This window comes from Symphodus melops, assembly GCF_947650265.1.
Source record: "Symphodus melops genome assembly, chromosome: 1".
Classification (NCBI taxonomy): Eukaryota; Metazoa; Chordata; class Actinopteri; order Labriformes; family Labridae; genus Symphodus; species Symphodus melops.
Genome location: NC_136691.1, coordinates 1497795 through 1638347, shown reverse-complemented (window position 1 = coordinate 1638347; position 140553 = coordinate 1497795). Strand labels below are relative to the sequence as shown.

The 140553-nt window shown below is 44.8% G+C and overlaps 13 protein-coding genes and 2 long non-coding RNA genes across 17 annotated transcripts; 5 read left to right on the top strand and 10 right to left on the bottom strand.

Moving 5' to 3' along the window:
- Positions 1-11753: 11753 nt before the first annotated feature.
- Positions 11754-32373, bottom strand: cnksr3 (cnksr family member 3). The gene is made up of 13 exons (XM_079345179.1): positions 32070-32373; positions 23384-23547; positions 20400-20602; positions 19986-20073; positions 18560-18601; positions 17063-17182; positions 16840-16899; positions 16533-16601; positions 15614-15763; positions 14996-15126; positions 14717-14901; positions 14394-14477; positions 11754-13943 (listed from the first exon to the last, which is right to left on the bottom strand). Exons 1-13 carry the CDS (start codon positions 32119-32121, stop codon positions 13651-13653), a joined length of 1641 nt encoding a protein of 546 aa, XP_079201305.1. The 5' UTR covers positions 32122-32373; the 3' UTR covers positions 11754-13650.
- A 4133-nt stretch (positions 32374-36506) lies between these two features.
- Positions 36507-59251, top strand: LOC306824717 (serine/threonine-protein kinase D3-like). Its single transcript, XM_079344988.1, has 18 exons — positions 36507-36847; positions 47423-47561; positions 48945-49076; positions 50707-50864; positions 52472-52661; positions 52746-52823; positions 53187-53370; positions 53549-53672; positions 53811-53888; positions 54982-55258; positions 56795-56847; positions 57099-57171; positions 57259-57365; positions 57440-57601; positions 57723-57821; positions 57917-58184; positions 58576-58661; positions 58736-59251. Exons 1-18 carry the CDS (start codon positions 36551-36553, stop codon positions 58907-58909), a joined length of 2679 nt encoding a protein of 892 aa, XP_079201114.1. The 5' UTR covers positions 36507-36550; the 3' UTR covers positions 58910-59251.
- Positions 59178-65419, bottom strand: ndufaf7 (NADH:ubiquinone oxidoreductase complex assembly factor 7). The gene is made up of 10 exons (XM_079345194.1): positions 65291-65419; positions 64685-64848; positions 64519-64599; positions 64311-64421; positions 64005-64218; positions 63736-63794; positions 63167-63280; positions 61715-61858; positions 60982-61155; positions 59178-60891 (listed from the first exon to the last, which is right to left on the bottom strand). The coding sequence occupies exons 1-10, from the start codon at positions 65361-65363 to the stop codon at positions 60667-60669; spliced, it is 1359 nt and encodes a 452-aa protein (XP_079201320.1). The 5' UTR covers positions 65364-65419; the 3' UTR covers positions 59178-60666.
- Positions 65420-66153: 734 nt separating this feature from the next.
- Positions 66154-72710, top strand: cebpz (CCAAT enhancer binding protein zeta; the record flags this gene model as incomplete). Of its 2 annotated transcripts, none has more annotated exons than XM_079344975.1 (17): positions 66154-66373; positions 66765-68248; positions 68346-68577; positions 68679-68844; positions 68943-69031; positions 69155-69208; positions 69488-69590; positions 69924-69983; positions 70078-70144; positions 70234-70340; positions 70526-70586; positions 70697-70893; positions 70986-71012; positions 71168-71263; positions 71372-71439; positions 71532-71613; positions 72547-72710. In XM_079344975.1, exons 1-17 carry the CDS (start codon positions 66188-66190, stop codon positions 72708-72710), a joined length of 3243 nt encoding a protein of 1080 aa, XP_079201101.1. In that variant the 5' UTR covers positions 66154-66187. The 2 variants fall into 2 exon arrangements, with proteins under 2 accessions (XP_079201101.1, XP_079201100.1); XM_079344974.1 differs by having other exon boundaries at positions 66183-66373; positions 70697-70899.
- Positions 72670-74632, bottom strand: LOC306825005 (protein CEBPZOS-like). Of its 2 annotated transcripts, XM_079345475.1 has the most exons (4): positions 74522-74632; positions 73555-73666; positions 73371-73415; positions 72670-72806 (listed from the first exon to the last, which is right to left on the bottom strand). In XM_079345475.1, the coding sequence occupies exons 2-4, from the start codon at positions 73664-73666 to the stop codon at positions 72724-72726; spliced, it is 240 nt and encodes a 79-aa protein (XP_079201601.1). In that variant the 5' UTR covers positions 74522-74632; the 3' UTR covers positions 72670-72723. The 2 variants fall into 2 exon arrangements, with proteins under 2 accessions (XP_079201601.1, XP_079201600.1); XM_079345474.1 differs by lacking the exon at positions 74522-74632 and having other exon boundaries at positions 73555-73693.
- A 1393-nt stretch (positions 74633-76025) lies between these two features.
- LOC306833220 (E3 ubiquitin-protein ligase TRIM8-like) lies at positions 76026-77661 on the bottom strand (the record flags this gene model as incomplete). Its single annotated transcript, XM_079358345.1, has 3 exons — positions 76026-76184; positions 76606-76944; positions 77065-77661. The coding sequence occupies 3 exons, from the start codon at positions 77659-77661 to the stop codon at positions 76026-76028; spliced, it is 1095 nt and encodes a 364-aa protein (XP_079214471.1).
- A 5714-nt stretch (positions 77662-83375) lies between these two features.
- On the bottom strand, positions 83376-85118 carry LOC306825018 (tripartite motif-containing protein 16-like; the record flags this gene model as incomplete). Its single annotated transcript, XM_079345494.1, has 1 exon — positions 83376-85118. The coding sequence occupies one exon, from the start codon at positions 85116-85118 to the stop codon at positions 83376-83378; it is 1743 nt and encodes a 580-aa protein (XP_079201620.1).
- A 5694-nt stretch (positions 85119-90812) lies between these two features.
- Positions 90813-92751, bottom strand: LOC306824768 (tripartite motif-containing protein 16-like). Its single transcript, XM_079345111.1, has one exon. It carries the CDS (start codon positions 92546-92548, stop codon positions 90869-90871), a length of 1680 nt encoding a protein of 559 aa, XP_079201237.1. The 5' UTR covers positions 92549-92751; the 3' UTR covers positions 90813-90868.
- Positions 92752-93966: 1215 nt separating this feature from the next.
- On the top strand, positions 93967-95578 carry LOC306825031. The gene is made up of 3 exons (XR_013779209.1): positions 93967-94100; positions 94498-94551; positions 94796-95578. It is a non-coding gene; the product is annotated as an uncharacterized lncRNA (long non-coding RNA).
- A 2541-nt stretch (positions 95579-98119) lies between these two features.
- LOC306833217 (uncharacterized protein) lies at positions 98120-109256 on the bottom strand (the record flags this gene model as incomplete). Its single annotated transcript, XM_079358339.1, has 4 exons — positions 98120-100574; positions 102385-103260; positions 103371-103507; positions 107597-109256. The coding sequence occupies 4 exons, from the start codon at positions 109254-109256 to the stop codon at positions 98886-98888; spliced, it is 4362 nt and encodes a 1453-aa protein (XP_079214465.1). The 3' UTR covers positions 98120-98885.
- Positions 109257-116004: 6748 nt separating this feature from the next.
- Positions 116005-117806, bottom strand: LOC306824865 (tripartite motif-containing protein 16-like). The gene has a single exon (XM_079345249.1). The coding sequence runs from the start codon at positions 117777-117779 to the stop codon at positions 116097-116099; it is 1683 nt and encodes a 560-aa protein (XP_079201375.1). The 5' UTR covers positions 117780-117806; the 3' UTR covers positions 116005-116096.
- Positions 117807-119200: 1394 nt separating this feature from the next.
- LOC306825052 lies at positions 119201-120963 on the top strand. The gene is made up of 3 exons (XR_013779214.1): positions 119201-119268; positions 119660-119713; positions 120002-120963. It is a non-coding gene; the product is annotated as an uncharacterized lncRNA (long non-coding RNA).
- Positions 120964-121590: 627 nt separating this feature from the next.
- Positions 121591-125217, bottom strand: LOC306833207 (tripartite motif-containing protein 16-like; the record flags this gene model as incomplete). Its single annotated transcript, XM_079358319.1, has 2 exons — positions 121591-124038; positions 125065-125217. The coding sequence occupies 2 exons, from the start codon at positions 125215-125217 to the stop codon at positions 122335-122337; spliced, it is 1857 nt and encodes a 618-aa protein (XP_079214445.1). The 3' UTR covers positions 121591-122334.
- Positions 125218-129604: 4387 nt separating this feature from the next.
- On the bottom strand, positions 129605-131296 carry LOC306833197 (tripartite motif-containing protein 16-like; the record flags this gene model as incomplete). Its single annotated transcript, XM_079358309.1, has 1 exon — positions 129605-131296. The coding sequence occupies exon 1, from the start codon at positions 131288-131290 to the stop codon at positions 129605-129607; it is 1686 nt and encodes a 561-aa protein (XP_079214435.1). The 5' UTR covers positions 131291-131296.
- A 3713-nt stretch (positions 131297-135009) lies between these two features.
- Positions 135010-139079, top strand: LOC306823608 (hepatocyte nuclear factor 3-beta-like). Its single transcript, XM_079343266.1, has 2 exons — positions 135010-135352; positions 137883-139079. The coding sequence occupies exons 1-2, from the start codon at positions 135269-135271 to the stop codon at positions 138981-138983; spliced, it is 1185 nt and encodes a 394-aa protein (XP_079199392.1). The 5' UTR covers positions 135010-135268; the 3' UTR covers positions 138984-139079.
- Positions 139080-140553: the final 1474 nt, after the last annotated feature.

Genomic DNA, 140553 nt, shown 5'->3' with positions numbered 1-140553 from the left:
TAAGGACAGAAGATCACTCACATGGAAATCTAATAACAGAACCAAAGAGACTTTGAGGAAGTGACACCACACTAACAACAAGTAGATGATGCAACGCTAAAATTAAAAATAACTTAAAAACCTTGTACAGTTGTGAGCGTGAGCACAGAACGTAAATGGGATCGGGTTTAAGCTTTTCAGTACTGGTATTCGGCAAACATATTCTTTGCCAGAATTAGAATGTAGCCTAATCAGATATTTAGCGCTCCGTATAGAAACCCGTGTAGTAAGCACGTCTATTAAATGTAGATATTTGCACGGCCTAGGTCAAGGCAGGCTACCTAAATCTATGAATGTCTTAATTTCGCCTTTACCAAAAGGAACATCTATAAATTCTCAGATTTTAGGAGAAATTTTAGCTGTTTTATCTGCTTTTTCATTTCCTTTAACTCCTACATGTGCAGGTACCCAACAGAATCTTTCAGAGTTTATAAGGACAGAAGATCACTTACATGAAAATCTGATAACAGACCCAAAGTGACTTTGAGGAAGTGACACCACACTAACAGCAACAAGTAGATGATGCAGCAAAAAAGGGTTAGGGTCAGGCTAAAAAACAACTTAAAGAACTCGAACAGTTGTGAACGTGAGCACAGAAGAAGACAGACTGAGAATCATGATGGACGGGTTCAAATGGATCCAAACGTTTTTCATTCTTGTAGCGGTGCTTCAGCTAACAGGTAAGAAAACGATCACATAAGAATATAAAATAAAGGAGGTGAGGGACTGTGGGGTGAGCAGGTAGGGCATAGTCTGGGTGATGGGGGTGATGGGGGATGGGGGGTTTCCTGTAGTTGGTGAAGCAGGCCTTTCCAAACTGCTGAGGGCTCGTTGAGTGTTTCAGTGCCGCTCCTCTTAGATACCCTGATCGCCTTCGTCAGTTTGTCCCTGGGCTGCTTGAACTGGTCCCAGTCCCCGCTCCTGTAGGCTTCCTCCTTGGCTTGACGCAGCTTCCTGAGTTGAGGTGTAAACCAGGGCTTGTAGAGGAAGTAGACGAACGCTTCTCTTCAAGAAAATAAAGACTTACTGATGAGGGACAATGGTTGAATCCAAATGTATTAAAATGTTTTTAGTTTTCATTTTGATTCTTCAATTTAAAGTCTATTTGTTTTCTAACATGGCTAACATTGTGCTTCATGAACTCTTAAACTGAACTCACATTAGGTTCAAGGTTCTTTATTTGTCAATTCCAAAATATGTCAGACATACAGTGAAATCGAAATTACGTTTCCCCCCTCCCCACGGTGCAATGTAGATAAAGAAGGTACGGTAAATAAAATAAAACAAGGTAAAAAAGATAAATAATATTTACATTAATAAACCTAAATGTGCAAAAGTACTAGGTTAAATAAAATGGAGTATAGAACAAGATTATAAGAAAAGTGAAACTTGTGCATGCGTGCAATGTGCAATAAGTGACCAGGGTTCTGTTTCAATGTTCAAACAGGAGGAGGTTCCAATGTTCAGTGTTCATGGGGGCAGAGGGGAGAGAGGGGAGGGAGGGGAGGGGAGAGAGTTCAGCTTCCTGACAGCTTGGTGGAAGAAGCTGTTTCTCAGTCTGGTAGAGCCGGCCCGCAGGCTGCGGTATCGTCTCCCCGATGGCAGGAGGCTGAAGAGGCTGTGTGAGGGGTGGGTGGGGTCACTCACAATGCGGGTTGCTTTGCGGGTGAGGCGGGTGCCGTAGAGGTCCAGAAGAGAGGGGAGCGGGACACCGATGATCCGTTCAGCCGCCTTCACTGTGCGCTGCAGGGTCTTGTGGTTGGCAGCAGTGCAGCTCCCCAGCCACACAGTGATGCAGCTGGTCAGGATGCTCTCCATGGTGCCTCTGTAGAAGGAGCACATGATGGGTCAGGATGCTCTCCATGGTGCCTCTGTAGAAGGAGCACATGATGGGTCAGGATGCTCTCCATGGTGCCTCTGTAGAAGGAGCACATGATGGGTGGGGATGCTCTCCATGGTGCCTCTGTAGAAGGAGCACATGATGGGTCGGGGTGCTCGTGCTCTCTTCAGCTTACGGAGGAAGTAGAGGTGCTGCTGGGATTTCTTGGCCAGTGATGTGGTGTTGGCTGTCCAGGAGAGATCCTCACTGATGTGGACCCCCAGGAACTTGGTGCTGCTCACTCTCTCCACAGCAGCACCGTCGATGGTCGGGGGGGTTTGGGAGTGGGGGCCCTCCGGAAGTCGACAACAACCTCCTTGGTCTTGTCGATATTCAGGAAGAGGTTGTTGTCTTTGCACCACGTGGCCAGTTGGTCCACCTCCATCCTGTAGTGCGTCTCATCGTTGTTGGAGATGAGACCGACCACTGTTGTGTCGTCCGCAAACTTCACAATGTGGTTGCTGCTAAAGGATGGAGTGCAGTCGTGGGTCAGCAGCGTGAAGAGCAGGGGGCAGAGCACACAGCCTTGGGGGGCCCCAGTGCTCAGGATGGTGGTTTTTGATGCGTTGCTGCCAACCCGCACAGTCTGAGGCCTCTCGCTGAGGAAGTCCAGCAGCCAGTTGCACAGGGAAGTGCTGAGCCCCAGCTGGTCCAGTTTGCCGATCAGCTGCTGAGGGATGATGGCGTTGAATGCTGAACTGAAGTCTATGAACAGCATTCTGACGTATGAGTTTTTGGAGTCCAGGTGGGTGAGGGCTGGGTGAAGAGCAGAGCAGATTGCATCCTCGGTTGATCTGTTGCCCCGGTATGCAAACTGGTAGGGGTCCAGGGTGGAGGGAAGGGAGGATTTGATGTGGGCCACGACTAATCTTTCAAAGCACTTCATGATGATGGGGGTCAGTGCAACGGGTCTATAGTCATTTAAAGTGGATGGTGATGGCTTCTTTGGAATGGGTATGATGGTGGTCGTTTTGAAGCATGCTGGAACAACAGTCTGCCTCAGAGAAGTGTTGAAAATGTCTGTGAAGACATCTTTGAGCTCCTCTGAACAGTCCTTCAGCACACGGCCAGGGATGTTGTCTGGACCTGCAGCCTTGCGGGTGTTGATGTTGGAGAAGGTTCTCTTCACGCTGGCTGTAGTCAGGCACAGGGTCTGGTCGTGGGGAGGAGGGGTGGTCTTCTGTGCAGGCATGCTATTGTTTGCTTCAAACCTGGCAAAGAAGCTGTTTAGGTCGTTCAGCAGAGAGGTTTTGTTGTCACAGGTCTGTGGCTTGGGTTTGTAGTCTGTGATGGTCTGGATACCACGCCACAGGCTCTGCGCGTCTCTGCTGTCCTTGAAGTGTTAACCTCCGATTGTCCCCATGATGACGTTAAAAAGTCCTATTTGTATTTCTCTTAATATTTCAATCTTCTCTCTTGTCTCTGCAGCAGTTAGCGGTCAGAATTCAATGTTCTACAAGGTCAGAGCTGGAGACGACGCCACATTGACTTGTAGAAACGTGATAAGAGATCAGAGTAACTGTAACAGTACTACATGGACGTGGACCAGTCGATTAACAACCCCAGAAGTAGAGCTGATTAAACTTGGGCAGATTGTTGAAAACTCTGGATTTCAATCAGACAGACTGAGTGTGACAGCGGACTGTTCTCTGGTTATAAAGAAGGTCAGAAAGGAGGATGCTGGTTATCTTCACTGTCAACAGTTCAGATCAGGCACACAAAGGCCTCCAGATGCTAAGGTGTATCTGTCTGTTGTTTCCAGTGAGTATTCACCTCAACCTGTCTTTATAAAATAATCAACATTTTAACATGACTCTGTTGAAGTTTGGATTAAATTGTGTTTTCTCTCATATCTCCGTCCTCACCAGTGACTGAGCAGAAGAAAGAGGATCAGGTGACATTAAACTGCTCTATGTCAACGTTTGACATTTGTAAACGAAAAGTGAGGTGGCAGTTTGAAGGTAAAGATGTGAAACAACAGCAAGGTGTGAGGACATCAAACTCTCCCTGCTCTGCCTCTGTGACTCTTCCGAGTGATCATGAAATCTACACATCAAGACATCAGTCACTGGAGTGTAAAGTGGGTGTTGCTGGTGGAAGTCAGCAGTTTCCCTTCAGACTTCAGGAATCAGAGGAGAATCCAGGTAAGAAATGTGATTATTATAATTTTAGAAAACTGTTCATGTACTTATTGAGCAATTAAGGTGTGTATATATGTGTTCAGGTGAGGTCACCACAGAATCAGCAACAAGACCGACTGAGAAGAACAAATCAACAACGGACGCAACTGAATCTGGAGGAAATGATTCTTCAAAACTGAAAGGTAAAGGTTCAACTTCTTTTATTTGCTCTTTGAAACCAAATTAGCATGTGCAGGAAGAGGAACTTTGGCGCAGCACCTCCTCAGTGGATCCTTCAAAATTGTCGGTTAAGAAAGGATATAAGCCTCATTATATTATTGTAGGCCTATAGGGAAGAAGAGGTTGATTTTATTGACAGTAAAAATGTTTGTTTGTTGTTGTTCTCTTTGCAGCCCAGTGGAGGTTGATCGTTGTGTCTGTGGGTTTGTCAGCTCTCATACTAACTGTTGTGACAGTCAACGTGTGGGCAAGAACTAAAGGTGAGAACCTTCACGGACTTTTTATGAACACACAAATTCTCTGTTGAAGCGAAAGTCGACTCTGTCTCTTGTTTTTCTTCAGGTAAACAAACACGTGTGGATGACAACATGGTGAGTTCTCCTAACCAGTGTTTGTGATGTAAGGCCCCGTGGTCACCTGGTGGTTTTTTCTGGGTAGGGAAGCGCTAGCTGTGCACTCAGAAGCTCTTGCATGAAGGGTCCAGTAACCATTTATTATCATTTCCACCGTGAAAAGTTTGGAACGGTACCAGAGCTCCATACCGTTCTTCTTTTTTGGTGCCCTTCTGTTGGGGGTCCACGGGTACTAAAGGGTCCCGTTCTTGTTCTAGAACATTGAACTGAATTCATAGCGGGCTACACTGTGTTGGGCTGCTATAATGTCAACAGGCAAGGCAGGCAGCTGATTTGGGCCCCAGACCAGTAGGGGGCCCCCGAAAGGTTGACAACCTTTGAACCACAGCAGAGGCTCAGTATGTGCAAATTTTGCAATGACAGTCGGATACCTCCCTGAGTGGGGCCCCACCTGACAACGCTCCCTCTTGTTGCCCTGCTTAGCGTAGCACGCGTTTTAAATTTGAAAAATTTAAAGAGTCAAAGAGTCAAAGAGGAAGCCAAGTCAGAGTTGGAAAACTGCTGATAAATGCTGGTTGGAGGGGCCCCATTTAATTTTCACCCAGGGCCCCATTAGACCTTTATATAACTGACGCAGCTATCTCCGTTTGGTTTACACTCCGCTGACCAAATAAGGGCACGGTTGGCTATGAAAACGTAAACAAGTTCAGGGTTAACGGTACCAAACTGAAGCGAACCGGACTGCTCGGTGGAAACGGGACGGTCTGTTGGCAACGGCCGCTGTGTGACCGACACTGCTCCATCTCTTTTTACTGCACATTTCATATTTCAGATCTTTAACTTCCTGATCAGACAGGAAGCAAAGACGATGTGGGTACAAGACACGATCTGAAAACAAAACTAAAAGACGTGCAATGTGGACAGGCGGATAAAAGACCGTTACAGAAGTCGAGTCCTTGTGAGAACAGGAATTGAACACTTGTTCAGAGTGTTGGATTGACTGTGTCCTTGTTGTTTTTGTTTAACAGGTGATTGAAGACCACGATGGTGATGATGTTGCTGTGAACTATGAAAACATCAGACCTTCTGCAGTGTGACCAAAATCTTCCGTCTCTGTCAGACTACAAAGATCAACAACTGGTGTTTCTATCAGTTCTTGTAGTGTCTCCTCGACATGAAGGAAAACCTCCCTCCATCGGTGAACTTCTCAGTTTTCCATTCAAACAAGAATTTATTTAAACATAAAGAATCAATCCCAATCAAAGAGATTCAATGACCAGAAAATGCGAAGAAATAAACCCTTTTCAGACCTAAAATAAATGTAAATAAATGTTGTATATATATTATATCTGATACACATTATGTGACAGCATGTTTAATTTTCTGATAGATGTCCCTGTCCATGATTTATTCTGGACCTGAACAAATCATGAACTTTTGAATTCTAAGTGCCTGAATATGAGTCTTGTTACAGCTGCACAGGCGCTCCATGGTGGTGTAATTCACTTCTAAAAAAAAGTCTGGGTGCCGGGCAGCTTACTGAACTTAAACTTCCTCAGTGCACATCGTCCTGTTGAAGATGGGGAAATGTCTCACAGTGTGAATTTCAGACTGTTAGTGAGCCTTTAAATCCTCTAATAATGCAGATTGACATGTTCAGATTAACATGTTCAGCTTTTTGTGACTGTTGAGACAAATATGACTCACCTTTTTACAGAGTTTATAACAGAAATTCACTTACATGGAAATCTAATAAGAGACTTTGAGGAAGTGACGCCACATTAACAGCAACAAATAGATGATGCAGCAAAAAACCCAAAACTTAAGTAACTCATACAGTTTTGAGCGTGAGCACAGAAGAAGACAGACTGAGAATCATGATGGACGGGTTCAAATGGATCCAAACGTTTTTCGTTCTTGTAGCGGTGCTTCAGCTAACAGGTAAGAAAGCTATCACATAAGAATATAAAATAAAAATCAAAGAAAATCTTTGTCAGTATAATTTAAAATAACCTATACCGTGTGGAGGGGAAACAAAGAAAAACGATCAGGACATCAATCCAATAAAATATAAAGCACACTCTCACTAGAGAGAGCCGCTATGAACACAGGAGAAAAGGTGTGTATAAGAAAAACAAAGTTAAGGACAAATGTAAAGAATGTGTGTATTTCAGAAGAAAGGGGTACACTTGTGGAATAGTTCTGACTTTAAATTAAGAATGTGTTCTCAAAATGTTTTATTGTTTTTGTTTGTGGATCGTCGGTCTCGTTTTTGTTTGTTTTGAAAGAAGTGTTTGGAACATTTTATGTTTTCTTTGTAACCAAATGTAATAATGCCTGAAATAAACAGATTTCTAATAAGGCTAGGTAGAATAAACTAAAGCTTCAGCTTACACCTTTTCACTCACAATGTTCTACTTGTCTTTTCTTGTTTCTTTGTTATTACATTTGATTATTCCTGATGGAAAGCTGTATACGCCGTATGTGTGGAAATAAATCACTACTGTTACAACATGTCCGATTTGTCCTTGAGCAAGACACTTAACCCCAAATTAGCAGAACTGGTGGGGTATAAATGTGTGTGAATGGAGAAGGGACTTTAGCCAGCAGCCTCGAGCATCAGGGTGTGAATGTGGAGGTGTGACCTGCAGTGTAAAAGAGCTTGGAGTAGTCAGAGGAGATGATTTATCGTTTAAAGGAGACGTTTGCTGCCAGAAAAAGAAAAAAGTGACGTCTGTGTTTATGAAGAAGTCACTGAGGAAATGACTCTTTACCATGTAGAGGAAGTAGACGAACGCTTCTCTTCAAGAAAATAAAGACTTACTGACGAGGGACAATGGTTGAATCCAAATGTATTAAAATGTTTTTAGTTTTCATTTTGATTCTTCAATTTAAAGTCTATTTGTTTTCTAACACGGCTAACATTGTGCTTCATGAACTCTTAAACTGAACAAACTCACATTAACCTCCGATTGTCCCCATGATGACGTTAAAAAGTCCGATTTGGATTTCTCCTAATATTTCAATCTTCTCTCTTGTCTCTGCAGCAGTTAGCGGTCAGAAATCAATCTTCTCCAATGTCAGAACTGGAGACGACGTCACATTCACTTGTGGAACTAAAGATCAGAGTAACTGTAACAGTACTACATGGACTTGGACCAGTCGATTAACAACCCCAGAAGTAGAGCTGATTAAACTTGGGCAGATTGTTGAAAACTCTGGATTTCAATCAGACAGACTGAGTGTGACAGCTGACTGTTCTCTGGTTATAAAGAAGGTCAGAAAGGAGGATGCTGGACTTTTTGTCTGTAAAAAGTTAAAATCAGAAATTGAAACACCTCCAGGTGATCTGGTGCATCTGGGGTTTCTGTCTGTTGTTTCCAGTGAGTATTTTCATTAAAAATGTTTTCATCTCAATTTGTCTTTATAAAACAATCAACTGAAACATTTTAACATTGCTCTGTTGACTTTTGTTTTAAATTGTGTTTTCTCTCATATCTCCGTCCTCACCAGTGACTGAGCAGAAGAAGGGTGATGAGGCGATGTTAACCTGCACTGTGTCACCATTTGATGATTGTAGCCAAACTGTGAGGTGGCTGATTAAAGATGTTAAAGATCATCAAGTTGTGAGGACATCAAACTCTCCATGTTCTGCCTCTGTGACTCTTCCAACTTATCATGAAATCTACACATCAAGACATCAGTCACTGGTGTGTAAAGTGAGTTTTGGTGATGGAGGTCAGCTGTTTCCCTTCAGACTTCAGGCATCAGAGGAGAATCCAGGTAAGAAATGTGATTATTATAATTTTAGAAAACTGTTCATGTACTTATTGAGCAATTAAGGTGTGTATATATGTGTTCAGGTGAGGTCACCACAGAATCAGCAACAAGACCGACTGAGAAGAAAAAAACAACAACGGGCGCAACTGAATCTGGAGGAAATGATTCTTCAAAACTAAAAGGTAAAGACTCAACTTATTTTATTTGCTCTTTGAAACCAAATTAGCATGTGGAGAAAAAGGAACTTTTAAGAAACCTGCAGATTAAGCCGAGTTTAGACGGGTATAGACTTGTATAGTTTTAAGTCTTAAACCAGGTAGTGAGTTAGCATTTTAGCGCCATGGGTTCCTCACTCTAAAAGTCAAAAGTTTTTACGCAAACTTTTAACGGCGGTTGCTAACGAGTAGTTAACTGAAACTACAGTGGTTGTCATGGAGACATTATACGTCATTACGCCGCAAACTCTCTCCCTAATCCTCCTTACAGCCTCCAGTCATGTTTTTTAGTGTTCTTGCAAATATTAGGTAAACACCGACCGTGGTGTAGTTAGCTAGAGCTTAACGTTAGCTTGACGTTAGCTTTTTACTTCTCTCAGCTACATTATCTCTTCAAACTTCATATAAATGATGTTCATCTGTAAAGATTATCCCGCTGAACAAAACAGCAAAGTATCAGAAACGTGTGTTTGACACAGAGATTATTTTCTGCAATGATCCAAAATTCAATGCAACAATCCCACCGGCGCCATTTTTTCAGGTTGGCCTACAACAATACGTCATCACTATGCCAGTATAGACTGGTGTAGTTTTGAGTCCTAAAACCAGGAAGTGAGTTAGCATTTTAGCGCCGTGGTTCTAACCTCTAAAAGTCAATGGGGATTTTGAATGGGTTTTAGTTTATACGCCTGAAAAAAGGTCTGTGGTTAACACAAGCTGAAGAGATGTTGATGTTTTGTTAGACGAGATAAACTACGAGCGATAAGACCCCCACTTGTGAATTTTAAAGTTTTTACGCAAACTTTAAATGGCGGTTGCTAACGAGTAGCTAACTGAAACTACAGTGGTTGTCGCAGACATTAGACGTCATCACACCGGGAACTCTCTCCCTAATCCTCCTTACAGTTTCTAGTCATGTTTTTCAGCGTTCTTGCAAATATTAGGTTAATAAACCACTTATTAAGCTAACGCTTAGCTAGCTTAGAAATGTTTGTTTGTTTTTGTCCTCTTTGCAGCCCAGTGGAGGTTGATCATTGTGTCTGTGGGTTTGTCAGCTCTCATACTAGCTGTTGTGACGGTCAACGTGTGGGCAAGAACTAAAGGTGAGAACCTTCACAGACTTTTTATGAACACACAAATTCTCTGTTGAAGCGAAAGTCGACTCTGTCTCTTGTTTTTCTTCAGGTAAACAAACACGTGTGGATGACAACATGGTGAGTTCTCCTAACCAGTGTTTGTGATGTAAGGCCCCGTGGTCACCTGGTGGTTTTTTCTGCGTAGGGAAGCGCTGGCTGTGCACTCAGAAGCTCTTGCATGAAGGGTCCAGTAACCATTTATTATCATTTCCACCGTGAAAAGTTTGGAATGGTCCGAAAATAAGAGCTCCGTACCGTTCTTCTTTTTTGGTGCCCTTCTGTTGGGGGTCCACGGGTACTAAAGGGTCCCACTCTTCTTCTTGAACATTGAACTGCATTAACGGCAGGCTACACTGTGTTGGGCTGCTATGATGTCAACAGGCAAGGCAGGCAGCTGCTTTGGGCCCCAGACCAGTAGATAGATAGATAGATACTTTATTGATCCCGAGGGAAATTCAGGGCATCCAGTAGCAGTATACAGACAGGCAGGACACAAGACATTGGTTACAATACAAGACATTGGTTACAATACACACCCACTGTCCCCCTCCCTTCTCTATATAATAATCCCCTGAACAAGATTTAGCAGTCCCTATGTGACTAAGAGTAAAGGTTAAACCTGTGCAGTTGGCATTAGCGTTAGACTTAAACTTATATAGCATAATGTACCTAACCTGTGAGGAGAGAGAAGCATGTGTGCTGTTTAAAAGAGACCTGTAGACAGTTAAAGGGCCTTGGAAAACCAAGGCTGACCTTCTAGAAACTAGTTACATGTGCATGTACAGAGGTGTTTGAGCTTATGCCCGAGGTGTGAGTACAGTCGTTAAACAGTCAATGCAGGAGTAGTGAGCAGTGATTAGCATTAAGTGTCCAAAACCATGAGGTGATTAGGGTGATTGCCATTTAAGTACCCAACTATTGAGGAGCAGATTAGCATTAAGTGTTGAAGACAATAGACTGAAACTTGACCTAATTAGGGTGATCATGTCAGCCATTACAGATGTAGCATGACAATACAGTAGGATGGAACCAGATGATTAGAGTGATTATCATTAAAGTGACCTGTGCTCAGTAAGGTGACTATCAATATGCATTAAAGTGTCCAACTGGAGGCTGACTCTGAGGTCAGCGGTGCAGATGAGGAGTGAGAAAAAAGTGAAAAAAAGAGTCCAGGGTTCACCGTGTGCTTCTTCCCTGCCGTGACAGTGAAGTGTTGTACAGTCTTATGGCCAGGGGGACAAAAGAGTTCTTGAGTCTGTCCGTGGAGCACGACTGTGACCGACACTGCTCCAACTGCTGGAATTGAACACTTGTTCAGAGTGTTGGATTGACTGTGTCATTGTTGTTTTTGTTTAACAGGTGATTGAAGACCATGATGGTGATGATGTTGCTGTGAACTATGAAAACATCAGACCTTCTGCAGTGTGACCAAAATCTTCCGTCTCTGTCAGACTAAAAAGATCAACAACTGGTGTTTCTATCAGTTCTTGTAGTGTCTCCTCGACATGAAGGAAAACCTCCCTCCATCGGTGAACTTCTCAGTTTTCCATTCAAACAAGAATTTATTTAAACATAAAGAATCAATCCCAATCAAAGAGATTCAATGACCAGAAAATGTGAAGAAATAAACCCTTTCCAGACCTAAAATAAATGTAAATAAATGTTATATACATTATATCTGATACACATTATGTGACAGCATGTTTAATTTTCTGATAGATGTCCCTGTCCATGATTTATTATGGACCTGAACAAATCATGAACTTTTGAATTTTAAGTGCCTGATTATGAGTCTTGTTACAGCTGCACAGGCGCTCCATGGTGGTGTAATTTACTCCCCGGCCACCAGAGGGCCTCGTCGCCTCTTTAAAAAAAGGACTTAAACCTGTCCTGCTACCTTTTCAAATGGACCAACCCTGCCTTTAAGGCGCAGCTTGAGATATGACACTCTCTTTATTTCTGTCCCGTCTCTGAATAAAGGAATACAAAGCTTTTAAAATAAATTGCACTTTATTTCTATGTTCTGTACAAGTTACAAAGATTCTCAGAGACACCTTACTGCGAAGAGAGAAATCAGTTTAACTCAGTGATGTTATAAAAATACAAACAGACTCATAATATGATGCGTGTCATTTGGCAACAAACAGGAACATCCAAAGTTTAGAAATCCTGTCTCACTCTTTAATCAGTGACATGTCCAGTAAACAACAATCTAACTTTTGAAATGTAAAAGAAATGCTCTCATACAGTATATTTCCATGATTCAATCCAGCAAAGGACATAGGAGGTCATGTCTGTGATATTTACAGTTTTCATCACACTCTGTGCTGTTAGTATAAAGGCACCTAACATGAATCAGAAACACTCTTCAGAAAGGACTTTAAAAACACCAGAGGATCCAGAACGCTTCCCTGAGGAACTCCTTCACACTGTTTTCCCCCCCCACAATGGTTCTAACAGAAACCACAAACACTCAGGCGTTCTTCAGAGAACATTCAGAAAGGACCACTGATGCTTTAAGTACAGCGCACCTGAAATATTTACCTGAAATGTTGAGCAGCTTCCAGCGGACAAACTCTGCCAACAGATGGCAGCACAAGTTTTCAGGGGTCCAGATTTTAAACTCGTACATTTAAAGGTACAGACTTTAAAGTACAGCATGGTGTTTAAGTGAATCAGGAAACGAGTGGAAGCCGGAGCTGAGAGATGAAGGAGGAGGAGCCAATGAGAGCGTTTGTTTTGGTCTAAAAAGCTGCTCCTGAAGTCACACATTGAACCTTTAAAAGGAAGATACGAGTACAAATCTGAACAAGTGGAGTCAGAGGATGTTCTTTTTTTATTTGACTGCCCTTCTTTTAATGTTTAATATGATTAATGTATGACTTGTTTAGAGTATTTAGTCTCTGCACTTTTAAAATCAAGTTAATATCAGTAATAATGTCGTATCAAGACTTCAGTAACCACGTTGAGCTCTTACACGCTGATTTGCTTTTATTTGTTCTTGAACTCTGAAAAGCAAAATCTTTTCTTTGATAAAAACAATCTATAAACATATGTACAAAGAATCACAACCCCGTCGTTATGATGGAGATAAGAGGCACTAAGAGCTCCTGAGTTTATAGAAACATACTGCAGCAGCTGTGGAGTCTAAAAACGCTTCGTTACTATCTGAAGACAAAAACACTAAACTGACTTTTTATGTTGAATTCTGACATCCAGCCCTTTTCTTTTTTTTTTTTTTTGGATAGTTTCAGTTTGATTGATTCTGATTCTGCTTATTGGTCTTTTTATTTATTTATATAAAAAGACAGACAAGAATTTATTGAAAACAAAAACCAGCTTCATTTTCAGCAGATTCAGACAGTTGAACTCATTTAGAGGATTAAAATGTTAAAAGTACAAATCAAACAAACGCTCGTCTCTACACAAGCTGAAAGTTATAATGTGTTTCTCCCCCCTCAAGTTCCTTTATAAAGAATCAGTTTGTTATTGAAATGTTACAGACACAGACAGCCTGTGGTGAGACGTCACAGACGTACGAGACAAAAAGTCCTCCGCTGTCTTTCAGGCTTTAAAAGATGAACATCTGTTTGTCCTGAAAAATCTTCCTCATTACACGACTATGAAACTTTATTCTACACTGGTCCTTTAAAATTAACCCTTTAAAGGTGAATACTGAAAATCAAACTGTGAACTTGTTTGAAGTTTGTGCTGATAAAGTCCTGAGTAGAGACAACTGTCCTGGTAACTATGGAAACAAAACAAAAGTATTTTTGTAGAGAATCTTCCACCATCAGATCTTTGAGTCAGTCCAGTATCTGCAGTATTTGAGTTCTTCAGGTCCAGGTCCAGGTCCCGCCCCCCCTTCTAAACCTCGATCAGCCTCCGTCAGTGGCTGAGCAGCCGGAGACGAGCCAGCAGACCTCCGAGCAGCGACGTGGACTGTTTGTTCACAGCAGCAGAGCTGGAGGACGACGGCGGCGGCTTCTTGGACGCTGCTTCCTGGTAAGGGATGGTGGCGCTGTTGTGCAGGTCGGCGTTGACGAAGCACTGGCTGCCTCTGATGTGGTCGACGCCGCGGACAGACGGGTGACCTCGGTACGGCAGAGGGTAACACGGCTCCTCCTCCGTGATGGTGCTGATCCCCTCGTTACTCAGATACCTGTGCAGAACGCTGTGACCTGAGGAGGACGCCAGACGGGACGATGAAGGGTTAAAGGTCACGCACGAGAGGAGCGATCTGAACGCTACACTTCACCGGTTTACTGTTGTGTCTAAGCCCGCCACTAGAGGGGGCTAACGCTCAAGCTAACAGGGCGACTCTCCCTGGTGTAAAGCAGCTCAGAGGATTTAATATCACAAAAGAAGGTCGATAAAGACCGATGGCGTTGGCTCGTGTTGCATGCTGGGAGGACCGGTGTGTGTTAATGTTCAACTCCTCCAGCCGTGTGTTTTGTAAGGCGAGGACTCGAGGTGAAGTAATCTTGTGTGTCCATGCAGCAGCAGCTCTCAGAGTTAATTATCGACGCGGTAAGAATTCAAAGCACGCGTCTCCCCCGTCCTCAGGTTCGTCTCAGGACGTCAATGAGGCACACAGGCCGCCATTACCGCCAACGTTAGATCACACTCACCTTTACGTCCCTTCACACCCGGTTTGGAGGAAAAATCGGACACTCCTGAAATCTCTACAGGCATGGAGACGGGTCGGGGTTTACCTGTACACACACACACACACACACACACACACACACACACAAAGCATGAAGATCAGTATTCCGATTACATTTTCATTTTTTCATTCTTCCGAGCTTCCCGTTCGTGTTGATTTTGGCGCCCCCCAGTGGACGAATCATGTGTGCGTCTCGTCCTGTGGGTGGCGCTGTTTGCTGTCTTAAAATAATGTGATCTCACTTCCTCTGTGAATATTTGCTGTGAATAAGTGTCGTGCACTCACAGCGGGCAGACGAGTGCTGTCTGAGCGGGACCGCTCTGCTGAGTTCAGGCGGCGGGCTGACGCACGTCGTCTTCTTGTTGTTGTTGTCGAGCACACCGGAGCGTCTCCGCGTGTCTGCGTCCAGACACGAGTTCGGAGACTTTGGTCTCATTTTGACACACGGAGCCACCTTCATGTCGGCGTCTCTTTGGGGGGACAGAGTACAGGAGAAATGTTGACGGCGGATGACGGGGAAGGAATATGTGGCGAGCTGCATCGGGGGGGGGCGGGGTTACTCACAGCGGTTTGTACGGTGCAGCGGGCGGAGGAGGGACGTACAAGTCCAGCAGCGTTGTCTTTCCTCTCTTCACGGGAGCGTCTGATGCTTCTGGCTGTGGACATTTGATCAGACCTGGAAGTCCCTGAGACATCTGGACAGGACGACAAATCAGAGCGGAGACTGAAAAAGTGTTTCAGGTGAAACAGACGACTCGTGTTGAGTTTTACTGAACACCCGTCTCTCCGTCACACACATCCTGACGCTCTGTCAACACTGAAGGTGATTCGGTGAAACGCTGACGGTCACGTTGTTGAGCACTAAATGAGTCACCTTCCAAAGATGTCTGACATCAACGCAGACTGATGTTTGGACAGTTTCCTGTGCGCTCGTTTTTTTTTTTTCTCTGGAAACGTAAAGAAAGGATCTATTGTTCACACACACACACACACACTCTCACACACACACACACACACACACACGTCCCTCAGAGGAGCAGCAGACCGGCTGGCTACAAACCACGATGACGGATGAGTGGGGGGGGGGCCTCCTCTCTCTCTCTTTTTCTACTTCACAACAAACTGTCTCAACAGAATGTGTTAGATTCCTGTGGCTCAGAGGCACTTCAGCAGAGTGTGTACCTGCACGCTGGGCGGCCTCCAGCGCAGGTTCTTCAGCGGAGCGGCCGTGAAGCCTCCGGAGATTCCAGACGGCCTCTTCTTCACCACGATGACCACGCCTCCGCACTCGGCCCTCAGCTTCTCCACCAGGTGCTTCAGCTGCCAGCCCACCTGACCAATCACAGAGCTGGTAAAAATGGCCGCCTGTAGAGGGCGCTGAAGGTACGACTGCCTTAAATATTTCTTATCAACAAATCGATACTCAAACTCCTGGGTACAAACAGCTGGAACATTTAGATGTGATCAGTTTAAAAGATTCGTTATTCAGTCTGCAACTCAACTATGAAGTTTGAAAAGCTGTGAAGGACTTTTCTGGAATAATTTAGGAATCATCAGGAAACTTCATTGTCCCAGATCTTGGTTACCTTACAATAAAAGCAGACTTGTTTATCTTTTAACATTCAAATAACCTGGCTTCTTTCCGACTCGCTCCAGGCAAGAGACAGTGTGCTGGGTTTGTTTGTTTGTTTGTTTGTTTTGTGTGGCTTTCTTTGCTCTTTCTCAAAATTGTGTTCGCCTTATTTCTACAGATTGAGGATGTGTGTGGGTACAGAAAGTGACCAGTAACTGTCGATGTGTGATGTGAACTATGTGGATCCTCTCTGTACGTTTGTATCTACATGTACAGTACAAATGATAAAAGTGTAGCTGTGTATTTCTGCTGATTTACAGTTTACACACATTTGTCCTCCCTTTGTGGAAATGTGTAAAAAACTCCATAAAAATGTTTTATTGTGATCAGTTTGAGTTTCTGCTGAACGTCGGCAGTGCTGCCACCTTTCCAATTCACAGATTTGGTCCACGCTGGGACTTGAACCAGCAACCCTCCTGTTCCCAAACCCTGAGTACTGCTGTTTAAAAGACATGACACTGAACTCACCACCGTCTGTCTGTTCACCTGAACCACTTCATCTCCAGCGTGAATCCTCTGAGTTTTATCTGCAGGAGACTGAACACACACACACACACACACACACACACTCTCTTAAATCCCTATGATCTTATTTTCCTGATAACAGCAAGTGTTTTTTTTTTTTTATAATTCAAACTGGATTCATTTTTGTGTGTGTGTGTGTGTGTGTGTGTGTGTGTGTGTGTGTGTGTGTGTGTGTGTGTGTGTGTGTGTGTGTGTGTGTGTGTGTGTGTGTGTGTGTGTGTGTGTGATCTGAAAGCGTCATGTGACTCACGTTCTCGGTGGTTCCTGTGATGACGTGGAGGCCGTCGTACGTAGACTTGATGTAGATACCCTGAGTGTGAAACAGAACACGTTTAAACACACAGTCCGCCCCTGCAGTCCTGGATCTGGACTCACATCTGGTCCTGTTTAAGACCCGGGTGCTGCGTGTGCTTCACGGTGCAGCCATAAACTACATGTTACTGTCATCGGACAGAGGGAGTCTGTGTCCTCACCAGTCCCTCTCCGGGCTTCACGTTGATGATGTGCACCTCCTCCAAGCAGGACATGTCACTCTTTGAGGGGTCAGAGGTCGCCTGCACCGTCTTCTCACAGACGCTGCTCAGAGCTCGAGACTGAAACACACACACACACACACACACACGAAGACGACAGTGAAGGGTTAACCCCATGAGTCTGATTAGAAACACGCTGATGCAGGCGGACACAGTAAATCATAAACACCAGCTTTGGTCACGAGCTTCTTCATATAAACGAGCCTGCAGGTCGTGTCCCCGGACTGGAGGCCGACCAGCGGGACATGACGTGACCAAACGATCAGAGCGGCGTCTCATTAGAGACACAAGGTGCCGGAGGCCTGCACAGACAGTCCCGCTCCTCGTGCTATCATTACTCTGAACCCTGAAACCCAGCAGGGGATCCCAGGTCACGACGAGCCGGGAGGAAATTAAACAAGTAAACAAGAAAAGCCGTCTGCTTAAAGATAATCCCAGAGTTTCACTTTTGATTGCTTTGCAAATGTTGATGATTTGTTGCAGCATGTTTTTTTTTGTTTTGGCTCATATGACACACAAAGTCTGCAGTGTTGGTGTGCTGCTGTTCTTTATCTCTCCGCGCAGCGTTTCCCCTCGGCCTCACCTGGACAAACAAAGTGAGCCGGCGTCTCGGTGACTCAGGCGTATAAATCTGTCACCGCTCCGACTTCTTGAGAAGACGGCTGTGGCGTATGTTGTGGAAGGAGGGACGGGAGAGGTTTAACAAGCTTCAGGACAGGAAGTTGAAACTGTGGAGTTTCAGGAACGTCGACTTCCAAGCTTTACTGAAAATGTCAAGAGGAGCCGTCATTGTTCTCAGGGAGAAGAAAATGTTTTCCTGTTGACCAAGAGCAGAGAAACACACTCTGCTTTGTGTTTAAGTGGCTTCTTTCTGATGACCAGCAGGGGGCATCGACACCAACTCCAAGTTAGTGCAAAACAAAGAGAAGATGTAGCTTAAAAATAATGAGCACCACCTCTCAAAGCTACAGCAGGTACGGTCAGCAGGGTCGGACGCTGACGTCCTGACTCGTGAACATTGTTGTGTTACGGCTGTGATTTGTGTTTCATTGTTTAAGACGGACAGGAATGAAGGAGTGATGGGTGGGGGGGGGGTCATGCGTCCGCCTCGCTGCGTCTGCAGAAAAGTCTCAATAAGAACAGGATGTGTTTTCACTGTCTCGTGTCTTATTAGAAGCCGATGTGAGGACTGAAAGTGATTTAACATCAGCTGATTCAGGACTCTGGGAACGACGACGCGGCCAACAAGAAGTCTTATCTAAGACAGGAAGAGGATGGTCCTGACTGAGCTGAATAAACACACACACACACACACACACACACACTGAGCAACACGGGACATTTACAGACATGACAGGAAAGGGAAGTGTGTGTGTGTGTGTGTGTGTGTGTGTCCAAACATGCAAACCAGAGGAAAAAAGGAGAAGCAGTACTCACCACTTCCAGAATCTTCTCCTCGATCTCATAAACAGTACAGTCCTGCAATTACAAGAGACACAAAGTCTGACATCTGCAAACATCTGTGTGTGCATCAACACATTCACGTCTTCTCGGTGTTTCTGTCAATCTGTGTGTTTTTTAAAGTGCAGCCACAAGACGCCGGACCTCATAAGAGTACTAAGATCATGTCCACTCATACTATTAAAGGGATATATATATGAACAGCATCAGGAGTCTGTATATTGCAGGACGCTCGATGCACTCCCATGATTGGTCAGATTCTTTGACGTGTCTTCTGAGCTGTAACTCCGCCCCCTTTTCCTCCTCGTCTTCAGAAGACAAAAAAACAGAAGTCAAATATGTCTCTGCGTTATCTACACGTCCCCTCGAGTGTCTGAAAAGTCGCGACAGGACTTTCTTCACAAGCTGAAGTGAACTCGCCGCCAAAATGTAGAAATATTATTCTAGTTTTTTTTTCCATTGATTTTTTTATTTGGTTTTGCTGAATTTATTAGCTTTTCCTTTTTAAGTGGTTTTCCTTTCCCAGTCTTTTTCCTCATTACATTTTTTTTTGTAGAAACAAATAAAACCAAGAAAGTTTGAGAAGCTCCTGAACAAGAGGCTGTCACATGTGGAATCACCTCAAAGCGTCCATGAAGTCGAAATACTGTTTGATAATCGATAATCACACGGTGACAGGTCGACGTTTTCATCACTCTGCACATAAAGAAGGAAAGAGACAGAAAGTGTCCCGTCTGGAAGGAGGGGAAGTTCTAAACTTATCCGATGTCATGAGAGCGTCTGACGTGTGGTGAACAAGGAATCAGCGGGAAAGCAAATATTTGAGAAATGAGAGCCTGCAGGAGAGTGAAAGCCGAGGGAGGGACGGTGAACGCCTCCCCGACACACCGAGAGGATTCCTCCTGTGGTGACAGAAATAACAGCTCGCTGTAAAACGGGCTGACAGGATGATTGCACGGCGGCGACCTTGGACGCTGGCCGTGTGGGGAAGACGACACGCTGCAGCAGCTCACACGTCAAACTGTGCATCCTTAAAGCTGCAGTCTGCTTTTTCACCAGCAGGAGCCAGCAGACGTTTGGATGGATCATTCTCCGTCAATCAGGAGGAAGACGATGCACTGAACTATGTGAACGAGCTCCGACAGCGTGCCTGTCAAAGTAAAGACCTCGGTATGAGAGGAACAGAGCGACCACACTGAGGTGTTCACTCTCTCACATCGTGGAGTGACTTTAATGAGTCGACTCAACGTCATTGTTTGAGTGACATTTTAATCATGGTACCAGTTCCAGGGAGGGGCAGCTCGCTCTCTGCCGCAGCGAGAGCGTGGAGGGACTGAACGCCCTGCAGACGTGACGCCGCCTCACGCTCCGGTGATCAGAGGGGCGCTCGAGTCTCTCTCACCTTCTGCACGGTGGACGTGAGCTCCAGACACAGGTGGATGATTCGGCTTTTGGTGGAGGTGAAGTCGTTGGCGCTCGTCAGAGGGGTCCTGCACAGAGACGATAGCAGTCACGAGTGTGTGTGTGTGCACGATGACACAAGACAGATGTCAGGTGTGTGTGTGCGTGTGTGTGTGTGTGTGTGTGTGTGTCAAACAGCTGCAGTCAACTGGAATGTTCTTCAAGCTGATACAAGCTGAGAGACCCTGAAGGACTCAAACAGTTGACAGCTGACTGACACACACACACACCTGATCATTAGAGAGCTGAACTCAAAGATGTTATAACTTTATATCACTAAAGTCGAGTCGTGTGTGTGTGTGTGTGTGTGTGTGTGTGTGTGTGTGTGTGTGTGTGTGTGTGTGTGTGTGTGTACCTGTCCAGCCAGCCCAGCAGACTCTTGGCGGCTCCGATCAGCTCCATCACGGCGGTCAGGAACTCGTTGGAGGGCTGATGGGAGATTTTGCTGTTGTAGATCGGGTTCTTCCGGCGCTGCGACACGGCGCTGTTCAGGTTGTGATGAGCCGCTCTCATCTTCCCCACCAGAGTCTTCAGGTTATCGGACTCCACGCCGTGATTCTGTCCACACACAGACATCAGAGTGTAATATGGATCCTGTCATTTAAGCCTCCCTCTCTGTGAGGTCAACATCAGCCGCTCAGTCTGTGCGACACACGCTCACGCTGATTAGCAAGTTTAGCTAGCTCGTTTAGCACGAAGAAGAGGAGCGACGCTTCTCTCACACAACTTTAGTTTGAAGTCCAGGACGTCTCCAGAGACTCCTGGAGACCACGAGGGTCCAGAGCCAAGACAGTGTGAAGACGCTGAGGACAGGACGGGGGACGTCTCTGACCGGTGTGTCGACTGAAAACTGGCACGCCATAATCCAACCGCCTCCAGATCAGTTCAACTGCAGTAGCCAGGTTTCCACCTGCAGAGGGCAGTCACTTCACACGTTCCTCACACCGTTTGTAAAACACAAACGTTTAAAGCTGCCGGCGGTTTAATTTACTCTTTAAAGAAAGAACCAAAAAAACCTCATCAAACGCAGGAATTAATAATTTCTCATGACCCCAACATGACCCGACAACCCTGACCAACAACACACACACACACACACACACACACACACACACACACACACACACACACATTCCTTTAAACCAGTCACCATGACGATGATCTGCCTAAAAAGAAAAAAAAAAGTCCACACAGCGTCTACCTGGAGGCGATCTGTGGGCCAGTTTACAGGGAAGATGATAAACCCAGTAATAAGAAATGAATCCAGTTACCATGGTAACCAACCTTTTTAAAGTCAGCATGTAAAGTGAAATAGCTGCAGATCAGGACACGACCTCTGATTGGCTCTCCATCAGCTGACTGAGCGAACACGCTGGCTCTCGCCTCAGGCGGCGCAGATGTTTGAGGCGTCGGGACGCTCACAGCCAATCAAAAACGCCCGCAGGCTGCAGCCAATCAAAACACCCGTCGACTGACTGGTTACTGTATGTGTAAGTCTCACAGCGCACACTCCTTAACCAAACATGACAGAATGTCATCAAACGTGTCAGAGATGAAAAAGAGCTCAGCCGGCGAGCGGCACAGCTGGAACAGGAACGACACGACGTGGAATTCAAGAGGCGACTCGAAGAAACACGAGCAGCAGCAAAATGTTCATATTTCAGAAGCTTCATAAAGTTTGAAAACATCACAGAGAACTCGTGTTTGAAAGTCTGATGAATCATCTGACAGCCAACGGAAGCTGCTGCTGGAACAAACCTGCCACGGCTCTTCCTCCCTGTGTGTGTGTGTGTGTGTGTGTGTGTGTGTGTGTGTGTGTGTGTGTGTGTGTGTGTGTGTGTGAGAGAGGGGAAGGGCGGGGGGTCTCTGACAGGTGGGAGGGGTCACATCTGTTTCCTGGCTCCACACCGTTGAGCAGTAAACTTCGCTTTACGCTGCAGAAAATATCCAAAAGACGTCATGTGACCTTCAATTCAGTCCGACAGGAAGAACTCGACGTTCCCGCGGATCTGTTCGCCACCATTTTCACTCTTCACGCCGTCTGAAGAGTGAAGTCATGACCAGAGTGAGATGAAAACAGGAACAGCTGTTTAAATACTCATTTCAATCAGGGGGGGTCCAAAGCGCGGCCCGGGGGCCATTTGTGGCCCTTGAGGGGAGATTCTGGCCTGAGATCTCATTCATGGTGTAGTTTGTTGGTTTTTGCTTTGTCATGTTTAGCGAGGGCTGAAAGATATTCATTAAATGTTCTGTACGATGAGTGGTTTTTTAACAGCTTTGACTATTTTTTCACATTTTTTATGAACTATGAAAATGAAGCTTTGCATAATTTTTCAAAAACAAGCCGACTGTTGTTGAACCATTTAATAACCTGAGCTAAAGACAGAAAATATTTACAAAAAAAGAAGAAAAAAAAACAAAATTACAGGTTTGATTCAGAGAAAATAAAATTAATAAAAAAAAAAAAAACAGAAAAAGAAGAACAAAAAAAATCAAAGTATTTAAATGTCTTTTTATTAAAGAGTTTCTTCTGTGGACTTTTTGATTCTGATCTATAAAAGAATTCGAACAAAATAGTTTCTCACTGTAATTACCGGTAGTGATTTGAAGTTATTATTGAAAAAGTTCCTTCAAATATTATTTTAAAAACCAACATCATCATCATCATGTCAGACGACAGTGTTGTCTGATGTAAATCATCATGACAGCCGGTCTTGCGTTCGCTGCCCTGCAGCTGTTCGGCGCTCTGTGGTCGTTCACTAAACTTGTTTTTCGGAGCCTTTTATTTGTTTGTCGGCGGTGACAGCCGAGTGTCAGGCTCCTTTCAAACAGGCTGCTGGATCCCATTGAGCCGAGCGGACAGTAAATCCTCCTTTTCACCGACACACAGTGGGAGCTCATAAACGGCTGACTGAGGCGCTCTGTGTCCGCACGTCAACACAACTACTCCAACATGTCAACACTAAAGCAAACATTTGAGAAATGTGAAGACAAAACGCTTTTTTTCCCTCTTTTGAGCCGAGCTGACCACACGGCCACTTTTCACTTTGTGTTCGTGGCGTTTGGACCGGCTCCGGCCCCCCAAACACCCGTCAGATAAAAACAGATCATGAGGCTGAGGAGGCGGCAGGGTCTCATGTTTGTGCTTCACATGTTTATTCGGGGTGTGACAGAACACAGATGTTTGTGCCCAGCCCTTCTCACACAAATCATCTGTGCAGTGAACAGCCAATGAAACGCAGAATAGGCCGAACAAAGAGCAGCTGATTGGACAAAAACAACACCCTGTTCATGTGACAGTGTTTATGTGTAAACAGAGAGAGGGTTGAGTTTACTGACCAGCGCACACAGCAGGTCCACGGCCTCCTGCATCAGCTCCTGGTGTCCCACCCTGGACACGCCCAGAGACAGCAGCTCCTGATGGGACATCCTGAGCAGCTTCTCCCCGTCCACCTGCTGCCGCTGGAAGGACGGGATGTACTGCTGCAGGCTGTCGTCCAGACCTGAAAGGATCCACAGCACAACCGTCACACATTAAAACAGGCTTTTATTCAAATCAGGTGCACGCTGCAGAGCCGAGGACGAAGGCGTGACGCCGTCCCACGTGTCCCCAAGTGTAAACAACGCCGACGCAGGGTTGACTTTCGGTTTCAGTGAAAGTCCGCTCAGGTTTGACGGCAAACAGAGCTGCTGAGTCAACACTGTGTGTGTGTGTGTGCTGCACACACTGCACACACACACACACACACACACACACACACACACACACACACACACACAGATGCATGAATCAAACATCTCCACTTCAAACGCTGCTTTATCTGAACCCTGTTTACATGTTCTGACCCGGACCGGTCAGGACTCCCAGTACCCCCATGACCTCACGTGACCTTCAGCGAGACGCTGTCGCTGTAGAGGCGCCACTCAGTGTGCGACCCTGAACCCTGACCTCTGACCTCTTTGTGAAAGTCGACAAGAGGGAGGACGTTCCGGATCAATGAGGAGCTTTAACCCTACTGACCCTGATCAGAACCACAGGATTCTACTGAGCCCCATCAGAACCACATGATTCTACTGACCCCCATCAGAACCACATGCTGCCAAGGTGCCTCTTAGCAAGGCACCTAAGGCAATTTTTTGATCAATCACTTTATCAAAACTGCAAACAAAGCTCCCTTTTCTGCATGGTGAAACATGCTAAGCTAACGTAGAACATGCTAAGCTAACGTCAAAGATACGTTTGAAAAGCTTCTGAGTCTCTCTTCAGATAAATGTTGTAAAACTCTTCAGACTCTGAATCAGGTCAGAGCTGAGCTCTTGCACGAGCACCAAATGGAAGGGCGACGTGACGCCAGCGGCGGCGTGAACACAAGAGAGGACAAGTGTCCGTGCGTGTGCTCATTAAAGACCTCAGAGGGCTGCAGGGCGACAGATGGCCGACGCTCAGCGACAGCAGGAGCAACATTCCTCTTTAAGTCAGGGCTGATGTGACGCCTCCGTGTTGTCCTTAGCCAACCACAACACACCAGGAGCCTTATCCAAACACGCAGGGCTCGGCTCATTGTGCCTGTGCAAAGGCAGACGAGCGCCACGTCGACTTCAATCACCTGAACTCACTGACTGTCCACATGACAGGAAGAGAACCAAGACTCCCAAGTTTTCTTTTCCTTAAAAACGTGAAAAACACTTCCATCATAATCCTGTGAAGGATGAGCACATTTCAGACAGAATTCCTCCCTGATGCGAGCTGGAATCCGGAGCGAGGCCGTGGTCAGCAGGAATGTGTTGGCGACAGCCTGGATCACATTACTGACACCCGAGGAGGCCGATAATCTCCGAGCTGCACAGCGGGGTCGGCTAAATGTCACGCCGCGGCCCGAATCACCTGCTAATGAAAGCATGACACAGGCGGGCGAGCGGGCGAGGCGAGCGAGGCCTCCCTGCAGAGAACAGAAGCTTCAACATGTGCTCATTCATTCAACAGCAGCAGAAAAGCTTCAGGTCCAACAGCACCAGCGTCACTGTGTTTCTCTCAGAGTCAGCTGACGATGCACTTTCGCCCTGCAGGTCGGTGTCAGACTTTAAACGATGCTTGGAGCTCATTTCCACGGTGAAGTCAGCTTCCTGATCCCAGGAGGATTAACCCGCCTCCCGAGTCCGGCACGCTGCCAACCCGCAGAGCTGGATCCAAACTTCTCGTGAGAAATAAATTGTCGTTACTTCATGTGACAGCGGAGACATTTTTATCATTCCACATCTCGCTGGGTTTGGCGCTCAGCCCGAACTCTGGCAGGGTGTCTTCAAACGGCTGGCAGGCGCCGCTGACGGCTTTGTGACTGTGGCAGCATGAACGCCATGATGCCACAGCTGTGCTAAGTGAAGTAAGAAAGTAAATACTTATTCTGTCAGCTCTGTTATTGCATCATTTCTTCTTCTACTGTTTTAATTAAGTTGAAGAAGGATTTTGACATCGGGGCTGCTGCTCGTCATTATTTTATTATCTATAAATCTTCAACTGTATGTCGGATATTTAATTTGTGTTGGTCTCTTCAATTCAAGGAGCTGAGATCTGATTCGATGAAATGATGGACCCACACATGACGTGTTCGTGGATTAAAGGTCGTGACCCCTGAAGGGATCCATGCTGTGAACTCCTTCATTCATTCAGGTGATGACGTACACACGGCAGGTGAGAGGAAGCCTGTCAGAGATCCTTGTAGAGATCAGATGCTTCACTCCACTTTAAATAAACTGAACTAAACCAGCTACACAGTCACATCACTTAACAGGATGAAAAATGCACTTTGACTCGGCTAACCTGAGTGTGACTGTGACATAAACCCTGAAATGCACTCCTTTGTTTGTGGTCTGCAGAGATGTCCACTGAGAAAACCGGAGTGGGCTCATTGCATTTAAAGAGACACACACACACACCTAAAAGGATGTTTCAAACATCCAGTGAACTTGTGCTGGTGAATATTTCCAGTTTCCACAGTTGACTTTAGTCACAGACGTCAGAAAAGTTCATTTCTGTCTGCCGTCTCTTCTCGTGTTTGCAGACGACTGTGGGCCTCTGCTCTGCTGTCAGTCAGTCTGCTGCTGCTGGGAAACACTGTGTGTGTGTGTGTGTGTGTGTGTTTGACTTCTTACTGTGATGATAAAGCCGTTGCTTCAGCCGGAGACACATCACACCCTGTCACTGCTTGACAGCGTCCGTTAGTGGACAAACGATGGACGACAGATCTCTGATGCGTTTCTCACTGATATCTAAAAATCTGTGTCTCGAACCAGTCGGACTTTAAACCAACACAGCCTTTCACTGTGCATCAGAAGCATCGACTAAACTACTGTATGCAAACTAAAACCACTCCCTGACTTCACTGTCATGACCCCGCCCTCTGCGTGCACACGGTTAAATTCCATCTCTGACATATATAGAAATATATCACTCAGGAGTATTTACAAGGCGTGCTGCTGCTGCTGATAAAAAGTTTTATTCTGTTTATCAAACACGTGAGGAGGACGTCAGTAAAAACACACAGTGGCTCATAAACAGTCTGGTTAATCATTAGAGACAAAGATCCGCCAGCTGGGACGGCGTCCCGACCTGAACAACACGCACGCCATCCTCACAGGAGATCACACATTCATAATCTTACACATATTACAGAATAGTCAATACGCTCCTCACAGCAGGAGACTGTCCCCGTCATACGGGAGGGGGCGGGGCTTATGAGGTACGACCGATGGGACTTTAAAAAATAGACGAAGCAACAGAGCGTGCTATATGATGCTATAATGAGAATATTTGCTCGGTGTAGTTCAACAGAGCAGTAAGTGATAGATCTGAGAAAAAGGGAAGAAGAGTTTACATAAAAACAACCAGAAGTGACAGATTTTTTTATTTGTACGTTATTTTAGGACTTGATCGGCTCGCTGGATCGAGCAGGAAAGCGGTTCACCGTTACCACTCCCTGCACGTCGCCTGGTCATTACAACAAATGGCACGTGTTGCGTTGTTGAAGCACAAAGGTGGAGTTTGACCCAGACGCTTCCCAGCTTGGGGTGGGGTGGGGGGGGGGGGCAACAAAAGGAGAAGCCGCCCCACCTCCTCCATCACAACAGGACGAGGGTGGAGAGCAGAAAGGAACAGTGGCAACAGAGCACTAAAGCTATTCATAGCTTCAGGAGGCCTCTATAAAACCCTCACACACACACACACACACACACACACACAGCACGGAGCTGGAGTCATGGTACGAGGCAGGGGGGGGGGGGCACTGTGTTAAACAAACAGCACTGAAGAGGAAAAAGGATTTCCTTGAGCTGTGTGAGCGTCTTATGAAATCAAACAAACAGGAATTGTGGGAGTTCACACGAAGCCGAGCGGAGACGCTCAGTGAAGGTTATTAACATGAAAACCTCTTAACACACACGTCAACCGGGTCAGGAGCTCTGACACCACCAGAGCCGGGCCCCTGAACGGGCCCCTGAACGATATCATTTAAAATCAACAAACACACATTAGCGTCCGGGCTAACATTAGCTTTCGATGGAGAGACATTAATGTAAGCTTAACACCAAACAACTTTCAAGACTGCTAATGACGTCGACGTGACTTCACACCGATGACACTGTGGGACAACTCGTCATCTTTACTGCCTGCTGGAGGTCAGAGGTCAGACAGGCCGAGTTACTGTATGCTAGGAAGGCCATAATGAACTCTCTCTGCTCAGCGAGGGGGGGCGGGGGGCGGGGGGGGGGGGGGGGGGGCAGGAAGCGGCGCTCTCCGTGGAGACAATCTGGATGTTTCCTCTGATTCAGCACGCTCCCTCAGTGACCTCCGTTTTCACTGATAACAACAAACGCTGGGCGGGAGACCAACAGCGAGGAGAAAAACACGTCCGCTATCTGGACGAAGCTTTGACTGAATCTGATCGTCCATCAGTCCACCGAGCTCATCAAACATCAACTCCTTCATCACATGTTCACCCATCAAACACACTCAGCTGTTAACACAGCGAATGATCAGACTTCCTGTCTGACCTGCTTCTTGGTTTACATGTGCATGGTGGATTATGTCGTTTTGTTTTGGTTGAATAATTCTCTCTTTTATTTGGTGCAATAGGCGAGTGTGTGTGTGTGTGTGTGTGTGTGTGTGTAAGACAGCAGTGACCATAATAAAAGTAGAGTCAAATAATGAGATCTCATCAGACACACATCAACGAACTCCAACCAGTACAAGACTTCAGAAAAGCTTCAAACACTAATGTGTCTTCACACACACACACACACACACACACACACACACACACACACACACACACACTGCTCCATGAAGAATGGCTCTCCGTGTTCTGACCTCAATCCCATCCAGCACCTTCAGGATGAAAGGGGGCAGCTGGACCTGATCCTTTAACACCAGTGCAGCACTAATGCTCACGTGGATCCAACCAGACTAAACCAAAACGAGGAGGCTGACGGCCGAGGAAGCAGGAGACTCGGACTCGATTACAAACGATGACATTAAAGAAATGACTACGTCATGTCGGGGTGAACAAACAGCTCACGCCTTCGCTCCACCTCATCACCGTTTGTGTTACCTCGGACTTACAGGATGTAGTGTTGCTGGTTTGGACGAGTCCTGCTGTATCTCAGTGTTTACACACACACACACACACACACACACACACACACACTCCTGATGCGTCACCTCCTCTCGCTCTCACTATTCTGTCGTCGTTCACTCTCAGGTGTGACTGCACCTGCCAGACGAGCAGAGAAGTATGCAGAGTTGTCTGAACACGCTAAGCGAGTTGTTTACCTCGGAGCTACGAGCCGTCTGATCACTCTGACATCATCCGTGTAAGTCGATCAGAGACTGCGGACGATCTAACCACCTTCATGTAGACGCTAAGAAACCTGCTCGTCCAGAGAAGACGGAGCGAGGTTACGTGAAGGCTCCATCCATCTTCTTGCACTAAAGCAAACAGAAAGTTGTTGGAAACTTTTCTGCAGAGGTTGATGATAAAAAGTGTGTATGAGGCTCCCGTGAATCCGTTCAGTGAGCTTTAAAAAGTCCAGCCTCCAGATGAACACGCCAACCTTTGTCGCTGTCGCTTTAAATCTGCAAACGATGAAGTCGACCTGTATTCCCAGGGTGGAATTCCCTGACTATCCCGAGTTGTGTGATGATCCAGGATGAGATGTTGACCAGCTCGATCACTTTAACTTCAGCGAACACGCTTTGTCTGATCCACCTTTTTCTTTAAAAAAGGACAGAGCAATGACCTTTGAACTTCGGACGAGATGTCAAAGAGTCGTTACTTCAGCAGGAACCAATGAGCTCGGAGGTCAGAGCCGCAGACAGGAAATCAGAGAGACGATCACATGTCTGTTTTCATTTCTGTTGACATCAGCTAAACGGTTAAAGTGGTTTCATCACATGAGAAAGCTGTCAGAATCTGATGACACGCACGGCGGCGGGAAATCGCGGGGCGAGCTTAATGAAGCTGTTCGGGTCATGTGACTGACCCTATGTGTAAAGTGGGATCATGTTGGAGTGGTTAAGAAACGCCGCCTCCGCACTAAAGAGTCACGGTGACCCTGTGACCCTCCGACCGGCAGGGGGCCGAGCTCGCCGAAGAGGCGGGAATGTTTGGGCCCTTTAATGAGCGCCACCACACACGGCTCTGCTGCTAAATGGTGTGTGTGTGTGTGTGTGTGTGTGTGTGTGTGTGATGTTTATCTTCTGAGATTTTAGATTCACGACTTCCAAAGATATATATATATATATTTTTTTTTTTTTTTTTTTTTAACAAATCGCTCCCTGCAACTCAGTTGGAAATGGAAAATTTGTGGATCCTGAAGTATGGTCACAAATCGACTTTTAAATCATGAATCATTTTGAATTAAAAAATAAAAATAATCGACCCTGAATGGATCCAGGAGACACAGCTCTACCATCATCAATCAAAGTAATCTGTCGTTTCACTTTAAAAACAAGAGGAATGAAAAAGGTCCACAGCTTTGATGAACTTGGTGATCACAGCACAGAGTCTGTTCAAACCTCCTGAGTCTGATAATGATCAGTTTAATCTCCAAACACGCGACGCCCGAGGTCAACACGCTCCTAATAGTTCTGTGGTTTCATTTTGTCACAAGTTTCTCTAAAAGGAACAAAAAGCAGAATAAAGACAGCAGCTCCATCTATTTACTGAAGGGCCTCCAGTTTTGCACTTTGGCCGCCAAATTCAGGCCACCAGAACTTTAGCCTCCATAGCTGAAAAGATTTCTTTTAAAAAAGACGACCGCATGCATGACTCAAACAACACTGACATTAAATGAGATAAATACACTGTGATCGTCTCTTTCTGTCAGGTTAAAAGCCAAACTTTAAATCCGACACAAGCTCAAAGTCAAACGCTTCATTAAGTTCAAGAACGACACCTAAACATGCAAAATAACTCCACGTTTGAAAATGTATTTATCCCACAAGATATTCTCCAAAGCTCCCTGCGAAGAGTTTCCAAGTCTTTGAAACCAGATTAGCAAGACTTGGCTGGCCGCCATGTGGCAGAGAGTCCTCTGCTGAAGGCAAACGTACCGTAGGACCCTGCACAGCTGCTTTTTCTCTAGAAATAAATCAAGATAAAGAATCCATATTTATGACATCCAAAGAAACCTCTTCCTCTTCTTCTTGTCCAAGCCTCTCAGTAATCAAAAGCAGGTTATTATCACACCTGGATGCTGAACATGATTGCTTCTTTATGGCTGATCAGTTAACTGGTCAGGCCTGTTTATCGCTTTATGACACGCTGGTGTTCATAATAGCAAGCAGCTGCTGAGTGTGCTCTCTCTCCTCCAGGAAGAGGACAGGTAATACAAACAGGTAAACAAGGTGACAACCTGCAGCCTGATCTGAGCTCATTAACACCCAATTCACCTGAACCATCGCCAACTGAAGAAAATCAAAGTACATCATTAAAGGCACACTGAGGTGTTCATCTTCATGTCCAAAGAAACGTAAAGTTTTATGACAAATAGTTGCTCAAGGACGAGATAACTCATCATGTTTAAGCTGATTTCATTTATGATTTTTTTTAGAGGAGGTATAATATCCGTTTGGCTTTTTTTTTTAAATGTCTCCTTTTTCACTATTATCCATCAGAATTCAAATAAGGGATATTAATTATTGGTTTCATTACTAAAACTCAGAATTGTAGCTTAAATTCACTTTTCACACTTTAATATTTATTTACTTCTCACACTTCAAATCATTACACACATATATAATAACAGCAGAATTTATACTTAAATGTTTTTAAATACACGTTATGGGATTTACTAATGAAAATAAGTTTAAGTAAAAGGTAGAATATTCAACTTTCCATGAATGTGTATTTCAAAATGAATTCAGTAGCAACACATGTTATTACATAGGATAAAAAAGAGGAAATATTTTGGAATTTGTTCTGTTTAATACTGATGATTTGTGCTAATAAGAAAACCATAATAACCTTTTTTTTAAACATATTAAACATTTCTTATACAAGTACAAATATAAAAAACCAATACAATATATATATATATATATATATATATATATATATATATATATACACATATATAGCATTTTGTACAACTAACGAGGTCTGAACTGAAGAAAAGAAAAAATACTTATAAAGATGAATTGAAAAATTAATGAAATATTTTTTTAATCATTATTTTTTTATTATACCTTTAATTGTAGATACAGTTTAAATCCGTTCAAAAAGGAGACACAATTTGCTAGAGAAACCCTAAATAACGATCCCGGCAAAACATGTTCAGATACCCTTGTCGTGTTTAGTTAAGACTGTATTTTCAGTATTAATTTATAAATGATTTTAAAAGTTTAAAAGTAAAACGGCACAGAAGTTTGTTAAAGTAATAAATAGTCAGCCGTTATTATTCCTAACTGCACACTGAGGACCGTTAGTTTCAAACTGATATGGTCACTATGGAAACGGATCTTTAAAGTTACCTTTCATCCAGTTCACCACCTGCTGCGGGCTCCACGTGCTAACAGCCTCCATGTCTCCAACACAAAGTCTCAATTAATCTCTCAGTAGCCCAGAAGAAAAAAAATATAACACCAAGTCAAATCGTCAATAAAACATAGCGACGAGCAGCGAGGAATTCCGTTACAGCGGACAGACAAACGGATGTTACCGTCTCCTCCGCGCGCCGTGCCCCAACTGACGGAGCTCGAGGAGAAAGTTTACACTCAGAACAGCGCGTGTTGGTGGCTCGGGTTTCGGGTTACAAAGTATGAGACCACGCCCTCTTTCCCACTTCTCTTCCAATCCTGGAAGAGTATGCCGGTGCTGCCTTTAAGTGCCGTGGGAACAACGATGAGCGCTTAAAAATACAATAATGAGGAACTCTCAATCACGATATATAGATTTAAATAGAATAAAATATTAGTAGAAATAAGTTAAGTAGAAAAAAAGTACAAAAGTGCAGAGTACCCAAATAAATAATAAAAGTTTTATTTGTTGACTAAATAACATACTTGAATGTTTTTAAAAAGTCTGTAATGCATTTAATAAACGTTTTAACAGCATTAGACCAGCTGTTCTTAAAGGAGCTATACAAAGTAAAGTTATTATTATTATTATTATTATCATGTGCTTAATTTTCTCAGGCCTTCCCTTTTTAATTGATTGTAATTTAATTTTTTGGTCACGCTTTTAAAGTGCCCAAGCTACATTTTATTTCTTTTATTTTGCCTGTATTTCAATGAGGAAACGGTTCTTGTTGAGATACTTGATAGCATGTACAGCATCAAAGTTTCACACAGAGAACAAAGACAGAAAATAAACAAGTATCATATTGATAAAAAAATAAATAAATCAGGAGAATTAAACCTGATGAACACGGGCATACAGTCGTAAAATGATCCTTTATCCTTCTTTTGAAATCTTCCAAGACAACTTATGGGTTTGTGAGATACTCAAAGTACAAATGCAAAATATTATCACCTTGCAATTATTGCCAATGAAGGCCTATTGAAATGACAGAACTTGAATTTTCATTTTCTAAATAAGGACAAATGTGCATGTTGTTGTTTTCCTCATTATGCAAGAAATGCCCTGCACTATATCCCACCATGCTCATGATCCTTTAGACCTCCATTTAAAATGAGCTCTTGCGTCTCTGAGCATTTCTTTCATCTTCTGAGCAGCTCGGTCACGCGTGCTGGGCGTTGGCTGAGAAGCTTTTTTAGGGTCTGCAGATGTTTCCCATGGGAAGAAGCACATCAGGACTTTAAACTGTATAAGCCTGCACTGGCTAAGAACGAAAACATCAGCTGACAGTGAAAACAGAGAGCCGCAGAGGCACATTTTTACTCACAAAAGATTTACATTAAACACCATGAAGAGGTCATGTTAGGTAAAATATTACTGGAACACAAAAATATCAAATGCAAACCAGATGACGTGAATTTTTTCTTAGTTTAAACTTTCTAAAGTTTAAATCTTTCTTTTTTTTCCCATACACATTGTTTTGTGTTGTGTTCAGTCAGTGTCTAACTATAATTGTATGAATTATTTGAAATGATAAAATATAGGAAATCCGTGGTTGTTGTAACTTTAAACGAGTTTATCAAAGTTAGAGTTGAAATGTCTGACGGAGCCTGAATGCAACATGATAAAAACTTCCTGTGGGTGTGGCTTCCCTCTCTGGCTTCTCTAACAGACTGTATATAACTGTTTGTCCAGAGCATGAGGGTCGCTTTTTTAAATTCCTGTATCCCATAGGAAATGGAGGAGATGGATTCTTGTATTATAAATCTACGTTTTGTTATTTGTTTTTTCCCCTTTATGTTGCTATAATAATAGGTTGATACCAAACCCCTAGTTTTCAACCTGCTTTTTTATTGCCCTCAAATTCACCAGAATGGTTCCCCTCAACCTCTCAAGAATTCCCTATCTGACACCTTTAAAGCAGTTACTTCGAGTCTAGCTTTATGCTCAGGCTCCACCTTGTGTTCAGTATCAGAATTACACTTAAAATAATACAAACGTGAACTTTGACTCCAACAGGTAATTGGCACATTTGTCAGGACTACTGCATGCTACTTGTGGAGATAACTGGACATTTATTGTTAACACTTGGCATAATGACAGATGGGATCAGCCTCAGCTCCCCACGACTCCGAACGGGAAAAGCATGCGGTATAATAAGATAATACTTAACGCATATCCTGAAACATTTCTCCCATTATTCCTAAGGCATTTTATTTTCAAATTAACACTTGCATTTTAATTATCCACCAGGGGTACTTCCCTCTTGTACAGGTGTATAATAATAAAATAATATATTTCTCTGAAGTGGGTGTGGCAAGTTGTTGCTTCTTAAACTATCAGTGCTTAAATCTTGTTTTTAATGATATTATTTTTTAATTTAAGTGAAGTACATCCACTGATTTAATCATTTTTATGAATTAAAATTAAATGAGCATTTTGAATCGCATTTTGTGTAATTAAGTATTTCTACCACGAGAGGGCGCCAAGGAATAGACTGATAAGAGTGTAGGCATTGATCGTCTATGATTTGAACAATTGCTCACTTCGAGATAATAAAACAGTTCCCACAAATTTCGCAACAGACAACTTTGAAACAAAGATAATTTGTTCGCTGTCGTTTGAGTTGTATCCATCCAATCTTCGGACAGAGTATTTCCAGAGTGTGGTATGTGTTTGTTTGCTTGTTTTGAGTCTAGCTCTGAGTTTGCGCGCAAGAAACATCGGGTGTCCGGTCCCTGGAAATTCCGTCAGAGTGAGACCTCTTCGTGTGTCATCTACTCACCCGGACGGTATGTATGTGCGGGCTCGTCTCGCTTTGATAATCAGATCCACATGAAGCTGCTGCCGCTCGGTCGGACTCTACGCTCGTCGAGAGGAGACGTTTGGAAACAACGAAGACGACGAGAAGAGAAATTAATAAGTGTAACAGTTCAGTCTGTCTGCTTTTTTTCTACTTCACCGACCTGGACCGAGTTTTGCAGTCGGACCCGGACTCGTTAAATTGCGCCGTTGAGTTCTCGGAGTAGCCGTTAGGATGGATCTTTAAGCGGTCTCCATGGAAGCGGAAAACCCGCCCTGCTCTCAGAGGTAACGGTTCTCCAACTTCTTCACATAAAGTGATCAAAACAGACTTTAATTATTTTTAAATAGTGATTACAAAATCTCTGGTAGCTGGACTGTAACCTGCTGGGATATTATTAACATAAAAAAACACACTTGTAGAGTAAAAAACAACAACTTTAAAGTAAAATACTTAAACGAAAGCAGGCTTTTATCTAGTTTAATATTCATTTATTATAGTGTTTCCCTGTCTCTGATGATATTTAAAACAAGTTTAAAAAACTTTATTAGTCAATTTAAAGGCACACAGAGCTGTAAAGTGCAGCTATACTAAAACATATTAACCAAATAATAAAGATGTGAAATAAGATGGGAGTACAAAGTGAAAATACAAAACTATAACGTTAGATACAAAACAGACTTATATGCAGTAAATAAGAAATAATTATAAATATATATTTAAATATAGAGCTGTGCAAGTAGGCAGATACTAAATGATAGATAGATACTTTATTGATCCTGAGGGAAATTCAAGTTAGAATTAGTTAAATAATACTAATGAAGTGTTGCATGGCAGATATTGATATAAAATTTTAACATTTTCCTGGTTTTCTACACCGCTTTAAAAACATAGATGAAATACATTTACTTCATTAAAGTCATTTAACTGCATCGAGCCTGGAGCTGGCGACCCTCTGGTCCCCCCCCCCCCCTTTATCACAACATACATCAACACACATGTACTCATTTTCATTGTAAAGACAGTCAAATGAAATGTTTGGATGTGCGTCCTCTTGGGTAAATTCTTAAGCGAGAACATTTTCTGGCTCGTGTGCAAATCGAGACATTTTCATTTTGACCTTTTTGAAAAAAAAAAGAGACAAAATGCTGATTGACATTTACCGCCGTGAAAAGAGGGAACTTTGTGGTCTTGTTGAAGGTCAAAGGTGAATCTGTTCTAAATGATGTGTATGAAAGGGACTCAACAGTCTATAGAATAAAGAGGACATCAGTTACGTGGTAGAGAGAGACAAACGTACAGGTGACCGCTCTCTGATACGTCCTCTTTTTATTTTCAGCAGATGCACTCTGTGAAAACAGGAAGGACAAACAGCACATCTGGACATCCCGATCCACAGCTTCATGCAGCGCTCTGTCTGAAGCTGAACCTCTCCGATCTTCAGGCCTCGCTCGACGGAGATGCTCAGCAGTCTGGAGACGGTTTTGGTGAAAATCGTGAATTGAGCCAAGCGAACGAGGAGACGCTCGCCTGACTGATGAGCCTTCGAGCAGCCTGAGATCTTTCTTTTGGATGTTCTTAACGTCCCGGCTCGTCCTCCTCCTGCCTGGACGACGTCAAAGATAACAGCCAATGTCTGCCGAGAACAGCCCGCCGCCGCCGCCGGCCTCCCCTCGCTCTTTCTCCGCCCTGCCTCAGCATGCCTCGCCGCCGACCCCGTCGCCGTCCCCCAGCCCGCCCGCCACGCTCTGCAGCCGGCTGTCTAACGGCAGCCAGTCGGCTCCCAGCCCCACCAACTCCCGCGGCTCCATCCTCGGGGTCTCCTTCCTGCTGCAGATCGGACTGACCAGGGAGACGGTCACGCTGGAACCCGGGGACCACTCGCTGTCCGCCGTGAGGGAGCTCGTCTGCTCCATCGTGGACCAAAAGGTACGTCTTCCTTTCTGTATCTCACGCTGGAAAACAAACCATCCACGGTGGACTTCTCACTGTGGACCGTCTTCACTGCCGTCCTCTGTCCTCTTAAAGAAAGCTGAGCGTCTCCGTTTCACCCGCTCAGTCGGGACTTCCTGTAAGTTTCTGCTTCACAGTTTTGCCGGCGAGCTCGGCCTTCACTCTGCACCAGAACTTCCCTCGAACACGTCGACGTCCTCTCAGAGCAGAAAGCGCTGCGTCATTATTCTTGATTTGAGATACAAAGAGATTCTTTTCTTGCTTTTATTTACAGAATTCTGTTAAAAAACAAAAATCTTTGATTTTTTTTACACGTTCAACATGATCAGCTGTATGAACCAGGTAAAAAAAAAAGACTTTTTGCACAAATTACTCGACTGTTATTGGAGCAGAGAACGTGAGAGGGCGGGACTTAAGAAGAGCACAGCTAATAGAAGTGGGAGAAAAAAATCAATTTACGTAGAAATCAAGATTCTTCTCTTCTAAGATTTAAAATCGATTTTTTATGTTTCTTTTTTTTTTATTTGTAGCTCTTTCACTGAGTAGAAAGCAACGATAAATTCAACAAGTCTCTCAGATGACGGGAGTAAATCCTCCAGACTTTGAGTCCAGAATCCTTTTGAATCAAAAATGGATTTTTGAATGGAGTCATGAGAAATGATTGGTCTGCTCTACAGCTCGAGTGAACGAGCTGATTCTCTTCACACATCTGATCTCTGACCGACCATATCAGCGACCATCCACACTGAACACGGCTCAAACGGCGCTGAAAGAGTCCGTGCAGCAGCAGTCGCAGTACAGTAACGTCACTCCCTTCCTCCTATTGCCTGGAGGTGAAGTCTGTGTGTTTGCGTGCACACGTGAAGCTCCTCCTGGAAGCTTCAGGAGGGTTTTTAAAAGTGTGAACCTCTCATCGAGAGGAAAAGTCATTTTTTTCAATTCCTGGTTGGTGTTGCTGCGTCTGCGCTCCTTGCTTCATATTTCACAGGAGGAGGATCAGGGCGGGTTGGTTTGCTTACTGTCGACTCATCTGTTCGTCCTGCGTGTACTGAAGAGGTCTGATAGATAAACAGGCAGAGAGAGAGAGAGAGAGAGTTCATAACTCTGTCACTCTTCTTTTCAAACTCTTCAAAAATCTTTAAAAAAAATGTTTTGGGTCCATGTTTTTTTTTTTTTGTTGAGGCTGAAGAGAGACAGGAAATATCAGCAGGACAAACATGAAGCCAACCTGGAGGTTTAGACTCAGAGCGTCTTCCTGAGTGTCCCCCAGTCCTACCTTAGTCCTTAGACCTGTTTGCTTTGGGACCAGTTGAGACCTGCGTAAACACAGCGAGGTCATTTCCCTCCCTGCTGCTTTGGGCCTTCGTTATCACAGCTCCCTGAGACTTTTCCTTCACTGATGTCGAATCCCAGCAGGAAGCTCCTCCGTGAGGAAAAGGTGGGTCTCCAGTTTGGCCTACAAAATGACATCATCACTGGAATTGACTCCTTCCTGCTTTTGTGTGCACATCATGAAGCTGTGAGCTGCGTGTGTGGGGACTGTGAAGGTTCAGCTGTACGGCTGCTGTGTGGTCTCCACTGGAGGGGGGGGGAGTCCCCCGCCCCCGCGCTCGCCCTCGCCCTCGTAAGTCGCCACATCGACCACCTTCACGCCCACAAACCCGAACCCAGTCCCAGCGTGGAGGGTGTGATAACCTGTTTACTCTGCGTCAACTTCACCCTACTTTTTTAAAATCTTATTTGAGCTCATAGTTTGTTTGTTTTAAACCCATGACAACAGAGCAACTCATGGAACCGACACCCGACCAACAAACAACAACAACAACAACAACAACAAAACCCAGACAACTCCAAATCTGTGAGCGCCACCTTTTCTTTTTTTGCTCCAAAATAAACCTTCAAATGATGAAGAAATAAAAAGCAGCTTAACACTCCAATTCAAATCGTCCCAACGTTACGTCCCGCCCCCTGTCGTCTGATTGGTTCTCTCCACTTTCAGGAAGAACTATGTGGCGGCAGCTCGACACTCTCGACCTCCATGGGAACACAGTTTTCCACTTTCCCTTCAAAAAGCCTTCAAGACCTGGAGATGCTTTTAAAATAGCTTCAACTTTAAATGAATGTTTTGTTTTTTAAAGTTGTTTTTTTGGGGGGGTTCAACGTTAACAAACCCGGCAGTGAGGACGCCAGCTTCTATTTTTAATCCTAATGTGGAGCATCGCGCATCTGATCAACCGTATCAGCTCACTGTACATAAAAACAGGCGTGTGTCAGTGGCAGCTCTTAAAAACACGAGTGAAGTCAGTGAGCGGAGAACACTTCTTATATTTTTACCAGCTTCTTCCCTCTGTCGTCCAGGTGAAGCGAGTCCTCAGCTACACTGGTTTCCATGGTTACCAAGGCCAGGTAGAGGAGTGAATATAGAGAGAGAGAGAGAGAGGCGGCTCGACCCGCCTACACAACAGTGGAGCGCTCTGATAATAAAGTCCGAGGGGACTTCACTGATTGGTTCATGATCGTCGACTTTAGAACATTTGAATATTTATTTATTTATTTATTTATCTTATTGTTTCGAGCGCTCATGTCGGCTCGACTCCACATGTTGCTGCTTGGATTCAGCTGTCGTCCACTGTAAACAAAGACTGAGTGCACTTTGGCAGGTTGTGAAGTTTACAGTACTGAGCGCTTGTTGCTGGGAAATAGTGTGCAGCCTCTGAGGAGCCTGACACACACACACACACACACACACACACACACACCCCTTCCTCCACCTGTGCCTACTGTATCTGCAGATCAGATAAAAACCAGGAAGTTGATTTGTTTCCGCCTTGTCTTCCGTTATCGTATCAGAAACAGGAAATGGCATTGTTTGATATTTTCTTAACTCCGTCCATCAGGTCGAATCTCAGCGGGAAATCTGACGCTCGTTTGCATCTAAACGATGCGTTTGATGACATCATGTAAACGACTCACCTTCTTTGTCTTCAGCAGGACTTTTAAAGGGGCCTTACGTATCTGTCGCTGCTTTTTACTTCCCATTATTATTATTATAATTTTTTTACAGCAGAAAAAAAAAAAATGTTCTTAATGGTTTGGGGGATTTCCTTTGTTTGTGTGTGGGAGGACTTTTGGGGGCTAGGCTGGTAACTTCCTGTGGTTGACCATGTGACCTCTGAGGTCACAGTGAGCAGAAGAGGTTGTTACTTCCTACATGAACGGTTCAGTCTGACCTCACGGCGTCAACACGAACTGAACACAGTCCTGTAAAGGTTTCTTCTTCTCTGCTTTCTATGCGCTCCTCCCGGTGTTTTTAGTTTTACTTCCCCGTTTGTTCCGGATCAGCTGACGCCTGTCCATTTTTTTTTTTATACCACAGACATGACAGTGAGTCTCTGTAGAAGCTGAAGTCCTGCAGCGTTTCTTTAGTTGTGTATAAATGTGTTGAATCCGAGTAAACTGAGATCGGTCTCTCTCATGGAGACATAAACACACGTCTCATACCCGCCGTGTCTCAGTCTTTCTGTTCACTTCCTGTTGAGGTCATTTTTAATGCGTGGTCGTGCCGCCGTTGAATGAACCCAGAGGAAACCCTGAGGTGACTTTAACACACGAGTACACACAGCGAGGTGTGTGAGGGGGGGAGGATGTGACAGAGAGAGACGTACTCAGCGTCACACCGGGGACACGATGCTTTTTAATTGAACTTTATTGGATCAGACCATGATGGACGGATGTGCATCATTAGATCTACAAATCTGCAGATATTAAGACCATTTTGTAAATGCGTCCATCGCTAACAACTGCAGAAAAGTCTAATTCCCAACTTCCACACACTCTGCGGACGCCTCGCCCAATCGGCGCCATGCTTCTTCTCTATCGGACGCCACACGTCCTGCCTGTCCGACTCGGCCCGTTTCTGGAGCGTGAGCAGCTGTACTCATGAGATAAATGCAAACCACATGTTGCTCTGTCTTTCTGAGGATATTTATTATTTGTCAGCTCGTCAATGTCACTTCTCCTTCAGCAACCAATCAGAAACAAGATGGGTGGGACTTAAGCTTCTAAAAAATCATCAATCAGCTTTGTAAAAAAATAAATAAAGGAGAAGGAGAAGCTGGTCTGCCTCGAGGGATCCGTTTCCAGGTGTCGATCTGCTGCTCGTGACTTCTTTAAGTCGTCTTTGTGTGTTCTCGAGGTAAATATTAAACACGGGGAGCGTTTAACTCACGCCTGACGGACATTAAGGAGGGCAGCAGAAGTTAACTTTGGTAACCTAGCAACAGTGAGAGCTGGTGAAAGGCGCTCTGAGACGGAGGTCGTGGGCGTTTCCAGTCATAAAGTTTCAATCATCCTGGAAGAGGTTTTTTAACTGATTGAAAAAGAAGTTTGTGAAAGTTGACGAGAAACCGCAGCTGATTGTTTTTACATTAAATAATCTACTCGAGTGTGTGCGTGTGTGTGCGTGCGTGTGTGTGTGTGTTTCATTCGCAGCCCTCGGCGGTGATTTCAGCCTTTTGATGAGTGGATGAATGAAACTCCCACACTCGCACACCAACAACCTTGACCCACTCAGAGCTGCTTCCTGTTGTTTCCTGAGCGAGGTGACAGCTGAGCGGATGCAGGGAAACCAGGCGCGCTGCTGTTTACCTTCACATTTCCCATCAGCCCCGTTTTAGCGCCGTCCCTGCAGGCTAATTGCAGGCAAACGGCGAAAGAGTTGGAGAGTTTTATTGACGCTGAAAGGTTCTGCGGCGCACGACAAACGGCTGTTTTATCCGTTTGTGCTCTTCGTGTCGCTGCCGCTTTGAGTGATTTTATAATCCTACTGATGTACGAGGTGAACGTCACGTGATGTTTCAGAGAGGCGACAGATGTGCAACATTACACACTAAACACATATATATATTATAAAAGTGTGTGTGTGTGTGTGTGCGGGGGTTCTGAAAAAAGACTGAACAAAGTTACACAAATCATGAACAAAAGGAACGAATAAATTAATCAAATTAAAACTGCTCGTTTAGATCTCGGTGCTAAACGTTTCTCCACCTCCTGCTGTCAGAGAATTTACTAGATTACATAATATTCAGCTTCTTTGGTCTGAGTCAACAAAACGTCTGCTCGAAAATTTTCAAACACACTTTAAACTTCCTCATTTCTTTTTCTTTCTTTTCTTTCTGCTTTTAAAGACAAAAAAAACAATTTTGAAATAAAGGATTTAAAAACAGGCACCAGTTTAAAGGTCACATGTTCTCCCCCTCTTCAACCAGTTTAAACCAGTGATCATGTCTATAAGCCAGCTCTGCTCAGAACAGGCTGTTTCTGTGTCTGTAGCTTTAAATATGTAAATGAGCTGTGTCTGACCACGCCCCCTCTCTGGAAGGGCTCGGGTGTACTCGCTGCTTTCTGGCTCCATGTCCTATTGTTTACGGTGAGAAGGCAGACTCAGAGGGCAGAACAAACACCTAGCTGTGGGAGTGTCACCCACCTGGGGGAGGGGCTACTGCCCTTTGTGATGTCATGAAGGGAAAATCTCCAAACGGCCTGTTTGAGCACACATTTTCTGAAAAGTGGAGCAGGCAGAAGACGGAGAGGATGGACTTCTCTCATCATGGGGGGGTCTAATTTAGTAATTTAATTTATTTACTGTATATTCCGGACTATTGAGCGCACCTGGATATAAGCCGCACCGGCTAAAAATAAGTAAATGAATTTGTACATATATAAGCCGCACTTGATTATAAGCCGCAGGTGTCCACGTTATAACTATTTACACAGAAAGACGTGACACAAAAACATTGTTTTAACTTTTGATTAAATACGTAGGCTAACGGTAACATCCGTAAAGCCTTCTGGAAATCCTTGATGGAACAGTGTCTGTAACACGGCTGATGGAAAAAGATTACTGTAATACATTTCACATGAAAAAGTCCATCCATTCACTGCCTCAGAATGACTTCATTACTCACTTCCTCGCTGTCAGTTTCAACTTTACGTGCAGCAGCTCTATTTCCTTCTTTGACAGCCGGGTCGATCGCCTTTAACTTGAAAGCTGCATCATATGTATTTCTCCGTGTGTTTTCCATGATGAGGGTGCGTGGCGTGCATGAAGCGCAAAATGACTGATATTAAGATCCGACGCGACGAGGTGAAATGTTTTTGCGGCAGAAGCTCATTGTCCCCCAAGAAAAATCCATAAATAAGCCGCATCCTTGTAAAAGCCGCAGTGTTCAAAACGTGACAAAAAAGTAGCGGCTTATAGTCCGAAATTTACGGTAATTCAGTTTTCCAACAGAAAAGAAAGAAGAAAGTTGTGTGTTTGACACTAATTGATAAATCTCATATTTTAAAGCTAAATGTTCGGTGTTGTTTGGAGCTGCTCGGTCGAGATGAGCTACCTTATTTAAAAAACAAAAAATGTTCCCATGGTGATAAATCGATCACTGAGGCTTTCTAAATAAACACATCTGAAGTGAATAAGGCTGCAAGGAGGACATTAAACATGTAAGGAGAATAATCCTCCATCAAATAATGCTCCCCGTGCAGGGTCACTACGACTCGCTGCGTTTGCCCTCTAAAGAAACAGGAAACGTTGTTTTGATCCTCGATAATAAAACCTTAAAGCTTTTAAAAACACGTAACCCTTCGTACTCCTTCAGGCTGCTCTGTCTTTTTCATTTGTTGTGTTTTTGTCCTCTGCTGGAAATCAAATTTCCCTTCTGAGCTGATGAAGGTGATGAAGTGCACGCTCGATGACGGCCAATAGGAACGCCTCGCTGAAAAATGAATCAGACGTTGGGTTAAGTTGTGTGTGTGGAGTGAACCGGGATTATCTCCATGAACACTTCGCTGCTCTGATCCAGGTGATGGATCTCCTCCCCTCGGTGGTGAAGGCGCGACCTCGAGTCAAACACGGAGACGTCCCGTCCCGGTCGTGTCCGAGCCGCCGTGTTTGAGGGTCAGGGGTCGTGTCCGAGCCGCCGTGTTTGAGGGTCAGGGGTCGTGTTGCAGGGCCTGAAGGTTTTGGCTTCTCGACCCCGACAACAGACACTGAACTGTGGTGTGCAGAAATGTGGCTTCAGTTTGGAGAGTTAGAGGGATTGAGTGTGTGTGTGTGTGTGTGTGTGTGTGCGTGTGTGTGTGTGTGTGTGTGTGGAGGTTAAAAGCTGGTTAATGGAGGATTAACCATAAAGAGGGATCAGTGTGTATTAAGCTCACACTCTTGTCCATTAACAGAACTCTTACTGCGTTTCTCCGCTCACCTCAGAGAACACAGAGTCCGACGTCTTCCTCTCACGTGATTGGACGGAGCCCAAGTGTGTCATCGTGGCAGCTGAACAGAAGCGTTTCACTTCTGGTTTAGATATCGTCCAATCAGCACGGAGGATTGTTTTTCTTACAGCTTCAAGCTGAGTCACAGTTTCACAACAGCCATTGAAATACTCGGCTGCATGTCACCAAGGTTAATTTTTATTTTTACCACAGTAAAGATGGACAAACAGTTTCTATAGACTGGTGTAGTTTTGAGTCCTAAAACCAGGAAGTGAGTTAGCATTTTAGCGCCGTGGGTTCCTCACTCTAAAAGTCAATGAGGATGTTGAATGTGTTTGTGGTTAGACGCCTGAAATAAGGTCTGTGGTTAACACAAGCTGAAGAGATGTTGATGTTTTGTTAGACGAGATAAACTACATTAGCTAAGACCGCCACTGGTGAACGTTTTTACACAAACTTTAAACGGCGGTTGCTAACGAGTAGCTAACTGAAACTACAGTGGTTGTCATGGAGACATTAAACGTCATCACGCCGGGAACTCTCTCCCTAATCCTCCTTTCAGCCTCTAGTCATGTTTTTCAGTGTTCTTGCAAATATTAGGTAAATAAACAACTTATTAAGCTAACGTTTAGCTAGCTTGTGAAATCCGATGATTAGATTGATGAAGCGTAACGGTCGTGACGTCATTACAAACCGACCGCGGTGTAGTTCGCTTGTAGCAGAACGTTAGCTTTTTACTTCTCTGGGCTGCATTAACTCTTCAAACTTCATATAAATGATGTTCATCTGTAAAGATTATCCCGCTGAACAAAACAGTAACGCGTCAGAAACGTGTGTTTGACACAGAGATTATTTTCTGCAATGATCCAAAATCCAATGCAAAAATCCCACAGGCGCCATTTTTTCAGGTTGGCCTCCAAAAATACATCATCACTACACCAGTCTATAGGGAGAAGGATCTAAACCGTGGACTGGAGAGGAGTTAAAGCGCATGTTTTATAGATTTGTGTGTCTGAAACAACAAAACTGAAACCTCAAGAACAAAAAACTAACAAATTGACCTCAAAGAAAACATCACACTTCCTCATAGTTTCCTGCTCTTACAGTCCGAGCAGGTCCACATGTTGACGCCCCCATCGTCCATTCACAAGCTTCAGTTTGATGCACGGCACCATCACAGGTCGTGACCGAGTCCTCACCTGCTGTGAAGAGACGTATTTACTACTCCTGTGTGTGTTGTGTGTCTGTGTGTTGTTGTGTTTGTTGGAGCGGTGAGGGAGCCTGACACGGCGGGTGTCACGACCTCAGAGATGATTCATGATGGATGTTGTGTTCGTGTCTGTCAGCGTGCGCTGCAGGATCCCTGCTGCAAGCTACCTGCACGCTGCTAACATCCTGCTAACATCCTGCTAACACAGAGAGCGGCCCGCTGCAGGAAGCTGCTTCACCTGCACGTGTGCAGAATGCAAGGAAACCAGTACACACACACACACAACACAACACAAAAACACACACACCACAATTCAACAGAATAATTCTGTTTGTTTTCTTCACTGTGCGATTTAGAAACATGAAGAAGAAAGCAGTGACGGTGTTGTTCAAACTGTGTCGTCCTTTTAATCCAAACTTGGATAAGATGATTATTTTTACTTTTCTCACACATATTTGTATTTTGTGCTTTGAGTGGACTCAGGTGTGTAAGACACACTTTGGTCCCATCACACACACATGCAAGCATCATGGAATGTTTTTAAACTTTTCCCGTCATCAGCTCAAAATCACACATTTAAAAGAAGAAGAAGAAGAAGAGTGACACAGCTGCACGTCTTAGACTCTGCTGAGCGCTCATCTTGCAGGAAGACATTTTGAACCTTCCTCCTCCACAGAGTCAAATCCCGGATTTTCCGGCACTTCTATTGTTTATGTTCAGGTGTGTAAATGTTTAGTTCAAGTACCTCTGGAGACGACGGCTTCATCCGGCTGCTGTCACACAGCTTCAGTTGGATCCTGTGACAGCTCTTTGTGTAAACACTGAGTCTGAAATGATCCCTGCACAGACACGGCGAGTCCTCGCTCTGAAATGTCAACGTCAGGACATTTATTCAGCGTTGTGATTCTTTAAATCACAGCTTCATTTGGCCTGTATCATGACGAGTCGTTCTGTTAGACTGAGACTGCATTTCCAACATGGTGGCTGCTGCTGATGAGCCTCCAGCGCCCCCTGCAGGAACAGTGTCTGTGTGTTTAAACAAACGGAGCTTGCAGATAAACAAAGGGTTTAGTTTTTTTAATCGTAGTTATTTGTCGGAAACCTTCATTTTCACGGAGTAAAAACCAGAGTTTGACAACACAGTGACCCCGAGGTGAAGCATCGACGTGTAAACTTCTTTCTCAAGAAGACGTCACTGCTGGGAAAGCTGCTCTGAGTTTTCTTGTTTGTTTGTTTTTTTAAGGAAGAAAAAGGCGCTGGCAGTCTCGGGGCGTTTTTTTGTTTAACCAGAAAGTGAGATTGAATAAAAGCCGTCCTGGATGTGACGGTCGGTTGACTTCAGTGGAAACGGATCCAGTGAGGACAGCATGTCGAGTTTCATCACTCGTCATGTGTTCGTCAGATGAAGAGAGGCGAGGTCGCGGTTAACGAAGAGGACGGGTGGCTGGATAAAAGGACACTTAATGAGCGGGGTCAAAGGTCGGCTGCTTGAGCCCTTTGACTGATGAGGATTACACTTTTTATGTCTGCAGCTTTCACCATTAAGCTGCTCTTTTCTTTGTCTTTTTAAAGGAATCCTGTCACGACTGTAGCGCCCCCCGCAGGCCAAACGATTAACTGTATACAGCACAAAGATAACGTTCATATTACATAAAGACATTCTTCTTCAGCAGGATGTGAAGGAATCCTTGTTTGTAGTTTGTAACGCTGAACTCGTTCTCTAAATAAGAAATGATGACACACATGTGTTAACACCTTCATGATGTTGCCAAGGACGGAGAAACACATCTCACTGAAAACAACAGCAGCTCTGATGTACAATGGATGAACGAGTTCAACACATTTATGAGAATACGAGATAAAGATAAACTGCCTTTAAAGGACCAGAGGAGTCATGATTTAAAGAGTATTACTAGTCAGCAGCGGTGTCCGGCCTGGTGCAAGTGGGAAGGCTGTTTCACAGTTTAGGGACATGTGTTTCCCCTCGACATGGACAGTCTATCAAGTTCACCTGAGCAGCACTTCACCCTGACTCTGACTGACCTCTTCCTCCTCCTCCTCCTCCTCCTCAGTTCCCTGAATGTGGATTTTTCGGGATGTACGACAAGATCCTCCTCTTTCGCCACGACCTGAACTCGGACAACATCCTGCAGCGTCTGACGTCGGCCGACGAGATCCACGAAGGGGACCTGGTGGAGGTGGTTCTCTCTGGTAAGATGGTTTAATCTTTTGTTTATCGGCGGGTCAGTCCTGTGGCCTGTAAGCCCGCTTCATCGCTTCAAATTGGCTTCTCAGTGCGACTCTGAGATCAGGCAGATCAACCGTTACCCAGCATCAGAACTCCAGCTGGATTAGGATTACTGGTGAAGATAAAGGGCGGGGATGTTATAATCTCTGTCAGCCTTTACTTGGTATTGTCGTTGCTCTTTCGGCTTCTGCCAACAAACCTCTTTAAGAGAAAGAATCAACCCTCTGTCAAGCCCCGCCCTCCTTGGTTACTGTAACTAGGTTAGCATTCGAACCACATGGAAAAGACTTTTATTTCTATTTAATTCATTTTGATTCTCTAAACACGTCGTCTGTAAAAGAGGAGAAACGTCTCATGTTCTGCTTGTTAATGTGTTTATTATGTAGTTAATCATGATGACAGATTACAGTTGGACCTGTTATATTTATATGTATCTGTGTCATGACATAAACAACCCCCTCCTTCGGTTTAGAGAGAAATAGTCCCCGTGTTTGGTCCTTAAATTACGTCACAACCTGAATTTAAATTCTTGGAAGACGCTTTTAGAAAATGTCAAGTAAAAAGTCCTTAAAAAAAAATGTGTTTGGATTCTTCACTCACAAAGAAGTGTTTGTTTTTAATGATCAAATATTGATCAAGTTGGATTTGTGTCAGCTTCCCCTTTCAGCTCTCTCAGTGTTTATCCTCCTCTGGGTGAGCGCCGTGAGGTCGCCTCAGATCTGGTTTCCCCCCGCCGCCGCCGCCGGCTCACCCTGCACGCTCTAATCATAATATTGTCTGCAGGATTGTCATTTCCTGAGTCGTGTTGACAGGTCGAGGTGTATAAACTAAACCTGACACCTTAACAGCTGAACACCCCGACGCAGAGCAGCAGCAGTTTTAAATCACACAGGAGGAAGAAAACACAAAGTCTGCAGCCCGAGCCGCGCCGACTCAAACCCACGACCACTTCCTCCTCCTGCTGCTGCAACACGCTGCAGGAGTCATCTCTGCCTTACAGCGTACACACGACCTCTACGACCTCCGTGCTCTCATCAACCTGCTGCTCTGCTCTTTCCTCTCCTCCACGATGTTCTTCATGTTCAGATCATGTTGGACTACACGTAGCATGAAAGCACATCGCACAGAGGACTTCCACCTTGTTCTTTTCACGTCACATCTTGCCTCTTGCTCCGGAGAATTTCAGGAGCAGTCGCACTGAAATGAAGAGAGAATCACTCCCATGATTCCCCGCCAGCCCCAACGCTGTCTGTTGTTATTGTTTTTACTGAGAGCCCCCTGGTGGCAGAATTAAGAGCATTTAAAAGGGTCAAGGGTTCTGAGCGCTCTGTGTTCGTTTGTTTCAGCTCTGGCCACGGCCGAAGACTTCCAAATCCGACCTCACGCCCTGTACGTTCACTCGTACAAGGCGCCGGCCTTCTGCGACGACTGCGGGGAGATGCTGTGGGGGCTCGTCCGACAGGGCCTCAAATGTGAAGGTAAGGAAGAGAGCTCCCTGCAGCGTCACATCCTGGATTTATTCAAACTTAACAGAGTATAGATGTGTGGTTATCTGAACGCTCTGTGAGTGTTTCACTATGTGTGCAGTCTTCATAGTTTCACCAAGCTGTGGACCACACTGATGTGGTTATTAAGAATTTAAAGTTCTCAGTCCAGTTTAATGCTGCAAAAATAAAACGTTTGTACCGATGCAACTCACTAAAAATGAGACAAAACAAGCAGAGAATCTTCTTCTCCTTCCTTTCTGCGGCTGTAGATCTGGTAGCTTCCAGCGTGACCTTGTGTTAATCACACTCAGTTGCGTAACTGTCAGTGTTTGAATGTTAATTCATACAAAGTGCTGACGCATGAGGCTGCGCTGATCTTTACACAGCAGAAAACAAAACACAGACCTTTACTTCTACGTAGACGAGTGAAGTTTATCCTGAGGATGTGACGACACGTAAAGGTCACATCAAGAGGGTTAACGCTCCCTACGGTGGCCTTATTAGGACATCTCAGATTTAGCAAGTCACTACAGCGTCTAATCTACATTTTCTATTTGCAGTAGATGATGCACGCTAACTTTAGCATGCTCTCACATTCACTCCTTAAATATCACACTGTGACTCATGAGACCACAAGACAAAAAAGTCCCCTCCCTAAAGACTCGATGACTTCAGCTTACATAAAGACACAGATAGCAGAGATAACAGGATTCAAAACGTAACTGAAGGAAGAGAGAGTGAAGAATTAAAGGCATCAACAACAAAACTTTGTGTTTTTAAATTGCAGTTTTTGATGTAGAGGAACATCCTTATCTACACTTAACAGTTTTATGTTTTCCTAATGCAAGTTGTTCAGAGTTTCCAAAATAATATATATATATATATATATATATATATATATATATATATATATATATATATATATATATATATATATATATATACAGGATAGTATCATCTGCATAAAGATGGACTCTACATTTTGATCTCTAAGCTCGGGCCCAGAACTGCTCCTTGTGGAACACCTTTTGTAATTAGTAGAAACGTTGAGCGCACGCTTCAAGCTTTTATTCACGACATTCTGATATTCAAGTCAAATGAAACTCTGAATGATCCAAACATGTTTAAAAAGTCAATGAAAACAGCAGATCGATGCTTCTTTACGTCTCGTACGTATGAAAGAATAAATTAAACCTTGACTTTGCATTGCCCGAGAGCATAAACATACAGAAACATTTTAATTTTGATTATTTTTAATTTTTATTTATTTTTTCAACATAAACATATAAAGGACAAAAGACGTGAACAACCATCCAGGACAGAACACAAAAACATGACTCAAAATCATTAAAGACAGTAAAAACAAAGAGTTAAAGCTAATGGGACTACACACTGTACATCGTCATTTAAATGTTTAACTATAAACAATAAAATACTCTTTCTTAACAAAGTGAGTAGAGACTGTTGTAAACCCTCTAATGTCTGTGCTTAGATGAAGAGCAGGGAGCTGCTTAGCTTAGCTTAGCCTAGCTTAGCATAAAGACTGGAAGCAGGGGGCAGCAGCGTGCTCGAACTGGTGAAGTTAAAATCTGCCGACTTAACACGAATATCTGGTCTTCAGGATGTGGACTCAACTACCACAAACGCTGTGCCTTCAAGATTCCCAACAACTGCACCGGGGTCCGGAAGAGACGGCTGTCCAACGTGTCGCTGCCGGGCTCCATCATGACCATCGCTCGTCCTCCGTCCACAGAGTTCACGCCCATACCGCAGGAGGAGGTGGGCTTAACAGTCAATCAAACATTTGATGTGTTTTAAGCTGGCTCTCAATAAGGAGTTGTTATCATTCCTGATGGATATTAAATCAGATTTCAGGAACCTATCAATCAGGGGATGATGCATTTTTAATATCAGACATTCGAGGACCTTGGTTTGAATGTTACGTATTGTTCTTTGTGCTGGTTTCCTGCGTCCGCTCATGTTCAGGTCGGGGGGAAACTGGTCTCTGTAAAGTGCCTGAAGGTGTGACTGTGATTGTTTCGTCTGCGCTGTAAGTGTGTCAGAGTGTACCCTGCCTCTCGTCCTGATTGAACGTCCTGATGGGATTGGCAAAGCAACCCTGAGCTGGTCTAATAGTTCAGATTAATCAAAGTGTGTGAGCGAGAAAAAATGTAATTAAAAGATAAAGTACATTGACATTTTGTGCAGCAACTGTGAACGCAGAGGAAAAAGAAAATGTGACAATTTGACAAAATGCCCTTTTCACTTTTTTTTCAAATATGTAAACATTATAAATAAACAATATGTAATACGATAGCAGTTAAATATGCTGGTTCTTAGTAGCTGTAGGTAGATTTGGTTTATCCCCCCTTCAATCACGTTTACAACAAATAAAACAAAACAAAAGGAGGAATGTTTAAAATGTGCTGCAGATGGCCCAGCGGTTCGTTTGGACCCGACGTACGGAGACTAAAAGTCCTCCAAGTGGGCAGCTCAGGTTCAGGTCCGACACGTGATCCCCCACTTTCTCTCCTGGTTTCATACTCTGTCCACTGTCCTGTCTAAATAAGGCCCGGGAATTAAATTAAAGTAGTTTTAATGAGAGGCGACGGTTCCTTCAGATAAAAAAACATAAAAACAGGCTGTTAAAAATGAACTACAGAAACGTTGGTGATGTTTCACGATGCGCGGGGTCGTGGGGTCTGGATCAGGCCGTCGCTCTCACGTTCACACCGACGAGTGATTTAAGTTTGAATCAGACAAAAACAAACCTGTCGTGACCTTTTCATGTCGGAGTTTATACACGAACACATGATGAATGAAAACACGCTTCGCATGCAGGCAGATCTACGTTGTGCAACCAGTGAGCCATTTCCACGAGCTGTTCACACACACACACACACACACACACACACACACTCTCTCTCTGATGCCTGGAGGCTAACCACTGGATTTTCCATCCTGTTCACAAACCGTTGAACAAAGTGAGCCTCATTCAGCGCTTCATGCTAACGGGAACAAACACACTTTTGTCAACTCTCCCTCTCTCTCACACACACACACACACACACACACACACACACACACACACACACACACACACACACACACACACACACACACACACACACACACACACACACACACACACACACACACACACACACACACACACACACACACACACACACACACACAGTAAGGCACACTCTTAACCATGTGCACACGTAGGGAACAAACCATAAGAAGGCTTAGTGAACGAGAGCATTACATGTTTATGTTTTAAGCTGTGCTTTGTTGTCATGGTTACCGATCTTGTTCTATCTTTATATTTTCTTTCTGTTGTTGTTTATCTCTTCCAACCTCATCCTAACGGGTCGACACAGCGCCCCCTCCTGGGTGCCGGGAAGCGTAACTCCCTGCTGAGCGGCCGTCCCATCTGGATGGAGAAGATCGTCCTCGGCCGAGTCAAAGTCCCGCACACCTTCTCCGTCCACACCTACACCCGTCCCACCATCTGCCAGTTCTGCAAGCGCCTGCTCAAGGGCCTCTTCCGCCAGGGCATGCAGTGCAAAGGTGAGGACGGCGTGCCGGCGCCGTGCACGCAGGGAAACTGATCAAACGCACAGTGACCACGTTTTCTCTTCTCTTCTTCTTCAGATTGTAAATTCAACTGCCATAAGAGATGTGCGGCCAAAGTTCCTCGAGACTGCCTCGGCGAGGTCGACTTTAACGGAGGTGAGTTTGTGACGGAGCGCTCGTGTTAGTCTCAAACCTCCTGAACTATCTGATCTGTGGGAGGAGTTTCTTTGGAAAAGGCTTGTAATTGGTCGGAATTAGACACGCCCCCTTAGTGCAGGATGAGTCATCAGATATTTAAAACGTTTTACAGACCAGACCTCGACGTCGAAGACCGCTTTAAAGTCGTCCTCCTTCTTTGCTGTTGGATCTTATTTTGTGACATTAAGACCAAAGTGAGGTCACATGACTTTAACAGAATTTAGAAAAAAATGGTCGTTCCTTTATCCTCCACAGAATCCATTTTAACGCAGCTTCATGTTTAAGTTGTCTGAAAACTAAAAGTGTCCTTGTGTCCTTCAGAACCGACCAGTCCCAGTCCGGACTCGGAGTCCACGATGGAGGTCGATAACTGTGACGTCAACAGCGACGGCGGTCACAGCTTGGACGAGCCGGACGAGCTGTCCAACGCCGACGACAAACTCTTCTTCATCGAGGGTCCGTGCACCGACAGCGAGAAGGACGACGAGACGCTCCGAGCCATCAGGTGACGTTCTGTCTTCATTAAGATAGAACAGAGAGAGAGAGGGAGAGAGAGATAGAGAGAGAGAGAGAGAGAGAGCAACATAACCGCGCAGCTAACCTGCTCCCAGGAAAATTCAGCCAAATGAGTTAATAATAATAAAAGTCAGACAGATGTTAGTATTGTTTGTTTGTCCCTGCAGCCCGTCCACCAGCACAAACATCCCTCTGATGCGTCTCGTTCAGTCCATCAAACACACGAAGAGGAAAAGCTCCACGGTGGTCAAAGAGGGCTGGATGGTTCACTACAGCAGCAGAGACAACCTGGTGAGAAGACACACTCAAACATAGCAGCACATACACCAAACATCCGGTGTGTTTTCTCTAACACATAGATGTAAATGAAGTTCCTGCTGACTGTGTGTGTGTGTGTGTGTGTGTGTGTGTGTGTGTGTGTGCTTGCAGAGGAAGAGGCATTACTGGAGGCTGGAGAGCAAGAGTCTGACTCTGTTTCAGAACGAAAGTGGAGCCAAGTTTTACAAGGTAAGAGAGCCGCTCCGCTCGGATCTGGTTTCAAAGCGGCGAGCTGGACCGGATCAGGTTCACCAAACACAAACACTCCTGAGACACTGACACGGCGCATTGTGATCAAAGTGCTCATTCTTAAAGGTGACCAGCCTGCTGCACACCTGTCCAGATGTTAAATAGATGTTATGGGGCGCTATCAGAACTTCCTCCTTCTCCTATTTATTCATTTATTTATTTTCTTCGAACAATCAAAAAGATACAAATGAATAAACGAAAGAAGAAAAAACAGAAATCTGTATAAAATAAAATGTCAACATTTCTGCTGGTTAAAAAAAAGGAGCAGGTGTAAAAAGAAGAAGTGAGCGGTCCAGCAGTCACCGTGGTCTTCAGGCTAAACGTTGATTTCCATCCCTGCTCTGATAAACGCTGAGGAGCCAAACTAAGAGCGAATCATTCAGACCTTTTTATTTTCTCTCGTCGTGGTTTCGATTTGAGCTCAGAGAATCGTTCTCGTCTTTTTGATCTAACTTGGAGTTTCCACAGAGGAAACGTTGAGTCGAGGTCGCCTCTTTCATCTCGTGTCAGCCGGCGACCTGCTGACCTTTTCCACAAAGCGCGGCGGAGACCTTCCTTTGAAGAGGAGGGAGGGGGGAGGGGGGGTGTGTGGTGGTTTCTGGGACGTCTCTCTGCCTCGTGCCCAAAGCGGCCAAAGGAACGTCCTGCCTTTTAATCAGAGCGGCACTGATCACAGGTCTGGGGTTTTGGACTGAAGGGGGGCGGGAGGGGGACTTGGCAAAACACGAAACGTTCAGATGACACCGCGGGGGCCCGTCGCTCGCGTTTATATGTTTGATCTGGACCAGATTGGCGGCTTCAGAGGGCTGCAGGAAGGAAGGGAAGTTTGAGCAGTAAGGCAGAGCGAGGAGAGGTGTCAGGACTGACGGTTCAAGACATCCTCGATGCTTCTTATTGGCCGAAATGAAAACAAGTCAATCTAGCTTGGATTTGAAAGAAGAAGAGATTCAGCTAAAACGAGAGCTACTTCCTGTTTTGATGACTTTGGTCATTTTTTGACTTCCTGTACAAACGTCTCTCTTCGTTCCGACAGGAGATCCCGCTCTCCGAGATCCTCCAGGTGGAGCCGGCGCAGGACTTTGGACACCTGCCCCCGGGCAGCAACCACCACTGCTTCGAGGTCATCACGGCGAGCATGGTGTACTACGTCGGGGAGGACGTGGGCGGCGTGCACCACAACCCCGTGCTGTCTGCGTCCGGAGTGGGCCGGGACGTGGGCCAGAGCTGGGAGAAGGCCATCCGACAGGCCATGATGCCCGTCACGCCCAAGCCCAGCGTGGGGACCGGGCCGGGCCACGGGAAGGACCACAGTAAGAACCGCGTCTTCGTCCTCTCACGCAGCGACCGAGCTCTTCACCTGTTTATTGGATGGTTGGATTTTCTGTGAAGAGCTTCCAAATATTGTTTCACAGGATTGTTACACAACCTCACCTCACACACACACACACACACACACTCACACACACACACACACACACACACACACACACACACACACGCTGGCCGCCGGCTGACATTTTAACATGATTGAAGGGATTTCAGAGGATTTTCCGCTCTGACTCATCTCAGGTTAAAGTGTCTCTTTTGTCCGACAGTAATAGTTTTAAGTTTCATCCTAAAATGAAATCTCGGCTTCTCGACGCCTGAACGGAGCTCATGTCATTAAAACAAAACCATATTTAATATTCCAGCATGAGGACGCAGTCAGCTGTGTTTCCCACCTGATAAATAAATTAACCTCCAGCTCCAATCCCTCCATAAATAGGAGGTTTTATTTTAAACATTTAAACCAGCAGATCAATAAGTTAATGGACGGATGATGTAACAAGGATTTTTGTGCGTGTGTGTTTTTTATGTTTAAACCCTCAGAGGATGGAAAACATTGTAATAATACATAACAAGAGTAAATACAAACAGATTGGGACGGTGCAGCTTTAGACTCGCAGCGCTGTAAACGGTCACGCACACACTGATGCTGCGTTCAGGGTCCGCGTGTTCAGATGCACTTCATGCTGAAAGCATCGTGTCTTTACATCGGGCAGGGTGTCTGTGCGCCCAAAGAGGATCCTGGGATTCCTCCGACACACGTCTCCCTCCGGAGCTGAAAGCTTTCACTGAGATGACGACCCGGAAGCTGAAATGTCGAGGTCCATGACGGCACGGCTGTTTAACGTGTAACAGTTTTATTATTCATAAAGTGCTGAGTGATGACCTAACTGCTGACCTGAAAAAACAGCAGGCCGCCATTATTGATCTCACAGGGACGACCCGATCACACCCGGCCAGCGATCTGAAATCAATGCCAGCTCATCAGTGGAAATTCACTCACTGCGGCGGATTTCCTCCACACACGCACACGCACGCACACGCACACGCGCACACGCACACACACACACACACACACACACACACACACACACACACACACACACACACACACACTCTCTTTGTGTGTAAAAAAGATGGACGTCACGACAGCTTCTAGAAAGTGAAGCCTGAACAGTCAGAGCGCCCCCTACTGACCGGCTCCAGTGAGCACGGGGCCTTAAGAAGTCAGCCATCTTTCTGTACAGTGAGAGGAGATGGAGGAAGTCTGCGTGCAGTTTGTGACTCTGTGGGAAACGATGGCTGGTGCTTTTGATCTCAGCCGTAGATCTCCTCCGCCGTCTCTCACTTTCACAACGAGGAAGCAGAGGAAATGAGACTTTAATGATTGGAGGGTTTAGAAAAATAAAGCGTCCCGTCCTCGTCCGTCCGCTCGCTGACGTGCGTGTGCAGTTTATGAATGAACAGAATCTCTTGAATCACATTCACAAACTGTTCCTGTTTTCGTGTCTCTTCTTCAGAGGAACTCTCCATCAGCATATCGGTGTCCAACTCCCAGATCCAAGAGAATGTGGTGAGTCATGGTTTAAACGCTCTCCTCCTGTTCCAGTTATTCACCGAGGCGCTGAGTCATGTGTCTGACCATCAAACCAAACCACATCACCATGATGTCATCTAAGTGTTTTTGCCCTGTAACAAACATGAAGCGTGCAGTATGCAGGTTTCACCACCAGGGGGCTGTCTGACTTTAAAGCTGGCGGGGAATCATGGGAGTGATTCGCTGACGTTGTTTGAATGATTTAAAGCGCTCCGATCTTTTTCCAGGATATCAGTTCGGTGTATCAGATCTTTGCTGACGAGGTGCTCGGCTCCGGACAGTTTGGGATCGTCTACGGCGGTGAGTTCGGAGCGCGTTCGGTCAACAGCGATGTCATGTTAGTGGCCTCTGAGGGTTCTCATTTTGGGACTTCTCCCCGGTCTGCAGGTAAACACAGGAAGTCCGGCAGAGACGTGGCGATCAAAATCATCGACAAAATGAGATTTCCCACCAAACAGGAGAGCCAGCTGAGGAACGAGGTCGCCATTCTGCAGGTACGACACGCTCCTGGGCGCCTTTATCTCATACGTGCTGGTTTGGGTTTTTAACGGCTTCCTGTTTCTGACAGAACCTGCACCACCCGGGGATCGTTAACCTGGAGTGCATGTTCGAGACGCCCGAGCAGGTTTACGTGGTCATGGAGAAGCTTCACGGAGACATGCTGGAGACCATTTTATCCAGCGAGAAGAGTCGACTGCCCGAACGCCTCACCAAGTTCCTGGTCACGCAGGTCAGTGACGGCCGCTCTTTGAGTCCTCGCCGCCATGTTGGGAGAAAGAAGTTGGTGTTGGCCCGTTTCAGTTCATCCATGCACAGATGGTTTTCTGAGATCGAACGTTTTGTGTGCGCAGATCCTCGTGGCTCTCAGACATCTCCACTTCAAGAACATCGTCCACTGTGACCTGAAGCCGGAGAACGTCCTCCTGGCCTCTGCAGAACCGTTCCCTCAGGTGAGAACCGATCTTTTTATAAAAAAGTTAGACGTTGACTGCAGATCTCAGCGGCGCCGTCAGGACAAACTCTTGAAGGTCATCTCTCTCTCCAGGTGAAGCTCTGTGACTTCGGCTTCGCTCGCATCATCGGCGAAAAGTCGTTCCGTCGCTCGGTAGTCGGCACGCCGGCCTACCTGGCGCCCGAGGTTCTTCGCAGCAAAGGCTACAACCGCTCTCTGGACATGTGGTCGGTGGGAGTGATCATCTACGTCAGCCTGAGCGGGACGTTTCCCTTCAACGAAGACGAGGACATCAACGACCAGATCCAGAACGCCGCCTTCATGTACCCGTCGAACCCGTGGAAGGAGATCTCAGAGCAGGGTGAGGGATCACCTGATGACCTCCTTTTCTCTGGTGTCAATCAGAGAGAGAGAGAGAGAGAGCAACGCAATCGCTTAACCTGCAAACAGGCTGTTTCTGCGTCTGTAGCTTTAAATATGTAAATGAGCTATGTCTGACCACGCCCCCTCTCTGGAAGGGCTCGGGTGTACTCGCTGCTTTCTGGCTCCATGTCCTATTGTTTACGGTGAGAAGGCAGACTCAGAGGGCAGAACAAACACCTAGCTGTGGGAGTGTCACCCACCTGGGGGAGGGGCTACTGCCCTTTGTGATGTCATGAAGGGAAAACCTCCAAACGGCCTGTTTGAGCTGAAATGTTTGAAAGTAGGCGAGTTGCAGATTTTCACTCTGAGTTTTGAATGTTTCCTCACAGCCACAGACCTCATCAATAACCTGCTGCAGGTGAAGATGAGGAAGCGTTACAGCGTGGACAAATCGCTGAGTCACCCCTGGCTGCAGGTAAACAACCAACCAATGACTTCGACACGGTGAGAGATTTTGATCTGAGTTTAAACACGTTTTTTTTCTCCCAGGACTACCAGACCTGGATGGACCTCAGGGAGTTCGAGACGCGGCGAGGCGAGCGTTACATCACCCACGAGAGCGACGACACCCGCTGGGAGGAGTACGCCGACGAGCAGGGCCTGCACTACCCCAATCACTTCATCATGTCGCCCAACCTGGACGACATGGACGAGGACCCCTAGAGGTCAAAGGTCCTACAGAGGGACGGGGGGGGGGGGGGGTCCTGTAGTCTGCAGAGACCCTACCCAAGAGAGCCGTCGTGATTGGCTGCTGTGTGATGACACTGCGACACGCTCACTGCGGCTTTTATTCAGGTCAAAAACACGCCAAAAAAACAAACAGACACTTTGAGCCAAAACTTGGAGGGACATCCAGGCGAAGATTTCGAGACTTTTTTTTTTTTTTTTTTACTTTCTCACCTCAGAGACGAGATTTTAACGACATTGTTGCTTTTATTCTTTTTTTTTTTTTCCATCTTGTGGAGCTGTTTAGACGAGACGTCACGCCGCGTGACGCTAACTGGACAACGTAAAAAGATTCAAAGACGTCTAAAAAAACACAAAACCGGCCGAAGTGTTTGTCGTCGTTTCTCGTTTTGTCTTTGCACTTTTTAGAAACTTTCTAACGTCCCTGATCGAGACTTTCAGGAGTCTCTGCGTCTGACTCAAGAGGACGAGTGATGTTAAAGTTTCTACTGAAGAAGGAGGGAAATAAGGATAAGCTTGTTTTTAAACTCTATGTTCAGTCTTTACCAAATGTTCGACTCAGGACTTTTTTAAATCGGCTGTATTCAGAGAGCGACAAACTGAGAACGGAGCTGCTAACGTTTTGTGTCTTTCTGTGAAAATAAAAAAAACAAACCTGCCTGAGAAGAAACCCAAAACTCCCCCCCCCCCCCCGTGGATCGCTGCTGATTCTGATCCGACTCCAGCCTGAGAATTTTAACTGTTTTGTATTTTTGCAAAGAAATGTTTGTTTTTTCTGTCACCTTTAAAATCCTCTCGGTGGGAGAAAAAAAAAAATTAAAGCTGAAAGCTTTTCTTTCAGAAAACGGTCTCTTCCTGATTTTGTTCGAGCCACTTTCTTCTTACTGCTTCTCGTTAAACGTTTATTTTGGGAGCTCTCTGTTACCATGGCGATTCTTCCCGCCCCCTTGGCCCCGGTATGCAATACAACGCAAATCTTTTAAATAACCTCGTCATGCTGCAGTGACGTTTAACTTATTGATCCACAAAGACAGCACAACACTCGTTTAAACAGCAGAAACGCGACTAAATCACCAGTCGCAGTGGCTTGTGGGAAATGGAGTTCCTCGTTGTCGTCTGGGATCTCAGAGCTTCGGACTGAGAGGAAGTTTCATTTCCATCAAATCCGAACCAACAGAAGTCTCCTGACTGAGAGGGAGGAGGCGAGAACGCTGAACCGCAGGATGTTTGGAAACGATCATGTTAATTAGCCAATCCCTGAACCCGATCTCCTCGCTCTGCTGCTGTCGGCTGCACGGCGCCCGGCCTCCACACACGTGGAACTCAATCTCTTAATTGGAGCGACGTGAACGTCTGCAGAACAAAGAGGAGCCCAGCTAACTGCTTCAAGATGTGGACGGAGACGACGGAGCGGGGGAGGAAAAAACGTCCTCCTCCTGCCACCAGGTGGCGCTAACCACAGGAGTTAGTTTCAGCTGTTTTTACAGGATTTTATAAAATGTGAGAGATTGTTGAAGCTTTAAAGCTTTTTCACTTAAATTACCTTAATTAATGAATAAATTGCACCACTTTTTGTCCTTCATATTTTTTATTACAAATATCATTCCAGCTGATTTAAAGAAGCAGGAACTTTATTCTCCATCGTCTCTCTGCGTCAACATGATCCTCAGAAATTAACTTTGTGAAATGTCCGAGCTCCAGAACCGCTCCCATAATAACGTTTTTTGTTCGTCTCAGGAGAATTTCAGCTCGGTGAATCCGGCCACGGGCAGCGGCGCCGGCCTCGGATTCTTCTCCAGTTTCAGCCCCTCCGGCCTCTTCGGCATCTCCAGCCGGCTCGGGTGCAGCAGGCTGAAGAAGTGGAAGCGCTCGCCCATCTTGGCGGGGTTCGTCAGGACGTCGTAGCTGCTGATCAGCTGCTTCCTGGTGGAGGCGTCGCTGCAGTTCCTCAGAAGAACCTGCGGAGGAAACACGCGGCGCCAAGAACGTTTCAGACGTCACGTGTGGAGCAGGAAATACAAACATCATTAAAAGAAAGCTGCTCTCACCTGCATCCTCGAGTCGATGCCCATGTTCCTCAGGAACGTCCTCTGATTGACAGGTCCCACACAGGCCACGCCCCCTTCCGCCATCCTCCGCAGGTAGCTGAAGTCCACGTCGGCGGTGAGGTCGGCCGAGCCGGGGGAGGACAGGACGTCGTGGAGCTTGTGACCTTTAAAACCCTGACAGGTGAAAAAAAAAAAAGTGAACCGTCAGGTCGATCCTCCGGATTCTTATCGTCGGTTCTCTGATCGATAAAACGCCACACGCAGCAGGAAGTCGTCCAAATATGGGAGTAAAGCTCCATCACACACCTGCAGCGCGTTAAATGACCTTGAGATTTGTTTCTTTGCATAAAGAATCAGTAGAAAATGAGGATTAAATCAGGTGTTTAAGGAAGTCAGAAGTCGACGTAGCCACCCTCAGATGTTTATGTTACGATTTTAAAGTGAAATAAAAATGTTTCAGACAGAAGGAGGAAGAGGAGGAGGAGGAGGAGGAAGAGGAGTCGGGGAAGAGGAGCGAGCGTGGTTTCCTCTGCGCCCGCAGCAGACGGCCTTCACCGCTTCCTACATCTGTTTCCTTCAAATAAAACTGACAAAGTGAAGAGCTCACTGCGGGTCTGTCGGGTAAACACTACTTTTAAAAAAATGTCTCGGTGAGGTTGGGCTTCTATTTCCGTCGTCATGGCAACGATCACCTCGGTTGTCACGACGACCCGGGCGTGTCATTAATCCTCACTCTGAACGTGTCCGTCTTGGTGCCGTCGTGTCCGTAGTCGGCGATCAGCGCCGCGCCGCCGTCCTCCGCGATCCTCCGGGCCAGCTGTTGGATGATGACTCCGCCCTCTGCGCACACCTCCACGTGACTCCGCCTCTCACCTGCCTGACACAAACACAAACACACAGGCGTCCTTCTTTATTTCTGAGGATCCTTCATTCACACGTCTCCTTACATCTCAAGCTGCAGAATCAGAATGATGATGATGATGTTTACCTGCCTGAGCGTGATGTTTACCTGCCTGAGCGTGATGTTTACCTGCCTGAGCGTGATGTTTACCTGCCTGAGCGTGATGTTTACCTGCACGAGCGTGATGTTTACCTGCACGAGCGTGATGTTTACCTACACGAGCGTGATGTTTACCTGCCTGAGCGTGACGTTTACCTGCACGAGCGTGATGTTTACCTGCACGAGCGTGATGTTTACCTGCCTGAGCGTGATGTTTACCTGCCTGAGCGTGATGTTTACCTGCCTGAGCGTGATGTTTACCTGCCTGAGCGTGATGTTTACCTGCACGAGCGTGATGTTTACCTGCCTGAGCGTGATGTTTACCTGCCTGAGCGTGATGTTTACCTGCCTGAGCGTGATGTTTACCTGCACGAGCGTGATGTTTACCTGCCTGAGCGTGATGTTTACCTGCCTGAGCGTGATGTTTACCTGCCTGAGCGTGATGTTTACCTGCCTGAGCGTGATGTTTACCTGCACGAGCGTGATGTTTACCTGCACGAGCGTGATGTTTACCTGCCTGAGCGTGATGTTTACCTGCCTGAGCGTGATGTTTACCTGCCTGAGCGTGAAGTTTACCTGCCTGAGCGTGATGTTTACCTGCCTGAGCGTGATGTTTACCTGCACGAGCGTGATGTTTACCTGCCTGAGCGTGATGTTTACCTGCCTGAGCGTGATGTTTACCTGCCTGAGCGTGATGTTTACCTGCCTGAGCGTGATGTTTACCTGCACGAGCGTGATGTTTACCTGCACGAGCGTGATGTTTACCTGCCTGAGCGTGACGTTTACCTGCCTGAGCGTGATGTTTACCTGCCTGAGCGTGATGTTTACCTGCCTGAGCGTGATGTTTACCTGCCTGAGCGTGATGTTTACCTGCCTGAGCGTGATGTTTACCTGCACGAGCGTGATGTTTACCTGCACGAGCGTGATGTTTACCTGCCTGAGCGTGATGTTTACCTGCACGAGCGTGATGTTTACCTGCACGAGCGTGATGTTTACCTGCCTGAGCGTGATGTTTACCTGCCTGAGCGTGATGTTTACCTGCCTGAGCGTGATGTTTACCTGCACGAGCGTGATGTTTACCTGCACGAGCGTGATGTTTACCTGCACGAGCGTGATGTTTACCTGCACGAGCGTGATGTTTACCTGCCTGAGCGTGACGTTTACCTGCCTGAGCGTGAAGTTTACCTGCACGAGCGTGGACGACGCCAGAGTCGGAGCCGGAGCCATGACGAACCGGAGCTGCTCCGGTTTCTCCGGGTCGATGTCCACCAGCACCTCCCTCCAGCCTTTCGGAGTCCTCTACCCAAAACACACACACACACACACACACACAGGCTGCTGTTTACTAAACACACGCAGGTCTCAACCACATGAGAAGAATAAAATCAGCACACGTCTGACTGTTTCAACACAGAGAGGAAGAACTAGAAGTAGAAATGTTTCTCTCACTGCACATCAGTGTTTTTAAAGTTTAAATGTTATTCTGAGCAGGATCGTCACAACCACATGAAATGTTCACTTTTTTTTTTTTTTTAGACCAGAATCCAGTCAGAGTGAAAAACAATAAAACGAGATCTTTGTTGGAAGCCACCGCCCTCGATCGCTGCGTCACTGTGTGTTTGTTCATGAGCTCATATGTCTTTATATGTCTTTACATCCGGACTGATTGTTGTGTAATTCACTCTGGCGCCACCTGGTGTTAGTTTGGCGCAATGACACGGTTATAGGTCAGTAATAATGACGAGGCCTCTCACCTGAAACTTGTGGACGGGCAGCGCGTCGAAGAACTCGTGAGCGAGGACGATGCTGAACCCTGAAAGGAAAGACGAGAGAAACGGGCCGTCAGCGGATTGAAGACAAAAACAATCCAACGCCAGTTTGTACGTCTAAACTTTGTGATTGTCATTTTTATTTTTTAATTGAATTGAATCAGAAAAAAAATTCTCCTTCTGGACTTGTATTTATAGAAGTGAAGCCGTTTTCCTGCAGCTTTAAATGAAACTTGACCCTCCTGTGTACCGACCTGCGGGGACGTCGTCTAAGCGGCGGTACCAGTTCACCGGCAGCCCGGCAGCAGTTTCCCCGTGTCGGTAAACCGGCTCATCCTCCGAGTCCGCCTCCCGGCTCTTGTCCCCGGTCAGGGTCTGCGCCTGAATGCGACTCAGAGCTGGACTCACCTCCACCAGGTGGAGAGACACGGCGGCCTCGCCGAGCACGGACCGCAGCTGACTGAACACCTGGAGACAAACAGCAGCTCGCGGTTATTTTCAGGTCGCGTCCTGATTTGGCATGAAGAAGCGGGCGCCGCGCTCAATGAGAGCTTTCGTACTCTGAGGACGTCGCTGGCCAGAGAACCTTTCCCCGGTCCGAGCTCGACCAGCTGCAGCTGTTTGGGATGACCCGCTCCCATCCACTCGCTGAGGATCCAGACGCCGATCAGCTGGAGGACACGGGGGAAAAGAAATTCACCGTCTTACAACCCGAAAGTTCATTTCAGTCGATTTCTTGAAATTAAAACTGAAACTCAAGAGTCTCACCTCTCCAAAAATCTGGCTGATCTCAGGTGACGTGATGAAGTCTCCATCAGCTCCCAGCATGTTGTTCCTCACATAATAACCCTGAAAGAGAAACACGCCTCAGCTATCAGGCGATGATTTTCTTTCAGAGAGTTGGAGGCAGGTGTGACCCCGGGATGTGTCTTACCGTCACAGGGTTGGTGAGCACCTCTCTCATGTACTCAGCCACCGTTATCGGACCCGTGGATTTGATTTTAGAGGTCAGGTGTCTCAGCATGGAGGGGCGGGGCTTCTCCTCGCTTGACGGAGCGCTGCAGAAGAGTCTGGACTGAGCTGCTGGCCATCTCACTGCTAAAACACAAAACAAAAACAGTGTTTTTAAGATGATTCTTGAACGTTAAATTAACCCACATTGGACTTCAGTATTTTCTGTTTGTATTGAACACAGTGAGGACATATAAACCTTACATGCAGCTGTGTAGGTATAAACTTGTTCCTGCTGTGTTTTAACAGCTTCTTATTATGTTATTTATTTATTTGCTAACTGTGTTGCACCTAAACACCAAATTATAATCTGTGTGTGTGTGTAAATGTATTTGGCAATACAACGTGATTCTGTTGGCGTAATATTAAGATAAACCTTTTTTACATTTGAGGTCTTAAAATACAGTGATTGTTAAATATTAAGGGGTGAACCTAAAAAAAAAAAAACATTTCATTTAGTTGTAGTTTAAATTATTTGGAGTGAATAAGTTTGACTTGACCTTTAATTTGAAGTAAAGCGTTGACTCACCTGGGCTGACCGGAAGTGCAGACAGTGCAACCAGTCTCCTGATCTGTGTCCTCGCGCTTAAACAAACCGTCATTCTGCTGTGATTCAGTCTAAATAAACCCGGGAGACTTCGCTAATGTTTGTTGTGATGTCATTATTTGACAATAAACGGTGTTACTGGTTACTTTTAAATTTAATATAAAGTGTTTTATGTTTTTAACTTCCACCTCTTCCTCTCTTAACGGCTAAGTAACGGCTGCTCGGTTAGCATTAGCCACATTAGCTCCATCAGCTATAAACTACAACCGGACACAGAAGCCTTTTATCTTCTCTATTACACGAACACGGTTAAATACACGCAGAAACGTGTGGAGTTTACAGAAGCTTAGAGCTGAAATGTCCTTGTGCAAAGAGTGTAGTTAAATAAACGCTGAGTCGCGTAGTACATCCGGTGACCTTTCACAATAAAACTAAGTAAGTCTTAAAGATCTATTTTTTTCAGCACTTTTATTTCTAGCTAATATATTTGTGGAGATATATTAGTGTATTGTTGTTTTCTGGTAGGCTATGTGAGACTGTATTTTTCATTCGCTTTTTAAATTAGCTGCTTGAAATGTTTAAAAGTTAAACTGCCTGTTGGTTAAATGAAAATGCTGAATACAAAACAGTGGAGGGAACGTTTTTACCGTTTTTAGAATGAAATCCAAATTATATAAATCATGATAGAACATTAACAAATCATCACAATTACAATATAATTTATAAAAAAGGAAATACGGTTATATAAATTTGAATAAGTCACAAACAGTTACTTTTAATTTTGAAAATCCTCTTCTCCACATTTGAAACGGAAATTACGTCGTGACGTCAGACTTCGCTTCCGGGTCACGGCTTTTCTTCCTCACGTTGTTAGGAAGCATGGCGGCGAAAAACAAGCACCGTAAGAGGGCCAAAGCGAGCACTAAAGTGACTTTTCAGCCCGAAGGAGACGACGTGGAGGCCGAGAACGAAGCGGAGGGAGAAAATGGAGAGGATGAAGGAGAAGAAGAGCAAAAAGAAGAAGAGTTCAGTTTGGACGAGGTGCTGCGGCTCGGAGGAACTCAGGTGAGATCAGATGTTACACCTGAAGTTTATCAGTTTTATTAAACGTCACTGTCATTTCTTAAACTTTAAAGGTCGGTTTCAAAGTTTATGACATATGGAAACTACATTTTTTTATTTTTTTTATTTTTATTTAATTTGTATTTATTTATTTATCACATTTAAAAAAAGAATCAAAGACGGAAGACACGTTTGCAATTTTTTTGAAACTCATTTTGATCTTTATTTTGATTTGTTTATTTATTCCGAACATGTAACATAAGACAAAGGTGATCATAATAAACACTAATATATAACACAGAAAATAAATAATAATTGTAAACAGTGAAAAGTGTAGTTCAGAAGGAAATTAAATAATAATAAAATTGTTCTTCTTCTCTCGTTTTTACTTTAGGCTGACTACATCCTGCTCGCCGGCCTGGACGACTCCAACGAGCTCGTCGATGGTGGAAAAAAGGGAGCGATAGACGACCTGGAGGCGGGCGAGTTGGAGAAATTCATCACCAAACTCGGCATTCGGGCGTTCGCGGGGCTGCAGGTCATCCCAGACCAGCCTGAGGGCGACGGCGACGCCGCGGCTGCAGGCAAGAAGGAAGGCGACAAAAACAAAGCCGAGGAAGGAACGTCCAGCGCTCGGCAGGAAGTTAAGAAAGAGCAGGAGGCGAAGGATAAACAGAAGGCGAAGAAGACGTCGGCGGGGAAAAAGGCGAAGCAGAACGTGAACGTGTTTGAGTTTCAGCAGCGGCAGGTCCTGCTCATCAAACCTGGAGGGAAGTGGTTCGACCTGGAATACGCAGCCGAGGGCACGGCGAGCCCGCAGGATCCCTCCGTGGTGTCTCAGTACAAGACGCTCGCTCAGCAGCTCTACGAGTCCGAGGTGGAGCTTTACAAGAGCAAGAAGATCCTGCAGAAAGGAGCCAACTCCAACTGGATGAAGTCTGTCGTCTCCTCCGGCGTGCTGGCTGACCGGATGGCGGCCATGACGGTTCTGATCCAGGACGCTCCCGTGCACACGCTGTTGCACGTGGAGAATCTGGTCGCCTTGGTGAAGAAGAAGGGCAGCAGGAGGATGGGTCTCATGGCTCTGGACACGCTGCGAGAGCTGCTGCTGTCCGACCTGCTGCCGGAGCACAGGAAGCTCCGCCCCTTCGCCCAGCATCCGTTTGACCAGTTGGAGGAGAAGGCGAGTGGGAACAGGGACGCTCGAGACCGCCGTCTCATCCTCTGGTACTTCGAGCACCAGCTGAAGCATCACGTGGCCAACTTCGTGGAGGCTCTGGACGTGGTGGCTCACGACACGGTGGCGGCCACCAAGGCGAAGGCGCTCGCCACCGCCCACGAGATGCTGTGCAACCGCCCGGAGCAGGAGCGGGCGCTGCTCATCCAGGTGGTCAACAAGCTGGGAGACCCCGAGTACAAGACGGCGGCCAAAGCGTCGTACCTGCTGGAGACGCTGCTGCACAAACACCCCAACATGAAGGTGGTGGTGTGCTGCGAGGTGGAGCGCCTCATGTTCCGCGCCAACGTCAGCCCGAAGGCGCAGTACTACGCCGTCTGCTTCCTCAGCCAGGTGATGCTGAGCCACGACGAGGTCGACCTCGCCGCCAAGCTCATCACCATCTACTTCTCCTTCTTCCGCGCCTGCGTCAAGAAGAAGGACATCGAGTCCAAGATGCTGAGCGCGCTGCTGACGGGCGTGAACCGGGCGTATCCCTACGCCGGCGCCGGGGACGAGAAGGTGAAGGAGCAGCTGGACACGCTGTTCAAGGTCGTTCACCTGGTGAAGTTCAACACGGCGGTGCAGGCGCTCATGCTGCTCTTCCAGGTGATGGACTCCCAGCAGAGCATCTCGGACAGATACTACATGGCGCTGTACAGGTAACCACGCCCCCCGCCCCGCCTGGCGCCCGACTCTGATCCTATCTTTTCACCACATGTTTTAATGCGTGATGTTGATTTTCCTCCCGGGCCGCAGGAAGCTGGTCGACCCCGGGCTGCTGTCGTCCTCCAGGCAGAGCATGTTCCTCAACCTGCTCTACAAATCGCTGAAGGCCGACATCGTGCTGCGGCGAGTCAAAGCGTTTATCAAGCGCCTGCTGCAGGTCAGCGCCGAGCAGAACCCCAGCTTCGTCTGCGGGGCGCTCTTCCTCGTGTCCGAGGTGATGAAGGCCAAACCGAGCCTGACCATGCTGCTGCAGCAGGAAGCGGTAAAAAAACGTTTATTTACACGACTCGATGTTTCTACTTTTTTTTAAATCTCCATCCTCCATTTTATAATCTTCATCAAACGGGATGTTTGTCCACTCAGGACGAGGATGAGGAGGCGTTCAAAGACCTCGCCGAAGAGAAGGAGGATGATGATGATGAAGAGGAGCGCTTTGTGGACGCAGACAAACTGGAGGAAGGATCAGAGAGAGCAGAGACCGTGGAGTCGAAGCCTGCGGCGTCCTGGGTCCATCACCAGAACCTGGAAGGTCGCTGAAACACGCCTCAAACTTCACAAATCAAAACTCACTTTTAGTTTCTTCTACTTTATTTATTTATTTATTTGTTTGTTTGTTTTTGTTTCCAGGAAGGAAGCGCAAACAGAGCTACGACCCGCTGAACAGAAACCCGTCATTCTGCGGCGCCGACCACTCGACTCTGTGGGAACTACAGCGGGTGAGGAAACCGGTTTTATATTAAAGGAGCGATTTGTAAAACACTACTCATTTTAACCACTAGGTGTCAGAGTTGAGTCTGTCTGCAGGGTTTAAACAGTCTCTCTTCTTCTTGTGTCTGCAGCTCTCTGACCACTTTCACCCTTCAGTGTCGCTGTTTGCAAAAACCATCCTGCAGGTAAAACTTCTCACCTTTTTTATGTTTGAAGTCATTCATCCACATTGTGTTTAATATTTTTTAATTCACTCCTTCGACTCATCTCAAGGTCAAAGTCATCTTTATTGTCCAATTTATCAACATGTGCTGGACACACAAAAATTTAAAGGATAAAAATAAAAGTTTAGGTTTACCAAACTTCGACGATACGTTCTCGTTATCTGTGTTCGTGTACGGACGGATGGCGCCGCTCTCTTTCACTTTGTATAAACTGTATGTTGGTTTTTTCGGCCCCTTTAGGGAGGATCCATTCAGTACTCAGGAGACCCTCTGCAGGACTTCACCCTCATGCGCTTCCTGGATCGATTCGTCTTCAGGAACCCCAAACAGCTGAAAGGACAACGTAAGAAAATCAGACTTTTCATTCACTTTTATGGAAAATATGACAAAACATAACTCATAACAAAAAAAGCTTTATTTAAATGGCACTTTTTATTGTTTACATATAAACATGCAACATGTTCCTCATAAATATATTTTATAAATCCAGTCCTTCCTGTGAGTCTTGACAGTCTGCGATGAGGGACAAGCTCCGCTCCTATTCGATGTGTGATTGCATGTTGTTGTGGTTTCATGCTCGAGCTGAATGGCGCCACCTGCTGGATCAAAAAAGTCACAACACAAGTCTCCATGAAGGTTCAGAAACACGTCTTCATTTGTGCTCTCGTCTTTGTAGAAAACACGGACGCCGCAGCGATGATGCCCAAACAAAGGTTTTCCACGAAGTCGTTACCCGGTGAGTTACTTCCTCTCCTCTCTGATCACGTGACTCTTCTCAGCCTTTTGATTGGTTTGTGCGTGATAAAAAAACGTTTTTCTCTGCCTGTCAGTGAACAGTGAGGAGTTTCTGTCCAAAGAGGAGGATCAGATCCCCGTGGAGGAAGTCTTCTTCCACCGGTGAGTTTGAAACGACCTCAGGAGAGAAGTGAAATTATTTTAATGACTTCAAAATCAACTTTTTTTTTTTTTTTTTTTTTACTCAACAGTTTCTTCAGGAAGCGGCAGCAGGAGAAGCGTCTCCGTCGGCCACGAAGAGACGGCGACGACGAGAGCGTGGAGGACGTGGACGATGACGAGTTTGAGAAATTACTCGGTGAGTTGTTTTAACGCGTGCAGCTCTCGTCCCCAAACCACGCAGGGAAACGACTTGACCAAACTCTTTTTTGTTTTTGTCGTTCTTTGTGAAGCGTCTTTGAAGACTCTCTCGCCTCGTGGAGTCTTTTCCTTCGTGGCGTTTCTAAACGGATTGATGTCGTGTTTTTTTGTTTTTTTTAACAGATTCCTGCGAGGCCGACTCGTACTTCACCGAGATGGCAGCAGATGATCTGGACTTTGCTGGGTGAGAATAAACAAGTTTACAGGATGAATAAAAAAACAAACAGATCGGTGAGTAAATATTCAGGTCGATCTTGACGGCTGAATTCTCTTCTCTGCCTCGGCGTCCGTCAGTAACGTGAAGAGTAAGAAAGGAAAGAAAAACGCCGGCGACTCGGACGACTCAGACGACTCGGACATGGACGACCTGGACGACGAGGAGGTGTCTCTGGGCAGCATGGACGAGGAAGACTTCGGAGACGAGCTGGAGGAGGACGGGGGGACGTTCATGGATGCTGACGGAGGCGGGGAGGACGACGATGATGATGAAGGTAAGTGTTTGAAGGTTTAGTAACGGGTTTATCGTTGCCGTGGAAACAGCGGACGTTAAGTGAAAGTCTTTGTTTTGTGCGTCTTCTTTCAGTTCCAGAGCTCGACGACACTTTCGGAGGTGAGCACTTTTTTTTTTTCTTTTTTTTTTTTTTTGGTCTTGTGAAAGGGGAACTTTACTTCCTGTTTGATTTCAGCTATGCTTTTATTTTGAAAGAATGGAAAAAGACCCAGTGTCTCTAAACTAAGACACCACTGTGTTTATTCTCTCTGCAGATTCAGACGAGGAGACGGAGCAGCCGGATATCACTCCTCGCACCAAGAAGGGAAAAAGGAAATCGTCGGAGGAGCTCCACGTCTCTGCGTCTTCAGGTCGGTTCAACCGTCTTCAGGCGCCATTGTTTCGTACCGTTGCCCCGCCCCCCTGGCTGTCAGTCACATCGTGAGTAATCATGTTCTGACTGATTTTATCGTCTTCAGGTTCTCAACACGGGAAGAAGAAGAAGAAAGGACAGAAAGACGCCGCCATGTTTGCGTCTGCTGATGAGGTGCGCTTAAGTTTAAAAAAAAAAAAAGATGGGAACAAATCAAAACCTGTTTGAACTGAATTGTCTAAATATATATTTTGTTCTTTTTTCAGTTTGGCTCTCTATTGGACGAAAACGCCGGCGCCAAGTTTGACAACGTCGGGCTGAACGCCATGGCCAACCGAGACAAAGCAGGTAGGAGACACACAGCCGCAGTACTCGTTTTAACCACTAGGGGGTTTTAGAGCGTCACATCTGATGAACGGTTTAAACATTTTAAGTCGACTCGTGAACGGGTGCGTCTGCTAGAAACCTTCAACATGCGAGATGTCCGAGGAACACGATGACACGAAGCCGAGCTGAGTTAATTTATTGAAGCTGGATGCCAGCGTGTTTTCAGTCTCGTCTCCATGGAGACAAAATCCTTCACAACCACGACGCAAATACACGCCACTCACAACAAGTCAGGGATATTCACACGAGGGCGTTTCCTTTGATGTTACTGAATGAGAGGAAGCAGCGTTCGAGCGACCTGCTCTGAGGGCGTCGGGTCAGGGGGGACATGTGAGGCACTTCCTGAACTCCAGCGGTGACGATTCTGGCACGATGTGGTCGAGTGTTGTCGTCCGTGAACAGGAAGTTGTGGGTGTGTTGGTGGATGATGTCTCTGAGGTAAGAACGTGACGTGACTGAGCCGCGTGGAAAAACACAAAATGAGGCGTCTATCACTGTAAAACAAAGATTCACATCACTGAAGTGACCTCACTTTATCCCGAGCTTACTGTGAGTAGTGGACATGTACGCGTTGGCAACTAAACCACCTCCAACGTGTTTCACAATCCGTCAAAAAAAAAAAAAAACCTCAAACATGAGCGCCAGGTCGGCAAAAACTTGAAACATCCGTTTAGATAAATCTGTACAGAGAAGTGTGGAGACGCTACAGAACAAACCATCGGTGACGGTTTGTACAGAGCTCAACAGCGTCAGGAAATGTCAAGAGATTGGAGCCTGTAACCATGACAACCAGCTAGCTAAACACTGAAGTGAAGCACACGTTTGATTTGGCGTTTAAAAAAAAAAACAAAAGAGAGAGAGAGAGAAAACGTCCTTCTCCGTCTGCTCCTGCAGGTCTGAAGCAGCTGAAGTGGGAGGCTCAGCGGGACGACTGGATCCAAGGCCGCGACGCCAAAACTCTGCGCAGGAAGAAGACGATGTTCAACAAGAAGAAGAAGTCGTTTGGACGGGCGAGGGCGGGAGGGAAGGCGTTCGGGAACAAGGCGAGGAAGAAGTAATGGCTGCTTGTTTTCACTCCTGTTTGGCCGACCAGGCCTCCAGGTCTCGCTCTCGGATCCCGTGGACGCCCGCCAACTCGTTGGACTTGTAGTAAACTGGGAGGAGACAGGAAATGTGTTCAAAAGACTTTTTCCACAGCCGGCAGATTGCGTTGTCATGGTGACGTGTATCTATATAAACCATGTACAGAGTTCTTTCATCACATTAAAAGTTATTCATGTTTTCAGATGCAGCTTTTTAAACTTCTTTTCTTTTCCGACTCTCAAAGTCAAAGGAAGCAGCTTCTTCCTTCAAAATAAAACACAAACTTCTCCTAAGCTGCTCCTTTGACCCCTCTGGGCTTCCGTAGCAGCCACATAATCAAAACAATAATTAGAAGCAGAGTGGCTGGTTGCAGGAAGTTGTCAGAGTCACAACTTCGGACGTTTTTGAAGAAACATGAAGTCATTTCAGGGAATCCTTCATAAAGTGTCGATGACAACAAACTCGTGTAATTCTTCCTGTTTCAGATTTCACCTGAGTGATTTTTATTAAAGTTGTCATGACCGTTACCATGGTTACACCTGAGATGTATTGAACTGTATTGGTTATTCAAAGTCAGACGACAACTATCCTGACATCTGTGACGCAGGACGAACGTGTTTTCGTTCTCCGCTCACCTTCAAGTATCGACGGAAACCTCCGGTTCACGCTGCTCCTGAAATCTGCAGGTGAAGAGTGAAAGATTTTAAATCTTCATACAGAAACATCTGAGCGCACACACACTCGAACATCGACCTGAAGCTGAATCCAAACTGAACTAATAAAAACACGTTCTCTCATCATCACGTGTTCAGTGGATACCTGGACTGTTGTTCATCATCTGAAAGAGGCCGTACGCGCCCAACACGCCCACCAGCTCCAGAGCGATCACTCCCTTCATCAGCTTCAGCACCAGAGGAGATTTAGGAGCCATCTGAGGAGACATCACAACTTCAGTGACACGGACAGGAGAGCTCAATGTCCTGAGGGACAAATATTCAGGATTTACTTTCAAAAACAAAAAAAACACTTTGGGTCAAGGAGAGGATTTCACCATGAGTGGGTAGGAAATGATTCTCTCAAGTTAATACCTTTTATTTATTTTTATTGTGATAAAGATTGGTGCCTTTTATTTATTGATAACTAAGTCCATGCACATTTGTTCTGAATTTTTATTCTTTATATTTTGTAGATATTTTTAATATTTATTTTATTTAGAACATGTGAAGTAATAACAAAAACATAATATGAAGAAAATAATACAAATTGAAAATAAAATATGAACTTTTTTGGGGTTCTTAAATAAAAATTTTAAAAAAAGGTTTAAACAATTAAACATGTCTGAAAAGTAGTTTTACAGTGGTGTTTTTTTTAAAATTCTTCTGTCTGTCCAGCAAATGTGGAAAAATAGACAATAAAGATGAGTTTAATTAAATTTAAGACAGGTTAAGTAAAACTAAAAATCCAAATGTCTACAAAGTGTTTGAATAAAATTAGAGGCTGACATTTTAAAAACAATCAGAGAGGTGAGGAAAAGAAATGAGGAATAAAAAAATGGAGGACTTTAAAATTTAAATCTCGTTAAAAAGAATGAAGTAAATGAGCTTTTTTTTCTATTATTGTCTTCAGACTGACGTTAAGAGAAAATCTGAATATTTTATTTTGTTTAATTAAATTCACTGACCTTTATTATTTCACTGTTAGTGGGAGGACAATAGAAACATTAGGCAGCAGTTTTATGATCAGTTCTAGTTTAAGATAATCTCCTCTTCCTGTTCAGTAAACTCACCTTCAGATTCACTGACGAATTTAATCTACAAAAATGAACTCAAACGGAGAGAAAAGTCACCGAAATAATGACACCGTCCTTGTGCTGTGTGTTTGTGCGAGCAAGGCTGCGAAATCTACGACTTCCGGTATACTTCTTCTTCGTTGACGTTTTATGGCGGTTGACACACAACGGATTGGTGCAGTTCCGCCACCTAGTGGTATGGAGTGTGGATCAAACATCTAACATAATTCTAATTTCTATAAACAATAATATAAAATGTAAGAAAAATAATAAATAAAATAAATAATAAAATAAATAATAAATCCTGTCAATTAACTGACTTTGTCCAAGAAAATCTAATCAAATCCTGACTCCTTCATTTTATGAGATCTTTTGTAAGATATCTTTGACGTTCAATTGTACTTTAATTTCTCTCAATTTTTCCACCATTTATCTTCATTTTTAAATCATATTTCTGGCAGTGCATAATAACATTATGTCTCCTCTTGTCCACAGTAATCACATCTGCCCGTGTTATGTTTACTTCGGTATACTTCTTCTTCTGTGGATTTTATTGGCAGCTGGCATCAGAAAAGTGTCATTACTGCCATCTGCAGGATTTAACTATAACGGAACGTTTGCAATGAAGACCAAGAAGAAAAGGTTGAGTTCATGTGAGTTTATTCAGGATGTCAAACTTCAGGTTGTTCACACATCAAATCAGTAAAGTGTGTTCAATGTCTCTCCTTCAATCATTTCATGAACACATTCACTTCATCCACACAATCACTTTGTTTGATCAGAATCTAAACCAGGATTTATCTCCTTATTGATTTCATCAGGACGATTACATTTTGAAAACACCTCAGAGGACATTTTTACATCACTTTGAATATGAACACCAACATTTATTCTGACTAACTCCTTTCTTTAAGTGGGATTTGATAGATTTTATACAAATGTACAAAGTGGTGAGAAGAGAAAATCAGCATGAAAGAAATGTTTGCTGCTCACTCTCTCTCTCTCTCTCTCTCTCTCTCTCTCTCTCTCTCTCTCTCTCTCTCTCTCTCTCTCTCTCTGTCTGTCTCTCTCTCTCTGTCTGTCTCTCTCTCTCTCTCTCTCTCTCTCTCTCTCTCTCTCTCTCTCTCTCTCTCTCTCTCTCTCTCTCTCTCTCTCTCTCTCTCTCTCTCTCTCTCTCTCTCCAGACTCTGAATCAGAACAGAAACAACAGCATATAAATGTATGAACACAAATCATCATTTTCACACAGAGAAATGTCAGTTCAGGTGAACAAAAGTCACGGTGAGCAGTGAAAGATTCCACGGCTAAACAGACACAGGAAGGAGCGTCACTTAAAGACGCTCAAACATTTACAGAACAGACGAGAAGAGGTCAAAGTACCGCCCATAAAGTTTGATTGACAGGTGACGACCATCAGATCTCAGCAACGAGCATGGATAAAAATCAAGTTGAAGATTTCAAACACAGAAAGTTAAACATCTGTCTCCTTAAAGACTTCTGTTTATTTCAGTTTACACAACTCAGCAGAGGATCCACATGAACCATAAAACCCCAGTCCAACATGTAGAGGCTGAGTGAATGTGGTCTGGACTGTGTGGAGGAGAGTCATGGTTTCAGAGATGCTGTAGAAGGACAGAATACCTGCTCTGTGATCCAGGTACACTCCTACTCTGGAGGACTGAGGACCTGAGGCCCGAGTCCCGACTTTGTTGTAATAAAAGATGTAACTGTTGTTCGAACAAAGTAACATCCAAGATTTGTCATTAGATCCAAATCCACACTCATCTGACCTCCCTGCTCTGCTGATATTCTTGTATGTGACTGCTACAGAAACTCTTCCTCTCCCTCTCCACTCCACCTCCCAGTAACAAAATCCATCTGTCTGGGTGACTAGAATAAGTCTGATCTGTTAATGTTACTTTTCTGTTCTCATCAGATAACAACAGCCGTGTGTGTGCTGTGTTTGGATCCAGTGTGATGTCACATGAATATTTTAGGAACTCAGCTCTGGTCATGTAGTACTCTGGTCCTGACAGTAAAACATCCACTTGAGTCAGTGTCTGTGAGATGTTTGTCCATTTGTCTGTCAGGACGTCCTGTAGTTTATCTCTGACTTCTGACACAGCTGCTGTCACGTCCTCAAAGTACCTCAGAGGACGGATCTTGATGCTGGATGAGTGTGTAGATTCACTGAGTGCTGACACTGAGGGGTAGTCCTGTAGAAACTGGATGTGGTCCTGTGTGTGTGACAGCTTCTCCATCTCAGCGTCTTTCCTCTTCAGCTCAGTGATCTCCTGCTCCAGCTTCTCCTGACGCTCTCTGACTCGACTCACTTCAGTTTGCTGCTGGGATCTGACCTGCTGCGTCACATCAGAGCGTCTTTTCTCCATGAGACGGATCAGCTCAGTGAACATCTTCTCACTGTTCCCCACTGTTTTATCAGCAGAGCCATTGATAGCCGCCACCTCCTGTTGGAGCAGCTTCACATCTTTCTCTCTGACCTGGATTCTCTGCTGGGTGTTTAGTCGACTCACCTCGAGCTCTCTCTGCTTCTCGCTCCTTTCTGCTGCAGCTGAGACTGTGTCGTGACCTTTGTGTTGGTCCATTAAACAGAGATAACAGATAGACTGCTGATCAGTGCGACAGAATACTTTCATTTCCTCATTGTGATGAGAGCACATGTTCTCCTGGAGCTTCTTGGAGGGCTCCACCAGCTTGTGTTTTGCATAAGCAGGTATTTCAAAATGAGGCTGGAGGTGATTCTCACAGTAAGAGGCCAGACACTGCAGACAGGACATTCCGGCTTTCAGTTTCCTCCCGGTGCAGACATCACAGGCCACGTCTTCAGATCCAGCATAGCAGGGATTTGCAGGAGCAGCTTGGAGTCCAGTCTTCTTCAGCTCCTCCACTAAATCTGCCAACATGGTGTTTTTCTTCAGGACAGGCCTCGGTATGAATTCCTCTCTGCACTGAGGACAGGTATAGACTGCCTTATAATCCTCTGTATCCCAGTGTCCTTTAATGCAGTTCATGCAGTAGCTGTGTCCGCAGGTAAGAGTCACCGGATCCTTCAGGAGATCCAGACAGATGGAACAGCTGATTTTGTCTTGGTCCAGTTGGTTTCCTCGTTGAGCCATTTCTCCTCTCAGTGATGGTCAAACAGTTCCTCTTTCTCTGGATAGAAACACAGTCAGAGCTCTGTTGGACAACAACCGTCTGCTCTTGTTGACTTGCTGCAGTGAATAAAGTGTTTTATTTCCTGCAATCTACAGTATCTAGTTCACACCCTTCCTCATACCGACAGGTCTGTGACGGGGCGGGGAAAGGGAAACATTTGCATCAGGTGGAGTTCACTGACAGAAAGATGTTCAGGTTTGACTACGTTCCACAAACAGCAGCTTTTTAAAAGAGACAGGGTGTGTCTCATAAACAAAGAGCGAGGACACTGTTTTTTAAATTCATTTAGACAAATGATCATTAGAATTTGAAACACAACACTGTATAAAAATGGAAAACAGAGAAATAAATAAACACAGGGTTTCCATGCCAGCTGTCACATAAATGGGCGGAGTTTACAGCATTTGACAAATCACAGCCATTGACTGGGCTTCTAACAGCAGTGCAGCATTTTCCCCAACTTAGAGCAAATTTTAGTATTGAAAATTGTTAACATGTTATCCTGTCAAGTCATTCCCGGTTCATCATTCAAGCAGCCATGAACACACAACATCATTTAACAGACGAGCAGCGTCACCTGGCCACAGCACGCCTTTAGGTCAGTAACAGGCAGTCAGATGTTGCTCGTGAACTTGGTGTTTCTCAAACTGTCATCAGCAGACTTGCAGGATGGCAGTGTTGGTGACATACCCAGGAGTGGAGCCCCATGATTGATGGACCACAATGAAGACCAGTACCTGAGGACCTTTGCACTCAGACACCGCTACTGCCACACAGCTGCAGGCCTGTTTATGAGACATGAGGAGTACAAGGGTTTCCAGACAAACCGTTCACAACTGACTCCACCGCCTTGGCTTGATGCCAGACCACCGCTGCAGGTGACTCCACTGACACCATGACACCGCTGTGACCGTTTAGTGGGCACAAGACAATGTGATTTGGACAACACAGCAGTGGTCTACTGTCCTGTTCACTCATGACTGTCAGGTGACCTTGCACAGAAATGATGGTCGTCGGCCTTGCTGGAGAAGGCAAGGTAAGCGATACACCAAAGTCTATATGGTACCCAGAGTTCGCTTTGGTGGAGGAGGTGCAACAGTCTGGCAGGCATCACCAGTCAGTGCAAAACAGATTAGGTGATTGTAGATGGCTCAGTCACTGCACGTTCTTACCTCAGAGACATCATAGACCCCATCATCATCATCCCCCAACTCCGCCAGCACACCCCCAACTTTCTGTTCATGGATGATAATGCTCGACCACATCGTGCCAGAATTGTCACAGCTCAACTTCAGGAAGTTGGAGTGCCTCATATGGTTTGGCCAGCAGCGTCCCCTGACCTGGACCCAATAGGACATGTCTGGGACCAGCTGAAGCAGTGACTGGATGTTCGTAACCCACCCTGACATGACCTGGCAGAACTGCATGTAGCACTTGTGGGGGAGTGGAATGCATTGTCTCAGAACAACATCTAGCTAGCTAGCTAGACGTCATTGTCATTGAGGCAAATGGAAACAACCGCTGCTGACTTTGTCAATTCTGGTTATTTGGGCCTATCTTTGTTATTGTCTAAATTTTTGGGGGTAATAAATATTGCACTAAATGAGTCGTGTAGTTCACAACCTCATACTTGGAGGTCTGCGACGGGGCGGGAAGATGGAAATATTTTCATTGGGTGGAGTTCACTGACAGAAAGATGTTCAGGTTTGACTGCATTCCACAAACAGCAGCTTTTTGTAACAGACAGGGTGTGTCTCAATAACAAACAGTTGAGTGAGGACACTGTTTGTTCCATTTATTTAGACAAATGATCATTAGAATTTGAAACACAAGACATCGTAGCAAGTGGTATGATATCAGGCCTCTCTCCTTTGGAATCATCTACCAGTCAGGATCCTGGAGTCAGACACACTCTGGATCAGAAACACTTTATTAATCCCAGAGTAAAATCTGGTTGCTCCAGTTGCTCTTAAAAACATAGGAAGACTAAGTCCACACACCAGAATCTGCTTCAATGAGCAATTAATGGGATTTAATATGATAATAAAGATAATACTTTATATGTATAGCACCTTTTCTATACAATGAGCAAAGTTCTTCACAAAAGACAATAAAAGCAAAGGGACAATAAAATCAGACTAAAAGAATAAAAGATTACAAATAAAAAATAAATCAGAGTGTAAAAGCTTTTCTGTAAAAGAAAGTCTTAAGTATAAAGTAAAACTAGAGACTGACTCTGCAAGTCTGGTATCATCTGGCAGGCTGTTCTGGGGGCTCTAACAGCAAAAGCCCTGTTCCCCTTTAGTTTTAAGCCTGGACCTTGCAACAGCCAGTTGGGCTCTGCCAGAGGATCTAAAACTGCACCCTGGATAACGAAGGGGTTAAAAAATCCGAAATGCAGGAAGGGGACAGCCCACTTTTGGTAAATAAAAGTCTCTTAAAATCAATTCCAAAATCAACAGGGAGCCAGTGAAGGGACATTAAGATTGGAGGGTGATGTGGGCACATTTGTTTGTACTTGGTAAAAGTTGGGTTGTAAGAAAGAGGGAGTACCAAGAGCTGGTGGAGGATTGTACCAAGAGCTGGTGGAAGATTGTCGGAGGAACGGTTGGAGGACCAGGTGTATGCCAGTGGAGGTGGGCAGTCGGGTTTTTGCCAGTCACTCCTTGAGTAAAGCCTATGGCACACTGGGCCTAACAGGTGTCGACCGAAGGAGAGCTATAGGCAACAACGTGGAGGCAGCAGATAGCCTCCAGACGGCTCTGGCTGAAGAGGGGAGAGCGGTGGGGGTAGTAGAATGCCACTTGGACACAGGCAGAGGTCTGATCAGCCTCGGTTGGGTCGCCTGGAGGAGGGTGTCTGTTGTAAGACCCAAAACACCCAGAGATTCCAGGAAACAACACTGATAATGTGTCCAAGGTTGTGCATCAGGAGATGGTTCTGTTAACTGTTTGGGATAGTTTGTGGGTGGTGGATTGATTTTTTTAATGAGACAGGTGTATAATGAATTACAGTAGTCAGGACAGGAGGAAATAAAAGCATGGATACGTTCCAGATCGTTTCACAACATGAGTGATTTGATCTCGTTATATTTCTGAGCTGGTAAAAACAGGACTGTATCACGTTCTTCACTTCAGGCTCAAAACACAAGTCCTGATCGAGAACTACACCAAGGTTTCAGGATAAATGTTTTAGGTAATGGGCACGTACTCCTTGGTGTGCTGTAATTTGATGTATTTTTGATGGAGGACCGATGACTATTACTTCAAACTTTGCATTGTTTAGTTGTAGAATGTCTGACATTCGTGATTTTAATTTTGAAAGGCACCTTAGGAGATCAGATGTATTTGACAGGTCACCAGGTGTAATCGGGAGGTAAAGTTGTGTGTCATCGGCATAACAGTGATAATTTACATAATATTTACAGATAATGCTACCATGAGGGAGCCTGAAAATTGAAAATAGTGTTGGACCTAGAACTGCAGCCACCACAGACCTGTACTCGGCCTCCTCACCCTCGCTGATGCATCCAACCACGGCCGAGTGTTCAGAAAACTTCAGGGTTCTGGGTTGTTTCGTAGTTGAAGTCTGCAGTGTAGAAGGTGAAGAGGAACAGAGACAGGACCGTCCCCTGTCTGACCCCAGTGTTGCTGAGCACACTGTCCTTCACACTGTCCGCAAGGCGAACTTACTGTAGTCTGCCTGTCAGGTAAACAATCCAGGACACGAGAGGAGCATCCACCTGCACTGTTGTCATTTTCTCCCCCAGGAGAGCCGGACAGATGGTGTCGAAAGTACTGGAGAAGTCAAACAACATGACCCTCACAGTGCTGTCTGGCTTGTCAAGGTGAGCGTTGACGACGTCGAGCAGGAACACGATGGCGTCCTGAACTCACAGTTAGTAAGCTAAGCAGAAAGGATCTTTTTTGTGCCTGACTATCGGCCGGACCTCCATAGTCTTCATGATGTACGACATCAGTGTCACTTATCTGTAGTCCTTGGCGTGGCTGGGATGTCTCGTCTTCGGTGACGTCTTCCACAGCACAGGGACCCTCTGAAGACTCCACTATATCTGCAAACTTGTTTTTTTTCTTCAGGACAGGCCTCGGAAGACAGTCCTCTCTGCACTGAGGACAGGTATAGACTGCCTAATAATCCTCTGTATCCCAGTGACCTTTAATACAGTTCATGCAGTAGCTGTGTCCACAGGTAAGAGTCACCGGATCCTTCAAGAGATCCAGACAGATGGAACAGCTGATTTTCTCCTGGTCCAGTTGGTTCATGCTGAAGACATAGTGAAGTAAACTCTGGACCTTTAAGAGGATGCTTAAACTACTTAAACTTAGACTGTTTCTGAATCTGCAGCACGGTAGCTCATCCTCTCCGGTCACGATGTCAGGATGTGTGTATATGGATATGAGTGCGTATGAGTATGTGTGACGGGTAATCATACGCACATTTAGATAGAATACGTGAGTTGCATTATTGGCCTTGTAACTTATTTATTTCCCCATTTCATTGTCCCTGGCATTGCAGGAGACTGGTTGATTCCTCGATGGCGGCCCGTCACGTCCCTGTACAGTAAAGCACTTGGGTGTCAATGCTGATGTTGTTTTTGATCAGGTGTGCGGTGTAACATAGGATCCCTCCCCTTTATTTCAGCCAGTCCTACTCACCTCTGGTAAGCCCTCAGCCCTGCTCCAGTGCGTACAATAGAGTCCAATTGGAATTGAGCAATATACATTTGAAAACTAGATATTTAATAATATTTTAAAATAAATTGTGTGTACCTTTTGTGTGAACTTTTTGTCTGGTTAAGTCAAGGTGTTTTCCCCTTTTATAACTTCCAGCGGGTGAAATTCCCCTAGGTGGCGTTGTTTGATTCAAATTAAAGTAAATGTGAAGGTACCACTGCTTCGCCATAAAATGAAGACAGAGAAGAAAAGGTTGAGTTCATGTGAGTTTATTCAGGATGTTAAACTTCAGGTTGTTCACACATCAAATCAGTAAAGTGTGTTCAATGTCTCTCCTTCAATCATTTCATGAACACATTCACTTCATCCATACAATCACTTTGTTTGATCAGAATCTCCGCTCACACTAAACCAGGATTTATCTCCTTATTGATTTCATCAGGAGGATTACATTTTGAAAACACTTCAGAGGACATTTTTACATCACTTTGAATATGAACACCAACATTTATTCTGACTAACTCCTTTCTTTAAGTGGGATTTGATAGATTTTATACAAATGTACAAAGTGGTGAGAAGAGAAAATCAGCATGAAAGAAAAGTTTGCTGCTCTCTCTCTCTCTCTCTCTCCCTCTCTCTCTCTCTCTCTCTCTCTCTCTTCAGACTCTGAATCAGAACAGAAACAACAGCATATAAATGTATGAACACAAATCATCATTTTCACACAGAGAAATGTCAGTTCAGGTGAACAAAAGTCACGGTGAGCAGTGAAAGAGTCCACGGCTAAACAGACACAGGAAGGAGCGTCACTTAAAGACGCTCAAACATTTAAAGAACAGACGAGAAGAGGTCAAAGTACCGCCCATAAAGTTTGATTGACAAGTGACGACCATCAGATCTCAGCAACGAGCATGGAAAAAAATCAAGTTGAAGAATTCAAACACAGAAAGTTAAACATCGGTCTCCTTTAAGACTTCTGTCTATTTCAGTTTACACAACTCAGCAGAGGATCCATATGAACCATAAACCCCGAGTCCAACATGTAGAGGCTGAGTGAATGTGGTCTGGACTCTGTGGAGGAGAGTCATGGTTTGAGAGATGCTGTAGAAGGACAGAATACCTGCTCTGTGATCCAGGTACACTCCTACTCTGGAGGACTGAGGACCTAAGACACGAGTCTGGACTTTGTTGTAATAAAAGTTATAACTATTGTTGTAATACTGTAACATCCAAGATTTGTCATTAAATCCAAATCCACACTCACTCCCTGCTCTGCTGATATTCTTGTATGTGACTGCTACATTAACTCCTCCTCCTCTCCTCTCCACCTCCCAGTAACAACGTCCAGTCAGACTCTCTTTACTCAGGACCTGAAGACATCCAGGGAATCTGTCTGGGTGACTAGAATAATACTGGGTCTGACCTGTATATGTTACTTTTCTGTTCCCATCAGATAATAACAGCTGTGTGTTTGCTGTGTTTGGATCCAGTGTGATGTCACATGAATATTGTAAGAACTCAGCTCTGGTCTTGGGCTGTGGTCCTGGTGCTGGTTCTGGTTCTGGTTCTGGCTCTGGTTCTGGTTCTGGTTCTGGTTCTGGTTCTGGTCTTGGTTCTGACAGTAAAACATCCACTTCAGTCAGTGTCTGTGAGATGTTTGTCCATTTGTCTGTCAGGACGTCCTGTAGTTTATCTCTGACTTCTGACACAGCTGCTGTCACGTCCTCAAAGTACCTCAGAGGACGGATCTTGATGCTGGATGAGTGTGTAGATTCACTGAGTGCTGACACTGAGGGGTAGTCCTGTAGAAACTGGATGTGGTCCTGTGTGTGTGACAGCTTCTCCATCTCAGCGTCTTTCCTCTTCAGCTCAGTGATCTCCTGCTCCAGCTTCTCCTGACGCTCTCTGACTCGACTCACTTCAGTTTGCTGCTGGGATCTGACCTGCTGCGTCACATCAGAGCGTCTTTTCTCCATGAGACGGATCAGCTCAGTGAACATCTTCTCACTGTTCCTCACTGTTTTATCAGCAGAGCCATTGATAGCCTCCACCTCCTGTTGGAGCAGCTTCACATCTTTCTCTCCGTCCTGGATTCTCTGCTGGGTGTTTAGTCGACTCACCTCGAGCTCTCTCTGCTTCTCGCTCCTTTCTGCTGCAGCTGAGACTGTGTCGTGACCTTTGTGTTCGTCCATTAAACAGAGAAGACAGATAGACTGCTGATCAGTGCGACAAAATACTTTCATTTCCTCATTGTGACGAGAGCACACGTTCTCCTGGAGCTTCTTGGAGGGCTCCACCAGCTTGTGTTTCTTTAATGGAGCTGCTTCTAAATGAGGCTGGAGGTGATTCTGACAGTAAGAGGCCAGACACTGCAGACAGGACTTACAGGCTTTCAGTTTCCTCCCGGTGCAGACATCACAGGCCACGTCTTCAGATCCAGCATAGCAGTGATCTGCAGGAGCGGCTTGGAGTCCAGTCTTCTTCAACTCCTCCACTAAATCTACCAACATGGTGTTTTTCTTCAGGACAGGCCTCGGTATGAATTCCTCTCTGCACTGAGGACAGGTATAGACTGCCTTATAATCCTCTGCATCCCAGTGTCCTTTAATACAGTTCATGCAGTAACTGTGTCCACAGGTAAGAGTCACCGGATCCTTCAGGAGATCCAGACAGATGGAACAGCTGATTTTTCCTTGGTTCAGTTGGTTTCCTCGTTGAGCCATTTCTCCTCTCAGTGATGGTCAAACAGTTCCTCTTTCTCTAGATAGAAATACAGTCAGACCTCTGATGGACAAAAACCGTCTGCTCTTGTTGACTTGCTGCAGTGAATAAAGTGTTTTATTTCCTACAATCTACAGTATCTAGTTCACACCCTTCCTCATTCCGACAGGTCTGTGACGGGGCGGGGAAAGGGAAACATTTGCATCAGGTAGAGTTCACTGACAGAAAGATGTTCAGGTTCGACTACGTTCCACAAACAGCAACTTTTTAAACAGACAGGGTGTGTCTCATAAACAAAGAGCGAGGACACTGTTTTTTGAATTTATTTAGAGAAATGTTCATTAGAATTTGAAACATAACACTGTATAAAAATGGAAAACAGAGAAAGAAATAAACATAGGGTTTCTATGACAGCTGTCACATAAATGGGCGGAGTTTACAACATTTGACCAATCACAGACATTGACTGGGCTTCTAACAGCAGTGCAGCATTTTTCCCAACTCAGAGCAAATTTTAGTATTGAAAATTGTTAACATGTTATCCTGTCAAGTCATTCCCGGTTCATCATTCAAGCAGCCATGAACACACAACATCATTTAACAGACGAGCAGCGCCACCTGGCCACAGCACGCCTTTAGGTCAGTAACAGGCAGTCAGATGTTGCTCGTGAACTTGGTGTTTCTCAAACTGTCATCAGCAGACTTGCAGGATGGCAGTGTTGGTGACATACCCAGGAGTGGAGCCCCATGATTGATGGACCACAATGAAGACCAGTACCTGAGGACCTTTGCACTCAGACACCGCTACTGCCACACAGCTGCAGGCCTGTTTATGAGACATGAGGAGTACAAGGGTTTCCAGACAAGCTGTTCACAACTGACTCCACCGCCTTGGCTTGATGCCAGACCACCGCTGCAGGTGACTCCACTGACACCATGACACCGCTGTGACCGTTTAGTGGGCACAAGACCATGTGACTTGGACAACACAGCAGTGGTCTACTGTCCTGTTCACTCATGACTGTCAGGTGACCTTGCACAGAAATGATGGTCGTCGGCCTTGCTGGAGAAGGCAAGGTAAGCAATACACCAAAGTCTATATGGTACCCAGAGTTCGCTTTGGTGGAGGAGGTGCAACAGTCTGGCAGGCATCACCAGTCAGTGCAAAACAGATTAGGTGATTGTAGATGGCTCAGTCACTGCACGTTCTTACCCCAGAGACATCATAGACCCCATCATCATCATCCCCCAACTCCACCAGCACACCCCCAACTTTCTGTTCATGGATGACAATGCTCGACCACATCGTGCCAGAACTGTCACAGCTCAACTTCAGGAAGTTGGAGTGCCTCATATGGTTTGGCCAGCAGCGTCCCCTGACCTGAACCCAATAGGACATGTCTGGGACCAGCTGAAGCAGTGACTGCATGTTCGTAACCCACCCTGACATGACCTGGCAGAACTGCATGTAGCACTTGTGGGGGAGTGGAATGCATTGTCTCAGAACAACATCTAGCTAGCTAGCTAGCTAGACGTCATTGTCATTGAGGCAAATGGTGGAAACAACCACTGCTGACTTTGTCAATTCTGGTTATTTGGGCCTATCTTTGTTATTGTCTACATTTTGGGGGGTAATAAATATTTCACTAAATGAGTCGTGTAGTTCACAACCTCATACCTGGAGGTCTGCGACGGGGCGGGAAGATGGAAATATTTTCATCGGGTGGAGTTCACTGACAGAAAGATGTTCAGGTTTGACTGCATTCCACAAACAGCAGCTTTTTGTAACAGACAGGGTGTGTCTCAATAACAAACAGTTGAGCGAGGACACTGTTTGCTCCATTTATTCGGACAAATGATCATTAGAATTTGAAACACAAGACATCGTAGCAAGTGGTATGATATCAGGCCTCTCTCATTTGGAATCATCTACCAGTCAGGATCCTGGAGTCAGACACACTCAGGATCAGAAACACTTTATTAATCCCAGAGTAAAATCTGGTTGCTCCAGTTGCTCTTAAAAACATATGAAGACTATGTCCACACACCAGAATCTGCTTCAATGAGCAATTAATGGGATTTATTATGATAATAAAGATAATACTTTATATGTATTGCACCTTTTCTATACAATGAACAAAGTTCTTCACAAAAGACAATAAAAGCAAAGGGACAATAAAATCAGACTAAAAGAATAAAAGATTAAAAATAAAAAATAAATCAGAGAGTAAAAGCTTTTCTGTAAAAGAAAGTCTTAAGTATAAAGTAAAACTAGAGACTGACTCTGCAAGTCTGGTATCATCTGGCAGGCTGTTCTGGGGGCTCTAACAGCAAAAGCCCTGTCCCCTTTAGTTTTAAGCCTGGACCTGGGGTTAAAAAATCAGAAATGCAGGAAGGGGACAGCCCACGTTTTGTAAATAAAAGTCTCTTAAAATCAATTCCAAAATCAACAGGGAGCCATTGAAGGGACATTAAGATTGGAGGGTGATGTGGGCACATTTGTTTGTACTTGTTAAAAGCTGGGTTGTAAGAAAGAGGGAAAAGTACCAAGAGCTGGTGGAAGATTGTCGGAGGAACGGTTGGAGGACCAGGTGCATGCCAGTGGAGGTGGGCAGTCGGGTTTTTGCCAGTCACTCCTTGAGTAAAGCCTATGGCACACTGGGCCTAACAGGTGCCGACCGAAGGAGAGCTATAGGCAACAACGTGGAGGCAGCAGAGAGAGCCTCCAGATGGCTCTGGCTGAAGAGGGGAGAGCGGTGGGGGCAGTAGAATGCCACTTGCACACAGGCTGAGGTCTGATCAGCCTCGGTTGGGTCGCCTGGAGGAGGGTGTCTGTTGTAAGACCCAAAACACCCAGAAATTCCAGGAAACAACACTGATAATGTGTCCAAGGTTGTGCATCAGGAGATGGTTCTGTTAACTGTTTGGGATAGTTTGTGGGTGGTGGATTGATTTTTTTTACTGAGACAGGTGTATAATGAATTACAGTACTCAGGACAGGAGGAAATAAAAGCATGGATACGTTCCAGATCGTTTCACAACATGAGTGATTTGATCTCGTTATATTTCTGAGCTGGTAAAAACAGGACTGTATCACGTTCTTCACTTCAGGCTCAAAACACAAGTCCTGATCTAGAACTACACCAAGGTTTCCGGATAAATGTTTTAGGTAATGGGCACGTACTCCTTGGTGTGCTGTAATTTGATGTATTTTTGATGGAGGACCGATGACTATTACTTCAAACTTTGCATTGTTTAGTTGTAGAAAGTCTGACATTCGTGATTTTAGTTTTGAAAGGCACTTTAGGAGATCGGATGTATTTGACAGGTCACCAGGTGTAATCGGGAGGTAAAGTTGTGTGTCATCGACATAACAGTGATAATTTACATAATATTTACGGATAATGCTACCATGAGGGAGCCTGAAAATTGAAAATAGTGTTGGACCTAGAACTGCAGCCACCACAGCCCTGTACTCGGCCTCCTCACCCTCGCTGATGCATCCAACCACGGCCGAGTGTTCAGAAAACTTCAGAAGGTGGCAGGGTTCTGTGTGGTTTCGTAGTTGAAGTCTGCAGTGTAGAAGGTGAAGAGGAACAGAGACAGGACCGTCCCCTGTCTGACCCCAGTGTTGCTGAGCACACTGTCTGTCACACTGTCCGCAAGGCAAACTTACTGTAGTCTGCCTGTCAGGTAAACAATCCAGGACACGAGAGGAGCATCCACCTGCACTGTTGTCATTTTCTCACCCAGGAGAGCCGGACAGATGGTGTCGAAAGTACTGGAGAAGTCAAACAACATGACCCTCACAGTGCTGTCTGGCTTGTCAAGGTGAGCGTTGACGACGTCGAGCAGGAACACAATGGCGTCCTCCACTCCCAGTTAGGACTCGCAAGCAAAGCAGAAAGGATCTTTTTTGTGCCTGACTATCGGCCGGACCTCCAGAGTCTTCATGATGTACAACATCAGTGTCACCTGTCTGTAGTCCTTGGCGTGGCTGGGATGTCTCGTCTTCGGTAAAGGAACGATGCCAGACGTCTTCCACAGCACAGGGACCCTCTGAAGACTCCACTATATCTGCAAACTTGGTTTTTTTCTTCAAGACAGGCCTCGGAAGACAGTCCTCTCTTCACTGAGGACAGGTATAGACTGCCAAATAATCCTCTGTATCCCAGTGACCTTTAATACAGTTCATGCAGTAGCTGTGTCCACAGGTAAGAGTCACCGGATCCCTCAAGAGATCCAGACAGATGGAAAAGCTGATTTTCTCCTGGTCCAGTTGGTTCATGCTGAAGACATAGTGAAGTAAACTCTGGACCTTTAAGAGGAGGCTTAAACTACTTAAACTTAGACTGTTTCTGAATCTGCAGCATGGTAGCTCATCCTCTCCTGTCACGATGTCAGGATGTGTGTATATGGATATGAGTGCGTATGAGTATGTGTGACGGGTAATCATACGCACATTTAGATAGAATACGTGAGTTGCATTATTGGCCTTGTAACTTATTTATTTCCCCATTTCATTGTCCTGGGCATTGCAGGAGACTGGTTGATTCCTCGATGGCGGCCCGTCACGTCCCTGTACAGTAAAGCACTTGGGTGTCAATGCTGATGTTGTTTTTGATCAGGTGTGCGGTGTAACATAGGATCCCTCCCCTTTATTTCAGCCAGTCCTACTCACCTCTGGTAAGCCCTCAGCCCTGCTCCAGTGCTTACAATAGAGTCCAATTGGAATTGAGCAATATACATTTGAAAACTAGATATTTAATAATATTTTAAAATAAATTGTGTGTACCTTTTGTGTGAACTTTTTGTCTGGTTAAGTCAAGGTGTTTTCCCCTTTTATAACTTCCAGCGGGTGAAATTCCCCTAGGTAGCGTTGTTGGATTCAAATTTAAGTAAATGTGAAGTAACCACTGCTTCGCCATAAAATGAAGACAAAGAAGAAAAGGTTGAGTTCATGTGAGTTTATTCAGGATGTTAAACTTCAGGTTGTTCACACATCAAATCAGTAAAGTGTGTTCAATGTCTCTCCTTCAATCATTTCATGAACACATTCACTTCATCCACACAATCACTTTGTTTGATCAGAATCTCCGTTCACACTAAACCAGGATTTATCTCCTTATTGATTTCATCAGGAGGATTACATTTTGAAAACACCTCAGAGGACATTTTTACATCACTTTGAATATGAACCCCAACATTTATCCTGACAAACTCCTTTATTTAAGTGGGATTTGATAGATTTTATACAAATGTACAAAGTGGTGAGAAGAGAAAATCAGCATGAATGAAAAGTTTGCTGCTCTCTCTCTAAAAACACGTCATAATATTTCCTCGTTTTGTATTGATGTTCTCTGTTGGAAACAAGTCTCTCTCTCTCTGTCTCTCTCTCTCTCTCTCTCTCTCTCTCTCTCTGTCTCTCTCTCTCTCTTCAGACTCTGAATCAGAACAGAAACAACAGCATATAAATGTATGAACACAAATCATCATTTTCACACAGAGAAATGTCAGTTCAGGTGAACAAAAGTCACGGTGAGCAGTGAAAGAGTCTAAACAGACACAGGAAGGAGCGTCACTTAAAGACGCTCAAACTTCTACAGAACAGACGAGAAGAGGTCAAAGTACCGCCCATCAAGTTTGATTGACAGGTGACGACCATCAGATCTCAGCAATGAGCATGGATGAAAATCAAGTTGAAGATTTCAAACACAGAAAGTTAAACATCTGTCTCCTTAAAGACTTCTGTCTATTTCAGTTTACACAACTCAGCAGAGGCTCCATCACCATAAACCCCGAGTCCAGCATGTAGAGGCTGAGTGAATGTGGTCTGGACTCTGTGGAGGAGAGTCATGGTTTCAGAGATGCTGTAGAAAGACAGAATACCTGCTCTGTGATCCAGGTACACTCCTACTCTGGAGGACTGAGGACCTGAGAGAGGAGTCTCAACTTCGTTGTAATAAAAGTTATAACTGTTGTTGTAACAATCTAACATCCAAGATTTGTCATTAAATCCAAATAAACACTCATCCCCTGCTCTGCTGATATTCTTGTATGCGACTGCTACATCAACTCCTGTTCCTCTCCACTCCACCTCCCAGTAACAACGTCCAGTCAGACTCTCTTTACTCAGGACCTGACGACGTCCAGTGAATCTGTCTGGGTGACTAGAATAAGACTGGGTCTGATCTGTATATGTTGCTTTTCTGTTCTCATCAGATAATAACAGCCCTGTGTGTGCTGTGTTTGGATCCAGTGTGATGTCACATGAATATTTTAAGAACTCAGCTCTGGTCTTGGGCTCTGGTTCTGGTTCTGGTTGTGACAGTAAAACATCCACTTCAGTCAGTGTCTGTGAGACGTTTGTCCATTTGTCTGTCAGGACGTCCTGTAGTTTATCTCTGACTTCTGACACAGCTGCTGTCACGTCCTCAAAGTACCTCAGAGGACGGATCTTGATGCTGGATGAGTGTGTAGATTCACTGAGTGCTGACACTGAGGGGTAGTCCTGTAGAAACTGGATGTGGTCCTGTGTGTGTGACAGATTCTCCATCTCAGCGTCTTTCCTCTTCAGCTCAGTGATCTCCTGCTCCAGCTTCTCCTGACGCTCTCTGACTCGACTCACTTCAGTTTGCTGCTGAGATCTGACCTGCTGCGTCACATCAGAGCGTCTTTTCTCCATGAGACGGATCAGCTCAGTGAACATCTTCTCACTGTTCCTCACTGTTTTATCAGCAGAGCCATTGATAGCCTCCACCTCCTGTTGGAGCAGCTTCACATCTTTCTCTCCGTCCTGGATTCTCTGCTGGGTGTTTAGTCGACTCACCTCGAGCTCTCTCTGCTTCTCGCTCCTTTCTGCTGCAGCTGAGACTGTGTCGTGACCTTTGTGTTGGTCCACAGAGCAGAGATAACAGATAGACTGCTGATCAGTGCGACAGAACATCTTCATCACCTCATCATGACGAGAGCACACGTTCTCCTGGAGCTTCTTTGAGGGCTCCACCAGCTTGTGTTTTGCATAGGCAGGTGAATCATAATGAGGCTGGAGGTGATTCTCACAAAATGAGATCAAACAGAAGAGACAGGACTTACAGGCTTTCAGTTTCCTCCCGGTGCAGACATCACAGGCCACGTCATCAGATCCAGCATAGCAGTGATCTGCAGGAGCAGCTTGGAGTCCAGTCTTCTTCAGCTTCTCCACTAAATCTGCCAACATGGTGCTTTTCTCCAGGTCAGGCCTCTCTCTGAAGGTCTTTCTGCACTGAGGACAGCTGTAGATTTTCTTGTCCTCCTCTGCATCCCAGTGGCCTTTAATACAGTTCATGCAGTAGCTGTGTCCACAGGTAAGAGTCCTCGGATCCTTCAGGAGATCCAGACAGATGGAACAAGAGAAGGATTCCCGGTCCAGCTGAACTCCTTTCCGTGCCATTTCTCCTCTCTGTAACAACGACTGTGTGAGATTCACTTCCTCACAACTGGAACAAGTTTCACCTCTGATCTACAAAGCATGTGTCTGTGCATGTGACTGTGCAGCTCTTGTTGGTTACACCCAACTATAAACTGTAGATCTGAAGGGGAGGGAACCAGGTAATATGAGGACAGAGTGCAGCAGGCTGTGTGTGAGAGCAGGAAGAAGAGGGAGGGCTGATCAAACAACGACTCATTACAGGAAGAGGAGTGGTGTGTGTGTGTGTGTGAGAGAGAGAGAGAGAGAGAGAGAGAGACTTGTTTCCAACAGAGAACATCAATACAAAACAAGGAAATATTATGACATGTTTTGATTTGCAGTTTTTACCTGCACTTAAAGATCGTTTTGTATTAAATGGCACCTTACGTCAGATTTCACTGAGCTGTACTGACAGGAGCTCACCAGCAGGTGTCAGTGTGACCACAACGTGAAACAAAACAGCTCTCATTGTTCCCAGAGAGATAAGTTCTCACATCTGATTTTACACTTTAAAAAGAAGGAATTAAAAGTTGTAATTTTAGCTGAAACAGGCTGCAGGGACAACATGCATTCATCCTGAAGGACTTGATGGATGTTTACTTTAAATCATGAGCAAGTTCTCATCTTAAAGGAAGGAACAAGTTCATTCAAACTTTCACAACGAGCAAAAGAATCAATCAAGTCTTTAACATCCAAACCAGATCATCGAAAAGCTGAAAGAAAAAGAAGTTGAATGACCTGCAGGAAGTCCAGACTCAGACTACATTTGATCCCAGGTGTCTGACACTCCTCAGGTGTGAAGGAATAGACAGTCTGGCTCTCAAACTGATGTTTCAGAGGTTTGATTTTTTAAATAATTCCTTTTTATTTTTGAAAACACTGTAAGAACTAAAAGAGAGTAAAACAGAAAATATTACTTTACATGTGTTTCAACTTAACCCATTAAATATTCAAAAGTGTCAAATTACGACTTTAATATTGGTCTTTAAAGCTTATAAATGAATGTGAATTAAACTTGTTTTTTTACTTCCATTAATTGTACTGTTTCCCTTTTTAATGAATGACACAACCATTTTAAAATAAAACATTAAATCACCCTTATTAATTTAAATCCACAAGATCTAACTTACAGTTTTATGCACATGCACTTCCACCTGCACGCACGGAAGCACACACACATCCCTGGAAAAATGTAGTCTGATTTATGTTCATAGCCTTGTTATTAGTTAGACAGGTTAGCACTACATTACCCAGAATAACCTGTCATTATTGACTTAAATATGATGATGAATCTGTCAGTTTCCCTTCACTTCATCGTGTCAGGTAGAGAGACCCTTCAGCGCGTCGTTATCCAATCCATTCCACTTGTTCATATAGAGACCGCCCACGTGACTGAAAATCCAGTCTTTTCCCTGCGACCTAGCTTGCACTCCTGCAGCGCGTGTGTGTAAGATGAAGTCCACACAGAGCGGCTAGAACAGCGTGAGGAGAAGGACGTGAATGCAGAGTGGATATAAGAAAGTGTTTTAACAAAGTAAGTTTTCTTCTCTGCTGCTAGTAATAATTAGTTAGCTGTAGCCTCCAGCTAACAGCACAAAGTCCCATGTAATGAGCCAAGTGCTTCCTGTTTGACAAGTAAAAACCTAGCTTGCACAGTTACTTTCCAGCTCTAAAACAATTCTGCTACTTAGCTAGCTAGTTAGTGTGAAATGCATTGTGAAGGCCCTGGTTGTTTATAGAGCTAAGTGTGCACTCTCTTTACCATATACTATCTTTGGGGTGATTTCCTTCCTTCTGGAGCATCAGCTGTGTTTCTCACTTTATGCACGGATGCACACCTGAAACAGGAGCTGAGCTCATTCACTATGATTATCATCACTGGATAATAACAATAATACTAATAATCTCTCCACCACCCCATTGACCTGTAGGAGTCAGGGCAGAGGAGCACAGGGAGTGAGAGGGGAGAGATCTCTACTGGAAAGGTGAGTCTGAAGGATTTCACAGGATAGAGTCATTAGTGATGCAGACAGTCTTTGAATATGATGGAACTCAATATGAATATGAAACATTTCACTCAAGGTGCACCAAATAAGACTCATTTAGCTTGAGCTTATATTAAGGAGAGCAATGATTATAGGAGAAAGCCAAGATGAAGGTATGTATATATACGCTGTAACATACTGTTAATGTGCAAACCTTTGTTCTTGTTCTGTATTAAAAAAACAGTGGAGAGGAGCGCCGAGGCCGCTCAGGACAGGTGGGAGCAGGTCCAGCAGGACAGGTGGAGGTAGGTGCATCAGGACAGGTGGAGGTAGGTGCATCAGGACAGGTGGAGGTAGGTGCATCAGGACAGGTGAAGGTAGGTGCATCAGGACAGGTGGGAGCAGGTCCAGCAGGACAGGTGGAGGTAGGTGCATCAGGACAGGTGGAGGTAGGTGCACCAGGACAGGTGGAGGTAGGTGCAGCAGGACAGGTGGGGGAGCTGGCTGAGAGGCCTGGTTTTTCCTGAACTGGTTCACAGCCCCCCTGTGGTCACATCAGCATATGCTGATGACGTAAATGTCTTTGTCCAGGGTCAGGAAGACATCCAGGAGTTATATGAGAAAGCTGCCTCAGCTAGGGTTAACTGGGAGAAGAGTGAGGCCTGTTTGGTTGGTCAGTGGAGTGCAGGGAACACACCCAGTCTCCCTGGAAACCTTAGGAGGGGAACAAGAGGTCTAAAGGTCCTTGGACTGTATCTGGGAAACAAAGGGATAGAGGCGCAGAACTGGGATGGAGTGCTGGGGAAGGTTGCAAGCCAAGTTGTCTAAATGGAAATGGTTGCTACCCCAGCTGTCCTACAGGGGAAGAGCTCTGATTGTCAACAACCTGATTGCCTTATCCCTGTGGCACACACTCCAAGCACTAACCCCACCACAAGGCCTTGTGAGACAACTCCAGAGGCTCCTCATAGACTTCTTCTGGTCCAGTCATCACTGGGTGAGAGCATCGGTCCTGTGCCTTCCTGTGGCAGAGGAGGGGGGGGGGGGCAGGGCCTTATAGACATCTTACCTTATAGCTTCCCCCCCTTGAGTGTGAGTCCCGAGGTGGGGGAATGGAGAGAGGAGAGAGGCCTCATTCTGAACTTAAAGACTCCAGCACTGGGAACCTTCAGCTCCTGTACAGGCAAACAGCTGCACTCCAGCTGTGTCGAGGTGCTGAACTTTTCTCCTCTTTAGGAGTCAGAGAGTCGAGGTGGATGGACGTTTTGGCAACAGGCTTTTCCCCTAGCGGCAGCTGCCGGTCCTGTATAAGCCTCCTGTGGAAAAACGGATGGCTGATATCCAGTGGAGGATAATACACGGAGCGATAGCTACGAACAGACATAGAGCTCACTTTGACCCAAGCACTGGGGAGGGTTGTCCTTTTTGTTCTCTCTCAGAGACCTTAGACCACCTGGTCGTGTCCTGTCCCCGACTGGTTTAGGTTTTTAAAATGCTGCAGGAGTGGGTGGAGGGTGTGGGAGAGGTGTTCTCTGTTCCCCTTTTTATCTTCGGGCCAAAATACACTCCAAAGAAAAGACCAACTTTGGTTTTAATCAATTTTATTTTTGCATCTGCTAAACTGGCGATCTGGAAAAGCAGGAAAAACAAACTGTTGGAAACAGGCTGGACAGACCCAGTACGCTGTCTGAGGGGTTTAGTGTCGGCCCGTCTGAGGGTAGAGCACATGTTTTATAGACTGACCAACAACCTGGATGGTTTTAAAGCTGGGTGGGCTGTCAAGCAGGTTTTGTGTTTGTAGCACACGAAGGACCAAGCGTGCATGGGATTTTTATGATTCTTTAATTTGCTCTGAAACACAGAGACACAAACACATCAACTTCGCGTGGCTGCACACTCTCGGACGTCTTGGTCAACTGAGCTACGCATGGCATCAAAGACCCCCTGTGCTGCCCTGAGCTTCCCCAAAAGTGCCTGTGTTACACTTCGTACTCCTTCAATCCACAAATATACCCACTAAAAATATCACAGTGCCTTTGTGCAGACATATTTAACAGTAAGACTTAACAACTGACAAAACAAAAATATTTAAATAATATGAGAGGGGGGTGCCTGGTGTCCACAAACATGCCTGACATAACACGGGCCTCACATGTTCACTGGGGGAAGATGGCTCTCTGGTTTTAAATGTTTAGAATGATGGTTCTTGTATTATTTTTTTTGTGGAATTATTTAATATTTTTAAGGACATTTTGAATGTTTCTTAAATAAAGTTACTTAAAAGTAAAAAAAAACTCTTCTTCATCTTTATCTTTTTCTGTGGATTTTATTGGCAGCTTGCATCAGAAAAAAGTGTCATTCGTCTTCTTCTTTGGAGTTTTATAGCAGTTGGCATCATTATGTCGCATTACTGCCATCTGCTGGATTTAAACGATAATTCCTCCTCCTCTTGAATTATTGGAGTTACGTTCTTTTGATAAGTCCAGTCTGTGTCAAAAATCTAAAGATCACTTTCCTCTCTTCGTCATCACATCAACTCAGTAAAGTGTCTTTAATGTTGATTTCTATTGGCCATCTCCTATTAAGTGCATTAATCATATCTCTTCTATTTCATACTTCCTGTTAATGCATGATTCACAGTTTCCTTCTCCCCACACTGACACTTTCCTGTTGGAGGTTTTCCCTTTATGTAAAGGGTGCTTTTGAGCATACTGTGCCCAATCCTCATTCTACTCATAATCATTTCTTCTCTCCTGTTCCTTCCTTTATACAACTCTTCCTATGGATTTCCAAACTTTGTAAAGATGTCTCCCCTTAGTGTCACCATCCCAGTACTGCTGCCATTTTTTCCAACTTCTTCCAGATGATGCTTTTTCCCTCTGACTTTGAAAGTTTGATCCCTAACTCTACATTCTCCCTCTTTACTGCTTCCTTTGCTAGCTTGTCTACTTTTTTATTTCCTGGAACTCTAATGTGGGCTGGAACCCACATAAATACAATATATTGTCCTTGTTCTGTTCCTCCATTTAGCATTTTATAATATCTCATACAGCAGATCTTTATGTGTTTTGGCTGCAAATGAGTATTTTGTTTTCCACCCATACTGCTAAAAGAAGTGCATGTAACTCTACTGCAGCTAGTAGAGTCTACTAGCTACAGCCTTTCCTTTCCACCCAACGCTTGATTTCTGCTTTTCCCCCTCTCCCAGCAAGCCTCTAAAAACCTCTGTCGTTGGATGATTACCCTCATGTCCACTTAAATTTAATAGTTTGCAATGAGTTGTTTCCTTTGGAAAAGTGTCATTGCTGCCATCTGCTGGATTTAACTATCCCTCAACAGACCTGTTCCCAAAAGATATTTCAACAAGCCTCTCTCTCTCTCTCTCCAGCCTCCAACATCCTTTTTGAATCTCTTCTTGCTCGTCCCTCTCTCTCTCTTCATGTTCTGTCTGTGTGTTCAATACTTTCATCATTTACTGAGAACATGTTCAGCTGTTTCTGCTGCTGGACTGCAGACAACTTTTTTTTTAATCACTTGAACGTTTGCAATGAAGACAAAGAAGAAAAGGTTGAGTTCATGTGAGTTTATTCAGGATGTCAAACTTCAGGTTGTTCACACATCAAATCAGTAAAGTGTGTTCAATGTCTCTCCTTCAATCATTTCATGAACACATTCACTTCATCCACACAATCACTTTGTTTGATCAGAATCTAAACCAGGATTTATCTCCTTATTGATTTCATCAGGACGATTACATTTTGAAAACACCTCAGAGGACATTTTTACATCACTTTGAATATGAACACCAACATTTATTCTGACTAACTCCTTTCTTTAAGTGGGATTTGATAGATTTTATACAAATGTACAAAGTGGTGAGAAGAGAAAATCAGTCTCTCTCTCTCTCTCTCTCTCTCTCTCTCTCTCTCTCTCTCTCTCTCTCTCTCTCTCTCTCTCTCTCTCTCTCTCTCTCTCTCTCTCTCTCTCTCTCTCTCTCTCTCTCTCTCTCTCTCTCTCTCTCTCTCTTCAGACTCTGAATCAGAACAGAAACAACAGCATATAAATGTATGAACACAAATCAGAGAAATGTCAGTTCAGGTGAACAAAAGTCACGGTGAGCAGTGAAAGATTCCACGGCTAAACAGACACAGGAAGGAGCGTCACTTAAAGACGCTCAAACATTTACAGAACAGACGAGAAGAGGTCAAAGTGCCGCCCATAAAGTTTGATTGACAGGTGACGACCATCAGATCTCAGCAACGAGCATGGATAAAAATCAAGTTGAAGATTTCAAACACAGAAAGTTAAACATCTGTCTCCTGAAAGACTTCTGTCTATTTCAGTTTACACAACTCAGCAGAGGATCCATCATAAAACCCGAGTCCAGCATGTAGAGGCTGAGTGAATGTGGTCTGGACTCTGTGGAGGAGAGTCATGGTTTTAGAGATGCTGTAGAAGGACAGAATACCTGCTCTGTGATCCAGGTACACTCCTACTCTGGAGGACTGAGGACCTGAGAGAGGAGTCTGGACATTGTTGTAATAAAAGTAATAACTGAAACCATCACAATCTAACACCCAAGATTTTTTAGTAGATCCAAATCGATTCTCATCCCCTGCTCTGCTGATATTCTTGTATGTGACTGCTATAGAAACTTCTCCTCTCCTCTCCACCTCCCAGTAACAATGTCCAGTCAGACTCTCTTTACTCAGGACCTGCCAACATTCAGTGAATCTGTCTGGGTGACTAGAATAAGACTGGATCTGACCTGTTAATGTTACCTTTCTGTTCTCATTAGATAATAACAACTGTGTGTGTGCTGTGTTTGGATCCAGTGTGATGTCACATGAATATCTTAAGAACTCAGCTCTGGTCTTGGGCTCTGGTTCTGGTTCTGGTCTTGGTCCTGACAGTAAAACATCCACTTCAGTCAGTGTCTGTGAGACGTTTGTCCATTTGTCTGTCAGGACGTCCTGTAGTTTATCTCTGACTTCTGACACAGCTGCTGTCACGTCCTCAAAGTACCTCAGAGGACGGATCTGGATGCTGGAAGAGTGTGTAGATTCACTGAGTGCTGACACTGAGGGGTAGTCCTGTAGAAACTGGATGTGGTCCTGTGTGTGTGACAGCTTCTCCATCTCAGCGTCTTTCCTCTTCAGCTCAGTGATCTCCTGCTCCAGCTTCTCCAGACGCTCTCTGACTCGACTCACTTCAGTTTGCTGCTGGGATCTGACCTGCTGCGTCACATCAGAGCGTCTTTTCTCCATGAGACGGATCAGCTCAGTGAACATCTTCTCACTGTTCCCCACTGTTTTATCAGCAGAGCCATTGATAGCCTCCACCTCCTGTTGGAGCAGCTTCACATCTTTCTCTCCGTCCTGGATTCTCTGCTGGGTGTTTAGTCGACTCACCTCGAGCTCTCTCTGCTTCTCGCTCCTTTCTTCTGCAGCTGAGACTGTGTCGTGACCGTTGTGTTCGTCCACAGAGCAGAGATAACAGATAGACTGCTGATCAGTACGACAGAACATCTTCATCACCTCATCATGACGAGAGCACACGTTCTCCTGGAGCTTCTTGGAGGGCTCCACCAGCTTGTGTTTCTTAAAGACAGGTAGTTCATGATGAGGCTGGAGGTGATTCTGACAGTAAGAGGCCAGGCACTGCAGACAGGACTTACAGGCTTTCAGTTTCCTCCCGGTGCAGACATCACAGGCCACGTCTTCAGATCCAGCATAGCAGTGATCTTCAGGAGCATCTTGGAGTCCAGTCTTCTTCAGCTCCTCCACTAAATCTGCCAACATGGTGTTTTTCTCCAGGTCAGGCCTCTCTCTGAAGGTCTTTCTGCATTGAGGACAGCTGTAGATTTTCTTGTCCTCCTCTGCATCCCAGTGTCCTTTAATACAGTTCATACAGTAATTGTGTCCACAGCTAAGAGTCCTCGGATAATTCAGGAGATCCAGACAGATGGAACAAGAGAAGGATTCCCGGTCCAGCTGAACTCCTTTCTGCGCCATTTCTGCTCTCTGTAACAACGACTGTGTGAGATTCACTTCCTCATAACTGGAACAAGTTTCACCTCTGATCTACAAATCATGTGTCTGTGCAGCTCTTATTGGTTACACCCATCTCTAAACTGTAGATCTGAACGGGAGGGAACCAGGAAATATGAGGACAGAGTGCAGCAGGCTGTGTGTGAGAGCAGGAAGAAGAGGGAGGGCTGATCAATCTCTGACTGGTTCCAGGAAGAGGAGTGGTGTGTGTGTGTGTGTGTGTGTGTGTGTGTGACAGAGAGAGAGAGAGAGAGAGAGAGAGAGAGAGAGACTTGTTTACAACAGAGAACATTAATACAAAACTAGGGGCAGAAACATGAAGGGAATTTATGATGTGTTTTGATTTGTAGTTTTTACCTGCACTTAAAGATCGTTTTGTATGAAATGGCACCTTACGTCAGATTTCACTGAGCTGTACTGACAGGAGCTCACCAGCAGGTGTCAGTGTGACCACAATATGAAACAATGCAGCTCTCATTGTTCTCAGAGAGATAAGTTCTCACATCTGATTTTACATTTTAAAAAAGAAAGAATTAAAAGTTGTAGTTTTAGCTGAAACAGGCTGCAGGGAAAACATGCATTCATCCTGAAGGACTTGATGGATCTTTACTTTAAATCATGAGCAAGTTCTCATCTTAAAGGAAGGAACACGTTCATTCAAACTTTCACAACGAGTAAAAGAATCAATCAAGTCTTTAACATCCAAACCAGATCATCGAAAAGCTGAAAGAAAAAGAAGTTGAATGACCTGCAGGAAGTCCAGACTCAGACTACATTTGATCCCAGGTGTCTGACACTCCTCAGGTGTGAAGGAATAGACGGTCTGGCTCTCAAACTTATGTTTCAGAGGTTTGATTTTTTAAATATTTCCATTTTATTTTTGAAAACACTGATAGAACTAAAAGACTTAGACTCCTTTTGGGATGACTCCCTCAAGGAAATTTAGGTTCCAGCAGCATATACAATAAAAATAAAAATGTAGCAGGTAACAATATAAAGAATAATATAGCATAAATAATAGAACACTCTGCCGTTGGAAAGAATATACAAAAAATATGCATGGAAGAAGCAGGAAAAAATATACAAAAAAAGGCAATGATTATTGTTGCGATTATTGCACTTGGTTGAGATTATTATTGCACATACAAGTGAAAGTGTCCATGTGTTATTGCACAATGAGGGTAGAAGGAAAGACGCTCCTACTCCTACCCCTCTGTCCCATGTGCTCTAGTTTGTCCAGTCTGGATGTGTGCTGCTTGCATATGCTGCCCCCCCAGCATACCACGGTGTAAAAAAGCACGCTGGAAACCACGGACTGGTAAAACATCCCCAGCAACTTGCTGCAGATGTTAAAGGACCGCAGTCTCCTTAGGAAGTACATCCTGCTTTGTGTCTTTCCGTATAGGTGGTTGGTGTGTGTTGTCCAGTCCAGTTTATTGTCAAGACACAACCCGAGGTATTTGTAGGAGTCCACAGCCTCCTCTTCAGCTCCCTCTAACAGAAGAGGTTGCATCCTCTGTCTGGACCTCCCAAAGTCAATGACCAGCTCCTTGGTCTTAGAGGTGTTGAGCTGTAGCTGGTTCGTGTGGCACCATGCAGCAAAGTCCCCCACCAGTGTCCGGTACTCCTCCTCCCTGCCATCCCTGATACACCCGACAATGGCTGTGTCGTCAGCGTACTTCTGTATGTGACACAGCTCGGAGTTGTAGCAGAAGTCCGAGGTGTATAGGGTGAAGAGAACAGGGGCCAGCACTGTGCCCTGGGGGGCTCCAGTGCTGCTGACCACAGTGTCAGACGTGATGTCCATCAGCCTGACGTACTGAGGCCTGCCCGTGAGGTAGTCAGAGATCCAGTTCACTAGGTGGGGGTCCACTCCCATCCCGCTCAGTTTGTCCCGGAGCAGGGGGGGCTGGATAGTGTTGAAAGCACTGGAGAAGTCCAGGAAGAGGATCCTCACAGTGCCGCTTCCCTTATCCAGATGGGAGTGGGCTCGATGTAGCAGGAACAGGATGGCATCCTCCACACCAACATCTGGCTGGTACGCGAACTGCAGGCAGTCCTGGGCGTGTTGTACCTGGGGTCTGAGTAGGCTGAGAAAGAGTCGCTCCAGCGTCTTCATTAGGTGTGAAGTGAGTGCCACCGGTCGGAAGTCATTCAGCTCGCTGGGCCGGTTCTTCTTTGGAACCGGAACGATGCATGATGTCTTCCATAGGGTGGGCACTCTCCCTAGCTGCAGGCTAAGGTTGAAGAGCCGTTGTAGTGGTTCCCCCAGTTCAGCAGCGCAGGTCTTCAATAGCCTTGGACACACTTTGTCCGGACCAGCCGCTTTCCTGGGTTGGAGCTTCCTCAGCTGTCCTCTGACCTGGTCTGTGGTGAGATGGAGCGGAGATTGTGTTGAGGAGGGGGGTGTTGTGGTTTCCGGGGGGAGGTGTGCAGAGGGAAGGAGGAGAGATGGCTGCGGTGAGGGTGGGAGAGGGGGGGGCAGGGGCTGGTCGAACCGGTTGAAGAAGTCTTTCAGTTCGTTTGCCCTCTCCATTGTTCCCCCTGCGGCCCTGGTCTTTGTGTTGTGACCCATGATGGTCCTCACACCTTCCCAGACCTCCCTCATGTTGTTTTCCCTCAGCTTTTGTTCCACCTTTCTCCTGTAGGTGTCCTTTGCCTCCCTCACACAGCGATGACCTCCTGCTGTGCTGCCTTCATGGCCTCCCTGTCTCTGCTCCTGAAGGCAGCCTTCTTTTTGTTAAGGACAGCCTTAACTTCCCGCGTTACCCATGGCTTGTTATTAGGGAAACAGCGGACAGTCTTAACAGGGGCAACCACGTCGACGCAGAAGTTCAGGTAATCCGTCACACAGTGTGTCATCCCCTCTATATCCTCACCATGCGGATCCATCAGCTCCTCCCAGGCTGTGGTGTTATAACAGTCTCTGAGGGCACTTTCCATCTCTGGGGACCACCTCCTGATGGATCGAGTTTCAACCGGCAGCTTTTGGACCCGGGGGGTGTAAGATGGCTGTAGGTGAACCAAGTTGTGATCAGACTTCCCTAATGGGGGGAGGGGGGTCGCTCTGTATGCCTCCTTCACATTAACATACAGGAGATCTATTGTCCTGTTGTTTCGTGTAGGACAGTCCACAACTTGATTAAAAACAGCCAAACTTGAGTCCAGAGTTGCATGCTTAAAATCCCCAGAATTGATCATAAGTGCCTCAGGGTGCTGTGTCTGCACAGTCATAGAGCCGGTTTTGTGTAGGCTTAGGAGCTGGCTGAGAGGCCTGGTTTTGCCTGAACTGGTTCACAGCCCAGAGGCTCCTCAAAGACTTCTTCTGGTCCAGTCATCACTGGGTGAGAGCATCGGTCCTGTACCTTCCTGTGGCAGAGGGGGGGGGGGCAGGGCCTTATAGACTTTACCTCCAGGACTGCTGTGTTCAGACTGCAGGCAGTTGCTGGTCTGCTGTGGCCCGGTTGCTGCTCTGGAAGGCCTGGCGACTCGTCTACAATAAAATGAAGACCCCTTCATACAGCAGTACTGGATTAACACCTCTCAACAGTTCTGTCATTGATGCCTGGAGGACTCTGAGCTTCACACGACCACCTGACCCCAGGCCTGGGATGTGGCTGCTTGAAGAACCTTTGTTCAATAAGGATTTCCTGTGTGACACCATTTTCTCTTCAGCTGCCCTAAAAACAGCGTTCGTTGAGACGGGTGTAGTGAAGCTGGACCATCTTGCGAGTACATTGATTGTGAGTCTTGCTGAAGTGACCGGTAAAAGATCAACCAGCATGCTGAAGAACCTGGTGAACGGAGTGTGGAAATCTCTGTCTGCACCACTTCGAACTTTTGCACAGAGTCAAAGTTTGGCTGAACACTGGAGCAAAGGACACAAGTACAGCTTCCCCCCCTTGAGTGTGAGTCCCGAGGTGGGGGAATGGAGAGAGGAGAGAGGCCTCATTCTGAACTTAAAGACTCCAGCACTGGGAACCTTCAGCTCCTGTACAGGCAAACAGCTGCACTCCAGCCGTGTCGAGGTGCTGAACTTTTCTCCTCTTTAGGAGTCAGAGAGTCGAGGTGGATGGACGTTTTGGGAACAGGCTTTTCCCCTTGTGGCAGCTGGCGGGTCCTGTATAAGCCTCCTGTGGAAAAACGGATGGCTGATATCCAGTGGAGGATAATACACGGAGCAATAGCTACGAACAGACATAGAGCTCACTTTGACCCAAGCACTGAGGAGGGTTGTCCTTTTTGTTCTCTCTCAGAGACCTTAGACCACCTGGTCGTGTCCTGTCCCCGATTGGTTTAGGTTTTTAAAACGCTGCAGGAGTGGGTGGAGGGTTTGGGGGAGGTGTTCTCTGTTCCCCTCTTTATCTTGGGGCCAAAATACACTCCAAAGAAAAGACCAACTTTTGTTTTAATCAATTTTATTTTTGCATCTGCTAAACTGGCGATCTGGAAAAGCAGGAAAAACAAACTGTTGGAAACAGGCTGGACAGACCCAGTACGCTGTCTGAGGGGTTTAGTGTCGGCCCGTCTGAGGGTAGAGCACATGTTTTATAGACTGACCAACAACCTGGATGGTTTTAAAGCTGGGTGGGCTGTCAAGCAGGTTTTGTGTTTGTAGCACATTTACACACGAAGGACCAAGCGTGCATGGGATTTTTATGATTCTTTAATTTGCTCTGAAACACAGAGACACAAACACATCAACTTCGCGTGGCTGCACACTCTCGGACGTCTTGGTCAACTGAGCTACGCATGGCATCAAAGACCCCCTGTGCTGCCCTGAGCTTCCCCAAAAGTGCCTGTGTTACACTTCGTACTCCTTCAATCCACAAATATACCCACTAAAAATATTACAATGTCTTTGTGCAGACATATTTAACAATAAGACTTAACAACTGACAAAACAAAAATATTTAAATAATATGAGAGGGGGGTGCCTGGTGTCCACAAACATGCCTGACATAACACGGGCCTCACATGTTCACTGGGGGAAGATGGCTCTCTTGTTTTAAAAGTTTAGAATGATGGTTGTTGTATTATTTTTTTTATGTGGAATTATTTTTTAATATTTTTAAGGACATTTTGAATGTTTCTTAAATACAGTTACTTAAAAGTAAAAAAAACTCTTCTTCTTCTTCTTTATCTTTTTCTGTGGCTTTTAGTGGCAGCTTGCATCAGAAAAAGTGTCATTCTTCTTCTTCTTTGGAGTTTTACAGCAGTTGGCATCATTATGTCGCATTACTGCCATCTGCTGGATTGAAACGGTAATTCCTCCTCCTCTTGAATTATTGGAGTTACTTTCTTTTTATAAGTCCAGTCTGTGTCAAAAATCTAAAGATCACTTTCCTCTCTTCGTCATCACATCAACTCAGTAAAGTGTCTTTAATGTTGATTTCTATTGGCCATCTCCTTTTAAGTGCATTCATCACATCTCTTCTATTTCATACTTCCTGTTAATGCATGATTCACAGTTTCCTTCTCCCCACACTGACACTTTCCTGTTGGAGGTTTTCCCTTTATGTAAAGGGTGCTTTTGAGCATACTGTGCCCAATCCTCATTCTACTCATAATCATTTCTTCTCTCCTGTTCCTTCCTTTATTTACAACTCTTCCTATGGATTTCCAAACTTTGTAAAGATGTCTCCCCTTAGTGTCACCATCCCAGTACTGCTGCCATTTTTTCCAACTTCTTCCAGATGATGCTTTTTCCCTCTGACTTTGAAAGTTTGATCCCTAACTCTACATTCTCCCTCTTTACTGCTTCCTTTGCTAGCTTGTCTACTTTTTTATTTCCTGGAACTCTAATGTGGGCTGGAACCCACATAAATACAATATATTGTCCTTGTTCTGTTACTCCATTTAGCATTTTATAATATCTCATACAGCAGATCTTTATGTGTTTTGGCTGCAAATGAGTATTTTGTTTTCCACCCATACTGCTAAAAGAAGTGCATGTAACTCTACTGCAGCTAGTAGAGTCTACTAGCTACAGCCTTTCCTTTCCACCCAACGCTTGATTTCTGCTTTTCCCCCTCTCCCAGCAAGCCTCTAAAAACCTCTGTCGTTGGATGGTTACCCTCATGTCCTCATGTCCCCTTAAATTTAATAGTTTGCAATGAGTTGTTTCCTTTGGAAAAGTGTCTTTGCTGCCATCTGCTGGATTTAACTATCCCTCAACAGACCTGTTCGCAAAAGATATTTCAACAAGCATCTTCGGCCTCTCTCTCTCTCTCTCTCTCTCCAGCCTCCAACATCCTTTTTGAATCTCTTCTTGCTCGTCCCTCTCTCTCTCTTCATGTTCTGCCTGTGTGTTCAATACTTTCATCATTTACTGAGAACATGTTCAGCTGTTTCTGCTGCTTGACTGCAGACAACTTTTTTTTTAATCACTTGAACGCTTGCACTGAAGACAAAGAAGAAAAGGTTGAGTTCATGTGAGTTTATTCAGGATGTTAAACTTCAGGTTGTTCACACATCAAATCAGTAAAGTGTGTTCAATGTCTCTCCTTCAATCATTTCATGAACACATTCACTTCATCCACACAGAAAATCAGCATGAAAGAAAAGTTTGCTGCTCGCTCTCTCTCTCTCTCTCTCTCTCTCTCTCTCTCTCTCTCTCTCTCTCTCTCTCTCTCTCTCTCTCTCTCTCTCTCTCTCTCTTCAGACTCTGAATCAGAACCGAAACAACAGCATGTAAATGTATGAACACAAATCATCATTTTCACACAGAGAAATGTCAGTTCAGGTGAACAAAAGTCACGGTGAGCAGTGAAAGAGTCCACGGCTAAACAGACACAGGAAGGAGCGTCACTTAAAGACGCTCAAACATTTACAGAACAGACGAGAAGAGGTCAAAGTACCGCCCATAAAGTTTGATTGACAGGTGACGACCATCAGATCTCAGCAACGAGCATGGATAAAAATCAAGTTGAAGATTTCAAACACAGAAAGTTAAACATCTGTCTCCTTAAAGACTTCTGTCTATTTCAGTTTACACAACTCAGCAGAGGATCCAAAAGAACCATGAACCAAGAGTCCAGCATGTAGAGGCTGAGTGAATGTGGTCTGGACTCTGTGGAGGAGAGTCATGGTGTCAGAGATGCTGTAGAAGGACAGAATACCTGCTCTGTGATCCAGGTACACTCCTAATCTGGAGGACTGAGGACCTGAGAGAGGAGTCCTGACTTTGTTGTAATATAGGTAATAAATGTTGTTGTCACAATATAACATCCAAGATTTGTCATTATGTCCAAACAAACACTCACTCCCTGCTCTGTTGATATTCTTGTATGTGACTGCTACATGAACTCCTGTTCCTCTCCACTCGACCTCCCAGTAACAACGTCCAGTCAGACTCTCTTTACTCAGGACCTGATAATAATGTTCAGTGAATCTGTCTGGGTGACTAGAATAAGACTGGGTCTGACGTGTTAATGTTGCTTTTCTGTTCCCATCAGATAATAACAGATATGTGTGTGCTGTGTTTGGATCCAGTGTGATGTCACATGAATATTGTAAGAACTCAGCTCTGGTCATGTTTTCTGGTCCTGACAGTAAAACATCCACTTCAGTCAGTGTCTGTGAGACGTTTGTCCATTTGTCTGTCAGGACGTCCTGTAGTTTATCTCTGACTTCTGACACAGCTGCTGTCACGTCCTCAAAGTACCTCAGAGGACGGATCTTGATGCTGGATGAGTGTGTAGATTCACTGAGTGCTGACACTGAGGGGTAGTCCTGTAGAAACTGGATGTGGTCCTGTGTGTGTGACAGCTTCTCCATCTCAGCGTCTTTCCTCTTCAGCTCAGTGATCTCCTGCTCCAGCTCCTCCTGACGCTCTCTGACTCGACTCACTTCAGTTTGCTGCTGGGATCTGACCTGCTGCGTCACATCAGAGCGTCTTTTCTCCATGAGACGGATCAGCTCAGTGAACATCTTCTCACTGTTCCTCACAGTTTTATCAGCAGAGCCATTGATAGCCTCCACCTCCTGTTGGAGCAGCTTCACATCTTTCTCTCCGTCCTGGATTCTCTGCTTGGTGTTTAGTCGACTCACCTCGAGCTCTCTCTGCTTCTCGCTCCTTTCTGCTGCAGCTGAGACTGTGTCGTGACCTTTGTGTTCGTCCATTAAACAGAGGAGACAGATAGACTGCTGATCAGTACGACAAAATACTTTCATTTCCTCATCATGACGAGAGCACACGTTCTCCTGGAGCTTCTTGGACGGCTCCACCAACTTGTGTTTCTTAAAGACAGCTGCTTCAAAATGAGGCTGGAGGTGATTCTGACAGTAAGAGGCCAGACACTGCAGACAGGACTTACAGGCTTTCAGTTTCCTCCCGGTGCAGACATCACAGGCCACGTCTTCAGATCCAGCATAGCAGTGATCTGCAGGAGCAGCTTGGAGTCCAGTCTTCTTCAGCTCCTCCACTAAATCTGCCAACATGGTGTTTTTCTTCAGGACAGGCCTCGGTATGAATTCCTGTCTGCACTGAGGACAGGTATAGACTGCCTTATAATCCTCTGTATCCCAGTGTCCTTTAATACAGTTCATGCAGAGGCTGTGTCCGCAGGTAAGAGTCACCGGATCCTTCAGGAGATCCAGACAGATGGAACAGCTGATTTTGTCTTGGTCCAGTTGGTTTCCTCGTTGAGCCATTTCTCCTCTCAGTGATGGTCAAACAGTTCCTCTTTCTTTGGATAGAAATACAGTCAGACCTCTGATGGACAACAACCGTCTGCTCTTGTTGACTTGCTGCAGTGAATAAAGTGTTTTTTTCCTGCAATCTACAGTATCTAGTTCACACCCTTCCTCATACCGACAGGTCTGTGACGGAGCGGGGAAAGGGAAAGATTTGCATCAGGTGGAGTTCACTGACAGAAAGGTGTTCAGGTTTGACTACGTTCCACAAACAGCAACTTTTTAAACAGACAGGGTGTGTCTCATAAACAAAGAGCGAGGACACTGTTTTTTAAATTTATTTAGACAAATGATCATTAGAATTTGAAACATAACACTGTATAAAAATAGAAAACAGAGAAATAAATAAACATAGGGTTTCCATGACAGCTGTCACATCAATGGGCGGAGTTTACAACATTTGACCAATCACAGACATTGACTGGGCTTCTAACAGCAGTGCAGCATTTTTCCCAACTTAGAGCAAATTTTAGTATTGAAAATTGTTAACATGTTATCCTGTCAAGTCATTCCCGGTTCATCATTCAAGCAGCCATGAACACACAACATCATTTAACAGACGAGCAGCGCCACCTGGCCACAGCACGCCTTTAGGTCAGTAACAGGCAGTCAGATGTTGCTTGTGAACTTGGTGTTTCTCAAACTGTCATCAGCAGACTTGCAGGATGGCTGTGTTGGTGACATACCCAGGAGTGGAGCCCCATGATTGATGGACCACAATGAAGACCAGTACCTGAGGACCTTTGCACTCAGACACCGCTACTGCCACACAGCTGCAGGCCTGTTTACGAGACGTGAGGAGTACAAGGGTTTCCAGACAAGCTGTTCACAACTGACTCCACCGCCTTGGCTTGATGCCAGACCACCGCTGCAGGTGACTCCACTGACACCATGACACCGCTGTGACCGTTTAGTGGGCACAAGACCATGTGACTTGGACAACACAGCAGTGGTCTACTTTCCTGTTCACTCATGACTGTCAGGTGACCTTGCACAGAAATGATGGTCGTCGGCCTTGCTGGAGAAGGCAAGGTAAGCGATACACCAAAGTCTATATGGTACCCAGAGTTCGCTTTGGTGGAGGAGGTGCAACAGTCTGGCAGGCATCACCAGTCAGTGCAAAACAGATTGGGTGATTGTAGATGACTCAGTTACTGCACGTTCTTACCCCAGAGACATCATAGACCCCATCATCATCATCCCCCAACTCCACCAGCACACCCCCAACTTTCTGTTCATGGATGATAATGCTCGACCACATCGTGCCAGAACTGTCACAGCTCAACTTCAGGAAGTTGGAGTGCCTCATATGGTTTGGCCAGCAGCGTCCCCTGACCTGAACCCAATAGAACATGTCTGGGACCAGCTGAAGCAGTGACTGGATGTTCGTAACCCACCCTGACATGACCTGGCAGAACTGCATGTAGCACTTGTGGGGGAGTGGAATGCATTATCTCAGAACAACATCTAGCTAGCTAGCTAGACGTCATTGTCAGAAAGATGTTCAGGTTTGACTGCATTCCACAAACAGCAGCTTTTTGTAACAGACAGGGTGTGTCTCAATAACAAACAGTTTAGCGAGGACACTGTTTGTTCCATTTATTCAGACAAATGATCACTAGAATTTGAAACACAAGACATCGTAGCAAGTGGTATGATATCAGGCCTCTCTCCTTTGGAATCATCTACCAGTCAGGATCCTGGAGTCAGACACACTCAGTATCAGAAACACTTTATTAATCCCAGGGTAAAATCTGGTTGCTCCAGTTGCTCTTAAAAACATAGGAAGACTAAGTCCACACACCAGAATCTGCTTCAATGAGCAATTAATGGGATTTAATATTATAATAAAGATAATACTTTATATGTATAACACCTTTTCTATACAATGAACAAAGTTCTTCACAAAAGACAATAAAAGCAAAGGGACAATACAATCAGACTAAAAGAATAAAAGCTTAGAAAAACTAGAGACTGACTCTGCAAGTCTGGTATCATCTGGCAGGCTGTTCTGGGGGCTCTAACAGCAAAAGCCCTGTCCCCTTTAGTTTTAAGCCTGGACCTTGGAACAGCCAGTTGGGCTCTGCCAGAGGATCTAAGACTGCACCCTGAATAATGAAGGGGTTAAAAAATCAGAAATGCAGGAAGGGGACAGCCCACGTTTTGTAAATAAAAGTCTCCTAAAATCAATTCCAAAATCAACAGGGAGCCAGTGAAGGGACATTAAGATTGGAGGGTGATGTGGGCACATTTGTTTGTACTTGTTAAAAGTTGGGTTGTAAGAAAGAGGGAAAAGTACCAAGAGCTGGTGGAAGATTGTCGGAGGAACGGTTGGAGGACCAGGTGTATGCCAGTGGAGGTGGGCAGTCGGGTTTTTGCCAGTCACTCCTTGAGTAAAGCCTATGGCACACTGGGCCTAACAGGTGCCGACCGAAGGAGAGCTATAGGCAACAACGTGGAGGCAGCAGAGAGAGCCTCCAGACGGCTCTGGCTGAAGAGGGGAGAGCGGTGGGGGCAGTAGAATGCCACTTGGACACAGGTCGAGGTCTGATCAGCCTCGGTTGGGTCGCCTGGAGGAGGGTGTCTGTTGTAAGACCCAAAACACTCTGAGATTCCAGGAAACAACACTGATAATGCGTCCAAGGTTGTGCATCAGGAGATGGTTCTGTTAAGTGTTTGGGATAGTTTGTGGGTGGTGGATTGATTTTTTTACTGAGACAGGTGTATAATGAATTACAGTACTCAGGACAGGAGGAAATAAAAGCATGGATACGATCCAGATCGTTTCACAACATGAGTGATTTGATCTCGTTATATTTCTGAGCTGGTAAAAACAGGACTGTATCACGTTCTTCACTTCAGGCTCAAAACACAAGTCCTGATCGAGAACTACACCAAGGTTTCAGGATAAATGTTTTAGGTAATGGGCACGTACTCCTTGGTGTGCTGTAATTTGATGTATTTTTGATGGAGGACCGATGACTATTACTTCAAACTTTGCATTGTTTAGTTGTAGAATGTCTGACATTCGTGATTTTAATTTTGAAAGGCACCTTAGGAGAGCAGATGTATTTGACAGGTCACCAGGTGTAATCGTGAGGTAAAGTTGTGTGTCATCGGCATAACAGTGATAATTTACATAATATTTACAGATAATGCTACCATGAGGGAGCCTGAAAATTGAAAATAGTGTTGGACCTAGAACTGCAGCCACCACAGACCTGTACTCGGCCTCCTCACCCTCGCTGATGCATCCAACCACGGCCGAGTGTTCAGAAAACTTCAGGGTTCTGGGTTGTTTCGTAGTTGAAGTCTGCAGTGTAGAAGGTGAAGAGGAACAGAGACAGGACCGTCCCCTATCTGACCCCAGTGTTTCTGAGCACACTGTCCTTCACACTGTCCGCAAGGCGAACTTACTGTAGTCTGCCTGTCAGGTAAACAATCCAGGACACGAGAGGAGCATCCACCTGCACTGTTGTCATTTTCTCCCCCAGGAGAGCCGGACAGATGGTGTCGAAAGTACTGGAGAAGTCAAACAACATGACCCTCACAGTGCTGTCTGGCTTGTCAAGGTGAGCGTTGACGACGTCAATCAATCAATCAATCAATCTTTATTTATATAGCGTCAATTCATAACAGGCGTTATCTCAAGACACTTTACAAAAGCAGGTAAAGGACCTTACTGTTTGTCTGTTAACATTAACAAAAGGGCAGGTAACAAGACCATGCTCATTGTTATGTTTACAAAAAGCAGGTAAAGGACCTTACTTATGGCTATGTTACAAGAGCCCAGCTTAATCCGTCATGGCGTGGCAAGAAAAAACTTCCTTTTAACAGGCAGAAATCTTCAGCAGACCCGGGCCCATGACGGAACAGCCATCTGCTAAACTGTGCTGGGCTTGAAAATGGGATGGGGGAGATGGGACAAGATGCAGAAAGAAGAATAGGATGGGATAGGTTGGGGGGGGGGGGGGTCTGGGCAGGCCATCCTCAGGGGGAGGGGGGGGGGGGGGGTTGTTTGGGCAGGCCATCCTCACCAACAGTCCCAAGGAACCTAAGAGAGCTCAAGGAACCTAAGAGAGCTCAAAAGGAGAGGTTAGAATACAAAGATAGTGACAAGCTACTGCTTGTCACTATAGACATATCTTATTACTATAAGGTGAGAAAGCTGGGAGAGAAAGAGGGAGAGAGAGATAAGAGATCCTGGTGCCAGTTCCCCCGGTAGTCTAAGCCTATAGCAGCATAACTATGAGCTGGTCCTAAGCCAGCCCTAACTATAAGATTTATCAAAAAGAAAAGTTTTAAGTCTATTCTTAAAAGTACCTAGTGTGTCTGCCTCCCGGACCCCGACTGGTAGACGATTCCAAAGGAGCGGTGCCTGGTAACTAAAGGCTCTACCTCCCATAGTACTTTTAGAGACTATAGGCACCACGAGCAGGCCTGCATTCTGGGAACGTAATGTTCTTGATGGATAGTACGGTACAATTAACTCTTTAAGATACGATGGTGCCTGACCGTTTAGAGCTTTGTAGGTGAGCAGAAGGATTTTAAATTCTATTCTAGATTTTATAGGGAGCCAATGGAGAGAAGCCAATACAGGAGTCATGTGGTCCCTTTTCCTAGTTCTAGTAAGAACACGAGCTGCAGCGTTTTGGACGAGTTGGAGGGTCTTTAGAGATTTACCATAGCACCCTGCTAAAATAGAATTACAGTAATCCAACCTGGAGGTAACAAATGCATGAACTAATTTTTCAGCATCATTTTGTGACAGGATCTGTCTGATCTTAGAGATATTACGAAGGTGAAAATAAGCTGTCCTTGAAATTTGTTTAATGTAGGAATCAAAGGACATATCCTGATCAAACAGAACTCCTAGGTTCCTAACAGTGGTACTAGAGGCTACACTAATACTACTAAGGGCCGTCATATCGGCAGAGAAAGTCTCTCTAAGGTTCTTAGGACCAATCACTATAACTTCAGTCTTGTCTGAGTTGAGCAGTAAGAAGTTTCTGGTCATCCAGGTCCTGATGTCGTCGAGCAGGAACACGATGGCGTCCTGAACTCACAGTTAGTAAGCTAAGCAGAAAGGATCTTTTTTGTGCCTGACTATCGGCCGGACCTCCATAGTCTTCATGATGTACGACATCAGTGTCACTTATCTGTAGTCCTTGGCGTGGCTGGGATGTCTCGTCTTCGGTAAAGGAACGATGCCGATGACGTCTTCCACAGCACAGGGACCCTCTGAAGACTCCACTATATCTGCAAACTTGTTTTTTTTCTTCAGGACAGGCCTCGGAAGACAGTCCTCTCTGCACTGAGGACAGGTATAGACGGCCTAATAATCCTCTGTATCCCAGTGACCTTTAATACAGTTCATGCAGTAGCTGTGTCCACAGGTAAGAGTCACCGGATCCTTCAAGAGATCCAGACAGATGGAACAGCTGATTTTCTCCTGGTCCAGTTGGTTCATGCTGAAGACATAGTGAAGTAAACTCTGGACCTTTAAGAGGATGCTTAAACTACTTAAACTTAGACTGTTTCTGAATCTGCAGCATGGTAGCTCATCCTCTCCTGTCACGATGTCAGGATGTGTGTATATGGATATGAGTGCGTATGAGTATGTGTGACGGGTAATCATACGCACATTTAGATAGAATACGTGAGTTGCATTATTGGCCTTGTAACTTATTTATTTCCCCATTTCATTGTCTTGGGCATTGCAGGAGACTGGTTGATTCCTCGATGGCGGCCCGTCACGTCCCTGTACAGTAAAGCACTTGGGTGTCAATGCTGATGTTGTTTTTGATCAGGTGTGCGGTGTAACTTAGGATCCCTCCCCTTTATTTCAGCTAGTCCTACTCACCTCTGGTAAGCCCTCAGCCCTGCTCCAGTGCTTACAATAGAGTCCAATAGGAAATGAGCAATATACATCCCCATACATTCCCCTAGGTGGCGTTGTTGGATTCAAATAGAAGTAAAAGTGAAGTTTCCACTGCTTCGCCATAAAATGAAGACGGAGAAGAAAAGGTTGAGTTCATGTGTGTTTATTCAGGATGTCAAATTTCAGGTTATTCACACATCAAATCAGTAAAGTGTGTTCAATGTCTCTCCTTCAATCATTTCATGAACACATTCACTTCATCCACACAATCACTTTGCTAAACCAGGATTTATCTCCTTATTGATTTCATCAGGACGATTACATTTTGAAAACACCTCAGAGGACATTTTTACATCACTTTGAATATGAACACCAACATTTATTCTGACTAACTCCTTTCTTTCAGTGGGATTTGATAGATTTTATACAAATGTACAAAGTGGTGAGAAGAGAAAATCAGCGTGAAAGAAAAGTTTGCTGCTCTCTCTCTCTCTCTCTCTCTCTCTCTCTGTCTGTCTCTCTCTCTCTCTCTCTCTCTCTCTCTCTCTCTGTCTGTCTCTCTCTCTCTCCCTCTCTCTCTCTCTCTCTCTCTCTCTTCAGACTCTGAATCAGAACAGAAACAACAGCGTATAAATGTATGAACACAAATCATCATTTTCACACAGAGAAATGTCAGTTCAGGTGAACAAAAGTCACGGTGAGCAGTGAAAGAGTCCACGGCTAAACAGACACAGGAAGGAGCGTCACTTAAAGACGCTCAAACATTTACAGAACAGACGAGAAGAGGTCAAAGTACCGCCCATAAAGTTTGATTGACAGGTGACGACCATCAGATCTCAGCAACGAGCATGGATAAAAATCAAGTTGAAGATTTCAAACACAGAAAGTTCAACATCTGTCTCCTTAATGACTTCTGTTTATTTCAGTTTACACAACTCAGCAGAGGATCCATCAAAACCATAAACCCTGAGTCCAGCATGTAGAGGCTGAGTGAATGTGGTCTGGACTCTGTGGAGGAGAGTCATGGTTTTAGAGATGCTGTAGAAGGACAGAATACCTGCTCTGTGATCCAGGTACACTCCTACTCTGGAGGACCGAGGACCTGAGACAGGAGTCTGGACTTTGTTGTACCAAAAGTTATAACTGTTGTTTTCACAATCTAAACTCCAAGATTTGTCATTACATCCAAACACACACTCTCTCCCTGCTCTGCTGATATTCTTGTATGTGACTGCTACATCAACTCCCCCTCCACTCCTCTCCACCTCCCAGTAACAACGTCCAGTCAGACTCTCTTTACTCAGGACCTGACGACGTCCAGTGAATCTGTCTGGGTGTCTAGAATAAGACTGGGTCTGAACTGTTAATGTTACTTTTCTGTTCCCATCAGATAATAACAGATATGTGTATGCTGTGTTTGGATCCAGTGTGATGTCACATGAATATTTTAAAAACTCAGCTCTGGTCTTGGGCTCTGGTTCTGGTTCTGGTTGTGACAGTAAAACATCCACTTCAGTCAGTGTCTGTGAGACGTTTGTCCATTTGTCTGTCAGGACGTCCTGTAGTTTATCTCTGACTTCTGACACAGCTGCTGTCACGTCCTCAAAGAACCTCAGAGGACGGATCTTGATGCTGGATGAGTGTGTAGATTCACTGAGTGCTGACACTAAGGGGTAGTCCTGTAGAAACTGGATGTGGTCCTGTGTGTGTGACAGCTTCTCCATCTCAGCGTCTTTCCTCTTCAGCTCAGTGATCTCCTGCTCCAGCTTCTCCAGATGCTCTCTGACTCGACTCACTTCAGTTTGCTGCTGGGATCTGACCTGCTGCTTCACATCAGAGCGTCTTTTCTCCATGAGACGGATCAGCTCAGTGAACATCTTCTCACTGTTCCTCACTGTTTTATCAGCAGAGCCATTGATAGCCTCCACCTCCTGTTGGAGCAGCTTCACATCTTTCTCTCCGTCCTGGATTCTCTGCTGGGTGTTTAGTCGACTCACCTCGAGCTCTCTCTGCTTCTCGCTCCTTTCTGCTGCAGCTGAGACTGTGTCGTGACCTTTGTGTTGGTCCACAGAGCAGAGATAACAGATAAACTGCTGATCAGTACGACAGAACATCTTCATCACCTCATCATGACGAGAGCACACGTTCTCCTGGAGCTTCTTGGATGGCTCCACCAGCTTGTGTTTCTTTAATGGAGCTGCTTCATAATGAGGCTGGAGGTGATTCTGACAGTAAGAGGCCAGACACTGCAGACAGGACTTACAGGCTTTCCGTTTCCTCCCAGTGCAGACATCACAGGCCACGTCTTCAGATCCAGCATAGCAGTGATCTGCAGGAGCAGCTTGGAGTCCAGTCTTCTTCAGCTTCTCCACTAAATCTGCCAACATGGTGTTTTTCTTCAGGACAGGCCTCGGTATGAAGTCCTCTCTACACTGAGGACAGGTATAGACTGCCTTATAATCCTCTGCATCCCAGTGGCCTTTAATACAGTTCATACAGTAGCTGTGTCCACAGGTAAGAGTCCTCGGATCCTTCAGGAGATCCAGACAGATGGAACAAGAGAAGGATTCCCGGTCCAGCTGAACTCCTTTCTGCGCCATTTCTCCTCTCTGTAACAACGACTGTGTGAGTTTCACTTCCTCATAACTGGAACAAGTTTCACCCCTTATCTACAAAGAGATAAGGGGTGAGAGCAGGAAGAAGAGGGAGGGCTGATCAAACAACGACTCATTACAGGAAGAGGAGTGGTGTGTGTGTGTGTGTGTGTGTGTGTGTGTGTGTGTGTGTGTGTGTGTGTGTGTGTGTGTGTGTGTGTGTGTGAGAGAGACTTGTTTACAACAGAGAACATTAATACAAAACGAGGAAATATGATGATGTGTTTTTGATTTGTAGTTTTTACCTGCACTTAAAGATCGTTTTGTATTAAATGGCACCTTACGTCAGATTTCACTGAGCTGTACTGACAGGAGCTCACCAGCAGGTGTCAGTGTGACCAGGATGTGAAACAAAACAGCTCTCATTGTTCCTAGAGAGATAAGTTCTCACATCTGATTCTACATCTTAAAAAGAAGAAATTAAAAGTTGTAATTTTAGCTGAAACAGGCTGCAGGGAAAACATGCATTCATCCTGAAGGACTTGATGGATCTTTACTTTAAATCATGAGCAAGTTCTCATCTTAAAGGAAGGAACACGTTCATTCAAACTTTCACAACGAGTAAAAGAATCAATCAAGTCTTTAACATCCAAACCAGATCATCAAAAAGCTGAAAGAAAAAGAAGTTGAATGACCTGCAGGAAGTCCAGACTCAGACTACATTTGATCCCAGGTGTCTGACACTCCTCAGGTGTGAAGGAATAGACGGTCTGGCTCTCAAACTGATGTTTCAGAGGTTTGATTTTTTAAATAATTCCTTTTTATTTTTGAAAACACTGTAAGAACTAAAAGAGAGTAAAACAGAAAATATTACTTTCCCTTTGTATCAACTTAACCCATTAAATATTCAAAAGTGTCAAATTACGACTTTAATATTGGTCTTTAAAGCTTATAAATTAATGTGAATTAAACTCATTTTTATCCTTCCAATAATTGTACTGTTTCCATTTTTAATGAATGACACAACCATTTTAAAATAAAACATGAAATCTCCGTTATTAATTTGAATCCACAAGATCTAACTTACAGTTTTATGCACATGCACTTCCACCTGCACGCACGCAAGCACACACACATCCCTGGAAAAATGTAGTCTGATATATGTTCATAGCCTTTTTATTAGTTAGACAGGTTAGCACTACATTACCCAGAATAACCTGTCATTATTTACTTAAATATGATGATGAATCTGTCAGTTTCCCTTCACTTCATCGTGTCAGGTAGAGAGACCCTTCAGCGTGTCGTTATCCAATCCATTCCACTTGTTCATATAGAGACCGCCCACGTGACTAAAAATCCAGTCCGTGTTTTCCCTGCGACCTAGCTTGCACTCCTGCAGCGTGTGTGTGTAAGATGAAGTCCACACAGAGCTGCTAGAACAGCGTGAGGAGAAGGACGTGAATGCAGAGTGGATATAAGAAAGTTTTTGAACAAAGTAAGTATTCTTCTCTGCTGCTAGTAATAATTAGTTAGCCCCCAGCTAACAGCACAAAGTCCCATGTAATGAGCCAAGTGCTTCCTGTTTGACAAGTAAAAACCTAGCTTGCACAGTTACTTTCCAGCTCTAAAAGAATTATGCTACTTAGCTAGCTAGTTAGTGTGAAATGCATTGTGAAGGCCCTGGTTGTTTATAGAGCTAAGTGTGCACTCTCTTTACCATATACTATCTTTGGGCTGATTTCCTTCCTTCTGGAGCATCAGCTGTGTTTCTCACTTTATGCACGGATGCACACCTGAAACAGGAGCTGAGCTCATTCACTATGATTATCATCACTGGATATTAACAATAATATTAATAATCTCTCCACGACCCCATTGACCTGCAGGAGTCAGGACAGAGGAGCACAGGGAGTGAGAGGGCAGAGATCTCTACTGGAAAGGTGAGTCTGAAGGATTTCACAGGATAGAGTCATTAGTGATGCAGACAGTCTTTGAATATGATGGAACTCAATATGAATATAAAACATTTCACTCAAGGTGCACCATATAAGGCTCATTTAACTTGATATATATGGATGATTCAAGAATTTATACATATATATTCTTGAATCATCCATCCATCATTATTTGTTTCGCATCATTTCACAACAATTGTTTTCTTGAGACGCTTTACAAAAAGAGCCGATGGGATAAGATGCAGGAAGGATTTCTCTTTCTTACCCATGCAGGAATGAGGATGGCGTTGGTTATGGGGATGACACAGTCGGATGGTGGAGGCTCAGCCATCCAGTGGTCGAGTCTGGAGTCCCAGGCAAAACAAAATTAAAGGCCCTCCAATCTGCATTTATCACCATAATGTCTGCCTTACCAGGTGACAGGCACCACTTCTGCAAATATTGATTCACTCATTTCAAGATCTTTTATTGTCAGGCTTTTATGTGGCTTTAGTAGAGGGATAGGACAGTGGACAGAGATGGAAATCAGGGGCAGATAGTGGGGATTAACATGCAGGAAAGTGGCCACAGGCTGGTGTCGAACCCGGGCTGCCCGCGTTGGGTACTATAGCCTCCGAATATGGGGACCACTGTGCCACCATTGCCCCCATATCCATACAGTCAGTAATACAAGTATACATCCATATAGTCTCAAATCACCTATTTATCGCTGCACCCCTTATACTGTGTCTATCCATCCATCAATTCTTAAATCATCCATTCATCCATATGTTCATCAATCCATCCTTTATTGCATATATCCATCATCATCAGTTCCTCACTCTTTAAACCTGCTTTCCAAAGAAACACTGACTTTAGATAAAGCCCCACATGGATGTCACTTCAACCCATTCAATATCTTTCCCAGTTTAACCAGCAGCAATGATTTTTCTTTTTGTAGGAACTTTAGCTGATTATTTTTCAGCATGAAGTAAAAAAAAAAAAAGTCTGCTTTAGTCTGAATGTTACTGCATAAAACTGTGTCTGCAGGACTCAACTGAACACTGTTTTATTTTGAAAGTCATCTCAGGAAGTCAAGTGAGGTCATTTTAAAAGGCTTCGTAGGAATCGAACCTGCACAGCTGTAGTTTGACGATGTCAAATCTTCATTCTAACACTTCATCATCAGAGTTTAACAAACATATTAACAAATTATTTGAATCATTTATGGAAGAAATAAAAGCTAGAAAGTGAAATACACTCAGTGTGAATTCTTATCAAGATCTTTATTTAAGAAAGCCACAAATATATAATTTTGAATCTGCACTGAGGTAGTTTAGTTTATCTCTGACATCATTAGATTATCAGTATAGATACAATAAATACAGAGGTGATTATTTCGAGGATATTCCAAAACAATCACAACATGACATGCAGAGACATTAGAGCTAGGTGGCGCTGTTCCCCTCCTTAACAAAGTGACTCTTCCCTGTTTTTGTTTTTGTTCATTTTTTCAGTTATGAGTCTTCAGTTTATCTTTTCATTATAAAACATTTATATCATTTTAATAAAACAGTTCTTCATAATCGTTCACAAGCAGAGCACATTAGAAACTCTGTGATGTCAGACTCATGCAGACCACAAACAAAGGAGTGGATTAATTTCACATGTTGTGGGTCTGTAGACACTGAGGTTACAAAAATAAATGTCCAAAGACACTTTCAGAGTGGATTTTTCATAATATTTCCCCTTTAAATGTTTTTTTAATCTCATAATATTGACTCAATATGGGTAAAAAAAATCTCCACAAATCCAAGTCTTTATCTTTTTAACTGTCAGGAAATATTCTTCTATTGTTTTTAATGAAGACAAAGAAGAAAAGGTTGAGTTCATGTGAGTTTATTCAGGATGTCAAACTTCAGGTTGTTCACACATCAAATCAGTAAAGTGTGTTCAATGTCTCTCCTTCAATCATTTCATGAACACATTCACTTCATCCACACAATCACTTTGTTTGATCAGAATCTAAACCAGGATTTATCTCCTTATTGATTTCATCAGGACGATTACATTTTGAAAACACCTCAGAGGACATTTTTACATCACTTTGAATATGAACACCAACATTTATTCTGACTAACTCCTTTCTTTAAGTGGGATTTGATAGATTTTATACAAATGTACAAAGTGGTGAGAAGAGAAAATCAGCATGAAAGAAAAGTTTGCTGCTCTCTCTCTCTCTCTCTCTCTCTCTCTCTCTCTCTCTCTCTCTCTCTCTCTCTCTCTCTCTCTCTCTCTCTCTCTCTTCAGACTCTGAATCAGAACAGAAACAACAGCATATAAATGTATGAACACAAATCCTCATTTTCACACAGAGAAATGTCAGTTCAGGTGAACAAAAGTCACGGTGAGCAGTGAAAGAGTCCACGGCTAAACAGACACAGGAAGGAGCGTCACTTAAAGACGCTCAAACATTTACAGAACAGACGAGAAGAGGTCAAAGTACCGCCCATAAAGTTTGATTGACAGGTGACGACCATCAGATCTCAGCAACGAGCATGGATAAAAATCAAGTTGAAGATTTCAAACACAGAAAGTGAAACATCTGTCTCCTTAATGACTTCTGTCTATTTCAGTTTACACAACTCAGCAGAGGATCCAACATGATCATAAACCCCGAGTCCAACATGTAGAGGCTGAGTGAATGTGGTCTGGACTCTGTGGAGGAGAGTCATGGTTTTAGAGATGCTGTAGAAGGACAGAATACCTGCTCTGTGATCCAGATACACTCCTACTCTGGAGGACTGAGGACCTGAGACAGGAGTCTCAACTTTGTTGTACCAAAAGTTGTAACTGTTGTTGTAACAAAATAACCTCCAAGATTTGTCATTAAATCCAAACACACACTCACTCCCTGCTCTGCTGATATTCTTGTATGTGACTACTACAGAAACTCTTCCTCTCCTCTCCACCTCCCAGTAACAACGTCCAGTCAGACTCTCTTTACTCAGGACCTGATAATAATGTTCAGTGAATCTGTCTGGGTGTCTAGAATTAGACTGGGTCTGACCTGTTAATGTTACTTTTCTGTTCCCATCAGATAATAACAGCTGTGTGTTTGCTGTGTTTGGATCCAGTGTGATGTCACATAAATATCTTAAGAACTCAGCTCTGGTCTTGGTCTCTGGTTCTGGTCTTGGTCCTGACAGTAAAACATCCACTTCAGTCAGTGTCTGTGAGACGTTTGTCCATTTCTTTCTCAGGACGTCCTGTAGTTTATCTCTGACTTCTGACACAGCTGCTGTCACGTCCTCAAAGTACCTCAGAGGACGGATCTTGATGCTGGATGAGTGTGTAGATTCACTGAGTGCTGACACTGAGGGGTAGTCCTGTAGAAACTGGATGTGGTCCTGTGTGAGTGACAGCTTCTCCATCTCAGCGTCTTTCCTCTTCAGCTCAGTGATCTCCTGCTCCAGCTTCTCCTGACGCTCTCTGACTCGACTCACTTCAGTTTGCTGCTGGGATCTGACCTGCTGCGTCACATCAGAGCGTCTTTTCTTCATGAGACGGATCAGCTCAGTGAACATCTTCTCACTGTTCCTCACTGTTTTATCAGCAGAGCCATTGATAGCCTCCACCTCCTGTTGGAGCAGCTTCACATCTTTCTCTCCGTCCTGGATTCTCTGCTGGGTGTTTAGTCGACTCACCTCGAGCTCTCTCTGCTTCTCGCTCCTTTCTGCTGCAGCTGAGACTGTGTCATGACCTTTGTGTTGATCCACAGAGCAGAGATAACAGATAGACTGCTGATCAGTGCGACAGAACATCTTCATCACCTCATCATGACGAGAGCACACGTTCTCCTGGAGCTTCTTGGACGGCTCCACCAGCTTGTGTTTCTTAAAGACAGCTGCTTCAAAATGAGGCTGGAGGTGATTCTGACAGTAAGAGGCCAGACACTGCAGACAGGACTTACAGGCTTTCAGTTTCCTCCCGGTGCAGACATCACAGGCCACGTCTTCAGATCCAGCATAGCAGTGATCTGCAGGAGCAGCTTGGAGTCCAGTCTTCTTCAGCTTCTCCACTAAATCTGCCAACATGGTGTTTTTCTTCAGGACAGGCCTCGGTATGAAGTCCTCTCTGCACTGAGGACAGGTATAGACTGCTTTATAATCCTCTGCATCCCAGTGGCCTTTAATACAGTTCATACAGTAGCTGTGTCCACAGGTAAGAGTCCTCGGGTCCTTCAGGAGATCCAGACAGATGGGACAAGAGAAGGATTCCCGGTCCAGCTGAACTCCTTTCTGCGCCATTTCTCCTCTCTGTAACAACGACTGTGTGAGTTTCACTTCCTCATAACTGGAACAAGTTTCACTTCTGATCTACAAAGCATGTGTCTGTGCAGTGAATGTGTAGCTCTTGTTGGTTACACACATCCAAAAAGTGTAGATCTGAAGGGGAGGGAACCAGGAGATATGAGGACAGAGTGCAGCAGGCTGTGTGTGAGAGCAGGAAGAAGAGGGAGGGCTGATCAAACTCTGACTGGTTCCAGGAAGAGGAGTGGTGTGTGTGTGTGTGTGTGTGTGTGTGTGTGTGTGTGTGTGTGTGAGAGAGAGAGAGAGAGACTTGTTTACAACAGAGAACATTAATACAAAATGAGGGTCAGAAATATGAAGGGAATTTATGACGTTCGATTTGCAGTTTTTATCTGCACTTAAAGATCGTTTTGTATGAAATGGCACCTTACGTCAGATTTCACTGAGCTGTACTGACAGGAGCTCACCAGCAGGTGTCAGTGTGACCACAATGTGAAACAAAGCAGCTCTCATTGTTCCCAGAGAGATAAGTTCTCACATCTGATTTTACATTTTAAATAGAAGGAATTAAAAGTTGTAATTTTAGCTGAAACAGGTTGCAGGGAAAACATGCATTCATCCTGAAGGACTTGATGGATCTTTACTTTAAATCATGAGCAAGTTCTCATCTTAAAGGAAGGAACACGTTCATTCAAACTTTCACAACGAGTAAAAGAATCAATCAAGTCTTTAACATCCAAACCAGATCATCGAAAAGCTGAAAGAAAAAGAAGTTGAATGACCTGCAGGAAGTCCAGACTCAGACTACATTTGATCCCAGGTGTCTGACACTCCTCAGGTGTGAAGGAATAGAATCAATATGAATATGAACCATTTCACTCAAGGTGCACCATATAAGACTCATTTAACTTGAGCTTATATTAAGGAGAGCAATGATTAGAGGAGAAAGCCAAGATGAAGGTATGAATATATACGCTGTAACATACTGTTAATATGCAAACCTTTGTTCTTGTTATGTATTAAAAAACATTGGAGAGGAGCGACAAGGCCGCTCAGGACAGGTGGAGGTAGGTCCAGCAGGACAGGTGGAGGCAGGTGCATCAGGACAGGTGGGAGCAGGTCCAGCAGGACAGGTGGAGGTAGGTGCATCAGGACAGGTGGAGGCAGGTTTATCAGGACATCTGGAGGTAGGTGCATTTCGACAGGTGGAGGTAGGTGCAGCAGGACAGGTGGGGGAGCTGGCTGAGAGGCCTGGTTTTGCCTGAACTGGTTCACAGACCCCCCCCCCCCGTGGTCACATCAGCATATACTGATGATGTAAATGTCTTTAACAAGGGTCAGGAAGACATCCAGGAGTTATATGAGAAAGCTGCCTTAGCTCGGGTTAACTGGGAGAAGAGTGAGGCCTGTTTGGTTGGCAGTGGAGTGCAGGGAACACACCCAGTCTCCCTGGAAACCTTAGGAGGGGAACAAGTGGTCTAAAGGTTCTAGGACTGCATCTGGGAAACAAAGGGATAGAGGCGCAGCACTGGGATGGACTGCTAGGGAAGGTTGCAAGCCAAGTTGTCTCAATGGAAATGGTTGCTACCCCAGCTGTCCTACAGGGGAAGAGCTCTGATTGTCAACAACCTGATTGCCTTATCCCTGTGGCACAGACTCCAAGCACTAACCCCACCACAAGGCCTTGTGAGACAACTCCAGAGGCTCCTCATATACTTCTTCTGGTCCAGTCATCACTGGGTGAGAGCATCGGTCCTGTGCCTTCCTTTGGCAGAGGCCACAGGAAGGTACTCTGTGGCAGAGGTACCTTCCTCTGGCAGAGGCCCCCCCCCCCTGGAGGCGATTTCTATAAGGCCCTGCCCCCCGCAGACCTCATGGTCTGCTGTGGCCCGGTTGCTGCTCTGGAAGGCCTGGCGGCTCGTCTACAATAAAATGAAGACCCCTTCATACAGCAGTAATGGATTAACACCTCTCAACAGTTTTGTCATTGATGCCTGGAGGACTCTGAGCTTCACATGACCACCTGACCCCAGGCCTGGGATGTGGCTGCTTGAAGAACCTTTGTTCAATAAGGATTTCCTGTGTGACACCATTTTCTCTTCAGCTGCCCTAAAAACAGCGTTCGTTGAGACGGGTGTAGTGAAGCTGGACCATCTTACGAGTACATTGATTGCGAGTCTTGCTGAAGTGACTGGTATAAGATCAACCAGAGTGCTGAAGAACCTGTTGAACGGAGTGTGGCAATCTCTGTCTACATCACTTCGAACTTTTGCACAGAGCCAAAGTTTGGCTGAACACTGGAGCAAAGGACACGAGTACAGCTTCCCCCCCTTGAGTGTGAGTCCCGAGGTGGGGGAATGGAGAGAGGAGAGAGGCCTCATTCTGAACTTAAAGACTCCAGCACTGGAAACCTTCAGCTCCTGTACAGGCAAACAGCTGCACTCCAGCTGTGTCGAGGTGCTGAACTTTTCTCCTCTTTAGGAGTCAGAGAGTCGAGGTGGATGGACGTTTTGGGAACAGGCTTTCCCCCGAGTGGCAGCTGGCGGGTCCTGTATAAGCCTCCTGTGGAAAAACGGATGGCTGATATCCAGTGGAGGATAATACACGGAGCGATAGCTACGAACAGACATAGAGCTCACTTTGACCCAAGCACTGGGGAGGGTTGTCCTTTTTGTTCTCTCTCAGAGACCTTAGACCACCTGGTCGTGTCCTGTCCCCGATTGGTCTAGGTTTTTAAAATGCTGCAGGAGTGGGTGGAGGGTGTGGGAGAGGTGTTCTCTGTTCCCCTCTTTATCTTCGGGCCAAAATACACTCCAAAGAAAAGACCAACTTTGGTTTTAATCAGTTTTATTTTTGCATCTGCTAAACTGGCGATCTGGAAAAACAAACTGTTGGAAACAGGCTGGACAGACCCAGTACGCTGTCTGAGGGGTTTAGTGGCGGCCTGTCTGAGGGTAGAGCACATGTTTTATAGACTGACCAACAACCTGGATGGTTTTAAAGCTGGGTGGGCTGTCAAGCAGGTTTTGTGTTTGTAGCACACTGACACACGAAGGACCAAGCGTGCATGGGATTTTTTTGATTCTTTAATTTGCTCTGAAACACAGAGACACAAACACATCAACTTCGCGTGGCTGCACACTCTCGGACGTCTTGGTCAACTGAGCTACGCATGGCATCAAACACCCCCTGTGCTGCCCTGAGCTGCCCCAAAAGTGCCTGTGTTACACTTAGTACTCCTTCAATCCACAAATATACCCACTAAAAATATCACAGTGCCTTTGTGCAGACATATTTAACAATAAGACTTAACAACTGACAAAACAGAAATATTTAAATAATATGAGAGGGGGGTGCCTAGTGTCCACAAACATGCCTGACACAACACGGACCTCACATGTTCACTGGGGGAAGATGGCTCTCTGGTTTTAAATGTTTAGAATGATGGTTGTTGTATTATTTTTTTGCGGACTTATTTTTTAATATTTTTAAGGAGATTTTGAATGTTTCTTTAATAAAGTAACTTAAAAGTAAAAAAAAAAAAAACTCTTCTTCTTCTTCTTTATCTTTTTCTGTGGATTTTATTGGCAGCTTGCATCAGAAAAGTGTCATTCTTCTTCTTCTTCTTTGGAGTTTTATAGCAGTTGGCATCATTATGTCGCATTACTACCATCTGCTTGATTGAAACGGTAATTCCTCCTCTTGAATTATTGGAGTTACGTTCTTTTGATAAGTCCAGTCTGTGTCAAAAATCTAAAGATCACTTTCCTCTCTTCGTCATCACATCAACTCAGTAAAGTGTCTTTACTGTTGATTTCTATTGGCCATCTCCTTTTAAGTGCATTCATCATATCTCTTCTATTTCATACTTCCTGTTAATACATGATTCACAGTTTCCTTCTCCCCACACTGACACTTTCCTGTAGGAGGTTTTCCCTTTATGTAAAGGGTGCTATTGAGCATACTGTGCCCAATCCTCATTCTACTCATAATCATTTCTTCTTTCCTGTTCCTTCCTTTATACAACTCTTCCTATGGATTTCCAAACTTTGTAAAGATGTCTCCCCTTAGTGTCACCATCCCAGTACTGCTGCCATTTTTTCCAACTTCTCCCAGATGATGCTTTTTCCCTCTGACTTTGAAAGTTTGATCCCTAACTCTACATTCTCCCTCTTTACTGCTTCCTTTGCTAGCTTGTCTACTTTTTTATTTCCTGGAACTCTAATGTGGGCTGGAACCCACATAAATACAATATATTGTCCTTGTTCTGTTACTCCATTTAGCATTTTATAATATCTCATACAGCAGGTCTTTATGTGTTTCAGCTGCAAATGAGTATTTTGTTTTCCACCCATACTGCTAAAAGAAGTGCATGTAACTCTACTGCAGCTAGTAGAGTCTACTAGCTACAGCCTTTCCTTTCTACCCAACGCTTGATTTCTGCTTTTCCCCCTCTCCCAGTAAGCCTCTAAAAACCTCTGTCGTTGGATGATTACCCTCATGTCCCCTTAAATTTAATAGTTTGCAATGAGTTGTTTCCTTTGGAAAAGTGTCATTACTGCCATCTGCTGGATTTAACTATCCCCCAACAGACCTGTTCCCAAAAGGTATTTCAACAAGCATCTTCGGCCTCTCTCTCTCTCTCCAGCCTCCAACATCCTTTTTGAATCTCTTCTTGCTCGTCCCTCTCTCTCTCTTCATGTTCTGTCTGTGTGTTCAATACTTTCATCATTTACTGAGAACATGTTCAGCTGTTTCTGCTGCTTGACTGCAGACAACTTTTTTTTTTATCACTTGAACGTTTGCAATGAAGACAAAGAAGAAAAGGTTGAGTTCATGTGAGTTTATTCAGGATGTCAAACTTCAGGTTGTTCACACATCAAATCAGTAAAGTGTGTTCAATGTCTCTCCTTCAATCATTTCATGAACACATTCACTTCATCCACACAATCACTTTGTTTGATCAGAATCTAAACCAGGATTTATCTCCTTATTGATTTCATCAGGACGATTACATTTTGAAAACACCTCAGAGGACATTTTTACATCACTTTGAATATGAACACCAACATTTATTCTGACTAACTCCTTTCTTTAAGTGGGATTTGATAGATTTTATACAAATGTACAAAGTGGTGAGAAGAGAAAATCAGCATGAAAGAAAACTTTGCTGCTCTCTCTCTCTCTCTCTCTCTCTCTCTCTCTCTCTCTCTCTCTCTCTCTCTCTCTCTCTCTCTCTCTCTCTCTCTCTCTCTCTCTCTCTTCAGACTCTGAATCAGAACAGAAACAACAGCATATAAATGTATGAACACAAATCATCATTTTCACACAGAGAAATGTCGGTTCAGGTGAACAAAAGTCACGGTGAGCAGTGAAAGAGTCCACGGCTAAACAGACACAGGAAGGAGCGTCACTTAAAGACGCTCAAACATTTACAGAACAGACGAGAAGAGGTCAAAGTACCGCCCATAAAGTTTGATTGACAGGTGACGACCATCAGATCTCAGCAACGAGCATGGATAAAAATCAAGTTGAAGATTTCAAACACAGAAAGTTAAACATCTGTCTCCTTAAAGACTTCTGTCTATTTCAGTTGACACAACTCAGCAGAGGATCCAACATGATTATAAACCCCGAGTCCAGCATGTAGAGGCTGAGTGAATGTGGTCTGGACTCTGTGGAGGCGAGTCATGGTTCTAGAGATGCTGTAGAAGGACAGAATACCTGCTCTGGGATCCAGGTACACTCCTACTCTGGAGGACCCAGTACCTCGGGCACAAGTCTGGACTTTGTTGTACCAAAAGTTATAACTGTTGTTGTAACAAAATAACCTCCAAGATTTGTCATTACATCCAAATTCACACTCATTCCCTGCTCTGCTGATATTCTTGTATGTGACTGCTACATAAACTCCTCTTCCTCTCCACTCGACCTCCCAGTAACAACGTCCAGTCAGACTCTCTTTACTCAGGACCTGATAACACCATCCAGTGAATTTGTCTGGGTGACTAGAATAAGACTGGGTCTGATCTGTTAATGTTACTTTTCTGTTCTCATCAGATAATAACAGCTTTGTGTGTGCTGTGTTTGGATCCAGTGTGATGTCACATGAATATTTTAAGAACTCAGCTCTGGTCTTGGGCTCTGGTTCTGGTTCTGGTTCTGATAGTAAAACATCCACTTCAGTCAGTGTCTGTGAGATGTTTGTCCATTTGTCTGTCAGGACGTCCTGTAGTTTATCTCTGACTTCTGACACAGCTGCTGTCACGTCCTCAAAGTACCTCAGAGGACGGATCTTGATGCTGGATGAGTGTGTAGATTCACTGAGTGCTGACACTGAGGGGTAGTCCTGTAGAAACTGGATGTGGTCCTGTGTGTGTGACAGCTTCTCCATCTCAGCGTCTTTCCTCTTCAGCTCAGTGATCTCCTGCTCCAGCTTCTCCTGACGCTCTCTGACTCGACTCACTTCAGTTTGCTGCTGGGATCTGACCTGCTGCTTCACATCAGAGCGTCTTTTCTCCATGAGACGGATCAGCTCAGTGAACATCTTCTCACTGTTCCTCACTGTTTTATCAGCAGAGCCATTGATAGCCTCCACCTCCTGTTGGAGCAGCTTCACATCTTTCTCTCCGTCCTGGATTCTCTGCTGGGTGTTTAGTCGACTCACCTCGAGCTCTTTCTGCTTCTCGCTCCTTTCTGCTGCAGCTGAGACTGTGTCGTGACCTTTGTGTTGGTCCACAGAGCAGAGATAACAGATAGACTGCTGATCAGTACGACAGAACATCTTCATCACCTCATCATGACGAGAGCACACGTTCTCCTGGAGCTTCTTGGACGGCTCCAACAGCTTGTGTTTCTTAAAGACAGGTGCTTCATAATGAGTCTGGAGGTGATTCTGACAGTAAGAGGCCAGACACTGCAGACAGGACTTACAGGCTTTCAGTTTCCTCCCGGTGCAGACATCACAGGCCACGTCTTCAGATCCAGCATAGCAGTGATCTGCAGGAGCAGCTTGGAGTCCAGTCTTCTTCAGCTTCTCCACTAAATCTGCCAACATGGTGTTTTTCTTCAGGACAGGCCTCGGTATGAATTCCTCTCTGCACTGAGGACAGGTATAGACTGCCTTATAATCCTCTGCATCCCAGTGGCCTTTAATACAGTTCATGCAGTAGCTGTGTCCACAGGTAAGAGTCCCCGGATCCTTCAGGAGATCCAGACAGATGGAACAAGAGAAGGATTCCCGGTCCAGCTGAACTCCTTTCTGCGCCATTTCTCCTCTCTGTAACAACGACTGTGTGAGATTCACTTCCTCCGAAACAAGTTTCACTTCTGATCTACAAAGCATGTGTCTGTGCAGTGACTGTGCAGCTCTTGTTCCACTCAACTATAAACTGTAGATCTGAAGGGGAGGGAACCAGGAAATATGAGGACAGAGTGCAGCAGGCTGTGTGTGAGAGCAGGAAGAAGAGGGAGGGCTGATCAAACAACGACTCATTACAGGAAGAGGAGTGGTGTGTGTGTGTGTGTGTGTGTGTGTGTGTGTGTGTGTGTGTGTTGTGTGTGTGTGTGTGTGTGAGAGACTTTTTTCCAACAGAACATCAATACAAAACGAGGAAATATTATGACGTGTTTTGATTTGTAGTTTTTACCTGCACTTAAAGATCGTTTTGTATTAAATGGCACCTTACGTCAGATTTCACTGAGCTGTACTGACAGGAGCTCACCAGCAGGTGTCAGTGTGACCACAATGTGAAACAAAACAGCTCTCATTGTTCCCAGAGAGATAAGTTCTCACATCTGATTTTACATTTTAAAAAAGAAGGAATTAAAAGTTGTAATTTTAGCTGAAACAGGCTGCAGGGAAAACATGCATTCATCCTGAAGGACTTGATGGATCTTTACTTTAAATCATGAGCAAGTTCTCATCTTAAAGGAAGGAACACGTTCATTCAAACTTTCACAACGAGTAAAAGAATCAATCAAGTCTTTAACATCCAAACCAGATCATCGAAAAGCTGAAAGAAAAAGAAGTTGAATGAGCTGCAGGAAGTCCAGACTCAGACTACATTTGATCCCAGGTGTCTGACACTCCTCAGGTGTGAAGGAATAGACGGTCTGGCTCTCAAACTGATGTTTCAGAGGTTTGATTTTTTAAATAATTCCTTTTTATTTTTGAAAACACTGTAAGAACTAAAAGAGAGTAAAACAGAAAATATTACTTTACATGTGTATCAACATAACCCATTTAATATTCAAAAGTGTCAAATTCTTATTTAAACCTTATAAATTAATGTGAATTTTTATACTTCCATTAATTTTGTTCCTTTTAAATGAATAACAAATTCACACAACCATTTCAAAATTAACACACACACACACACACACACACACACACACATCCCTGGAAAAATGTAGTCTGATTTATGTTCATAGCCTTGTTATTAAACAGGTTAGCACTACATTACCCAGAAGCCTTAGCAGCCAAATATTTGAAAACAAAAGCAGATTTTATTTGTTAAGATTTCACTTCAGAGCCACAAAATGAATCATTTAATAATATATCCAGTTATTATTATTTATTCATATTTTAAAGCATAAATACAAATAGAAATCGTCTCCTGCTTCTAAATGAGGATCTGATGTTTTTATTGGTCGTATTTTAAAGGAGAGTTTACAGGGTTTTTTTCCCCCTTTTTGGGCTGTTGGTAGAAACAAGAGATGTTTAGAAAAGTCATGCAGGAACACAGAGTCAGACATAAAAACATACAATGAACCCTCCAGATCATCGAGTGACAACAGGAAACCACGAAAAGATCAAAATGAGCCAAACATCAGTCATCACAACAAATCCTTTATTGGCGTAATGAGTCTTTTTTGACTTTCAAACATCATCTGATTATAATAAGTATTTGTACTTTAAACTATGTGTAGACACAGATAAGAGTGTTTTTGAGAGTTTTAACATTTAAGATTCACAGGATGAAAGTTTAGAAGAAGTCGTTTTAAACTTCTGAAGAGCAGATGTGCTGCAGCAGGAGACGACCTCACGGGGATATTTCTTTCTTTCTTTCTTTTTTTACCTTCCTGACAATCTTCACCATGAACACAAAAGAGTATTTCAGGTTGTTTGTCGTCCCTCTCTCTCTCTCTCTCTCTCTCTCTCTCTCTCTCTCTCTCTCTCTCTCTCTCTCTCTCTCTCTCTCTCTCTCTCTCTCTCTCTCTCTCTCTCTCTCTCTCTCTCTCCCTCTCTCTCTGTGTGTGTGCAGAGAGCATGGTGGTCCTGCTCGCTCTCTTGTTCGTCCACCTCGGCTCTGTGTACTCGTCTGTCCCGTCCTCTATTCACACTCATCAGCAGGTAAATACACCGCACTGCAACACACACACACACACACACACACACACACACACACACACACACACACACACACACACACACACACACACACACACACACACACACACACACACACACACACACACACAGAGTGAAAACCTGCTGCACACACTGACAGAAGAAGAAGAAGATGCCAGACTGTCTTTATACTCGGGTTCTTTAGACTGAAGCTGAGTCAAACTGTGGACATGTTCTCAACCCCTGAAGGTTTACACTCTGTTAGTGAGACACACACACACACACACACACACACACACACAAACCAGCCTCCATGTTTTGGTCCAGTCTGGTACTTGAACCGGTGACCCTTCAGATCCCGATCGTAGCTCCTTCACACAGAGCTAAAATATCACTGGACTCAAGATGTTTCTTGTTATCTTGTTTTTTGTTCATCATGTGTGTAAAGTGCTGAATAAATAAATCAATAAAGTCGAGTTGAGTTGTTTCTCTCATCAGTGAGGAGACTGAGGCCTGCAGGATCTCACTGAAGACCAGACCACGTTTACTCATGTCGCTCACAAACATGAACAACACGCAGGCTGAATAATATTCATGTTTAGTGATTTCATGTTGACTGACTCAAACTGTGCAGAGGAATGCAGACAGACACTTCACTGCTATGAGAGTGAACATGCACAGAAGGATGGTAAATGGATAGATAGATAGATAGATAGATAGATAGATACTTTATTGATCCCGAGGGAAATTCAAGATAATATTTCTTTTCTCGTCTTCTGACCTCTCAAACTATCATTCATCGTTAAGAGCGTTATAAAAGCGTTTGCATCGAACACATTGAAGTCTGAATTTCAGCAGCACCACGACTATCGACAGAACAGAATAAGCAGTTTAACTTCATGCAGATTATTGATACAGTTCAGTTAAAACAGATTATTTTACTCTGTACCGTCAATGCAATTAGAATAATGTATATTTACAGTGTTTACCTGTCCTTACTTATAACAGAGTTTTTTTTTCCAACTGTACTTTAATTTGTAACAGAGATTAAACTGAGTATTATGGGATACAGATCATTTTACAGTCTACTTTTTTTTAAAACTTTTACATGAATTGACTTTCTTTTTAAAGGGATTTATTATGGCTGGGAGTCACCAGAGGCCCCACGACACCATGTTATTGAGATTTTAAACATTGTGTGACAGGCTGAGAACTGCAATACAAAACATTGAGATGGAAAAACTCAATCAAGAACTATTCTGTCCAATAATAAAAAACATTTGTCCTTCCTCTCATCTCCTTTTAGTCTTTGTATTTCTAAACAGGAGTCGATCACATGTTGCAGAGCAGCGTATACAGAGCTCTTCTAAATCTCTTATTCACACCATTGTTTTATTAATCACACTCAATACTATGATTCTCTCGGCCTCTGATTGGCTAGCAGGTACTTACTAAATATGCAAGAGCAGCCAATGTTTTAAAACAGGTCGATATTTAAAATGTATTTTTTACTCGGTTTATTCAGTGTGTGTTTTATTTAACTGTTTTTATTATTATTATTATTATTAAAGTGTATTAGTGGTTTAAATTGGCTGCTCGCGCAGATATGTAGATCAATATTCAAAAAGAGCTGGAGGAGGGATGGATGAGGACATCTGATTGGTTCGTGGCTCCACAGCAGCAGCTCGCGCTCAGGTGTCAGAGCGCGCGGTCTCTTCAGTCTGCAGCTGCTCTGCTGCGGTGAGACAGTCCCGGTGCCACCGGCCTGCACGAGACGACACCGCGCGCGGAGGCTTACCGGAACGACAGGTGTCGGTGTGTGTGTGTGTGTGTGTGTTCGTGTGTTCTCCGCCTCGTGACGCCCGTTTGGATGAGTTTACCGGGGGAACGTGCACGATGCAGCTGAGCGCCGTGAAGATGGAGGGACACGAGCACGCGGAGTGGAGCAGCGGCGGCGGGAGCTACTACGGAGAGACCGAGGTCCGTGCACTCTACAGCGGCTTCAGCGTGAGCGGAGCCCCGCTGATTATCAGGCGCAGAGTTCGATTATTATTGATCACTTATTATTTCTCCTGCAGAACAAAATAACAGATAAATATCCAAATTAACTTCACACGACAGGATGGATATTTTTAAAGACCATAGACATGTAATATGTTCTGATCATTTTATGTAATCATCAAATCCTGAAAGTTATTCTGCAATTTACGAAAAGACAAACCTGCATTTTTAAATTTATCACCATCTTTTCCAAAATATTATATTTGAGATAGGCAGACGTTATTTCGTGCAGTGCATGATGCTATAAAGACATTTAAGGTTTGTACTTTTTTGGTGCAAAAAAAAATATTTATTCTAACGAAAAACCTGCAAAACTCTTTGGAATTTAATTTGAATTGTTTTATCCAAGGATGTAACACGAGACAGATAAAAATAAAAACAGTACAATAGGTAATAATTAGAAACAGAGGTAAATCAAATGGAAAAAGAAAAATCAGACAAATGTGATGACATAAAAACCTTCTTAATCATCTCTTCAGCATCCTTTTTTACAATAATAAAATATATTAACCAGGCTGAGATTTTGCTTAAATAAAGTGCTTTATGAAAGCTCCTTTTTCATCCCTTAAATTTCAGAATTTGCTTTGAAACAGGAATATTTTCGTTCCTCTGCAGGATCAAAGTTCTCGTCCTAAATTACAAAAATAAAAAATAAATGAACACAAATAAAGCGAAATGAAAAGCAGGTAAAATCACACAGTGCACTCCCTTCTTGTTTCTTGGTGCAGGTGATGGTTGGAAATCATCATCCTGAACCTGAGGAGATTGAGCGCGCGCGCAGGAAAGCTGAATGACTTCTTTCTATTCTCAGAGGAAGCGCGCGCGGGTTTGTGATGAAGCCACGCGCACTATTTATTCAATATAATTAAATAAACAGGAGTCATTCAGCTTTCTTGTGTGCGCTGAATCTGCTCATTTGCTGTGTAAATTTGATTTAAAAAAGTGGGGATTTAATTTGTCAGGTTGTTTAATTCAACATAATTGGATCTACAGGGATGTTTATACCGTAAAACTTCTATTAATGGCCCAGCAGGGTTTTGTTGTTTTAATCAAACTGACCCTGCCTTTAACTCTTTCACAGCTGTCACAGCAAAACACAGATCATTCAGAGATTTTAAACATTATTAAAATATCCAAAAGAAAACTTCAAAATAAAAGTGGGACGATCAAAATATATAAAATAAAACAATGTTAAAACAAATACAAAAAACAACAAAAAAACAAACAAAAAATAATACAAATTAAATTCTGAATGAGGTCATTAAAGGTGACCTCTGGAGATTTAGTGGAGAAATGTGAAAGCTGGAGATGTGTGCAGATTCTATGTTTATAACTCTACACACAAACGGGAACATTTGGACCCTGAAGCTGTTTAAAGATAAATAAAAATAAAGTTCCACCAGAACTCCTGTGGTCACTCTTTAGATCCAAACTGTGTTCAAGGACACATTTTTTTTTTATCCTTTGAATAAAGTTTGTGAATTTAGTTCAGAAAATAAAGCATCAAATTCTTTCACTTCTCCAACTTTCAAATCTACAAAGTGCAACTTTAAACACGATAATCAATAAGAGAATCACAGTGATGTTTAATTTAAACCCAAAAATGTTCATTTAAACGAACAGAACGTTTTCTCATTTTAAATATATATTAGCCCCTTTTTAAAGATTTATTTTGGGGCTTTTTATGCTTTTATTTTGAAAAAAAGTGGATAGAGTCAGAAATCAGAGAGAGAGAGGAAGACGTGAGGGTCAGATTCGAACCTGTGTCTCTTCTGTGTGAGAGAATTGATTACAGGAAGTCAGCTCTGTCTATCAGCACTGTTGGTGTTTATTTAGAGGACAGATATTTTAACGGTAAGGCGGACGGGGACGCCGCGGGTGTCGTGATGTCAGCACGGCCTGCACGTGGTGAAAAACACTGCAGACGTTTGTTCTAATGAGAAACATTCAACAACACTGAAGCAAGGCATCAAACAATTTAACAAATTATTGAGGTCGCCTGCCGGTTTGTGTGTCTGTACAGTCCTCAAGGCAGACGCCACGGGTTCAAATCCGACCTCCCGTACGCTCTACCCGCTGTCCTACCGCCAAATAAATGTTCGACACTTATAGAGAATTTAGAAGAAAAAAAAAAGTGACCACTATCTTTTTTTTAAAACTGAAGGTGTTCGGCTTTAAGAAGTGAACATGACGGAGCGAGCACAGACGTGCTGCGAGGTCACTAAAGGTCAAACTCAGGGCGAGGAGGGTATTTTTGAAAACATCCTGATCAGCACCTTTAGGAAAAACTCCTTCCAGGGAGAAGATGTTCAGACACTCAGCTGAAGGTGTTTTTAAAGTCAGCTGACGTTGATTTATTTTTTTATTAATTTAAGATTTCAGAGAGAAGTCTTGTTTCCTCTGATCCGCCACGTCACATTCGATAACTCGTCCCCGTGTTGTGTTTCAGTGTTTCCCCGCCGTGAGCAGCCTGAGCTCCGGTCTGTCCATGAACCCAATGAGCAGCTACATGAGCGCGCCGGGCATGAGCAGCAGCGGACACGTGAACACGCATTACATGACCCAGGCCGGGGTCAACCACTCCTCGATACCGCCCGGAGCCATGTCTCAGAGTCCCGGGTCCGGATCTGGGATGAGCGGCCTGGTCAGCCCGCCTTCGTACGGGAACCTCCAGATGCTGAGCCCGATGTACGGAGCGGCGTGCGGCGTCACGCCCAGAGAGCCCAAACCCCCGTACAGGAGGAGCTACACGCACGCCAAGCCCCCCTACTCCTACATCTCCCTCATCACCATGGCGATACAGCAATCAGGAAGTAAGATGCTGACGCTGAACGAGATCTACCAGTGGATCATGGACCTGTTCCCGTTTTACCGGCAGAACCAGCAGCGGTGGCAGAACTCCATCCGACACTCGCTCTCCTTCAACGACTGCTTCATCAAGGTGCCCCGCCTGCCGGACAAACCGGGGAAAGGCTCGTTCTGGGCGCTGCACCCGGACTCCGGGAACATGTTCGAGAACGGGTGCTACCTGCGGAGACAGAAGCGCTTCAAGATGGGGAAGAGGGGCGGCGAGGAGGCGGGGAAGAAGGAGGGCGGGGAGGTGACTTCCAGCAGCACCGTCCCAGACTCCCCCCCCTCCTCCTCCTCCTCCCCCTCGTCCTCCTCGTCCCCTCCGTCCTCTGATGTCAAGACAACCGTCCCGGATCACAAACTGTGCCCGTCCAGCCCGGTGCGCGTGCCCTCCCCTCTCGCCCACACGCAGCACCTTTACTCCCACCATCACCCGCTGCTCCTGCACGACGCCTCGCACCTGAAACCGGACCCCTACCATCACTACCCCCACCCTCATCAACCCCACCACCAGTACTCCTTCAGCCACCCCTTCTCCATCAACAACCTCATGTCGGAGCCGGCGGTGGCTCAGTACGGAGGCTACTCCTGCCCGGTGTCCGGGGCGCTCGTGGCGGGCAGAACCGGCCTGGATCCGGGTCACGGCGACGGCGGCTACTATCGTGGCGTTTACAGCAGAACCATCATGAACTCCACCTGACTCTGTACACTGTAGTAAATGTTTGGTTTTTTTCCACTTCTCATAATTTGTCCTTTTAAGTGTTCAAGCGTGAAACTGATTAAATCTTTATACAAATCCTCCTTGATGGTTTTTTCTCTGCCACACAAATCTGTTTTCAACGGGAGCGTGAGGCGGCGGCGTGCAGCGGGATGAGGTTCATGATCACGTTCATGAGTGTAAGAGGGTGAAGTGTTTCCTCTTAAATCACATTAACAGGCTCACAGTGAAGGGGGGGGGGGGGGGGGGGCTCGAAGGCTTTCTGGGCCACAAACAAATCCCCAAATTAACGACGGCTGATTTTCAACTAAATACGTTTATTAACACGACCGTAACATTTCACGATGTAATCCTCACGTCCTTAAATTGTAGGAGCCTGATTGCATCAGTTAGGCTGTTAATGACCCATCAGGGCTGTGAATATCCCACGACCCCACGATACGATGCATCTCGTGATATTGATTGATGTTTTTTGGGGTAAAGACCAGGACCGACACACGGGCGTTTAAAGGATCCTACAGATGAAAACATTTCACTTCAGCTCTTCAGAGATGCTGCAAATACATAAAAACATGTTTTAATCCCAGAGCTGTGAACATGCACCACAGGTCCACTGTCTTTAAAAACTGTCATCACAGCTTTACAGCCACATCCAGAGTCCGACGAGGAGCACGGGACGATGTCAGGAGACCTGAAGAAGAGGAGAGGCTAATTTCACTCTTTTTCAGTTAGCTCCCAAAGCTGATCAAAGCCAGACGACCGCTCCAGACTAACCGAGACCAGGACGTACCTGAGACCCAGGTGCTCCGAGACAACACCAAGACATTCAGGGATCAAACAGAGTAAACATAGCAAGGCGAGACTGAGACCGTCCCTCGTATGTAAGCATGAGACAGAGCGTCCACACTCGGCCTATCAGAGGCCTGTTTGGATTAAATCTGCTGACAGAATCAATGTGTGGCAAAAAGACGTTTTGGTTAGCTTCTCTCTGTGTAGTTTAAGTCTCCATATTTTTAAAAAAAAAAAAGGTTTTAAATTAGAAGTGTGCACACATCAGTCAGCTATGCGCCTGACGATTCAAATTAAAAAAAACTTTATGAACCTGAGGAGGCTGCAGACAAAAATATTCAGCTACTCCTCCAGAAGAGAACGGCATGAATTCTTTCACCTGAGTCGGTCGTCTCTCAATTGAAAGGCCGAGGGTTCGATCCCCAGCTCCTGCAGCGACATGTCCGATGTGTCCTTGGGCAAGACGCTTAAACCCTGAGTCACTCCGACTGCTTTGTCGGCGGTGTATGAATGGATGAGTTAACACAGATGGACTCTTTACTCTGCAGCAGCCTCTACCATCAGTGTGTGAATGTGTATGAATGGATGAGTTAATACTGATGGACTCTTTACTCTGCAGCAGCCTCTACCATCAGTGTGTGAGTGTGTATGAATGGATGAGTTCATACTGATGGACTCTTTACTCTGCAGCAGCCTCTACCATCAGTGTGTGAATGTGTATGAATGGATGAGTTAATACTGATGGACTCTTTACTCTGCAGCA

Excerpts from the sequence above, each read along its gene's own strand:
- LOC306824768 (XM_079345111.1), bottom strand. The coding sequence starts at position 92,548 with ATGGCACGGAAAGGAGTTCAGCTGGACCGGGAATCCTTCTCTTGTTCC.
- LOC306823608 (XM_079343266.1), top strand. The coding sequence starts at position 135,269 with ATGCAGCTGAGCGCCGTGAAGATGGAGGGACACGAGCACGCGGAGTGG. Across the intron at positions 135,353-137,882 it reads GCTACTACGGAGAGACCGAG|TGTTTCCCCGCCGTGAGCAG; the intron begins GTCCGTGCACTC and ends GTTGTGTTTCAG.
- LOC306824865 (XM_079345249.1), bottom strand. The coding sequence starts at position 117,779 with ATGGCGCAGAAAGGAGTTCAGCTGGACCGGGAATCCTTCTCTTGTTCC.
- ndufaf7 (XM_079345194.1), bottom strand. The coding sequence starts at position 65,363 with ATGACGGTTTGTTTAAGCGCGAGGACACAGATCAGGAGACTGGTTGCA. Across the intron at positions 61,156-61,714 it reads CCAAGACGGACACGTTCAGA|GGTTTTAAAGGTCACAAGCT; the intron begins GTGAGGATTAAT and ends TTCACCTGTCAG. Across the intron at positions 60,892-60,981 it reads GCATCGACTCGAGGATGCAG|GTTCTTCTGAGGAACTGCAG; the intron begins GTGAGAGCAGCT and ends TTTCCTCCGCAG.
- cnksr3 (XM_079345179.1), bottom strand. The coding sequence starts at position 32,121 with ATGGAGGCTGTTAGCACGTGGAGCCCGCAGCAGGTGGTGAACTGGATG. Across the intron at positions 17,183-18,559 it reads AGGAGAAGATTCTGGAAGTG|TCTCGAGCTCTGAGCAGCGT; the intron begins GTGAGTACTGCT and ends TGTGTGTTTCAG. Across the intron at positions 15,127-15,613 it reads GGAGGCCGCCCAGCGTGCAG|ATGTCTCAGGGACTTCCAGG; the intron begins GTACACACTCTG and ends CGTCCTGTCCAG.
- LOC306825005 (XM_079345474.1), bottom strand. The coding sequence starts at position 73,678 with ATGTCTCCTCAGATGGCTCCTAAATCTCCTCTGGTGCTGAAGCTGATG. Across the intron at positions 73,416-73,554 it reads GATGATGAACAACAGTCCAG|ATTTCAGGAGCAGCGTGAAC; the intron begins GTATCCACTGAA and ends CTTCACCTGCAG. Across the intron at positions 72,807-73,370 it reads GTTTCCGTCGATACTTGAAG|TTTACTACAAGTCCAACGAG; the intron begins GTGAGCGGAGAA and ends GTCTCCTCCCAG.
- LOC306824717 (XM_079344988.1), top strand. The coding sequence starts at position 36,551 with ATGTCTGCCGAGAACAGCCCGCCGCCGCCGCCGGCCTCCCCTCGCTCT. Across the intron at positions 56,848-57,098 it reads CCCAGATCCAAGAGAATGTG|GATATCAGTTCGGTGTATCA; the intron begins GTGAGTCATGGT and ends ATCTTTTTCCAG. Across the intron at positions 57,172-57,258 it reads GTTTGGGATCGTCTACGGCG|GTAAACACAGGAAGTCCGGC; the intron begins GTGAGTTCGGAG and ends CCCGGTCTGCAG.